This window comes from Amblyraja radiata, chromosome 15 (assembly GCF_010909765.2).
Source record: "Amblyraja radiata isolate CabotCenter1 chromosome 15, sAmbRad1.1.pri, whole genome shotgun sequence".
In the NCBI taxonomy this organism is placed as follows: Eukaryota; Metazoa; Chordata; class Chondrichthyes; order Rajiformes; family Rajidae; genus Amblyraja; species Amblyraja radiata.
In genome coordinates, this window is record NC_045970.1 from 21,258,172 (window position 1) to 21,402,350 (window position 144,179).

The 144,179-nt window shown below is 42.6% G+C and overlaps 1 protein-coding gene across 6 annotated transcripts; it reads left to right on the forward strand.

The window, feature by feature from the left end:
- The first annotated feature begins 11,571 nt into the window (after nucleotides 1–11,571).
- On the forward strand, nucleotides 11,572–94,554 carry chst15 (carbohydrate sulfotransferase 15). Of its 6 annotated transcripts, none has more exons than XM_033033755.1 (8): nucleotides 11,572–11,671; nucleotides 52,764–53,479; nucleotides 58,663–59,002; nucleotides 70,696–70,839; nucleotides 79,371–79,527; nucleotides 84,760–84,916; nucleotides 89,265–89,412; nucleotides 93,191–94,554. In XM_033033755.1, exons 2-8 carry the CDS (start codon nucleotides 52,982–52,984, stop codon nucleotides 93,376–93,378), a joined length of 1,632 nt encoding a protein of 543 aa, XP_032889646.1. In that variant the 5' UTR covers nucleotides 11,572–11,671; nucleotides 52,764–52,981; the 3' UTR covers nucleotides 93,379–94,554. The 6 variants fall into 6 exon arrangements, with proteins under 6 accessions (XP_032889646.1, XP_032889649.1, XP_032889647.1 ...); XM_033033758.1 differs by lacking the exon at nucleotides 11,572–11,671 and adding an exon at nucleotides 11,704–11,916; XM_033033756.1 differs by lacking the exon at nucleotides 11,572–11,671 and adding an exon at nucleotides 11,923–12,058.
- The last annotated feature ends 49,625 nt before the right edge of the window (nucleotides 94,555–144,179 follow it).

The window sequence follows — 144,179 nt, forward strand, 5'->3', positions numbered from 1 at the left end:
GGATGATGTTTCAGGTCAAGACACTTCTTCAGTCTGAAGAAGGGTCTCGACCCGAAACGGCACCCATTGCTTCTCTCCAGAGATGCTGCCGGTCCCACTGAGTTACTCCTGCATTTTGTGTCTATCTCCAATCGTCTTGGCCCCGCTCTGGGAGAAGGAGTGGGGGCGGATCAGGATTCACAACGGCTGTGAGCCCCAGGCCGAGCTTGGCGATCGCTTGCCTGCTTCTGCAGCTGTTGGAGGTGAGAAGTTGCGCCGCGCCAGGGTGTCCCACTTGGCCGTCACTTACGCGACAGGCTGGTGGCGCACGAAGATTTTGTGCAGAACGATATCCTGGAGCTCTGCGCGATACCGGGCGCAACTCCACACGCCACTCCATGCGCCCGTCTCGCGCTACCCACACGCTACCAGGTCACGTAATTGGTGTGCAAATGATGGTCAAGTGGGACGGGCCCTTAACATTTAAGATCAGGACTGAACCTGGGATCCCGCACTCTGAGGAAGTGTCCCTATTAGCTGCCGCCATTATGTGTATCTTTGAAGGGTTGTGTGAAATCAATGACTCCATATATCTATAGCAGTGCTGTACAATTTGTGGGATGAATACCCATACATTATTATCAAATGATGATTTAAAAGTACCCTGCAATGTGTCTGAAGTAATTTTAATTATGAAGGTGACCACGCAAAGAGGAGCTCAGCTTTAGAGCTACACGAAGGAAAAAGGATTGTGACAAGCCCAGGATGTTTAAAACAGCAACCAAATTATTGGCTGTGGGCTTTCCCAGGTATTAGTTTAAAAATCTTCTAAACTCCCGGCCGTAAACGAATTAAAATTCTCTCAGCAGGAAGTGCTGTACCTATATCAAACACGTCCCTTGCCTATGTGAAAAGCCATGATTCCTAATCAATTCACTTAGGTAACACTTCAGGGAATATAAAGGTATCACATTTCATCGAGAAGTACAAGATCAATAGAAGGGAAGGTGGTCGTAAAAGAGATGAGCACAAATACTGTCCTGTTGGGGGAGACTATAATGCTTGAGGGGCACAGTGATAACCACAGGAGATAATGTTTGAGTCTGAAGAAGAATCCCAACCTGAAACGCCACCTATCCATATTCTTCAGGGATGCTGCCTGACCCGCTGAGTTACTCCAGCACTTATTGGCTTCAGAAGTCTATGTTTATCAGGTATGATTGGCAGAACTAGAGTGAGAGCTTTTTGCACCAGTGTCAGCTCGTTTAACTTGCGAATTTGTGTCACATAGGAACAGGCAGGAAAATGTATTTTTGTCTAAGGGAATCCCTATTCCCTTAGACAAAAACACAGATTAGACACTCTTGCTCACATAAATGGTGAGGTTGACTCAGAACTGAAGGTCAAGTGGAATAGGTAAAGTTTCTGCCAGAAGAAAGCTCTTAGACTCAACACTCCATAAACTACAGATTGCATCCCATCCAAGGTAAAGAAAGTGACTCAACCACAATGCTCATGAGGACAAGGTCGTGTACGCTTTGTCAATCCCACTTAAGGCATTTAATAAGATCATTATTTAACTTTGTTAATCTATCAACAGTGCATGGAAATGTTCTTAAAGCAATATCACCAATTGGAAAGTTTAGACTCCAATTACTACTAAAGTTAACTGTAAGTATCTGTAAGTACTGGTTACAATGGTGCACTGAAATGCACATGTAATCCAGCCACTTGTGTTTTGAGTTTGTAACTGTTAATTGTTTTTTACTAGCATATTAATAATTTTGATGTCTGTTACATGCTTCTATAAATGGAGGGAAGTGAGGATCGGTTCTGTTCCCTTGGAATTTTTTTGTTGGAATAATGGAATACGTTTTTTTCACAAATTCTGGCAATTCTTTTGTCACATGTCATATGTCCAAATCCACAGTCAGGGAAAACGGTTGAGGTCACATGGACCTTCTGAAACATGTTGATTGTTTCAAGGACTTTGGATTGTAATCTAACATATCAGCAGAAAGGAAAAATGTTGTGGTTGTTTAGGGTCAACGATCTCAGCCCACAGTTATTACTGCAAGAGAGGGTCTGTTTCCTCTTCCAACCGTAACTTGATTGTCATTACCTGACCACTATCTTAAAGTAAGATGTGAATTTACTTACTTTAAACCTTCACAGCTACTTAGAAAATGAAGGAGTCCATGCCCTCATCTACTCCCACCCCATCCTGACACTCATGCAGGAAGATCGAGACAATCTTGATGCATGCATTAATGTGGCAAGTAATGCAAATGCCCAGCATTGACCATCTCCAATTAGAGGCAGTGTAAGCACCTCCCCTTGGCATTGATGGTCAATATCATTGCTAAATCCCCACCATCGAATTGCTAAAGACTATCGTGGGCTTTAAACTAACTGGAAATGTCCCGTAAACATTGTAGATACAAGAGCAGCCATATATTCTGCGTGTGTGAATCACTTCCTGATTCTTCATCGCTTTGCATCATCTTCGAGCCTGTTGAAGACTGGGGATCTGCATAACGTATCCATATTCACAAGGTTCAAAGTCCTCAGCAGAACCTTTCAGTTTGCTTTCACTCTGATCAATAATTAACTAGCAAATAAAGTGCATAATCCAGTCTGCTGGCTCAGATTAAGTGCCAGTTCAGGGCAGGTACTTTCAGCTAATGCCTGTTAACATGTGGCTCCAACCACTGCACATCCAGCTCGTTATCTCTGAACTAGCCACACATTCCCATCTCTTTGCTTTTTAGGTTGCATGTCTCAAATGTTTGCTACTACACTTGCTCCTGTCCTTGGAAACTGCCTAATGGTGGCAGCCGGTTGGTTGTTAGTGGCGCCTCATCAGATTAGTAACACCATGTGGTCATGTTACATAAATTCCCTTTTCCTTTTTGAAGATAACTCAGTTTTGTGGATAAGCTAGAATCATATACGTTCATCATGCGTGGATTTTAAGGAACTGCAGAATTTTTAACGTAAACATTAAATCTTTCGGGATTTGTCTTCATTTAGGAATCTCAAATGAGTTCCTTACTTGCCAGGAATTGAAAAAATACTACTTAATACAAACCATCAGGCCACCTGGTCAGATTCTAATGGCAGCATTTGCAACAGGTTGTCTACCTATATCATTAAACAAAGTAGATCACTTGATTATTATCTCTCTATTTATCTATTCTTGGTTGGACCCCCTTGCCCTATACTCTGTTAACTTAAAGCAACTCAGTTGTCTATCATCCATATGCTATCTCATATTAATTATCTTTAAATAATTTGTTGGTATTAGACACAAAATGCTGGAGTAACTCAGAGGGACAGGCAGCATCTCTGGAGAGAATGAATGGGTGACGTTTCAGGTGGGAGGGAGAAGAACATTGGGGACACGGCTTTGGGACCGGCGTGGAGAGAGGGGGAAGAGGGAAGGGGGAGACAAAGGAGGACCTGGCGCAGATACTTTGTAACTTTGTAGACGCCCTTTATATGGCGACTATTGCATACCTTGGTCAGCAAAGAACTTTACTGTGACTTGTCGCATGTAACAATAAAGTATCAATCAATCAATTAATTAATTAATTCATTCATTCATTCATTTCATTCATTCGTTCATTCATTCATACATGAGTACAATTGAACCACTCCACAAAAATATTGCAAAGAGAAAAATACCAGAGTGCAGAATATAGTGTTGCAACATTATAAAGTTGCAATTACAGAGTTTTTGCTCAGCAGTCTATTTGTTGTGCCTGGATCTGTGAGATAGTGCATGTGTTTATGAACATCTGTCTGAGGTTATTTCTGGTGAACTGTGCATCATTGCCTGATGAGTTGTGACTGGTATTTATGAATTACTATCCTTATTGTTGTATCCAGTGCTTGTGAGTCATTCGTTATCGAGTTTTGTCTGGATAGTTTAGTTTGGTTTTTAGTTTAGTGACACGGTGCTGACACAGGCTCTTCAGTCCACCGAGTCTGCACCACCTAGCAATCACTCCGTATACTAACACTATCCTGCATACTAGGAACACTTTACAATCTTTACCAAAGCCAATTAACCTACAAATCTGTACGTCTTTGGAGTGTGGGAGGACACCGAATGCCCGGGTACAACCCATGCGGTCATGGGGAGGATGTACAATTCTGAATTCAATTTGAAGAAGGGTCTCAACCCGAAACGTCACCCATTAGATCAGTCTGAAGAAGTGCCTCGACCCGAAATGTCACCCACTACTCTCCAGAGATGCTGCCTGTCCTGCTAAGTTACGCCAGCATTGTCAGGAGAATGTACAAGCTCCGTACAGACAGTACCTGTGGTCAGGATCAAACCTGGGTCTCTGGCACTATAAGGCAGCGATTCGACACCTGTGCCAACGTGCCGCCCAGTTATGAACTCTCTGACATGAACTCTCTCTAGTTATGAACAATAGTAAGATTAAACGAGAACTTACCAGTTTGAAGTTTGATCGTTATTTTATGAGGAGTAACGTTGAGGGAATACGTGAAGAACCCTGCCAGGACGCATGCGTGTCATTCTTCAAAGCAGCGGTGTGAAATCACAGGTAACTGTAATGACTAAACATAGTAAGATTAGAGAAGAGATACCAGTTGAGTATATGATCAAGGGTGGGAGCGGAGGGCACGTATTCCCTCAACGTTACTCCTCATAAAATAACGATCAAACTTCAAACTGGTAAGTTCTCGTTTAATCTTACTATTTTACTTCGGAGTCACGTGAGTGACTACGTGAAGATTTTAAAGCTCTGTGATTTCATGCTGTGGAAACGAGTCCATGCATCACATCTGCCTTGATTATGGGGAGAATAGAGTTAACATCATTAGACATCAATACGATATTGAAACCCAACGATAAATATATTAACACCAATTATTGCCCCTATTTATGGGGTAAATTATATTACAGAACTTAAATTTGTGTCTGCAAATGTTCCAGGTTCAATGACTGGTTTGTTATAAAGTCGTTGGAAAGTTTCCTCCATTGCCCATCCTGCTGTCTTGAGGATTTGGTCCATAGGAACGTCCAACTTCATAGCTGCCGATGTAGCTGCAGCCCTGGTTGAGTGAGATTTTAAAATGCTTGTGTCTACTCCAGCCTTTATTAGGACCTGTTTTAGCCATCTAGAGATGGTCTGGACTGTCACTGTTTTGAGTGGCTGTTTGTAGCTGATTAAAGTGACATTTCTTTCCCTCTGATGATCTTAGTATACTCCATATATAATCGTAAGTGTGTTACAATACAGAGACGACCATCTGTCGGGTAGGCCCTGAATTCTGTTTTTAGGCCTGCTGACCCCTGTCTGTTCTGTTTGACTATTTCATTGATGTGAAAAGTTAAATTTCCAGATGAAATAATCATGTTGTCCTGCCTTAGTTTCTGTAGTGACTGGACCCTTTGTGCCGTGACCAAGGCCATCAGCATGACTGTTTTCATAGTCAGTTTTTGTAGGGACAGAGCTGTAGCTGGAGACCAGTTTCTTAACATGGTCAGTACAATGCTCACATCCCATGTTTGGGAGTACCTGGTTCTTGGGGATTAACATTAAAATGCCCCTCATGAGTTTGGTTACCAGGGTGTGTCCCAACAGAATGCCGCTCTGTTCCTTGCCACAGGTATGTTGACAGAGCACTTCTGGCGCAGTTGATGGCACTATGACTGAGCCTCTCATCGTAATGGAGGCTTGCCAGGAATTCCAGAACAGACGGGATGTTCATAGATCTGTGGGTGATGATTATTGTTGTGACAGTACTTCCCATTTCTTGAAGACACCAAGTACTGTTTTTTGGTGGACTGTCTGTGGGCCGCTGAAATAATATCCACTGTTCGGTCCATCAGTCCCAGGTGTAGTAGAGGTGCTTTCAACTCTATAAATTAATAGGTTTATATAATTATGACATGGGTAACTACCCTTTGTTGCGGGAAGAACCAGTAAATTAGGTCTATGATGGATGGTGATGCATGGTTCTAAAACCATGTCGTGTATCACCGGGACCCATGGTTGAGTAGGCCAATCGGGTACTATCAAAATATCAGACGCGGAGTCTACTGTATATTCCTAAATACCCGACTGATGAGGCATTTTCCATACCGTGCTGTAATTTCAGCAATACATTTTTTATCCAACATCCATTCAGTGTTTTTCATAGAATTAGCGTGACCTGTTGTCTGCCACTAGATTCAGTCTACCTGGTAAGTAGGTAGCTGATATCCAAATATCTCTCTGGATACACTATTGCCAAATTGTGTTGGCCAGATTGTCACATGATGTCGATATGTTTCCACCCATATGGTTGATATATGCTACCACGGTGGTGTTGTCAATTTGTAGTCTAACATGCTGGTGATATAACCCAGAACAATATGACTTAAAGCCATGGAATGCACTCAACATTCCTAGGTAGTTTATGCCCAGTGTTTGTAATAATGATGCCTCCTGTGCATTCCATCTCCGCCACAGCTGGAGGTGGAATTGGTAGCATCCCATCCAAGTGCACTGGCATCGGTATGTAGTTCCATAGATGGGTAGCTGATAATGTTTGGATCGGAACAATGCCTAATGTTATGTTTCCACCATTTTAGTTCCATTGTGGCCTCTGTTGGTAGCTTCATTGGTCTGTCAGAATGAACCCCATAATTTTTGAGTGCACGAATGTTTGCCCTCTGTAATTTTTGATAATGTACAGGTCCGATTTGTGTGGCTGGAAACGCAGCCACTATAATGCCAATTATTCTTGCTACCAGTCTGATGGATGGTTTTGTTTTACTGCAAGCCTCCATTAAGGCTGTAACCTTTTCTTTCGGCAAAGTCACTGACATGTGAACTGTGTTAAGGGTGAACCGCAGATGATCCATTGTTAAATAACATCTGTGGTCACCTCTAATGGGTACTGTATAGTAAGCATTTTTTAATACGATGCTTGCCATGTAGTAACCTAGGAATCAATTGCTCAGTAGTAACAAAGGTTCCCATCTAGTAATGAATATAAAGTATGAAAGTATTCAAATTAGTCAAATCTATGATGATGTGGCAACCACCATCTATTTTATGATAAAGATTTTGGACACGCATTCCTGTGATTCGTGTTGGATATCCTCCATTACTCCTTTTTTATATGGGTTTTTTCCTTGCCTGTAAGCACGAACATTCGGTTCGGTACATGCTGAACTGGAGGATTATGTTTTGTATAAATTCTATGGTATAACCCTATACTTCTGAAAATATAAGTGTCGGTAGTTAATTTATTCCATGCATCCAGATAGAATTGTAATCTCCCACCAACCTCGTAAGGAACCAGACCCACCTTCCTCCATGGTTACTATTAGTAGGTTTGTTACTTTTTCGGCATCCTCCGTGGACGTTGAGGTGCCGGTGTCTGGATCTGTAGTTGGGTCGGTGTTGAGGGTTAGCGCATACCCCAGGAAGTAGTTTTTAGACGTTGCTTTAATGAGCCCCAGGGTTTTCCCTCTTTGTCAAGTTCTTTTACCTGTTTTGATAAGTTGCCTCCAAATTGTAATATTGGTGGTTTGGAGGTTCCAGGTTTGCATAGGCCTGCAAATTAGGGTCTAAAGCCGGTTGGATGGCACTTCTTCCTAATGCTGTTCACTCGTATTGGTAGTTGCAAAATAAAGCCAGTGCATCCTGGTGATCTTGTGTCATGTCTTTTTTGTTTATTGTGCGGGCGAAACCCGTAATTCCCGCTGTTAGGACTTTCAGAACTTTCTGTTGTTTCAAGTCCCTGGCCCTGCCATGTTTTCAAATACACTGGTTAATACTGGGAACATTCAGTGTTTTGCAGTTCCCTGATGGTAACTGTCTTCCAATAGGTTTTCTTGCACCCCATGTGCACTAGGGGTATGTTCTGCATCCCTCTTCAGGTTCAGCCCAGAATTGACCCCCTATACTCCCCTCTGATGAGGGAGAACACTGTGCAGCCCTACAAGAGGTACTGCTGTAGGACTTACTAGCTGCCCCCTGTGACTAGTCTCCATCTCCCGGAGCCTGCCACTTACCTGCTCCAACAGCCGCTCCAGCTGGCTCCGATGCTCTCGGGCACTGGCCACCTCATGGTCACTGGTCGTCGCGGCTGCTCCTGAAGCCACTACTCCTGAAGCCGCTCTTGCTCCAGTTCCTGCAGCCACTCCAACTGGCTCCAATGCTCACGGGCACTGGCCGTCGCGGCTGCTTGAAGCTGTTCCTCCTGCAGCCGCTCCAACCGGCTCCAATGCTCACGGGCACTGGCCGTCGCGGCTGCTTTGTTCCCCGCTCCAACCGGCTCCAATGCGCACGGGCACTGGCCGCTCGCGGCTGCTCCTAAAGCCGCTCCAACCGGCCCCAATGCGCACGGGCACTGGCCGCTCATGGCTATTCAAAGTCGGACTCATTGGAGTCAACGACTGTTAGTTTTTTGCTTCGCTCTACCGCCCGGCCGTGGCCGGTGCGGGAGCGAAGTCGGGCACAGCTGTTCCCATTACAGGAGATTGGCGTGCCGTTGGCTGCTGCTGCCGGCTGCCCGCAACTCCGCGGTTCTCCCCCGCCAGCTTTTCCGCAGCCTTCGTGGATCTGGTCCATGTCTCCACCTGTAAGGTAAGTGGAAGGAACGCAGAGTCTCCTTACCTGCTGTTCCCGACTTTCAAATTCTGGAACGCAGAGTCTCCTTACCTGCTGTTCCCGGCTTTCAAATTCTGGAACGCAGAGTCTCCTTACCTGCTGTTCCCGGCTTTCAATTTTTGCCGCTAAGGGGAACGTCGTTCCCCCGGCTCTGACTCGTTGCAATGCGTGTAGCGACATATGACACGCATGCGTCCTGGCGGAGTTCTTCACGTAGTCACTCACGTGACTCCGAAGTAAAATCTGATGGAGGACCTGTGTTTGGGATCTTGGGGTCTAAGAGGCACTGACTGTGGAGAAGTATCCAGCAAATGGCGTGATTGACTGGTGTTCAGAGCTAAAGTAAGTGGACAAGGACATGGCAGATGCAAGATAAGATGGGAAAATGTGTGAGGTCATCCACTATGGTAAGGAAAATGTAGAAACATATTTTTTAAATGGTGAGAGAATGAAGGATATTACTATTTAGAAGTATGGGGGGAGGCTCTTGCACATGGCTCAGCAAAAGCCAATGTGCAGACACAACAGACCACAATGGTTTATTATCCTTTAGTGCAAGAGGACGAGAAGATGATAGTTCATAAAATCATGAAAGGAATAGATCGGGAAGATGCACACAGTCTCTTGCCCAGAGTAGGTGAATTGAGGACCAGAGGACATATGCTTAAGGTGAAGGGGAAAAGATTGAATAGGAATCTGAGGGGTAACTTTTTCACACAAAGGGTGGTGGGTGTATAGAACAAGCTGCCAGAGGAGGTAGTTGAGGCAGGGACTATTCCAACATTTAAGAAACAGTTAGACAGTCAGATAGGACAGGTTTGGAGGGATATGGACCAAACGCGGGCAGGTGGGACGAGTGTAGCTAAGACATGTTGGCTGTTCTGGGCAAGTTGGGTTGAAGGGCCTGCTTCCACACTGCTTCACCCTATGACTCAATGGCTCTTAAGGCTTCTCACTGAATTATATAGTGCCCGGTTAAGACTGCATCTGGAATATTTTTTATGTACAGGTCTGGTCTCCATGACATGTGTAGGAGGAAGAGCAAGAGCGGTTCAACAAGTTTCCTGAGATGTGAAGTTTGTGCTTTGAGGAGAGATTAAGCTGACTTGCGTAACATTCTCTCAAGCTGAGAAGAATGAGAGGTGATCTCATTAAAACATGCAAAATTCTTTGGGATAAATGGATGATGTTTCTTCTGGCTGGGTGTCATGAACCAGGGGTCACCGCCTCAAATAAAAATAAACTATCCATTCAAGATTGAGCCAAGAAGAAAGTTATTTACCGTAGGTAAAGAATCTTTGAAATTCTCCACCCAAAAGGCTCAGTGACTGAGTATATTCAAAACAGAGGCCGATAGACTTTGGACTTTAGGGAAACCAAAAGTTACTGGGGAAAGTAAAGTGATACTGAAATGATAAAATCAGCAACAATTATATTTCTTACACTCCCTTATGACATAGAAAGAAGCCATTCAGCATTCACTTTTATGCTAGCTCTCAGAACAATTCCAGCAATCCCATTCCTCCACTTATTGACTGGCAAAGCCGGCACAAAAGGCCGACTGGTTTACTTTGGCTTCTATTTGCTGTGTTCTCTGTCTGAGGAACTGTTTATGATGCAAATCATTTGCTTTATACTCCTTCTCTCTGCACAGATGTTGACTGACCAGCCGTTCATTTCCAGATGTTCTCAGTTCAGAATTCAAATATGTGCAGTAACTTTTTTGATGACTGAGCCTCTATTTGGGGGGTGGGTCTATGCGACCCTTTCTGTGACATTGCATCAGCAGAAAGGGTCTGTCGGCCCCTTTCTAAGAGATTCTATAAATAAACAGGGATGTAATGTTGAGGCTCTATGAGGCACTGGTCAGGCCACATTTGGAATATTGTGAGCAATTTTGGGCACCATATCTGAGGAAGGATGTGCTGGCTCTGGAGAGGGTCCAGAGGAGGTTTACAAGAATAATCCCAGGATTGAGTAGGTTAACCTATGATGAGCATTTGTCGGCACTGGGCCTGTACTCGCTGGAGTTTTGAAGAATGAGGGGGGACCTCATTGAAACATACAGAATAGTGAAAGGCTTGGACAGAGTGGATGTGGAGAGGATGTTTCCACTAGTGGGAGAGTCTAGGACTAGAGGTCATAGCTTCAAAATTGAAAGATGTTCTTTTAGGAAGGAGATGGGGAGAAATTTATTTAGTCAGAGGGTGGTTAATCTGTGGAATTCTTTGCCACATAAGGCTGTGAAGGCCGTCAGTGGATATTTTTAAGGCAGAGATAGATTGATTCTTAATTAGTACAGGTCAGAGGTTATGGGGAGGTCAGGTGAATGGGGTTAGGAGGGAGAGATAGATCAGTCAAGATGGAATGGTGGAGTAGACTTGATAGGCCGAATGGCCCAATTCTACTATTCCTTATGACCTTATGATTGTGTTTGGAGACTGTATGTTTGCGGATTTTTATTGGTACTGCTTTGTTATTGGTATTGGATGATGCAGCAATAAATGTTGTTTTGTGTGCTACCCAGGCAGATCATACTGTAGATGTGGACATCAGGTTGTGCAAACAAGAAAATAAACAGACAGTAAATAAATATAGTGTTGCACCCGCAGAGAAAGTGTAAATAAAAAAAATAAAGAATAAAGAAGGGGGGCCTGTAGATTGCAGATCTCAAAGTAGATTGAAAATTAGGAATTCATCCCTTATACAGTATATGAGAGGTTCATTCAAAAGTCTGATAACACGAGGGAAGAAATTGTTCTTGAATCTGGTGGTATGTGCTTTCAAGCACGTGTATCTTCTCCCTGATCGAAAGGATAGAAGAGAGATTGACTAGGGTGTGAATGTCCTTTCCTGCGGCAGCGTGAAAGATTGATGGAATCAGTGGGGTGTGGGGAGTGGGGGGAGCAGGGAGGAGGCTGATTTGTGTGATGGACTGGAGCATGTTCACAACTCCCTGTGATTTGTTGTGGTCCTGGGCAGAGCACTTGCCATACCAAGCTGTGAAGCATCTGGATAGGATACTTTCTACGGTGCAGCTGTTGAACTTGGTAAGAGGCATTGGCCACATGTTACTTTTCTTTAGCTTCTGAGGAAGTAGAGCCGTTGGTGTGTATTCTTGGCTATAGCATCGAATGTGGTTAGGCCAAAACAAATTGTTGGTGGTATTTACACCAGGAAACCTGAAGCTCTCGACCATCTCCACTTCAGCACCGTTGACACAGGCCGTGATGTGTACTCCACCCTGCTTCCTGCAACCCATGTCTAGCTCCTTGACGTTGCTTATCGTGAGAGAGTGAGTTTGTTGTCTAACACCACACCACTAAGCTCTCTATCTCCTTCCTGTATTGGTCTTCGAGATCGGCCCCTCTACGGCAGCGCCTATCTGCAAACTTGGAAATGGAGTTGGAGTAGATTTTGGCCACAGAGTCCTGACGGTAAGGGGTTGAGAACAGACCTCGCGGGACACCAGATTGTAGGGGGGGGTGGCGATCTCTGGGTGGGGGGCGGCGAGACGCTGTCTGCTTCTGTGTTGAGGTAGGTTTGGAGAAGGCGCGGGGTTGCGATCTAACTGGCTGCCGCTGAAGCTGTAATGCTGCTGAGCTTGTGACTGGGAGGTCACAGAGTCGCCTATCGGGCTGCCGCCTCGGAGTGAGAGCGATAGAGAGAGAGGGAGAGCACAGGGCTGGGTACGTGTGGGTTCGTCAAGGAGGACCCGGACGAGAAGTTTCTGGTGGAGAATACGAGCCGGCGGTGAAATGGAAGGTCCGTGCGCCAGGGTTTGATGCGGCGCTGAGTTGTCCTGGAGCCTGTGAGCTGTGTGTTGGAGAATGTGAAGTGGCGGCTCATTAAACACGGAGAAGGCGGAGGTGAGTGGCAGCGCCGGGTAGCCGGCTCACAGTCGCGGGCGGGCGGGCGGGTTTAAACTCTAATACGGACGGCTGCAGCTTCAAAGGAAAGTGTTTGAAACAAAGGTGGGCTTTTATTGTTTGAAGCGATCTGTGCACCCCCCCCCCCCCCCCCACCCCGGCTCTGCGTTGCCCCCGGGAGTCCCCGTGTGTCAGCTGCTCCACGTCCCGCGTCGAGTGGCTGGTTCGCCTGTCCCTGTTCCTGTCCCTGTCCCCCCGGGCGGAGCAGAGCGGCGGCTGCCTCGCCTACCCCGCCCGCTCGCCCGCAACATGTACCGATGCTCACGCCCTGTCCCACCACCACCGCCAGACACCCCCCCCCCATCCCGTCCCTTCTCGTCCACTCCCACCCCGGGCTGCCCGCAGTCTGTGGACCAGCGATGCACCGAAGCTGCCGAGGGAGTTCGTGTGGAGAGGTCAGACAAGGCAAGGAATCCCAGACAGATTTCACACAGGGGCAGAACACCCCGGCGAATGTGTGTGTGATAGATAGGGAGCATTTCTCCTCCTCGGATGTGCTGATGAAGCTGTTGCTGTGAAGCTGGTCAGAGATGTTCAAACAAGAACTTTGTCCAACATTGGAACCAACTCCGACTTTATTCTGCAACTTTGCTTCTTGGTGTGCGCTTTCTAACTGTGAGTGTTTCCTATTTTAAATCCGGTGCCTTTTATGTTACCGACTAATTATTTTGTTTTGAGAGTTTGGAACTTCTGAAGACACTTGCGATCGCGTTATGTGGTCTAAACGTAACGTCTTTCCATCTTTCACCCCGCCCTACGTAAAGGAAGAATTTCGTTGTTCAGTTTCGGGCCATATATGACAATAAAACACTCTTGACACTTTTCTAACACACGGCGCTGTCCGGACCCTTGAATTATACCCCTGTAGATTCTGTCAATTTGTGGCCTCGCCTTTATCACCGCAGACGTGATATCTACAACGTGAAGATGTAATTCAAATTAGACATCACGTGTAATTTAAAATGGGTGATATTAAATGTATCGGCCACGTTTCATGATCAAGATAATTGGGGAAAGTATTAAAAAATTAAAGGGTATAGAATATGAAAGTAATATTCTTTCGGGACTAAAACCTTTTCCATATTCTAATGCAAGATGTAGAATACAAAATAATTCCTTATTTCACTTCAGGTCTGATCACTTGCTTTGATATCGCATGGTAGTTATTCCCACTTCTCTCGAATAGAACAAGAAATAAACACAAGCTCTGATCAAGATATGAACGGAAGTTTAGGGAATTGTTATGTTTTCCGAAATAACGTATTATTTATTGTCTGTTCCCGAGTGCGTGAGGCGTTGCCGATGCCTTCTCGGAGATGATATAGCGTTAAACAGCCAAGGGTACACATATGTGTATTATGACCCGGTAAAATGAGCTGATTTATTGTAATTTGCCGGGAAATTGACATCATCGTCGTGAAGAATGTTTCATTTTTTTTTTAATAAGACATCCGATTGAACGAGGATTTCTTGGGAGTAAATATTCCAGGTTTACAGCGAAGTCGCTGTTAAATTTGCATCGATACGTAGCGGCAAAGCATTCAGTGCTCACTGTTGTACTTAAAGACATTCCTGAAGGATGCCTAAGCACGGTCCATCCACTGGTAACTGCTGGCGATTCGCTATGTCTCCGCTGGGTGCGCTATTTAGCAACTTTTGCAACCCGAGACATCAATGACCTGATGAGAATGATGCTGTTCCTTCTGTTGTCTTGTGCTTTGTGACATGAAATGAAACCAATTCGTTAATGGTGTACAAACTATCATTATTGCATAACGACTCCCTGCCTTTTAACAAGATAATTTTATATCTGTCGATTACTTCTGTTCATAAGTTACGGAGCAGAATTAGGCCATTCGGCTCATCAAATCTACTCCACCATTCAATCATGGCTGATCTATCTCTCCCTCTCAAACGTATTCTCCTGCCTTCTTCCCATAACCATATGTTGAGAAACCTGCTCGGTTGTTTAAAAATATATATGATTTAGCTTTAGGTATTTCAGCTTCCACCAAATTTCTCTGTTCTAAACGACTTCTTTGCTTGATCTTTTTTTTGTTAAAACTTTACTTTTCTGCTTGTAAGAATGTCTCTGAATGTCTGCCCAGCTGCTTAGTGCAATCACTGTGACTGGACATCAGATTTTCATTGAAGAGAAGAATGGGAAAGGTGAATCTGGTCAGAGATTCACAGGTCTTTAGAGAAGATTATTTTGAGGTTATTTTGGGGGCGATTTTCTTTGTAGTTGACCACAATGTCTGGACCAATAACTATGTTAGTTATTACACCATTTTTAAACTTCTGCTCCCCAAGATAAAGCTTATCGAACAGCTTCCATAAGGTCATAAGTGATAGGAATCGAATTAGGCCATTCGGCCCATCAAGTCTACTCCATCATTCAATCATGGCTGATCTATCCCTCCTAACCCCATTCTCCTGCTTTCTCCCCATAACCTTTGACACCTATACTAATCAAGAATATCTCTGCCTTAAAAATATCCACAGATTTGGCCTCCACAGCCTTCTGTGGCAAAAGTTTCCACAGATTCACCACCCTCTGATTAAATAAATTCCTCCTCATCTCCTTCCTAAAAGAACGTCCTTTAATTCTGAGGCTCTGATCTCTAGTCCTAGATTTTCGCACGTGGAAACATCCTCTCCACATCCACTCTATCCAAGCCTTTCACTATTTTGTATGTTTCAATGAGGTCCCCTTCATTCTTCTAAACTCCAGGGAGTACAGGCCCAGTGCCGACAAGCGCTCATCATAGGTTAACGTACTCATTCCTGAGATCATTCTTGTAAACATCCTCTGGACCCTCTCATTGTTCTAAACTTCTAAACTCTAAACTTCTAAACTCCAGCGAGTACAGGTCCAGTGCCAACAAATGCTCATCATAGGTTATCCAATATTTTGATATCCAATACTTGCTTTCAATGGAGTTAAATGTAAAACGCCCCTGTCACTGTAGATGAGTAAATTATGTCAATGATGGGACATGAACTGTAAAGATTCTAAATCTTTGTATGAATACACAAGATAATGCTGAATAAACAATATGGGAATTGAGAATTGTAATCTTTGGTTAAAATGGCCAGTCTGCTTAGTTGATTTTCAGCCAAGGATTTTATTTAAACCATTCTTTGAGGGTGGCACAGTGGTGCAGAAGTAGAGTTGCTGCCTTACAGTGCCAGAAACCCAGGTTCGATCCTGCCTACTAGTTGCTGTCTGTATGGAGTGTGTACGTTCTCCCTGTGAACGCGTGTTTTTTGTTCGAGTGCTGAAGTTTCCTCCCATGCTCCAAACATGTACCGCCTTGTAGGTTAATAGGTTTTGGTTAAATTGTAAATTGTCCCTGGTGTGTAGAATAGTGTTAGTGTACAGGGTTATCACTGGCTGGTGTGGACTAGGTGGGCGGAAGTGCCTGTTTCCGCGCTGTATCTCTAAAGTCTAAAAACTATGTGTCTCTTTAAAAAAAAAATCTGAATATTAATTGGAAATTATCTGCACCATGTTAGACCTAGGATCGGAGGTTCAAGTCTAGAAGGAGTTGGTCTTATTTATTTCCCACTTGGCATTGAAGGTGACCTTTAATCACTGCCTTTATGTTTTACTAAATAGATCCTCCATTAATAAACGGATATTTTGCCAGAGGGTTTGATTATTTTTAACGTAACTGTAGCATCCGCAAATATATTTCCAGCTTCTCTTCCTCGGTTTCTTGTAAGTTTTATCAAGCCCCTATCCTATGATACAAGAATACACTTATGATACACTTATCCACTTGTTCAAAATGTCATAGTACAGTACATTCAATTCAATTGTTTTATGGAGTTATAGAGATACAGAGCATGGAAAAAAAGACCGTAAATATGCTAATCCTAACCCTTTGTGTCCTCCCTACATTCTTATCAACTAGCCCTGGATTCTACCACTCATGACCACACGAGCAATTTACAGCAGCAAATTTACCTACCAATTGACAAGTCTTTGGAATGTGCAAGGAATCCGCAGCAGCCAGAGAAAACCCATGCAATCACAGGAATAATGTGCTACTCTACACTGACAACACACAGCATCAGGATTAAACCCAGGTCTCTGGCCTTGTGAGGTTGCGATGCCTCTATCTGTACCACCATGCAGTTCATTCATCTTTGAATCTCTTCCCAGCCTAGAATGCTACTTCCACGTCTGATTGCTCCAAAGCATTCTGGAATGAATCACTTTGAATCCCTTGCAAGCCACAGCGAGAAAACTGTCTTCTCCTGATCTATGCCAAGTAGATTCACAGCACACATCCACACTGCCATGCACCTTGCTGTGAATCTTTGTGAAAATTTCTTGTGAATCTTACATTTGTTCCATCTGGTTCAAAAGCACCCGATGGATGGCAAGGTCTGATTTACAAAGCATCACTTTGTATATGGCACCACTGACAAATAGCTCCAGGAAAGTGTGTCCAAGCTGAATAGTTGGAAGCAGGCGATCATATCCTGATACTTCCTGTTATACAGATGAACAGAATTGGCATCCATCACCTTTCTTTGTTCCATGTACAACATTCTTTGAGTCTCTATCCTTGTTTGAAATTTTTCTTTCCCTATGTTTGGACTTTCTGACTCTTTCCCAGTCCCACTTAAATCTCTGCCAATTCCTTAGTAGTTTTAACCAACTCATTCCTTGTCTCTGAACTTTCTCATTAAAATGGGCTGTGCCTGTGGCCAGAATGGCTGCTATAGTAGGTCACCAAGAGTGACTGGATCTGGATCGATTGGCCAGGTGGGCGGAGGAATGGTTGATGGAATTTAATACAGAAAAGTGTGAGGCGTTGCATTTTGGGATGTCAGACAAGGGCAGGACCTACACAGTAAATGGTACGCCTTGGTAGTGTTGTAGAGCAGAGGGATCTAGGGACACAGGTGCATGGTTCATTGAAGGTCGAGTCGCAGGCAGATAAAGTGGTCAAAAAGGCTTATGGCATTTTGGCCTTCATCAGTTGGGAGGTCATGTTGCAGTTGTATAAGACGTTGGTGAGACTGCATTTAGAATATTGTGTTCAGTTCTGGACACCATGTTATAGGAAAGATATTGTCAAGCTTGAAAGGGTTCAGAAAATATTTACGAGGATGTTGCCAGGACTAGAGGGTGTGAGCTATAGGGAGAGGTTGAGTAGGCTGGGTCTCTATTCCATGGAAAGCAGGAGGATGAGGGGAGATCTTATAGAGGTGTACAAAATCATGAGAGGAATAGATCGGGTAGATGCACAGTCTTTTGCCCAGAGTAGGAGATTAGAGGACCAGAGTTCAAGCTGAAGGGGGAAAGATTTAATAGGAATCTGAGGGGTAACTTTTTCACACAAAGGGTGGCGGGTGTATGGAACAAGTTGCCAGAGGAGGTAGTTGAGGTTGGGACTATCCCATTGTTTAAGAAGCAATTAGATAGGTACATGGATAGGTCAGGTTTGGAGGGATATGGACCAAGCGCAGGCAAGTGGGACTAGTGTAGTTGGGGCATTGTTGGCCGGTGTGGGCGAGTTGGGCCGAAGGGCCTGTTTCCACACTGTATCACTCTATGACTTTATAACCAGAAAAACTACAAACTAGTTCAATCTGTTTCTGGTTCTGGGTTTATTTCATGACCATTGTAATGAGGAGCTTTCTGCTCCATTTTATGCCGGTATGCTGATATGATGGCATTTGGTCTTAAACCTTGAGCCCAGAGACACAAGACTAATAGCCCAGCTTTCTGGATTACTAGTCTGATAAAACAACACTGCCACTGTGCAAAAACTGTGCAGAATTTCATACTATAAAAGTGTAAATACTTTACAGAATTGGTTACTAATCTTTAATTATCAATCATAATCTGCTTTTTATCTTCATTAGTCAATAACATTTGTACAAGTCCTCCCCATGTTACGGCAGGGATGAGATTGACAGGGATGAGACCACAAGACATTGGAGCAGAATTAGGTCATTTGGCCATCGTGTCTGATCCGCCATTTGATCATAGCTGATCTATTTTTCCTTCTCAACCCCATTCTCCCGCCTTCTCCCTATAACCTTTGATGCCCACACAAATCAGGAACCAATCGGTCTCTGGCTTAAAAATACCCAATGACTTGGCCTCCACCGCCATCTGTGGCAAAAATTGGGAACTTGCCGCGTGGATACACTGGGGTTAAACCTGTTTCTTTCCTCGTGGGTTCAGAACATTTTATCATAGGTAGTTTGTGTACAAAATAGAAGCATCAAACAATTGCAAAAGTGCCAAAGAAAGAATCACATAGCTAAACCAAGGCATGAAGGCTGCAGAACTACTGCAAAGCTTGTTGGCATCTTCTCCTTTGGCTGTTTCCTGGGATTATGGCTGACAGGCTCCCACTGTGCTTGTGTTGGGTCCGCAGTGGTTCACGTGGTCAATGTGGAAGTGTACCCTCTTCCATAGATGGGGCAGGGGATGTCTGTGATAGCTGACCAGGTGGTAGTAACTAATTTGCAAGGATATGCGCACCTTTTGCCACTTCTGGGCCATTGCTGAGTTCATTATTTCTCCTACTTTAATACCCGAATGGTAGATACTGCGCCATTCCCAAGTCAGGGAGATCAAGTTCTGAACTTGCCACATTGAGACAGACTGGGATAAACTCGTATCTTTCCTAACCTGCTGAGAATCATTTTATCATAAATAGATTTAGTATATACAGACACGAACATTGAGTACCAAGGAAAGAATAACATTGGAATTCAAATCATGAAAGTTGCAGAGCCATTGCAAAGGTATAGCCACAAGTATTGATAGTAAGGTTTTTTTAGAGTGGTGCATTGGAGTGAAGTGCATTAGAGTGAAGAAGAATGCCTGTGATGTGAATGATGTGGGCACAATGATATACTAGGTATGCCAGTTAGAGATCACTACATGTGCCCTGTGAAGTAATCTCTGCGGTTGTTGCAAGATCTGAGAAGAAATCTTGACTGGAGCTGCATTTATACCTGTGTAATTCTAACCTCAACAAAAATCCCATTAAAGATTAATTGCACGGATGGTGATTAGGTAACACATTTCCCAACATTTAAATTTACAGTGACAGAGATCTACTATTGATGGTAGATGGATAATTTGATGAGGATTGGAATATTTTTTAATTATCAATATTCTGTATTGATGTGAGAACAGGAAGCTGTGACAATAAGATGAAACCTCATTGTTACATGAAAGTCTGAGATGAGTAATGTAACAATGGGTTAAGAAGCAAAGACAGTTTCCAATGATGCAAGTACATTTTTGGTCATGTTCATATTTATACTTTGGGTAAAAATTCAAGTTTTAAAAATGAATCCCTCTCTAATTCCTTCAGTAAATAAAAAGAAAACAAATTTCACCACAAAAGGCACCAAGCTTCAGCCTGACTTGCTATTTGTCGTCTATTGTTTTCTGTTTCTTGGGTTTTGTTTTTTTAGTTTAGAGATACAGAGCAGTAGTAGGCCTTTCAGCCCACCGAGTCTGCACTGACCAGCTGTTCCTGTACGTTAACACTATCCTACACACACTAGGGATAATTTTGCATTTATACCAAGCCATTTAACCTACAAACCTGTACGTCTTTGGAGTGTGGGAGGAAACCGAAGATCTTGGAGAAAACCCATGCGCTCATGGGAAGAACGAACAAACTCCATATAGACAGTACCCGTAGTCGGGATCGAACCCGGGTCTCCGGCGCTGTAAGCGGTGTAAGGCAGCAACTCTACCACTGCGCCATCAGGTCTTCGGGTTGTAGATTGTGGTCCATGTTGCCACACTTTTGGCCAACCATAAATTTCTGACCCTTAATCTGTTAATGCGTTTGAACTTTGACACTGCTTGTCTTTCATTTCATTCTCTTGCATGCCCACAGGTGCATGGCATGTATGTGTGATTGAGTCTATAGCGAGGCATTTTGATGATGTAAGCTGAAGGACATTCACGGAATAAGTGTTTAAAGTTGATGGGACTTCTGTATCATTTGGACAACCTATAGGATATGGAATTGTTGCCTATCTGGTACTAATTGGTCAGCAGATTTCTGACTTTGCTCCATGCTTTATCAAGCCTGGAAGGTTAAATTGAGTTGGAGTTAAGATGCCAGTGTGCACCTTGTTCTCTCATACAGACTTGCCATGAATCTAGCAGCAAAGTGCTGATGGGTTAAGGTGAGTGGTATACATTGCAACCAGCCACTCATCTCTGTGCAGAGGTTAATAGACATAACAATTTGATTCCGTACTTTATGTTTAATTTTAGGGGGTTAAAGATGTACAAGACATTGGTAGACAGATTAATTGATCAGTAACTCGGTGTTTTTCCTCATTTAATAGGGTAAAGACCTGATTAAAATGGTTTGTGGGTTTTACTTGTGAAGTTTAAGGCTTACCTGCACTATACAGTCTTCTCTGCACTCAGTCTTCTCTCACTCTGTCTCTGACTCTTGGGTATGGAGGGTTCTCCCCATTCTCCTACCTTCTCATCATAACCTCTGATACCTGTACTAATCAAAAAATAACCTCTGATACCTGATCTATCCATCTCTGCCTTAAAAATATCTACTGACTTGGCCTCTACAGCCGAATGTGGCAAAGAATTCCACAGATTTACCACCCTCTGACTAAATACATTTCTCCTCATCGCCTTCCTAAAAGAAAGTCCTTTAATTCTAAGGCTTTGACCTCTAGTCCTAGACTCTCCCACTAGTGGAAACATCCTCTCCATATCCACTCTATCCAAGCCTTTAACTATTCTGTATGTTTCAATGCTTCTAAACTCCAGCGAGTACAGGCCCAGTGCCGACAAGGGGGGTTGGACAGGCTAGATGCAGGAAGATTGTTCCCGATGTTGGGGAAGTCCAGAACAAGGGGTCACAGTTTAAGGATAAGGGGGAAATCTTTTAGGACCGAGATGAGGAAAACATTTTTCACACAGAGAGTGGTGAATCTCTGGAATTCTCTGCCACAGAAGGTAGCTGAGGCCAGTTCATTGGCTATATTTAAGAGGGCGTTAGATGTGGCCCTTGTGGCTAAAGGGATCAGGGGGTATGGAGAGAAGGCAGGTACAGGATACTGAGTTGGATGATGAGCAATAATCATATTGAATGGCGGTGCAGGCTTGAAGGGCCTAATGGCCTACTCCTGCACCTATTTTCTATGTTTCTAAATGCTCATCAATGCTTAACCTACTCATTCCTGGGATCACTCTTGTAAACCTCCTCTGGACCCTCTCTAGAGCCAGCACATCCTTCCTCAGAAATGGTGCCCAAGATTGCTCACAATATTCCAAATGCGGACTTACCAACGCCTTATAGAGCCTCAGTATTACATCCCTGTTTTTGTATACAAGCCCTCTTGAAATAAATGCTAGCATTGAGTTTGCTTTCCTTACTACTGATTCGACGAACAGAGTAACTGATGACTGTTGGGAATGGGATCATTCTGTGCAGCTGCCCGTGAGGTCAATGGTGAGCACCATTGGTTTGCGAACTGATCTCATAATCTGGACCATGATTTACATCCTGAATTATCATTAAAACAGTGAGGCCTAAAAGTGACCAGTGAAGGTGCGGAGTTAATCATAGCCTTGCACTTAATTGTTCCCAGAAGCTCTCGTGTGTTCGGTTTTGTAAAATGCACTCCAGCTAAAGAAAGAAGCCCTCAACCTTCTGGGAGGAATGTTGATTTAACTTTCAGAATAGTTCTACTCATTCAAATGCTAACCAGAATGTAACATTCAGGGAATTCATAATATGCTTAATTTGAAACTTGATGTGTGGTAACTATAACTGCTCGGGAGGGGAAAAAAATAAATATGGAATTATGCTGCCTCAATCCCTTCACCACAGGGGTTTTCCGAGTGACTTCCGAGTTGTTAAAGATTTATTGCTGGTATTGGTCAACAAACCTATTAACACTCTAATGAGACTATCATGGTGGTGAAATTCCTACCTGAATACACTGCAATATTTTATCGGCTAGAAATTCTGATTGAAAGCTGCATAATGACATCTCCAATGAGTTCCATTATTTAAATCTGTTTTTATCCTTCATGAATCTACAGAATTTGTATATTTCACCTATCTAACCATATCATTCATTCAGTAATCTGTCAGTACTGTTACTTAGCCAGGTTAGAATGCTCATTTAAGATAGACACAAAATGCTGGAGTAACTCAGCGGGACAGGCAGCGTCTCTGGATAGAAGGAATGGGTAACGTTTCAGGTCTAGACCGTTCTTCAGATTGAGGATGGAGCATTACAATGCTCATTTTCTCAGCTAGTTCCTTTTAACTTTTTACTTATCCCATCTTTTTTTAAAAAACTTTTTCAATCCATTCTCTTTATTCTTAGATAGATGGAACATGAAGACAGTCTCTTGGGTCTCATACCAAATTATTAATGGCAGCTTCAGAGCTTCAACATCGGCAGGAGACCCTTTAGTCAGGGGAGGAGAGGAGAAAAAGGGGCAAAAAAGGATGCATAGTATATTCTTGCACATCCAGCCGCATGACAATTAGAATTAAACTTCGCCTGTCCTGATAATGCATCAATATTGCAGGGGATTGAGCAATTTTTATCCAATTTCTCCAAAAACTTACAGTTTCTGTTTTCACATTTCCTTTCATCCCTTTTCCTGCATATAATTTATTTAACCTCTTTTTTTTTAAATTGGTACTTATCCATTCAGTTTAGTCTTGATGGATTCTTTGAAAGTACACATGTCCTTCAGTAGTCTACAGAGAATAAAAATGCTCCTGGAAATTGAAGTCATTAATAGCGTTATGTAACTCCAGTGCATTTTGAGCTCTGGGTCATGTAGAATGGATCATGCAGCCCTTTTTATACCTGTTTTTATACCTGTGTTTATACCTGTACTTTAGTGAGTAGTTTCATGAAGAACAGATGGAATGTTTTTTTTATAAACATGGCATCACATAAAGCAGTTATTATTTAACCCTAAATTAAATGTGGCCTTACAACAGACAACTTTGAACTGGTATTGAAACACAACATGTTCTTTCAGTCTATTTCCTTTCATCTTTTTTCTTTTATAAACTTTGAATGGCATGATTTCATTAGCCATTTCATCATGTCTTTGTAACTGATCATCCCAGCGATTGCTCTCCCTTTATCTTTAAACATTCTATAACAGTAACAAATGTGACGGTGTTACTTAGGCTGTTAACTTTTGTTGCTGTATAAATGTCAAAACTGCAATAAAACTAGAAAGACACATCAGGAGTCTTTGTGTCACCATTTTCCACTTTACATTAGTCCTCTTTGAACAAACAGGTCAAAATGAACAAAGAATATGGAAACAGTTTCCCTTTTGAGGAGGCAAAGAAGAAAAACACCACAAATTATGTTATGACTCTGCTTGATCAGTATGGCATGTCTCTTAATTTTTCTCATTTACACTTTTGAATCCCTAGCAAAATTGATACCAAAATGTATTGTTATGATTTGTCTGAAGATACTGCACTCCCATTCTTTCCCATGGACTATCTAGGTTCATCATTGTCTAACAGTATCCTAGTGTACAATTGATGCGAATGTGCCCGATTTAAATTCCTTGTTAGTTTGAAAAATCCTGCTACTCCGAATGTTCTGGAAGCAGGGGAAGACGATTAATTCTTTGTGCTGCCTATAGTTTCAGAAAAATCTAAATTTAACAGCAAAATAATCTTAATTTTAGTTACAGTTTAAAAGCAGTAACATCTGCTTCTAGTTAATGGCATTTGCACAGACAAAAATCTACTAGGCTGTGCTATCAGTATTTATATAATTATATAAAATTTATATATATCTTTTATTTTTGTTGTCTGTCCCTGACTTTGTTTTTTTATTTATTTGATTTGATTTTTTTACCTAAGCAGAATTTTTTCAAACTATCTGCTGAGGGAAGCAAACTGCTCAGCAGGCCAGGCAGCATCTGTGAAGGGAAATGGACTGTTGATGTTTCAGGCCTGGCAGTCCAGAGGAAGGGTCTCAACCCTAAACATCGACTGCCCATTTTCCTGCACACATTCTGCCTGGCCGGCCGAACATCTCGAGCAATTTGCTTTTTCCTGAAGATTGTGACATCTGCATTCTTCTGTGTCTCTCTTTCTCAAGACTGCATCATTAACTCTTGGTTAACAGAAATGATGTAAAGCATGGAAAATTACATCTGGGTTCATTTAATCTTGCCATAAAGCAGAAAGCATTCGTCACTAATAATTGCTGTGTTTCTGAGCTACTGCCACCTTTTAAAATATGTTGTGAGAACATCTTATCATATTTTGCAAACTATTTGCAAAAATATAAACTATGAGAAATGTTTTTGCGTCAGTTGCTCACCAGACAAAGTTGTTTTTTCTCATTTGCATAATATCTGCATTTCATTCATCTTGCAATTTGATGTAAGGAGATTAGGCCACGAGGCAAGTTTATCTATATTTATTTTGGAAATAGCTTGCTTTTTCTTTTGAGAAAACCTCTAGTTTTGTTTCCTGAGGCTGTCATTAGAAAACAGTCACAGATAAATCCAATGGGGATTTCAGAGGGAATGACTGTAGGGTTTAGAGTATGAAACCCATTACTACAGGGTGGTTGAGGTGATGAGCCATCAATACATTCAGGGAAAAGCTGGATAAATATGTGAGGGAAAAGGGTAGGAGTTGGATGTAGAAGAACAGGGGAAAGTTTTGTGAACCATAGACTCTGGCATCCATCCACTGGGAGTTTGGCTTCTATGTCATTAATACATTATTCTCACAATTAATTCCAGAATTGTTGATGTATGCAGTCATTAATACTGGAAACATTTGGTTTTTTTTTAAATAGTGGACAGTTGCTTTCAAACAAAATTATTTGTTAATCTTTCCCAAGATAATCAGTTTTCAAATGCTCATTACCCAATCTTGGAAATTTGTGTAATTTGATCATTTGCCTTGTTCATTCTAGCCCAAATAAGGAAAAAGCATTTGCCTTAGTTGGGCTAAAATTAGCTTGGATGCTGCCAGGTTTGCTTGGAGCTATTGTGCAAGTGACACCATCTTCAGCATTCTGTCTGCATGCATAGGACCTGAACTTGCTGGCTTTTATTTGTCAGTGATTTCTGAATGGGCTTCAATTACACATATGATCTCAGCAATAGAGCACGCAGGACCCCAGCATTTCACATTGGGGAATCTGCTATCTGAGTCTGAACAGCAAGTCCTTCTGGATTAAAGATAGACACAAAAAGCTGATCAGACACCATCTCTGGAGAAAAGGAATATGTGACATTTCAGGTCGAGACCCTTCTTCCTTTTCTAGTCCCATTCCTTCTCTCCAGAGATGCTGCCTGGTCCGCTGAGTTACTCTAGCTTTTCGTGTCCATCTTCGATTTAAACCCGCATCTGCAGTTTCTTCCCACACAGTCCTTATGGTTTAGTGGGCAGGAACGGATATAAAGTATCTAGGTAAGTATTGTGTAATTAATATGTTCTTGATTCAAGTTTACATCAATATTTCTAACAATTTTAAATTCTTACACTAACTATATGTAATACTTGAAACATTTTAGTTGCTTGATTTTTTTTGTTTGAAATTTTACTTTAATGGGCATTTATTGTTTTGAAAGGTTTGACAAGTGACTAAACCAAGGGGCATATGGCTATTATTTTATTTAGAACTTGTAGACCAGAACATAACAGAACAGGAACCGGCTCTTTGATCCTCAATGTCAGAGTCCAACATGACGCTAGGTTAAATTAATCTCCTCTGCCCTAACGCAATCCATGCCCCTTCATCCTCTGCATAACCAAGTGGCTATCTAAAAGCCTTTTAAATTCCACTATTGATTCACCACCACCCCTGGCAGCATGTTCCATGCACCCACCACTCTGTGCAAAAACAAAAGCTTGCCCCGCCCATCTCCTCTATATTTTGCTCCCCTCTACTTAAAGCTATGCCTCCTAGTCTTTGATATTTCTACTTTGGGGAAAAAGGTTCTGACAGTCTACCATATCTATGCCTCTCATTTTTTAAAACTTTTTATCAAATCTCCCCTCAGCCTCCCACACTCCTGAGAAAACAATCCAAGTTTGTCGAACCTCTCATAGCTAATCCAGGCAGAATTCTGATAAACCTCTTCTGCACCCTCTACAAAGTTGCTACATTCTCGTATAATGGGGTGACCAGAATGCCACACAATACTCCAATTGTGGCCGAACCACAGTCCTATAAGGCAGCTACATGACTTTCTGACTCTTATATTCAATGCCCCAACCGATGAAGGCAAGCATGTCATAGGAGTATTATACCTCTCCATCTACTTGTGTTGCTACCCTGTATTATGAACCTGAACACCAAGCTTCCACCTGCACATCAATACTGTTAAGCGTATTGCCATTAACTGAAGACAGACACTAAAGACAGGACTAGCTCAGCAGATCAGACAACATCTCTGGTGACGTTTGTGGTCAAGACCTTTCTTCAGACTGAGAGTCGGGGAAAAAGGGAACAAGAGATATAGACAGTACTTAGGAGAAATGAATGGAAGATATGCAAAAAGCAGTGATAATCAAGGAAATGTGGGACACGCAATAGGCCATGTGGGATTGGTGCTAATGAGTATACAGACAGAGGAGCTCAACAGGATGACAGTAAAACTAATACAACAACTATGGCGGGGGAGGAACAGAGAGAGAGGGGATGCAAGGATTACTTGAAGTTAGATAAATCAATATTCATACCGCTGGGTTGTATGTTGCCTAAGAACAATATGAGATGCAGATCCTCCAATTTGCATGTTGCCTCAAGCCCCTTTCCCACTAGGACACCTGAACGGAAACCTCTGGAGACTTTGCGCCCCACCCAAGGTTTCCTTGCGGTTCCCGGAGGTTTTTGCCAGTCTCCCTACCTGTTTCCATTACCTGCAACCTCCGGGAACCGTACGGAAACCTTGGGTGTGGTGCAAAGTCTCCAGAGGTTTCCGTTCAGGTTTCCTAAGTGGGACAAGGGCATTACTCTGACAATGGAGGGTGCCCAGACAGAAAGGTCAGTATGGAAATGATAAGGGGGAGTTAAAATGTTTGGCAACTAGGAGATTACGTAGGCCGAGGTGGACTGAGCGAATGTTTTATGCTAAACAATCACCGAGTCTGCGCTAGGTCTCGCCGATATATAGGTGTCCACACCTGGAATAGCGGATACAGTAGATGAGGTGGGAGGAGGTGCAAGTGAACCTCTGCCTCACCTGAAAGGACTGTAGGGGTCACAGGACAGAATTTGACCTCTCAAAGTGCAACATCTCACCCTTGCTTGGATTAAACTTCATTTATTTATTTCTTTGTTTCCAATTCTTTCAGAAGATCCTGCTTTATACTTTGACAGGCCTCTTCTTCTGATTTGTTGGGGTTGTTCTGACCCACCTACAAGGCCACATTGTGTGTAGGAAGTTAACTGCAGATGCCGGTTTACACCGAAGATAGACAGGAAATGCTGGAGTAACTCTGCGGGTCGGGCAGCATCTCTGGAGAAAAGGAATAGGTGAAGTTTCAGGTTGAAAAACCCGTCTTCAGACTGAGAGTCAGGGGAGAGGGAAACTAATCCCCCACCTTGGTCAGTCTGATCACGTCTCATTGTTCCTGCTCCCTAAGTACTCCCCACTCATCAGACGTGTTAAACCAACTGTGAGGACAGTTAAAGTCTGGTCAGGGGAAGCGGACTTCACACTTCAGCAGTGTTTTGGAAACACTGACAGGAAGGCGTTTGCAGCCCAGGCCACCCTTGACTCCCACACGGACATTGATTCCTACACATCCTCTATTCTGGACTTTATAAACTCCACCATCAATAGTGTCACCTCCCTCAAACAGGTGACCATATTCCCGAATCAGAAGCCATGGATGAACAGCGAGGTCAGGCTACTGCTGAAAGCACGGGACACCGCTTTCAGGTCAGGCGATGCTCGAGCCTACAGCTCATCCAGGGCTAACCTGAAGAGGGGCATCAAGAAGGCCAAGCACTGCCATAAGCTCAGAATTGAGGAGCACTTCAATAACAACTCCGACCCCCAACGCATGTGGCAAGGCATCCAGGCCATCACGGACTATAGACCCTCCAACACCACCCCCACATCCAGCGACGCCTCCTTCCTTGAGGAGCTTAATCACTTCTATGGCGGCTTCGACAGGGACAATCTAGAGACAGCCATCAAGGCTGTGCTCCCTGCCGATCACCAACCCCTCACACTCACCCCCTACGACATATACGTGGCACTGAGTAGGACTAATGCACGTAAGGCTGCTGGCCCTGATGGCATCCCCGGGCGCGTGCTCAGGGCCTGTGCTGCGCAGCTGACAGACGTCTGGACTGACATCTTCAACCTGTCACTTGCCCAGGCAGTTGTCCCCACGTGCCTTAAAACCACCTCCATCGTGCCAGTGCCAAAACACTCCACTGCGGCAAGCCTCAACGACTTCCGCCCAGTTGCACTTACCCCCATCATCACCAAGTGCTTCGAGAGGCTGGTCCTGGCACACCTCAAAAGCTGCCTACCCCCCACACTGGATCCCTATCAATTTGCCTACCGCAAGAACAGGAGTACGGAGGATGCCATCTCAACGGCACTTCACTCCGCCCTCTCCCACCTCGACAACAGAGACACTTACGTAAGAATGCTGTTCATCGATTACAGCTCAGCATTCAACACCATTATACCATCTAAACTTATCACCAAACTCGGTAACCTGGGCATCGATCCCTCCCTCTGCAACTGGATACTGGACTTTCTAACCAACAGACCACAGTCTGTTAGGTTAGACAAGCACACATCTCATCAACCCTCACCCTGAACACCGGCGTTCCACAGGGCTGTGTGCTGAGCCCCCTCCTCTACTCCCTCTTTACCTATGACTGCACACCTGTACATGGTACTAACACCATCATCAAGTATGCAGATGATACAATGGTGATTGGCCTCATCAGCAACAACGATGAGTCGCCCTCATGGGAGGAGGTCCAGCACTTAGCAGCATGGTGCGCTGACAACAACCTGGCCCTTAACTCCAAGAAGACCAAGGAGCTCATTGTAGACTTCAGGAAGTCCAGGGGCGGCACGCACACCCCCATCCACATTAACGGGACGGAGGTGGAACGTGTTTCTAGCTTCAGGTTCCTGGGTGTTAACATCTCCGATGACCTCTCTTAGACCCACAATATCTCAACTCTGATCAAGAAGGCTCACCAGCGTCTCTTCTTCCTGAGGAGACTGAAGAAGGTCCATCTGTCTCCTCAGATCCTGGTGAACTTCTACCGCTGCACCATCGAGAGCATCCTTACCAACTGTATCACAGTGTGGTATGGCAACTGCTCTGTCTCCAACCGGAAGGGATTGCAGAGGGTGGTGAAAATTGCCCAACGCATCACCGGTTCCTCGCTCCCCTCCATTGAGTCTGTCCAAAGCAAGCGTTGTCTGCGGTGGGCGCTCAGCATCACCAAGGACTGCTCTCACCCCAACCATGGACTGTTTGCCCTCCGGGAGGCGCTACAGGTCTCTCCGTTGCCGGACCAGCAGGTCCAGGAACAGCTTCTTCCCGGCGGCTGTCACTCTACTCAACAACGTACCTCGGTGACTGCCAATCACCCCCCCCCCCCGGACACTCCTCCCACAGGAAAAACACTATGTCTGTATATATGCTAATGTAAATATTTATTCAAATCATATGCTATGTCGCTCTTCCAGGGAGATGCTAAATGCATTTCGTTGTCTCTGTACTGTACACGGACAATGACAATTAAAGTTGAATCTGAATCTGAATCTGAATCTAATCAGTCTGAAGAAGGGTCTTGGCCCGAAACGTCACCTATTCCTTTTCGACATAGATTCTGGTTGACCCAATGAATTACTCCAGCATTTTGTATCTACTCACAAGGCAGCATTGCATTGCTTAAGGCCATGCTCCTGCTCATAATGCCACCATTAAGGATTGAACTAGTGTTTAGCATCAAATTGACAATGGTGAATGCAGAAAGTGTGGATCCATCCTTACGATGTAGGTCAGTGACTAGAAGTCTATTGATAATTCTCTGGCCTCTGGCTGATATTTCGCCGAACTAAATAAAAAAAAGTTGGTGGCAAGCCACATGGAAGAACCGTAAGCATCTGTTCTGCCTCATTGAAAACTGGAAGGGAAGAAATGCAAGTGAGATCCTGGCTTGAGTTCTGATGTTTCTTTGAGCAGTGGAAAATACAGTCTTTTAATGTGTGGTTAACCAGTTCATGGACAGCCCATATAAAATCTGGCAATCCCCAACAAAGTTGGACAGGAGTCAAAGCTGTGACACGTGTTTACAGTAATTTGATCAAAAGCCTCAGTATGCTTAATGAAGATTTCCAGGTGCTGACGCAAATATTTGTGCAAACTTGGAAGTCAAAAGCCAGGCTAGTCTAAGCATTGCCCACAATACTAGGGCTAATGTGATCTCGCCGTCTACTTATGTGAACGTGGATAGGTTACAGATTCTTCACCAAGTTAGAGCACAAATTATGCAGCATTCGACAGTTCAAATACAAGCTGATAGTGCCCATAGACTAGTTTGGCATTAAATATTGAACGGGAAATTTTGAGGTGTCCTGAAGAATTTTGCTGAGAATATAACCACCAATTTAGCAAATCGTATAACTATCGATAAACCATTTCATCTAGATTTTGATCAAATAGATCAATAAATCCTGACTACTTTCCTTTGAATTTTATGAATAATGTTACATATTGCAGAACAAGGGCTATACTTGGTTTGTATATAGTATTCCTGTAGGAAACACAGAATTTCACCATGCTCTTGGAAATGTATTTAAGTATTGGGGCTCAACACCTCCCTGTGTGCCTGGGTCCTGGACTTTCTCACCGCCAGGCCCCAGGTAGTCAAGATGGGAGGGAATACATCGAAGTCCCTCATCCTGAGCACAGGATCGCCCCAGGGTTGCGTCCTCAGCCCCCTATTGTACTCCCTGTACACACATGACTGTGTGGCTAGGTTCAGCTCCAACTCAATAATTAAGTTTGCTGATGACACTGTGGTGGTGGGCCTGATCTCAGACAACGACGAGAAGGCCTACCGGGAGGAGGTGGCTGATCTAGCACTCTGGTGCCAGGATAACAGCCTCCTCTTTAACATCAAAAAAACGAAGGAGCTGATCATGGACTTTAGGAGGGCACATCATCCGAGGACGTACACTCCATTGAGGATAAATGGGGATCCTGTGGATAGGGTGAACTGTTTTAAATATCTGGGAGTCCACACCTCCGAGGATATGACATGGGCATCACACGCCTCAGCACTCGTGAGTAAGGCAAGGCAGCGCCTTTACCACCTCAGGCAATTGAGGAAATTCAGAGTGTCTCCGAGGATCCTCCAGTGCTTCTACGCAGCAGCGGTGGAAAGCATCTTGTCCGGAAATATTACCATCTGGTTTGGGAATTGCTCTGCCAAGGACAAGAAGGCTCTGCAGAGAGTAGTGCGTTCGGCCGAACGTACTATGGGAACTTCACTCGCCCCCCTGCAGGAACTATACAACAGGAGGTGCAACTCCAGAGCAAATAAAATCATGGGAGACCCCTTCCGCCCCTGCAACGGACTGTTCCAGCTGCTACGGCGGACTGTTCCAGCTGCTACGGTCAGGCAAACGCCTCCGTTGCCAAGCGGTGAGAACGGAGAGGTTGAGAAGGAGTTTCTTCCCAGAGGCCATTCGGACTGTAAACGCCTATCTCACCAGGGACTAACTCTACTGAACGTTTTTCCTTCCATTATTTATTATGTAAAAGAATATGTGTGTTATGATTGTGTTTATAATTTGTTTGGTTGTTTGGTTGTTTGTCTTTTGCACAAAAGTCCGCGAGCATTGCCACTTTCATTTCACTGCACATCTCGTATGTGTATGTGACAAATAAACTTGACTTGACTTGACTTGACTTGACTTGACTTGACTTCTGTAAATTGCTCCTAGTGTGTAGGATAGAACTAGTGTATGGGTGATCGCTGGTCAGCACGTACTCAGTGGATCGAAGGGCCTGCTTCCATGCTGTATCTCTAAACTAAATGAACAAGGTGGATACTTCATTAAGTTGTGTTGGGTTATCAGGATGTCTGGGGATTTTTGCTGTAAGTGTGTTAATATATTGTCCTGGATGACTTGCATTTACATTTAACACAAACACGCTTTCAATTGAGTCGAGTGTGGTTGTGTTTCCATAAAGCAGACAATGATAAGTTCATGATTAGTAAAGGCATTAAAGCTTGAGGAGTGATTGGATAATCTAAAGTTATTTTATTATAGAACCACGGAGCATAGAAATGGGCTATTCAGCGTACCCTGTCTATATGGACCATCAAGACATTCAATGGAATTTAGAAGATTGAGGAGTGATTCAACAAATGTTTCAATCGTATTAAGGAGAACAGATAGATATCGAATTGGACAACACTCTCTTCAGCATAAGACAGCTAAGAGTTTGTTTTAGCAATCGCGTCTGCTTGGGTTTGGATCACTCTTGAAATTCAGGGCAATCCCACATTTGCAAATCAGAACAATTCATTGTCTCCTTCAGATGGGGCTGCACGGTGGCACAGTGGTAGAGTTGTGCCAGAGACCCAGTTTGATCCTGACTTCGGGTACTGTCTGTATGGAGTTTGTACATTCTCCCCGTGACTGCGTGGGTTTTCCCCAGGTGCACCAGTTTCCTCCCACAGTTCAAAGATGTACAGGTGTGTAGGTTAATTGGCTTCAGTAAGAATTGGAAATTGTCCCTAGTGTGAAGGGGTGCTGCTAATGTACAGGATAGTTGCTCAACGCAGATTCGCTGGGCAGAAGGGCCTGTTTCTTTGCTGTATCTCTAAACTAAATGAAGCTAATTAAATAAAATACCTACTTTGGAGTGTTGTGGAGGATCATGGTTCACTTCATTCTCAAGAGCGAGTATTGTTTGGCGCTCTCAAAATAAGGGTTTTCCTATCAGTGCTGGATTGGAACATCCACCAGCAATGCCATCTTGTACCCCTCAGCCCCTATCACCTGATGTCCTGACCTTGTGATACTGCAATCTGTTTAGGCCCGCACAGCTGACCTAGAGCTCCCATACCCCTGTTGCTCAGCTTATTGCTGGTGCTGCTGCTCCATAGAACAATGTTTCTCTCATTCCGCTGTCCTCCCACAACTGATTCAAGGAGAAAGATCCTAGATTCTTCATGTTCCTTGCTTCAACCTCTCAGCTCCAGGAACAAGGCCATTGATGCATCTTAACACCATCCCACCCATCCCGCCACACTGCACCCAGCACCACTGGAATGCAATGTATCTCCTGCCAGTTCAAGGAATGCAGCCCCCATTGCCCTTGCTTGCAACTCGAAGTATGAGGCTGCTGACTGTTCTTCCCCCTCCCCCCCAATATCATACCATTCTGCCACAGCATTAGGGTCAGATGCCCTTTCCCCCATGACCTCCTGCTCTATCAACAGCACAAAACACAAGAGGCTCAAAGCTGTCTATGCATGGCTTGGATCCAGTGGCATACGTTTGATGTCAATATCTGAAATTCACTGTATAGATAATGAGTTGTATATACTGTAGTTGTCGCTGGTGTCCCACTGTAATGGCCAATGTGCAAATGTTTTGGTGCACTGGAAGTTTAAAAAAATCAACGGGCAGAACCAGGCCTTTCTGGAGTTCAGTCAGTAAATGTTTATACATTCAAAACATATCGCACATACAGAACTCTTTTCCACAAATACACATTGATGCTAAAATTATGGCTTATTTGCAAATCTTAGATTGGTAGATTTTTATTAACAGAGGATTAAGAGGTGGACAAATAAATGAATGGCAGGAGGCTGAAGAGACCACTCCTTGTAACGTTTCAGAGTGAGGTGTGATATTACACCATCATGAATAGAGCCCAATATGCTTTTGCGATATGGCTTGAAATAAGATAACATCATTTGCTGATATGAATCATAAACACGCTGACTCTGTGTCACATGTCAATGCAGGAAATAATGACATTTCGAGTGTGAAAATGCCCTTGTCTCCTGTTCTATGGTAACCGAAACCAGCAAGTTCTGAGAACTTGCAGTAAATGCTGAAAGAGTGAAAACTGCCATGGTATCCATGATGTAATGATCACTGCGAGGTTTAAAAAAAAAACTGGAAATCTGTGTACTTTGAGTAAATCTGTGCAAGGAAATTTGAAATGGTTTTATTTTCATATCAGTTTAAGTATACCATTTGAATTATACTACTTAGCAAGATTTAATTATCCTTGACTGTCCTTGAACTGATGTAAATGCATCCGCTTATTGGTTTGTCAATAATCATCAGCGACTGGCTGCCTTTGATACTCGCACATTACTGATGTTCTGCCACACGCCCCATTCATTTATCAATAATTCTTCCATTTGGTTCCGAGTTATAGAACGCTCGACCTGTAATCAGGGCTTTCAAGAGGAGAAAGAGAAAGGTAATGGAACTGATCAATTGCGCTACTAAGAGCTTACATTGCTGCATCGGGATGAATGCTCTCCTCTGTGCTGTAATAGTCCTATGTTATCCCTGGTTAAAGGCTTGAATTGATTGGTTGAAAAATACAACATTGAAACAGGCCCTTCAGCCTATTGAATGTAGACCGATCACCTGATCAAACTAGTTCTATGTTATTCCACTTTCTCATCCATTCCTTACATACTAGGGCAATTTACAGAAGCCAATTAGCCAATAAACCTGCACTTCTTTGCGATGTGGGAGGAAACCGGAGCACCCGGAGGAAACCCACATGGACACAGGGAGAACATGCAAACTCCATACAGACAGCACCCGAGGTCTGGATCACATTGTGCAATGGGGCAGTAGTTTTACCAGCTGCACCAGTGTGTGGCTGATTTTCATTCAAACCTAAGACTAGAAAAGCATTAATTTTTATTTAGTTAAATGTTGTTGTAAACAAAAACACATAAATGTGGTTGTAAATAATTGTGCAGAATATCTGCTTTTGACAAGTGTGAGATGTGCAATGTACAGAATAATCTGCATGTGCCATTTTGAAATTGAGTCATTAATAGAACCAGGATTTTGCCATAAATGCCACGTGCCTTTTCATGCCTTTTTTGATGATTTCACCAGGATAATGCCTTTTTCACAATCGAGTGCCTAAATCAGCCTTGTTTTTGCCTTTTTGCTAAAAGGTCGTGCTATTTTCTCTAGTACCATGATTACAATGACATTTTCTATGTTAACACATTAATATTAATGTTATTATTAATGTTAACATAGTATAACTTAGAAGAAAATTTCCACCACCGGGGCAAAACCTGGGGCGCCACTGTCGGTCATTCATTCATTCGTGCCGCTGCCAGCTGATTCAGTCTTCTCTAAGATCTATTTAAGAAAGAAGCGCAGATGCTGGAAAAGTCAAAGGTGGTCAAAAAATGCTGGAGAAACTCAGTGGGTGAGGCAGCATCAACAGAGAGAAGGAATAGGCGACGTTTCGGGTGGAGGCCCTTCTTCAGACTGATGTGGGGGCGAGGCGGGAAAAAGAAAGTAAGAGGTGGAGACAGGACTAGAAGGAGAGCTGGGAAGGGGAGGGGGAGGAGAGAGAAGACAAGGGCTATTTAAAATTAGAGAAGTCAATGTTGATATCCCCTGGAGTGTAGACTACCCAAGCGAAATACCCAAGCTTGTCTCCTCACTACATTTACTGCTTGCTCCAGTCACAAATCTGAGTTTTCGAGTGATCTGTACAAGGCATTGATCATAGAATTCCACCGTGGAAATTGGAAAACAAATCTCTCAGACGTTTTTTAGAGAAATACACAGAGAAACATATACCAAGCTAGAAGAAGAAGAATCTGCTGCAGTCAGGATCGTCAGTGAAATGATGCAGAAAAAGTCCCTAGTGTTTATTGCTTCCAATTTTGCAAACTTCCCACAAGCTATCACTTCCCTTGAGAAACGTGGCGAAACATTAATTAATAACTTGCAGGTTTTCAACAAAGTAACTGACGATATTCATAAAGTTCCTGGCGATGTAGGTAAAGACGTACAAGGAAAATGTGAGAGATGGATTTTAGCTAACAAAGATCTTGAAGAAATAGAAAACATAGCTAAAGTTCTCAAAGGTAGTTGTAATGCACAAGGTATAGAGTCTGTAGCTTGTTTCGGGTATGCACCAGTGCAAACAATTTCCCAGGATAGGAAGGATTATAACCAGGGCCTATCAGAGGGGGGACAACGAGTGCCATTTGGCATGGGCCTCATGCCTGTCTGTTTCAAAGGGATCTTGATTTGGGGGGCTTAAAATTGAGTGGCCTCTGCTTGTTCTTCGTTTGGGGGCCTCTAAAATTGAAATTGGCCTGGGCTTCAGTTCATTTATGAGAGGGCGTGATTATAACCTACATTGGAACGGACTTTGCAAAGAACCGGTCATTGGAGAAGGTTTAAATGTGTAATTTACTGTTTTTCAAATGATGAGGGTTTCTTTGATTTAGGTCAGCTTGTGAAGTAGAGCTGTTGAAAGTGGTGATCAATTGGGGTTTTCACAGCAGTTAAAAAGTTACATCAAACTCTGAATCTCAGGCATAAAATCCCCATTGAAACCTACAGTGCTGGACTTGTTCCTCATTGGGACCCTGCACATGATATTTCTGATGAGGAGCAGCCTTTCAGTGCTGAAGTGGTTATGTCAATCATGTATGTAGGATGTTTCTGTGGGATTGCTGAAGCAGATACAAAATTGAAACCTTAATGCATGATGTGAATGGTACTAAAAGTTGCCCTGTCAATACAGGATGATGATTGGATGAATTCCTTAATTTGTTATTCTAGCCTACTTTGAAAGACAAAAAATCATGCTTCTTTGACCAAGCACCTTTATACATTTATTTGACAATGGCTTATTTCAGGCCCAATGCACCTGTTGATTTAACAATCATGGTCTTTTTTTGGGAAAGGGAGTTCCAGATATCACTAACTTCTGTGCAATGAAGTGATTTTTCACCTGTATAGATTTGTTTTAATTTTATGATGATGCCTTTTTTACTCCATTTCCCTCATTGGAGAAAATAATTTCTCTGTCCTGCCTGTCCAATCCTGTTCAAAACAGCAAGTAAAATAGTTAAGCTGTGCTTGGCTTCCATATGCTTAAACTATCCCAAAAGCAATAAGTAACAACATTATTCACTCATTCCTTCTCTCCAGAGATGCTGCCTGCCCGCTGAGTTACTCCAGCTTTTTGTGGCTATCTTCAGTTGAAACCAGCATCTGCAGTTCCTTCTTGCACAATATTATTCACTTTACCACGATACACCGTTATAATGGCTAAATGTAATGGACACAGAAGAGGAACATACAACATGGAACAATATAGCACAGAAACAGGGCCCTTCGGCCCGCAATGTTTGTGCTAAACATGATGCCAAGACCAACTTTTATCCGCCTGCACATAATCCATATCCCTCCATTTCCTGCATGTACATGTCCCTATTCAAATGTCTCTCAAATGCTATTATTGTATCTGCCTCCACCACCACTCCTGACAGTGTATTCCAGGTACTCGCCACCCTCCGTGTAAGGACTCCTGCCACCATTTCTCACACTGATAACATTCTGGCAATAGTACAGAAGACTTGTGCTCTAGAACTAGTTGTTCCATTGACCAAGATTTCCAGTACAGCTTCATCCCTGACATCTACTCAACAATGTTGAAAATACTCCAGGTATGTCCTGTCGACTAAAAGTTGTGCAAATCCAATACAGACAATTGCTGTTCCATTAGCTTATTCTTGATCGGGAACAAAATGAGGGAAGGGAGAATCACTCGTGCTGTTAAATGGCATTTGCTTAGCAACACCCTGCTCACAGAAGCTCAGTTTGTGAATTCTCAAAGTCACTCAGCTCCTGACCTCATTACAAAGAGCTGAACTCCAGAGTTGATGTAAGAGTAACTGCAGTCGTCAAGAAGGCAGCATTTGATCAAGTACAAGGAGCCCTGCCTAAAATGGCAATTGGGTGTAAAATTTAGCAATTGGTTTTCATAGCTAGCTTACACTAACATAATTCAGACCACTACAAACATCTCACTTTAAATTGTTTGGCAATGAAAGCTGGTCCTCTTGTGAAGCAAGTAGCATCATATGAATTTTAATTTAGTTTTAATTGGATGGCAATATTGCTGACTACTATCAAGGTTAGTTTTTTTAGAACTTGTTTGAAAAGTTTAATCTGCAGCACTTCCATTATCTCTGTTTGTGTTTCACATTTAAATTGAGTATTTTTTATGTTCATACTTCAATAAAGTAAGTTTAACTACAGTAGTAGATATGAATCAACACTTTAAAAATATATCTTGAGATCAAAGCGTAAGTACAGCATAGGACGGTTTGTATTCGATTAAAATGATACAATGACATTTATATGACTAGCTTGACAACAACGTTGATAATTTAAATATGCTATATTTTCAGAGCTGTAACAAAATTGTGCAGCTATGAACTTTACATTAGGATGGAGTGACGCTGCTAATCCATGGTTTGTCTAATAATTGAGTTTGTATTGACATAAATCCCTCTGCCTGTATGTGCTGAAGATACTTTTGATTTAGTTTGGGTGAATGTTCAGCTGCATGACAATCCTTGCACATTCATTGTTGCTATTCCAGTGGGGGTGCCGTCGAGTATGGCTGCCCTGTCTGCAGCTGTTTGTCCTTTCACCCTTTTTTTAATTTTTAGTGTGTTGAAAGTTTTTGTTTTGGAGGTCTAGTCTTTTTATGTGGGGGGCGGGGGGGCGGAAGGGGGAAACTGTATTTCTCAGTCCCTACCTGGTCGGAGATGCGGCTTTCCTCCGAGCCGCATCTTCGCCCTTTCCTCGCGGCCTACCCGGGACCGGCCAGAACCTCAGCTTCGGCGGCGGCACACGCTGAAGCACCATCGCGGAGCAGGCGATGCCTTACCCGGGTCGCCATGTGGTAAGCTCCGGAGTGCTGAGACCGCCGACTGCAACATCGCGGAGCTGTGGCCGAGGAGCATCCAGCTGCGGGCGGTGCTGGGTTTAAACACCGTGGAGCCTGGGATCTCTCGCCGAGATCGCCAGTGTTGGAGCTCCGACCAGCGCGGCCTGTGGACTTTGGGAGCCGCTGTCTCCGGGGAGGAAGTGGCCGTTCCAGACTCTCCAAGCCGCTGAGAGTGTTATCCCGATGCCGGAGCTCTATCATCCGGCGAGAGGGCCATCAGGCCACCGTCGTGGCGACTGTGGAGGCCTCAATAGGCCCGACCATGGGTGAACAAGAGGAAGAGGACTGGACTTTGTTGCCTTCCCTCACAGTGGGAACCATTGTGGGGGGATGGTTTTATGTTCAATGTTAAATTCTTTAATGTTGTGTTTTATTTTTATTGGTGTGCTGCAAATGGCAACTCAAATTTCACTACACCAATTGGTTCCTTGAAATAGGACAAAGCACAAAGGACATTTATTGTCCTTCGTGCTTTGTCCTATTTCAAGGAACCATGGTGTATGGCTTAGGCCAGTGAGTCTTTTTCTCTATTTCTGGATCTCTACGGGGAAAGCCTATTCCAGGGGAAAAGGCAATGTTACTACTTAATAAACAATAGTCCCTGTTTTACCCAACACTGCTGATTAATCATAGAATCCAATCCCAAGATTTAACTGAATTCATCCATCCACTTTTCTAATTTAATAAAATGCCTTCCATCGCACTGGATGGCCTTGGCTTCTGATTCTGGTGCTGAGAAGACCCATGGCCATACTTACTGTAATTTTCTCACCTTTTATTTCACTGATCTTTCCATAGTGCCAATCCGACCTTTCTGTCCTGGGCCTCCTCCATGGCCAGAGTGACTCCCACCGTAAATTGGAGGAGCAGCACCTCATATTTCGCTTGGGTAGTTTACACCCCAGCGGTATGAACATTGACGTCTCCAATTTCAGGTAATCCTTGCTTTCTCCCTCTTTCCCCTCCCCTTCCCAGCTCTCCCAAAGCCCACTGCCTCCGCCTCTTCCTTTCTTCTTCCCGCCCGCCCCATCCCCTCATCAGTCTGATGAAGGGTCTCGACCCGAAATGTCGCCCATTCCTTTGCTCCATAAATGCTGCCTCCCCCGCTGAGTTTCTCCAGCATTTCTGTCTACCTTCGATTGTTCCAGCATCTGCAGTTCCTTCTTAAACATTTCCATAGTGCCCGGTAGCTATTGTCCAAGCCGGGAGTACCTTACTGCCACCTGATTGCTGATGGTAAAGAGCTTCCTGGACTGCTGGCTCATCATTTACTGAGAGGTAAAACATGAGAGGATATGCTTATTTTACATTCGAAGCTTGAGTGGGGCTGCGATATCCACATAGTTACAATGGTAATTAATGTAGGTCACTTTGAATGAAATAAACAGGTAGAGCTCTTCCTCTCATCGTTTCCTCAATAAGTTGTATTAATAGCAAGAGAAACCGATGGTAATGTAAAGTCGGGTGCATGGAAGCAGCTGTGGTGCCTGAACACAAACATGAAGCCTGGGGCTGGATTGCCTGTTTCTGCCTTACGGATGTTATGGGTGAGAGCTTCTTTACTTTGATCCAATGTTGTTATGTGATACATATCATTTCATATATTTTACACAATTACCTGACTAATAGATGGCCAAGTTTATTGTCACATGCGCAAGTAAGGTGAGGTAGAGGTACAATTAAATTGTTTGCTTGGTGTTCAGTGCCATCACCAACCCCATGCAAATCTTGGGTTTAGGTTAGTTTAGGTTTATTATAATCACATGTATGAAGGTACAATGAAAAGCCTTATTTTACATCAAATCAGATAATACTAAACACAAATACAACCAGCCCAAACAATACGTTGAGTGAAGGGAAAGATACCGAGTGCAGAATATAGTTCCCAACATTGTAGCATAACAGTTGATGGGCAGCATGGTGGCGCAGTGGTAGAGTTGCTGCCTTACAACGCAATGGACCCAGTTTCGATCCTGACTACGGGTACTGTCTGTACGGGGTTTTTATGTTCTCCCTGTGACCTGCGTTGGTTTTCTCCGGGAACTCCGGTTTCCTCCCACACTCCAAAGACTGTGATTTGTAGTTTAATTGGCTTTGGTTAAATTGTAAATTGTCCCCAGTGTGTGTAGGATAGTGTTAGTGTGTGGGGATCGCTGGTTGATGTGGACTCGGTGGGCCAAAGGGCCTGTTTTCATGCTGTCTCTAAACTAAACTAAATGAAAAAGTTCCAGCGATAAAGTCCAAAGTCTGCAATAAGGTAAAGGTGAATTGGACAGTACCCTTGCCGATGCTGCCTACCCTGCTGAGTATTATTTCTTCTGATTTTATTTTAGTTTTCTCCCCAGCTGTTGGGATTACAAAACGAGTTGTTCAGGTTTGTCGTCGAACCTTTAACCTGACCTTTCCCCTCCTGTATCCCACCAACAAATTCTCCTGTCCAAATCTTCCCCTTTTCAACTCTCGCGTTGTCCTTAGCTGCATTTGGCTGCCAGGGGTCTTTGAGTGCGGGAGGGGAGGAGCATCCACTGAATAACACTGTCTCAATGTTCCTCTCTAGGTTTATCTAATTACATAAAACCGAGGAGATAAATGACACACAACGATAATGAAGGAAAGGGTGAAAGGAGGCATTAATGAGAGGGTCCATAGAGGAAAACCCCAAACAAAAAGGGGGAGTTGACAAAAAGTTGTGAGAAGCGGAGAAACTAATGATTCAGAAATAAATTACCTGGAATATCAAACTAGCAATGAGCATGGTAGGAATTGTGAGGGTCAGGGACAGATAAAGGCAGGACAGGGCTGTGTGGGTGCAAGGGAACGGGAAGAGCAGAAGACGACTTATACACTACAAAAAAAGGAACTGAAATAGAAAAAAAGTACGTGAATATAGAATCGGGTTTTTGAAATTTTCCTCTATAGCAGTATCACATGAAGTCAGTGGCATTATCCAGTATCGTACCATAGCAGGAAGTTCTAATGTTTCAGCACTGGTCTCAGCAGCAATGAAGAGACCCACGAGGCCAAACAGTAACTAACAAACTGCACTATGACAGTAAGTAATACTATGATAATGGGTCTAATGATAACCCATTAATTATGCTTTGACTGTAGAGCCTATTATGTTATATAATGGTGATCTGGGAACCATTCACATATTATGGATGTCCACACCTATCCTCTCCCTGCAAGTGTAGCAGAGAACTTAATGACATGGATGATTAAGCTTGTTTATTACTCAGCATAACTTGTGTCGTATATTCAAAGAGGCACAGAGGTAGAGTTGCTGTTTTACTGTGCCAGAGCCCCGGGTTTGATCCTGACTATGAGTGCTGTCTATACGGAGTTTGTACGTTCTCCCTGTGACCGTGTGGGTTTTCTCAAGGTGCTCTGGTTTACTTCCACATTCCCAAGACTTGCAGGTTTGCAGGTTTGTAGGTTAATTGATTTTTGTAAATTGCCCCTAGGGTGTAGGATAGAACTTGTGTATAGGTAATTGTTTGTTGGTGTGTACTCAGTGGGCTGAAGGGCATGTTTCCACACTCTATCTTTAAACTAATCTAAACTCAAAGAAATTCGAAATAATGTTCAAAATAAAAATAATTATTAGTGAATTGTTATGCTTTTTCCTGTGTTGTATTCTTGTTGATTACTTGCTTTCAAACTAAAGAGTGGAATCTGGAGATATTTTTCTGAATCTTTTATTATCTAATATGTTTTTGCTTGTGTCAAAAATCCAAAGATCGCAATTCTCGAGTTTAATCCTTTGTGACATAGTGTATACTTCGGTTCACCATCCAGATAAAGCTGTGTAAAAATAATTTGTGGAAATTAGTGCTGGAGGAACGCAGTAGGTCAGGCTGGGATCCTGCAGCATTTCCCACTTGTGGACAGACGGCATTTCGGAACGGGATCCTTCCTTAGAGCACACTTTGTAAAGGAAACTCGTGCTGCCCGTTCTGGAAAGGGCAGCACGGTAGTGCAGCGGTAGAGTTGCTGCCTTACAGCACCAGAGACCCGGGTTTGATCCTGACTACTAGCTGTCCGTACGGAGCTTGTACGTTTTCTCCGGGTCCTCCGGTTTCCTCCATACTCCAAAGACGTGCAGGTTTGCAGGTTAATTGGCTTCTGTAAAATGCCATTCATGTGTAGGATAGTGTACGGTGTGATTGCTGGTTCGGCACTGATTCGGTGGACCGAAGGGCCTGTTTCCACTCTGTATCTCTAAAGTCTTCAGTCTAAAGAAAACAAAGTAAATACATCACTGCACTCAGTAGTCTTCTTCCTTCTGGGAGATTGTCTGAACCGTTCCAACAGTTAAAATTTAACTATGAAATTATCTAAGTCAGAGTTGCCTGTAAACAGTAGCAGAGCAGTACTACCTCAACTAGATGTTCACAGGCCTTTGAATTTCCAACATAAAGTAATCGACCCAGAACAGCAGGGAATGGAATAAAGGCAAAAACAATGCATTTTGTTCTACTTTGCTATATCTGATGTTTCAGTGCAGATTCTTTGGAATGTTTTCACTCATGGGGCAAACTATATAGATCTAACACATTTTCACATGTAGTGCTTCATGCTAACTTTTTTTATCTGCACATTGAAAGGTATTTGCCTTTAATTAATGTTTAAGCATAGTTCTTTATAAATAATCATACATTTTTAACCAATCAAAATGAAAATGAACATGTTGGATTTGAACATCTACTGGAATGTAAAGTGCAAACAGTCATTTGTTAAATATGCATGATATCAAAGTGATGTTAAGCACTTTTCCAGGTGGTGGAGTAACAGGCTGATGGAAATAGGATCAGGAAAACGGCTGACATTCCACTCCGGAAACAACAAAAGCAGTTCTGAATTATTTCTGTGTTCCTCTGGAAGGTAGCTGATCTTAAAGGTTATTCAGCATTGCATTGGCATGGAGGAAAGAAAAAATAGTCCTCGGATGATGTAATATTCCCTGTTATTGTTGGGTTTAAAAGGGGCCAGGTAATCCTGATTGTGTTAACAGGCGGCTAGATCTGCTCCGACAACCAAAGTTAAAATGATGTCACCGAAGCAACAATATGTTTTCCAGCTTTATAAAATCTCATCAGGGTTTGAAGCAATCAACAGTGGTGTCTATCTCAGACATCATGTGACAGGTATTTCTAATATGCGATCTGTATCTGTATCCCTAAACTAAACTAAACATGAAATGCAGAGAATAAATGCGTTCTTACTGTGCTTTACTAATGTTGACATCACATTGTAAAACACCAAATTTTCTTTAGTATTCGATCTAGATAACCATTCTTTAATATAAGTGCATCAAAAGTTGGCATCTTTGGAGATGATCATAATTAGGTCCCAGTGGATGAATTAATCTGATGGACTGATGCAACAGGTTCTACATTCTAGTGATGGAAAGCCAGGGTGATTTTTCTTTCTTTCTACTCACTTTCCTATCTCGGAGATACTTACACTAATTATCATGGAATTGTAATGGGGTAAATCTAGGATTGTTGTTGAGATATTCATGGCATCCTGGTTCAGTTATTCACTGCATCAGTTAAAGGATTATCCAGATGTTCTCTGCTGGAGAGTTCGTGCCTGCGAATGTGCACATCTGAAATCTCGTAACAACTCTGTTGAATATACCTCCCATATCTTCCCGATTCTAAACAGCTAACAAGGAACAAATAGAAAATAAATTAAACTTTTCAGAGTTTCATTGCTTTAGTCTATTCTGTCCATGGTTAGCTCAAAAAATATCCAACTGCAGGCTCCAATCAATTGAAGGATTACCTTAATTGTTTTCTGTGCAGACAAATATGTGCCTGTGAATGTGTTGGGCCATAATTATCATGAAACTACATTTGAGATAAGAAGTGATGGAAAAAAGAGATTAATGTCAATGTGTAGAAAATGTATTTTCCCCAAGTCTCCCCCCCCACCCCACCCACCACCACTACAATCAGTCTGAAGAAGGTTCTGACTTGAAACGTCATCTGTCCATTCCCGCCACAGTTGCTGCCCGACTCACTGAGCTACACCAGCACTTGGTGTTTTTTATTAAGGCATAAAATTAATTATAAGGAGCAGTAGAAATGCCTTAGCTCCCTGTCAACATCAGCAGCAAGCACTTTCCATGTTTTAAACCATAAAGATCATAGGATTAATTGGGCAGCTTGCAACTCAGTGGTAGGAATATTTATTTCTCTAACTTCAAGTAACCCTTGTTTTCCCTCTCCATCCCTCCCCCATCCTAGTTCTCCAATAAGTTTCACTGTCTTCCTGATTAAATATTACTGACTGTCACCTTCCCCTCAGCTAACGATGTACCATCTACATTTCTTTGGTCATTGTCCCATTTGATTTGTATTTTCACACCTTCCCCATATCTCTGTCTCCATCTCCCCTGAAATAGGTCTGAAGAAGAGTCTCAACCCGAAACGTCAACCATTCCTTCTCTCCAGAGATGCTACCTGTCCCGCTGTTACTCCTGCATTTCGTATCTATCTTCGGAGTGATGTGTCATTTCACTTATTTCATCAGTCATTAGATGATGCTGAATTATCAGTAATTTGTACAATAAATCTAGATTATCTTGGTATCCTTGCAAACACCAGAGGAGGTTCTGAAACTTGCCAATCTGCATTGTTTTGAACCTATGGCTAATTTAAGAGGTTTTTGGAAGATGCATTCTTTTTACCTTAAATAACTCTAGATGTTCTCTCTCCAATTGCACTGATTTTCTCCTCTTGCCCCATCTATCCATTGCTAACTCATGGCTTCCAGATATAACTGAATATCAATAATGGAGCTGGTTTGCACCTCTGATTTACACACCGTTGTGGAGTTTGTTAATAATTTGCTGCATTGGTTTTCTTCACCAGTGAGTCTTTAGCCACAGGACGGTAAATCTATGGAATTCATTGCCACCGATGGTCATAAGGTCATGTGATAGGAGCAGAATTAGGGCATTAGGCCCATAAAGTCTGCTCCACCATTCAATTGTGGCTGATCCATCTCTCCCTCCTAACCTCATTCTCCTGCCTTCTCCTCATAAGCTCTGACACCCGTATTAATCAAGATGATGGTGGAGGCCAGGACAGTGGATATTTTTTAAAGCGCAGATTAATAGCTTCTTGATTAATAAGTGTCAAAAATGATGGGATGAAGGCAGGAGAATGGGGTTCAGAGCAAAAAACAGATCAGCCATGATCCAAGGCGGAGTAAACCTGATGGGCCAAATTGCCTAATTCTGTTCCATTGTAGAATGGTCTTATTGAATCCACAATTCGAAATCACCCTTTTGGCTAGATTATACTTTGCAATGTCTTGGACTTGTAAAAGACACTGAAAAAAATGTGCATCTTTCTCTAAAGGGAGTGTGTGACTTGTTCAAGGCTCCCACGTGGCAAGAATGGAATATGGAGTTTTGCCGATTCTTGTGGCTGGAAAGAGAGATCAGTAATTGGCGTCATGGTGGTGATGCTGACAGTGGGAGATGGGGAATGGGATTCCATAAGAAACCCCTTCCCCACCAGACCCCGCAAGATGGCGCACATACTGTGTTGTGTTGTGTTTGTCGAGCCCTGTTAAATGCAGGTCTTTCTTTTCATTTCTCAATCTGCAACAAGATTGTGTTTTTGGCATCAACTAGATGATGCGATTGGATGTGCTACTCATTATTATTGTTTATTCGGTAGCTAAAGCCAATTACCAAACTTAGAAGACAAGCCATGGAATGTATCATTTTCCAAGAATGTGGCTTCATCGTTAGTTGTTTATGTCTCGGAGCACTGTAGCATTCTTTGATTGATAGCAATTTTAATATTTTGGTCTTTGAACAATAATTTACAAAAAAGACTTCATTCAATGAGACTGGAATTTACTTAGCACAACTCTCAAAATTCCTGGAATAAATTTCTATACTTAATTTTTTTTAGATTTTAGAGATTAGAATTTGATGCTCTGCAAAGATGTAATATAAACATGGATTTAATTGTGTACTGAGTTTAATTTTTCTGTTATTTAACTTAAACTAAACATACCAATTTAAAACCTGGGCTCAGAATTTGTTTCCAGCAGTTAGATTATGCTGCTGTATGCCCACTTAACACATAATTCTCTTTACTAATATCATGCATTCTCTGTATCAAGACCATCTCCTTTCCCAGCACCCGCTGCTGTCAGGCATCTGTTCAAAGATTAGATGGGCTGAATGGCCTAATGCTGCTCCTATCACTTGTGAACAAAGACATCTGTGGCACCCGGCAAATGTACAGTCCTCAAGTAGAATGGGTAGCTCGTCATGTGAAACGACTGCTCATTAACACAAAACTAGAAGACAACTTTTAATTTTCTTCTTCATCGTCTGCATGTCTAACGTGGCAACCTTCAGCATGTTACATTTTCTTTTGGCTTCATTAGTTCCTCCAGGATAAGAATCCCTGTGCATATGACCTTCCAATGGCAAATCCCTAAATGGATCACCATTTAAGCCATGCCACCTGACTAAGCCATCTGTCAAGGGGCTATAATTTTTCTGGAAATCTCAGATGGAGAGAAATATGCGATTGAATTAAAAATGCTAAGATTTTTTTTAACAATTATAATGTTAAAAAAGAAACAAGACTTAAAAAAAACACTTGGTCCTCTTAAATTAACTAAATTAGTTTAAAACAATTGTGAAAACCATTTTAACCCCTTTCACTTGCATCTGTCCGTCCCCACTTAAATGAATATGTTGTAGCGGCGCCTGCTGGTGCACTCAGGTATCGGTTGTGTTGCTGACCACCGTTGTGGTCAGACATGTTTGCAGAGACCTGTATGCCAAGGAGCTATTGTGTTAATAAATCAGTTCGGAAAACTTGGTTGTCGTCTTTGGCATCCGTCAAAGTGTCTCTATTTCGGAGCCAGGTCTGACCAGTGTAGTTTAGTGTGCAGAGTACTAGGAAAATGTAAATGTTTGAGCTTTGTCACATAAATTCATGCTAGTTCGGCATTGGCTCGCAAATGTAAATATTATACGATCAGGTATATTGGAGAAGATTGCATTCACTTGGGAAATCTTGAATCTCCACAGAGTCACAGACGTAAATGGTCACATTCCTAACACCTAACAGCTTGTGGATTGTGGTTGATTTGAACCACTATACAATGTGCTGATTAAGTACTGGGACATTTACACTTAATTATGATAGGAACGGAAATATCAAAGATAAGTAAAATATATATTTGAAATATTTGTGTCAAGGAATGATAGTATATGTACTTAAGATTGGTATCCTAGGGGGTCATTAGGCAATAAAGATAATTTCATAGAACACGGAACAGTGCAGCATAGCGGCAGGCCCTTGACCCACAATGTCCATGCCACCCAGATTCAGATTCAGATTCAGATTCAAACTTTATTGTCATTGTGCAGTGTACAGTACAGAGACAACGAAATGCAGTGCGTATGTCACCAAAAATTAGAGTCAGGCCTCAGACTATCTTTCATCGGACTCTACTGGACTTTACCTCGCACTAAACATTATTCCCTTTATCATGTATCCGTACACTGTGGGCGGTTCAATTGAAATCATGTATAGTCTTTCGACTGAATAGCATGTGTTAAAAAGCTTTTTACTGTACCTCAGTACATGTGACAATAAACTAACGAAGTTATAAGATTTTCAAAGTATCTTCTTGTCGGATTAGTTGAGAGCTAGCTAAAATTCACATCAACTATTGATATTGACTTGATTGTGGTGGAGAAGGCTACAAGCAGTGCAACTGGCAAAGAGTCACTGGACACAGATTCAGAATTTTGGAGCTGGGCTATTCATGCATATAAATTCCATGGTCTTCAGTATAGGATTAACATCAGTAGCTGCCTCATCTTTACCGCTGCAGAGCCCTGACCATAGTGATGGGTCACTTGCAGCATCTGCTGGTGTGCACATTTAAGCTATTCTCAGCCAAAGCAGGGACAGCAGCATCATTATTTAATTGTAGTAAAGCAGGAAATGAGATTGTTACTGTCGATCCTGTCTTGTGGTAATAATAATAATAATAAATTTTATTTTTGGGCGCCTTTCAGACATCTCAAGGACACCTTACAGAGACTGCAGATCAACAATCATTTACCTAGACCTCAAGTTTCATACTGCATGCATAAATATTTTTGAAGATTGAGAGACCAAGGACATTTTTAATGTTACTTTACATAATCTTGAGATTCTCCATGACCTCTAATGTAGTGCATTTTATATTTGTTTCGACTTTAGCCTTGGCTTTTTTTACAGAATAGTTGGGGTGGATTGATAAGACAATGTCTTCCCTTTTACTTATATCACATTCATCTCTTCTCTTAGACATGTTTAAACTTAGAAATTTCAATTTAAACTTAGAAACATCGAAACACAAAAAAGGAATAGGCCCTTCGGGCCTTTGAGTCTGACTTACCATTAATATAGAATTGCCTGATCACCTACCTCAAGATTCCCACCTTCTCTGCACCCTATCGTTCCTTTATCTACTTCCTCAAGGGCATTCAGTGGCCTCCACATCTCTCTGGGATCGCATATTCCAGCAGTTTATCACCATCTGAGTGAAGTCAGACCTCATTTGAGTCCTGAATCTCATGTCCTGTAACTTAATACTGAGGCTCCTCATTCTACACTTCTCAGATAAGGGGAACAGCTTTGCCATATCCAGACTGCTGTAGGTTTTGATTAGATCCCTTCTCTTTCTTCAAAGTTCAAATGAAAGTACAGCTACTTGACTATCACTCCTGATATACCAGTTCTGCCAACCCAGGAATCAGCCAAGTGACTCTATTGATATACTCCCTTTTGGAAAGTATATCCATAGATGAAGAATAGGTTGCATATTGACAAGGATAGACAATTCGGCTGATAACCTAGGCACAATTTGCCAAATTCTGATCAGATAAAACTACCGGATCACCTATTTTAATGTCTACTGCTAACTGATGGCCTGGGGTATATTAATATTTAATTAAAGGCACTAAGCACCCCCGATGATCCTTGAGGTAATTGTATGTCATTTTGAGATCTGTCCTCCCCCTCGTTCTCTCGGTGAAGACTCTTCATATCTCGCAAAAGCTTTAAACTTGCATGCCCCTCCCTTGTCTGACTCGCTGTGGGAATTGTAAACACCTATTGTCAACTTTTCACAAGTTCACAAGTTATAGGAGTAGAATTAGAAGGAGTAGGAGTTTGTACGTTCTCCCTGTGACCATGTGGGTTCCTTCCAGGTGCTGCGGTTTCATCCCACATTCCAAAGACGGGCAGGTTTGTAGGTTAATTGGCTTCTAAGTACTCCCTAGTGTGTAGAATAGAACTAGTCTATGGAGGAATCATTGGTCGGTGTGGACTCGGTGGGCTGAAGGGCCAGTTTCCACACTGTATCACTAAATCAAACTAAAGAACATTGGATAAACCAACCACAATGTCTCCACTATCTCAATTGACTTCAGAAAACAACGGCAGTAATCTGATCTCTATCCTGAATAGCAATTAATTTCTGAATATATTCAAGTAAATGTTTGCTTAAATTAAGTTCAACAATTACACGGAAACCTGTACTATAGCGACATGATAATACATTACATATATGGTACATATCATAAATGTTATAATGCTCTGACCGTTTTGAAGCAAAAACTCACTGACTTAATATAGTGGCATCTGAAATCCTGCAATAATATAAATTTTAAATGAGAACTCGATGTAAACCACTGTGGATGCTGCATGTATGAGATAATAGAGAAGATACTCAATATACTTTCCGCATGGTTAACCTATCAGCTTTTTAACATCTTTTAAAGTGGTGAAGACAAAACAAAATGCAACATGTTATAATATAATTAACTCAAATATTGCTGAAGTTCTATTGCATGTTTGCCAATTCTGAGAATGACCTAAATGGTTAACTCTGGAGCTTGACCTGTTGTGTATTTCAAGCATTTTCTGTATCCTGATACTTCTAGATGGCCGTTATATGTAAGATGTAGCACAGTGTTGTGGAAGAAGCTAGCTTCCAGCAAACTCCAGAGCTGGAATATATCTGCATTTTCTTTATTATGCAATATGCACAACAGTATTCGGTATCGCAGTGCAGAAATACAGATAGATAACCAGGCCATGGTGCTCGTTGAAAACTTTGCTAATTCCCATACTTGAGTTTCTCCCGACCCTCCGCACCCACCAACTAACATTCCCACACATTTATGTCTCCAACTAACATTCCCCACCTTTCTCCTGGCCCTCCGATCAACCAAGGTTCTTGATGGAGTGCCTGATGCGGCTTTTCAGTCATCTCTCCTGCCCTGATACAACACTCCAACCCCACACCCAACCTTTCTTCCGGTCCCTGAGAGTGTGTTTTTCTGTGTGAAATTGTGCAACCCATTCATTCAATGACGACTGAAGTTCACAGCTCCAGGACCTTAGACAGAAGCAGCAATGGCTGGCTGTACCGAGGCCGCTTCACACACTTATTAGGACTCGCAACAGTTTCTAAGTAGTTATGCTTCTGTTTCCATGAAATCTTCAGGTATTTTTTGCAAGAATTGGCATGTGATATTCTGGGAGTAAGAAAACAAATTCAGTGCTACCAGCATATTAATTGCATCTCATGCACCAAATTTCATAAGGAATTGCAATGTATCAAATGCAGTCATTTGCAATTCACAGACAAACAGAGAAATGGGAAATAAGGGAGATCACAGGTTCTTACTGATTTTGTAAATTACATTTTTTACATAGAATACATTTACATAGATATTACATTTTTTACATAGAATATGACAAAATCACCCTTTTCTTTGACACAATTTAGTTAGATCTCCTCTGATTGAATGTTTTATGTGTAAATATGTTTAATCTTTGTAAGAGACACGATATTGAAAATCAGCAACTGAATAAAATGCCTCTGCATGGTTGATTGCCTTTAGTCTTCGTCTTAGACATTAGATACCATCTTAGAATGATAATATAGTGAATACATTCCAGTATAATCTTTCAATGCTGAGTATTGCTGTTAGCAACACTACTAGATGAATGCACAAAACACAGCATAACAGGATTAAATAACTGTAGGAAGCCAAGTGCAAGTACAGAGTGGTACTTTATATTTATTGCAGGTTTTCTCTCTCTCCACAGGTACATTTTCAAGATTGATTTTCTTCACGGAGTGACGTCAGGAAAGTATCCAAATGGCTTAGGAGCAAGGTTGAGTGAAGCTACGTTTCAAATGAGGCCATTTCAATGGTAGGATTCCAACAGCAATTGGTCAAGGACTTCAAGTGGAGATGTAGTAACCTAATACATAGGTGCTATGAACCTATGCTTTACCTTCACAAGCTTCATGACCAAGTAAAATGCATTCAGCGCCTAAATGTACAGATAATAAATCTGCTTCATTTGCTTGTAAAAAAGACTTTCAGAAAGCACCTCGACTATTTTACGAAGCTGAGCGACAACCAATGAATTTGCTTGCAACACTGGAGGTCAAAGCAGAACGCAGGTTTAAATGGAGTGGATATATTTTTGCATGGAGAGCAAAACTGGGCACCCTGTTTTTGGGTGTAATAATACTATGCCTAGTAATGGCATCTTATATTTTAACCAGAGACCAACAGAGACTACTGCTCACTCCATCCCCATTCCAATACAGTACCAGCACAAATAACGATTTCGCAGAAATGGACTCGATAGAAATTGAGGATGACGGTGATGACTTTTCCTCACCAATAAATTGGTTGGAAGGCAGCAATTATTTAAAAACTGAACTCATTATCAAAACCCGCAATTCCAAACTTCAGCTCATGCCAAGGAGACTGCCAGAGTGGGATGATCTTGTCAAACAAGAAGCACATGTAAGTTGGAATTCATTTTTCTGTTGCTGTTTCTTTGCTCATAAGATATCATCATGCATTGCTTGAACATCTTTGCAACCGTAAGACTATAAAATTAAAGGTATAGAGTGCTCAACAAATTTTATGGCACCATTCGGGTATCTTAAGAATGATAAGCTCTGAGCTGTGGTCTGTGACTAATACCACACATGTCAACTTTACGTTGGACCATGGAGCTAACTGGTGGTTCAGACTAAGACTCTAAAGTTTAATCTTGCATGTATAATTGGATAACCTTGCCCATCTGGTGGTGTAGCATTTTTTATAGTGTTTTGAAAGGATACGTAAGCTGCACAATACTTTTTTCAATTTACATAGCAACATGTAAAATCATGAAATGAAAATCCTGATCCACAATCTTACTCTTGCAAACATTTTGTGGTTCAGTTTAGTTTAGAGATACAGCGCGGAAACAGGCCCTTCGGCCCACTGAGTCCGCACCGACCAGCGACCCGCACACATTAGCACTGTCCTACACACACTAGGGACAATTTTTACATTTACCAAGCCAATTAACCTACAAACCTGTACGTCTTTGGAGTGTGGGAGGAAACCGAAGATCTCAGAGAAAACCCACGCAGGTCACGGGGAGAACGTACCAATTCCATACAGACAGCGCCCATGGTCGGGATCAAACCCGGATCTGGCTCTGTAAGGCCAGTGCCGCCCTGTTCCCAACAGTTAAATGTGCAAACCCCTTTTAAAAATAAGGGGAACTTTAAAACTTTTAAAACTCACTGCATGTGGCCCACTGGCTTTTGCCATCTACACTGTAACACAACAGCACATTGCAGCATCCGATGGAGTATTTATTCACTCACAATTGCACCAAATACACTGAATTAGAAAGTACTAGGATGTACCTTTAGATTGGAGATGAGGAGGGGTTTTTTTTAGTCAGAGTGGTGAATCTGTGCAGTTCATCGCCATAGAAGGCTGTGGAGGTCAAGTCAGTGGATATTTCTGGTGGAGATTGACATACCCTTGATTAGTATGGGTGTCAGGGATTTTGGGGAAAAGGCAGGAGAATGAGGTTGGGAGAGAAAGATAGATCAACCATGATTGAATGGTGGAGTAGACTTGATGGGCCGAATGGCTTAATTTGACTCCTATAAATTATGAACATATGAGAAAGGTGCAAAGTGCATCTTGGTTCACACATCAGTCGACAAAGAACAGCCCAAAATACTAAGCATGTTTTTTCTACAAACATTCCATCAGTGATATGCTTGAGAGGTTATTACAATAGGCCCAGGTTTCAATGACAGAGACCGAAGGCATACACTGTGACCTTTTCCCACAGAGTCTTTGCAGCACCTGCACACAACTTCAGCTCATCCCTCAATAGATCATTCAATTGGAATAATATCCATGCAGTGAAAGTCCAGCCGATGTTGGTTTATCTCCTTATCCTGGGCACAACACTAGATCAGAGTCTTGTGTTACACAGATGCTTGGAATGAACCTTAACAACGACAATAGACCTTCTTGGCAATCAGGCACATCAAAAGAAGGTGTGATCTCATCTGCACTGCAGCCACCATAGGATTAGATGACACTGGGATTGAGACTCTAGTTGTACGTGAAGTTCTGACAGGGTTAACTCTTCTGTTACTACCAAAGCAAGGTCTTGGTGCTTGCCAAAGAGCTGTAGTTATGAGCATTCTGCTTCGGGGAATCATCCAACAGAATCCACTCTCTCCTTATCCCACAGGGCTTTGATGACATTCTGTGCAAACCACTGCCTGATTGACTTGTGGTCAAAGATGTTTTTCTGCACATTTTTGTCTGCAAGGCACAGATGGTGCCGCACAAGCCAACTGAAGGGAAACTTCCAAAGGAACATGGCTCAGCCCATACTTCATAGCACCGGGGACAGGCAGACCCCTGCAAGCGGCAAACACTGGTGTTTGTGTACCCTGGAACAGTGCATGGTTCTTACACATTTTTCCCAAGATATACATTATTCATAAAATATACAGTTAGAGGAACAGAGCATGGCAGTGTCTTCATTTACTGCACCAAGCATCTCATTATATTTGCGTACAATATTTACAGTATGTCAACACGTCCTCACGTATTCCGTTCCAAACATTGTCTTTCTTTTCTAGTATTTTCAGCCGTACAATAAATTAATTTGTTTACATTGAGGAGATACACTCAAGAATTGTGGCAAACATTGAGTCTCTTTTTAGCGCAAGGAAGATTTTCGTTTCCTATATTTACATGTGTATTTTCGTATGGTTCACAAGGAAGCTATTCAACCCATCGATTCTGTATTGGGCCTCCGAGCAATCTCATCAATCCCATTCCCCCACTGATTTACCTGCAACCTATGGGCGGCACGGTGGCACAGCGGTAGAGTTGCTGCCTTACAGGGCTTGCAGCGCCAGAGCCCCAGGTTCGATCCCGACTGCGGGTGCTGCCTGTATGGAGTTTGTACGTTCTGCCCGTGACCTGCGTGGGTTTTCTCCGAGATCTTTGGTTTCCTCCCACACGCCAAAGACGTACAGGCTTGTAGGATAATTGGCTTGGTGTATATGTAAAATTGTCCCTAGTGTGTGGAGGATAGTGTTAGTGTGCAAGGATCGCTGGTCAGTGTGGACTCAGTGGGCCGAAGAGCCTGTTTCTGTGCTGTATCTCTAAACTTAACGAAACTAAACTATTCTTTCCTGCATGCCCGTCAACTCCATTCTGATTCTCCTATCCCCGACCTACACTCGGAGTAATTTACTTCAGTCATTCGCCTACCAATACATCCCTGGCATGTGGAAGCAAACCAGAACGTCCATGTAATTACAAAGTGTGCAAAATCCACAGAGCGCCCTGCGTAAGGATTGAACCTTATTTGCTGGAGTTGTGTAGCACCACTGTGCTGCCACTTAGTGACTTTCCACACCCCCCCCCAAAAAATCTCAGAAACTTCCTTTTGAACTATATGATAGAAGAAGAATTATTCTCTAGAATTATTCCAAAGTTATATCAATTCAACAGTACTTTGCACACAACAAGGTCCCTCAATCAACAGCAGGGCAGAGAGAACATACAACAATACAGCACGGGAGCAGTCCCTTCGGCCCATAATGTCTGTACCAAACATGATGCCAAGACCATCACTTATCTCCCTGCACATCCATCCATTCCCACCATATCCACATGCTTATCCAAAAGTCTTTTAAATGCTGCTAACATCTGCTGCAACCACCACACCCCGCAGTGGGCTACAGGCACTTACCACCCTCTGTGTTTAAAAAAAACTTGCACTGTACAATTTATTTAAACTTTGTATCACTCACCTTGAAAGCTCTGCCCTCTAGTATTTGAAATTTCCATCCTGGGAAAAGGATTATGATGGTCTACCCTATTTATGCCTCTCATAATTTTACATACCTCTATCGGGTCTTCCCACAATCTCTGGCGTTCCAGGGAAAACAATCCAAGTCTGTCCAACCTCTCCCTGTAGTTCATACCCCCTAATCCAAGCATCATTTTGGTAAACCACCTTTGCACCCTTTCCCAAGCCTACATATCCTTCCTCTAATGGGACCACCAGAACGGCATGCATTATTCCAAATGTAGCGTAACCAAAGTCATGTAGAGCTACAAATGACTTCCTGAATTTTATACTCAATGCCCCGACCAACTTGTGTTGCCACTTTCCTGCAGTTATGGACATGTACCTCAAAATCACTCTGCATCAATGCAGTTAAAGGTCATGCCATTCATTGTATATTTCCCCCTTACAATTGACCTACCAAAGTCCAATAACTCGCATTCTAAGTGCCATTTCTCCATCCATTTCTGTAGCTGATCTATATCCTTCTGTATACTTTGACAGCCTTCCTTAGAGTCTGCGACCCCAGCAATCCTGGTGTCACCAGCAAACTTACTAACCAACCCGTCTACGTTTACGTCCAAGACCAGTTATCTTTTTAACTCTGCAATGTTGTTTAATGGCGTATTATTACTGAAGATACTTTTTCATCTACTTCCTTGAATTCCTTGAAATGTTCTGGCAGAGTCAGGCAGTAGTAAGCTTTTGGCACAACATTTAGTTTTGTATTTCATCTCAATAATTTGTGGGCAGCACAGTGGTGCAGCTGGTAGAGCTGCTCCTCGCAGTGCTGGAGACCCGACTTCGACCCTAACCTTGGGTGCTGTCTGTGTGGTGTTTGCACGTTCTCCATGGGTTTCCTCCAGGTGCTTCGGTTTCCTCTCTCATCCCAGACGAGTGTTGGTTCGTGGGTTAATTGGCCTCTGTAAATTGCCCCCCAGTGTGTAGAAAGAGGTATAACATGGAAATAGTGTGAAAGGGTGATCGATGGTCGACGTGGACTTGATTGTCTGAATGGCCTTTTTCCCTGCTGTATCTTTCAAATTGGATATTGTTGACATATATTGGGCCCTCAAATCAGCACACCTGTCTGTTCTCTCTGTGCAATAGTATAATGCAAATAAAAATGAGGTGAACCTTTAATATTTCTTCCATTTAAAGAAAATCATGGGACTTCAATTCATGAGAGATAGAAACTGGTTTATTTTTTTATTCCCCATTTTACACCCCATTTTATGTGCAAAGGTCAAAATGGTCTTTTTGTATGTTTATTTGCAGTTGGAACCAGAATGTGGTAAAGAGTTTGAGGATAGCATTCAGCTGGAGTTTGATTAACTTTTGAGTAGCTTGTTCTTTGATGATAAATAGGTTTGTAGAAATTTTGTTTTTAGAATTTCTCAAATAGTGCAGCTGGCGCAGTGCTGTTGATTGAAGAAAATAAAATGGCATTTGATTTCTCTTTTCAGGATTTATGTTGAAAAAAACTTTGCGTGTGGTCTGTAGACACGAACATAAAATACAAGTTTTAAAAGTAGACTGAATGAACACCATTAACTTCTTCATAATTTGTTTGATGGTGCAAAGATCATACTGACCCAGTAATGACTATTATCTAATATTTTTCTGACAAATAGTTTCCATGGGTTGAAAATAACCATCTGTGCTTTCAGTCATTATTTCACAAGATCAGTGCAACCACCCTGAAAATAAAATGGTGTGGTTAACTATTTTGCAGCGTGTGGTCAATATGTTTTGAAGTGAATGCTAAAGTATTGACTTGTTTCAATATTTTGCGATGTGTGTTTTACAGATATTTTCAGTCGTTCCAACGAATTTCCTTCAAAATGTAAAGAATCATTGTTGGCATACAAGATATACGGAGCCTGCATCCACGGACCCGTACAAGAATAATGCATATTTTTTACACACAAAGCATTTCCACAGTACATTTGATAACCTGCGAAAGGTAATTTGGAAACATTTGCAACACCACGGCGGTGAACATTACCGCCTCCGCTGTCTTCCTTACTTCTACATAATAGGACAGCCAAAGTGTGGGACTACTGATCTGTATAACAGACTTAAACTGCATCCTGAAGTGAGCTTTTCCATAGTCAAAGAACCTCACTGGTGGACAAGAAAAAGGTTCGGTAAGTGGTAACATTGTTGCTTACTCCCTTTGCAAATTTAAGAAGTTGAACTACAAAGCCAGCATTCACATTTAAACTAATGGAGCACCCGGCGTGGGGGGACCGTGAGGGAGATGGGGGGGGAGAATAATGGGGGGGGGGGGGGGGACAAAGGACAATGGGGACGCAGCATGGGGGAAGTGTTGGGGAGGGGGGAGGGACAAAAGGGGGAGCTGGCGTGCTTTGTAACTTTGCCAGCACTGTACGTGGCTGCTATTTGTATACATTGTGTATGCAAGCAGAGAATCTCACTGTGCCTAGTCACATGTAATAATAAAGTATTCCAATTCCTCCTTCCTTTAGTGAATGAAAGAAAAATTCTAGTCTAATAATAAGCATAAAAATTCTTATGAAGGGGAATGCGTCAAGATACGATCAGAGCCTCTCCCAACAGATGAGTGATGAAAAATTGGACTTAATGTCTGATGTTAAGGATAGATGTTGCATGTGTAAATGCCGTTATTAAATAGTTACATTGACCAAAAGACATTGTAAAATTACTTGTAGTGTGGCAGAAAGGTATATACAAGATAAGGTGTGCCAGAAAACTTGCATAAAAGTGTTAATGAATTTTAGCATGAAGATAAATGTTAACAATTCTTCCATAAGTGGGAAACATTGAAACATCATCTTCACCCAGCAAATAATGGAAAATGGAGAGAGATGGACAAACCATTAAAAATTGCACTGCAGATTAGCATTGGAGCAAGCAGCACCGACAAATCACTGAGATGTGTTTCTCATGTTATATAATTCAAAAGTTATAAAATTGGGCAAGATTTGTTTTGAAAGTTGCCAGGCTGTTGCTGGAATCCTGTGCACAATTCCAGTCTCAATATTATGATGGGAATGTCAGGGCAGGATAAAAAGAAGAAAACAAATATTCGTCAGTGGCTCTGAGACGGGGAGATTACAACTACTGGGAATTGTTCAAAAGACAGACATTTCCTTCACTGAAAAGAGATATTGATAGCGATCTTTAAAAATATAAATGGATTGTAGAAGATAGCTGTGACAAACATGATTCCACATGAAAACAATTCAAAACTATGGCATAAAAATAAAGAGCTGGGATTTCTATTTGACGTTTGCTGCAGAAGATTAGGGAATTTTGAGGAGAATTTGTATTTTGCTCACTGCACATTCTGTGATATTTGAAAATGATTTTAAAGTCTTTATGCAGGTATTATCACCATTGGGAGTTTTCAGTAATTGTATTTATTTTCAGGCCTTCAGGGAAGGCTCTAGAATTAAGCCAGTCACATGTGTACTAAAATATACATTTTGAAAGATTTTAAGTACTTATTGCTTGTTATAACCAACTAAGTAACTGACTTCTCAGTCCTTAGAAATTGAGCTTTAACAGCCGGTGGATTAATGACAAACAGAAATAGTTATTTTGTAGCTTCAGCTGTTATAATTAAATCACTGTTACCAACTTTGGAATTCAAAGGTTCAAAGGAGATTTTGCATTTGGTGAAATGCAGTGGTTTATGCTGTATAGAAACACGTCTTTTTTTAAAGAGTTGTCCAAGATTCCACAACTTTCAGAAGGAATGGATCCATTTTTAAACACCAGCATGTGGCTCCACAATATGTTAATTTTCATCTCAGAATGTGCAGGCCAAACTAAGGTTTCACCAAAACACTTTGTACATAATTGTAAACTCAAAAAACAAAACTGCACTGTAGGTGTGTTGGCCATTTGGAGATCTGGAAAAAAAGGGGGCTGAGGTATGGAAGGGGTATGGGTGTGAATGACAGAAAAATATTACGCAGCTTGGCTGCATTTTGCTTTATTACAGATTACAACCCATTCATTATTCTATATTTATATTTTAAATACGAGTGCACAAGTTGTGGGATGTTACATTTCATGGTCTCTAATTTGGGTTATTTAGTCATCTGCGGGGACTCGCAAGATTTCCCTGTCACTCCCACAATTACTACAGCACTGGCATTCAGATATCTTGTTTTTTTTGTAGAAAGGACATTAATGATGGCCACAAGTATTTGTTTAATTTTCTGGCGTTGAGTTTGTAAAATATTAATCCCTATAAATAAATAAATTCTGGTTATAATTTAACGCTTGTGAAGGTGAAAGGAATATGTTGCTGCATTCCCCAGATTTAGGTTCAGCAGTAACATGGAATGCAGAATGTGAAACCGGAGTAGCTATATTTAACTTGCATTCACTAGCGCGACCACAAGATGTTAACCATTAAAATGAACTCTTGTTCTTGAAATGTAAAATGGGACAGTACCATGTCCCATCTTTTAGTTTAGTTGAGAGATACAGAGCGGAAACAGGCCCTTGGGTCCACCAAGTCCACACTGACCAGCGATTCCCGCACACTAACACTATCCGACACACACTAAGGATAATTTACAATTATACCAAGCCAATTAACTGACAAATCTGTACATCTTTGAAGTGTGGGAGGAAACCGGAGATCTCGGAGAAGACCAACGTACAAATCCGTTGAGACAACCACCCCGGAATCTTTTCTCTCCTGATTTCTAAGCTGGGTTAATTTGCAAGGTATTTATAGCAACTTAGGTAATTCCTGATGGACTCCCTTGCAACATCCTATGATTTTCGTAGCAATTCCGACAAAGTTATGGAAAATATTGAGGGGCCCCAGTTTTGGGAAAAGAGAGCTTTTTGGTTAACAAAATTCCAATTGTATCAAATTGGTGTCTGTTGTTTTGCAGAAGTGTCTCACAGTACAGTGGTTCAAGAGGTAGGAACTGTGGATTGACATTGATTCCAGGGGCAGAAGTGGACAGCTGAAGATGGGAGGGGTGGTCCTCATTTGAAGAGAAAAGTAATCTTGATTTGAACGTGTGAGAGAAACATGAGTTGGTAGAGTTGATTCAGTTCATGAGCTGAGATGAAAGACTGCTGCCAAAGCAAGACAAAGAACAATTTGGTGACCTGGGTGAATAATGTGAAGAGGGTAGCATTGCTTTGAGACTGGGCACTGGAATTATTTGTGAATTGTAGGAAATTAGATAATATAATAACTATAATAACTTTACTTATAGAGCACTTTAAAAACAACCACTGTTGCAACAAAGTGCTGTACATGACTAATCATGGACAAGAAATACATTAAAAGAAAGAGTAAAAACAATAAAATTAAAAACATTAAAAGCACTAAAACAGGAGCAAAGTCTCAAGCAGGGTCAAAAGCCAAGGAATATAAATGTGTTTTAATACTGGTTTTGAAGATGGACAGTGAGGGGGCCTGTCTGATGTGCAACGGCAGAGTGTTCCAGAGTGCCGGAGCAGCAACAGAGAAGGCTCTATCCCCTCTGAGCTTCCGCTTAGACCTCGGTACCTCCAGGAGCAGCTGATCAGCTGACCTGAGGCACCGGGCAGGAGCGTATGGATGAAGCAGCTCAGAGAGGTAAGGCGGGGCGAGCCCATTTAAAGATTTAAAAACAAATAAAAGAATTTTAAAATGAACTCGAAAGTACACCGGAAGCCAGTGGAGGGAGGCCAGAATTGGCGTTATGTGCTCCCTCTTTCGAGTTCCAGTCAAAAGGCGAGCAGCAGCATTTTGAACCAACTGGAGACGAGCCAGGGAAGATCGAGCAACTCCAAAATAGAGTGCGTTACAGTAATCCAGCCTAGATGTAATAAAGGCATGGATTACTGTCTCAAAATGCTGCTGCTCAAGAATGGGCTTCACCTTTGCCAGCTGCCTTAAGTGAAAGAAGCTGGACTTAACCACCGCGCCTATTTGATGATCTAATTTAAAATCACTGTCCATCCTAAAACCCAGGTTTAAAACTTAGAAGGAGCAAGCCCCTTTGTAAAGAAAGGACAAACTTAATCGGTTGAAATTCTACATGTAGGTTTGTCTTTTGATTGCACATTTCCCAACTGGGGAATGTTTAAAATGAAGCAGAGCTCTCTAGGTTTAATTAAACATCAAAATGTCCCAGGGAAGCATCCCCAGTCATTCGGATGATCCATGGTCAGCCTAGACTCAGCATAGACTCAAATGGGCCTGTATCTATGCTGTATCTCTAAATCTTCCACCAATGATAGAACAGAGCAAAAGAGGTTTAAAAACAAAATCACAAATTGATGATTTTGCAAATTGAATTGAATTGAATTGAATACCTTTATTGTCATTCAGACCTTACGGTCTGAACGAAATTTCGTGCCTGCAGTCATACATACAATCATACAATAATAAACAACACTAAACACAAATTAACATCCACCACAGTGTATCCTCCAAACACCTCCTCACTGTGGTGGAGGCAAAAGTCTTAGGGCTGCAGTCTCTTCCCACCTCTTCTCCCTCTGCGCTGAGGCGATTCCCCACCGGGCGATGGCACAGACAGTCCCGCGGCTCACCGAACCCCGCAAACGGGCCGGTTCAAACACCGCGGCCCGGGGTGGTCGATGCTGCCGCCCTCCAGTCCAGCGGACGCAGCCGCTGGCCCGCGGCTGAACCCCGGACTCAGGTCACCGCCGCCAGAACGCCATCCCAGCCACCGGAGCACCGTTCCAGCCCCTAGCTGGATCGCCCTCACGTGAGTACCGCTCCTCCCTCGAGCTGGGCCGCTCCGACGGGAGTGCCGTTCCACCTCGGGCTGGGCCACTCCAACGGGAGTGCTGTTCCACCTCGAGCTGGGCCGCTCCGACAGGAGTGCCGTTCCACCTCGGGCTGGGCCGCTCCGACGGGAGTGCTGTTCCACCTCGAGCTGGGCCGCTCCGACGGGAGTGCCGTTCCACCTCGGGCTGGGCCACTCCGATGGGAGTGCCGTTCCACCTCGGGCTGGGCCACTCCGACGGGAGTGCCACAGCCCCTCACGGGAGAGTCTCAGACCCTCGCCAGGCCGCCCTCACGGGAGCGCAGTTCCAGCCCCGAGCTGGGCCGCCCTCACGGGAGCGAGCCCAGGGCGAGTCCTGTCAGGCTGCCTCCGGAGTCTCGAGGTCGCCAGCTCCGCCATTAGGCCTCAGCGCAGACGGAGGCAGAGAAGGGGGATACGACAAAAAAGTGGTATTCCCCCGAAGGGAGAGACAGCAAGCCCCGTTTCAACCCCCCCCCCCACATAAACACAACCTAGAAACCAAAAACGTAACTAGACAAAACAAAAAAAAACAACACAAAAAAGTAAAGACAAACGGACTGCAGGCGAGCCGCAGCCGTTCCCAGCGCCGCCACTTCCGGATGAATAAATACAATGAATAAACCTTTTAAATATCTATTTTCAAATATTCATATGCTAATATTGATTGTAAAATCTACAAAGGATAATGTTGACTTAATTTATTGATACATCACAGGCACATCATGCCATGCTAGCAGCCAATTGGGCAACTTGTAGTATTTTGGAAATTGCTAAAAGTCCTTATCAAAAATCTGATTATCACCCTGATTCAAGTGTAAAAACTTTACCTCCCCAGTTTCTGCCATCAGCTGCCTGCAGAGATCACAGGTACCATGTTATAACATTGATACCTGGCATGTTGTTTTATCATACAATCAAGAGCTTCAGATGATGTCTTTCCTGGTTGGAACCAGAACCAGGGGGTCATAGTCTGAAAATAAGTTAGCTATTCAAGACAGAGGTGAGAATTTTTATGATTCTTTACCCAGGAGCTTAGTTCCCTGAGTACATTTAAGTAATATCGATCAATTCATAGATATTAAGGAAATAGAAAGATGTAGAGCTGATGCTGCTAAGTCACGCTGAGGTAAAAGATCAGATGTGTTACTGTTTAACAATGGAGAAGACACCAGGGTCTGTTAGGATCTTAAAGAAACATTCTCCATGGTCACCAAGGAACATGAAAAGGTTAAATGCTTTTAAATATATCAAAGATATACTGGACTAGCTTATATTTTGTCTCAAGCAGGCCTTTTCCATTCGATTGATAAGAGAGAGAGACAAGCCCGGGCTTGCCTCAGGTTGCTGTGTATTGAGACAATGACCGGTGCTGTTGAAATGTGTCTACCAATTGATGAGAGAGACAAGCCCAGACTTGTCTCAGTGATGTATATTGAGACAGTGACCAACGTCTTTGAGATGTCTTGTCTTGAAAGTACCAACTGATAAGATGCCTTTGAAATGTGTCTACTAATTGACAAAAGACAAGCTCAGAAGCATCCTGTGGTAATGTGTATTGACTGTATCCCTGACCATGACTAACATCTTTGGAATGTGACTAAGTGACACACACACAGTATAAAACATCATGGCACTCTTTGTTCATTGAAGTGGTGACACGGGAGAAGTCAAGTGTCTGTGTTGCTTACTTGACTGGTGTATCCCCGTCACTTCCCGGCCGATGATCAGTAAAGCTTGAGTTGGTCTAACTAACGTTTTTGTGAGTTGTCTGTTTATTAAGTAGTGAACCATAACAAACAGATGCAGAATGGGCTGCTCGGGGAGAGAGAAAATGCAGGGAAAGTGGAACACACCTTTGGAGTGCGTGCTCAATGGACTCCATCTGGCAATCCAGGACAATCTTGTGGCCCTGCACCACTTGGAAGCCCACCACAATTGACAAAGATGAAAATGTCTTGACTTCTTGACCACAAAGATTCAGGAATGGTTTAATGCTGATGACCAACAGCTCAGGGAGCAAATTGACCACAAGGTGTCCCTGGATTAGAAGTTCACATTTCCTCAAGGGAAAATAACTCTCCTTTAGGCACCTGAAGACACAGTTCCAATATGAAATGTAATGGAGAGAATAGATAGAGGGTGGAATAAATGCAGGAGGCTGTGCAATCTGTGGGCATCCTTGCCCTGTATGGGTTCTTCAAACGCACAGCCTCGCCCCACTGGGGATCAAGACTGGAGGTGAACTTATCAAGGGCACAGTGCATGTCATAAGAGCAGAATTAGGCCACTCAGCCCATTGAGATTGTTAAGGGCTTGGACACATTAGCAGGAAATATGTTCCCGGTGTTGGGGGAGTCCAGAACCAGGGGCCACAGTTTAAGAATAAGGAGTAAGCCATTTAGAACGGAGACGAGGAAACACTTTTTCACTCAGAGTGGTGAGTCTGTGGAATTCTCTGCCTCAGGAGGCAGGTTCTCTGGATGCTTTCAAGAGAGAGCGAGAGCAAGATAGGGCTCTTAAAAATAGCGGAGTCAGGGGATATGGGGAGAAGGCAGGAACGGGGTACTGATTGTGGATGATCAGCCATGATCACATTGAATGGCGGTGCTGGCTCGAAGAGCCAAATGGCCTACTCCTGCACCTATTGTCTATTGTCTATTGAGTCTATTCAATAATGGCTGATCAATGTGGCCCATGAGATTTTGGAGTGGGAACAAAGTACTCAGGGATAGAACCTCGAGGCCATGAATCTGTAGTACACAGAAATGCTACATAAGGAGCAGAGGAAGTGCACTGTCTGATGAACTACCCACCACCAACTCCAGGAGCCTCCATTTTCTCCAATGCAGACATACACATTGACCTCGATAGTCAACTCAGAACCCTCAATCTGGGAGTGGACTCTTTAGAACTGCCGAAAAAGAGAATGTGTATTGGTAATGACCTCGTATCATGGCTTTATATTTAGATTTGTTTTTGAGCCATCTCTTTTCGAGGCTATATTGACAGCACTGATGCATTCTGTGGTGAAGGTCTGCATTTTCACTATCTTGAATGTAATCGTTATAGCAGACATAGTCTGGAGTTACACCTTATGGCTTGCCATTGAATACCATGTTTCAAGTAATTCTGACAGATTGAGATTGCTTCAGAGAACGTTGCCCGTTTTCGATTATGTTTAAAGAAGGGTTTTTTTTCTTCTGGTTCTCCTGTTGAACCCTTGAAAATTGAATACAATAGCATATTCATAGCTGGATGAATGATGATTATTATTATTGACGTTTTATGGTTGAGCCAGATTTGGACGTGTGCCCTGCTTCCTGAGAGACCAGAAGGGCTTTAATGTTTGGCGGATAAGTATAGACACACCATTGTGGTTTTGAATTGACAGCAACTCAGGATATTATCCGATTCTCATAATATGGTTTCTCGGTCTGGTGGGTAAATTCAGCAATAAGCTCTGTTCATTCACACGTATTTAACTGTAATGTTTTGGATATATTTGTGTTCAAAATTTAATTTATCTTCTCTAAAATGTAATCTTTTGTTATAGAGATTTTCTCTAGGCTACTTCACTAGAAGTGTGGAAGTTATTTGAATGGAAGAATATAAATATTTGAAAGGTTGGGGAGGGGGGGATGAGGATTGAGAGCAGCTCGGATCTGATTGTAAAGAGGAGGTGAGGCCACGGATAGATCAGTCAAGATCATATTTACCTATGCTCAGTCCTCCTGAACCCAGGGGCGGAAAACCCGGGGGGGGGCCAGAGGGGACACGACCCCCCCATGTTCTGAGAGGTGGGGGACATCCCCCCCAAGTTTTTGTGATCCCGATTTTAAAATCGACGTTTTTAGCGCTGGATTGAACCTCCGAAGCCTCGCGCGTGTGTGTGAGTGTGCGCATGCGCGCGTGGCCGCCAAAAAATTGTTTCCCCCGTCCCCTCCATGTTTTGATAGTGAGTTCCGTTCTTGCCTGAACCTACCTGATCTCCCGGTTGCTAATTATTTTAATTCTCCTTCCCATTACCACACAGCCCTGTTCTCAGTTTCCTCTATTGTCAGAGTGAGGCTAAAAGCAAATTGGACGAACAACATCTCATATTTCGCTTGGGCATCTTGGGTGGTATGAATATTGATTTATCTAACTTTAAGTAACCCTGGCATTCCCTCTCTGTCTATCCCTCCCCCGCCCAAGTCACACCAGCTTCTCGCTTTCACCCAATAAACAGCTAACAATGGCCTGTTTCCTTTATCATTGTTACTTTTTTGCATATCTTTCAGTCATTGTTCTTTATCTCTCTACATCATCGTCTATATCTTTTGTTTCCCTTATCCCTAACTAGTCTGAAGAAGGGTCTCAACCCAAAACGTCACTCATTCCTTCTCTCTCTCACGAGAGAGATGCTGACTGTCCTGCTGAGTTATTCCAGATTTTTGTGTTTATCTTGAATCATATTGAATGTTGGTGCAGGCCTGAGGATCAGGTGTCCCAATCTGGCTGCTATTTTCCTGTGTTCCTTTGTTTAATAGTACCAGTAATTCACATGAATAGTCTTGGGGGGGGGGGGGGGGTCCCTGTACTCCCAACGGCTACCAAGTATCATTTGGATTTGTCACAGTGGTAACTTTGTCACCTGGATATTCCAATCTGTGGTACATGGATTTTGTTGATCTGATCGAGGAAAGGTTGGCGTTTTAATCAAGTTTGGACGACTTGAGTGAAACAAGTATAATTCGAGGTGTTATTACAGGCTAGCTGTGGAAAGAATGCTTCATCTTGTGAGAGATTTTAGAGCTTATTAAATCATTTTTTCCTATAAAATTATGAGGGGAATAGGTTGGGTAAATGCACAGTGATTTTTACCAAGGGTAGGGGAATCAAAAACACGTGGACATTTGTTTAAGGTGAGACTGGCAAGATTTAATACAAACCCGAGGGACAACTTTTTTACTCGGAGGGTGGTGGGTATATGAAACACGCTGCCAATTGAGGTAATTGTTGCAGGTATTATAATAGCTGTTAAAAGACACTTGTACAGGTAATTGGATAGATAAACGTTTGGAGGGATATGGGGCAAATGCAGACAAATGGATCTAGCTTTGATGGGGCATCCTGATCGGCATTGACCACTTGGGCCGAAGGGCCTGTTTCCATGTGTATGACTCTGACTCCACAACTAGAATAATGATTTCAAAATAAATACTTCAGGAGCAGCTTCTTCTCTTCTATCTGATGGAAGGGTCACTTCTGAATGGTCCTTCCATAAGCTAGGGTACTATCCGATTCACTGCTACCCCATTACAGACATTGGAATTTGTGAATGGAACCATTGTGCTGCAATGCTGAGAACTATATTCTGCACTGTGTATCTTTCCATTTGCTTTATTTATTATACTTGAGTTTCACTTGGTTGCATTTATGTATAATATCTGATCTGACAAAACCCTAATAAACCTAAATGTAAGGCAGATATGAGGTGAGGTGTTTTTCTTTCAGAGCCTTGTGAATCTTTGGAGCATCAAAATTCAATAGGTTCTTGGTGAGCAAAGAGGTGAAAGGTTACTTGTGTTGATTGGAATGCAGATTGGAGGTTGCAGTCAGATAAGCCTGAGTCTTCTTGAATGGCAAAGTGGCCACCTTCTGCCCCTACTTGATATGTCTGCATGTTCATTTAGGCTTGCTTGCCCCACCTGGGCATACAAAGCAAGAGAGGGAAGAGAGGAGTGGAAATGAGTAGAAATCTTTTTTAATGCTTCCTTCCGACCGCAGGCACCTGGAAGTTATGTTCAAATCTAGACAGATTTGTGGGCTGTGCACGTCTTGAAAGCCTCAGATCTTGAGTAAGAGCACGTGGTTATCATACATCCTCTACCATAGAACAGTACAGATCAGCAACAAGCCCCTTGGCCCACAATGCCCATTTCGAATATGATGCCAAGTTAAACTAATCTCCCCTGCCTGCATGTGATGTACATCCCTCCATTCCCCTACATATTCATGAGCCTATCTAAAAACCTCCTAAACTCCACTATAATATCTGCCCCACCACCACCCCTGACAGTCACCAACCACCCACTGTATAAAAATCTTGTTCTGCACATCTTTAAACTTTGGCCCTCTCTCCTTATACCTATGCCCTCTGGCCCGTGACATTTCCACCCATGGGAAAAATCTTCCGATTGTCTACCCTCTCTATGCCTCTCATAATTTTCTAAACCCGATGAACATTTGTGAACATTTCGGCAACAGCTTCTTTCCTACAGCCATCAGGCTATTAAACACTGCAACCAAGAAATACACTCTGAACTCCATAGACATGGGGACATTGGTTCTGTCTCTTTGTTTGTTTTTATGTCTATGTGTTCTATAGATAGACAGACACTTTTTTGTTCCATTTATTATATTGTTTAAAGAGTACTATGTTTCCATATACAGTAGTGCTGCTGTAAATATGAATTTCATTGTTCTGTATGGGACATATGACAATAACAACACTTGCTCTCTTGAATCATTTTATGTTTTTGACCAATTGACAGCTTTTTGGTGTTAATCCATGTTACCCTGCTGTGCTATTCCAGTTCCACATTTATTGAGGCAGGTTTGAAACCACAAACTCTGCTAAATAACATATGTTTCCAAGTCGGAGCCTAAGGAATTCTTAGTCCTTTTATTCCAATGTACTGTTGAAAGGTGAAGCAAGAGCAACATGTACACTTGAAAAGGTCCAGTGCCATGACATCAGATTATCCTGAGAACACTAAAAAGTCTGAAATCTAAAAGCCTGAAAACGCTAAAAAGCAGAGCCTGAAGAATGGTCTCGACCCGAAACGTCTCCTCTTCCTTTTCTCCAGAGATGTTGTCTGACCCACAGAGTTACTCCAGCATTTTGAGTCTGATCAACACTAAAAAAACAGTTTGAAATACTTGACAGTATTTTCATTGGATAATCTTGAATTACAGCCTGATATTGATAGAGTGGAGATGCAATTCAATAAGTACTGAAGTTCAATTAAAAAATCAGTTCTATTTCCTATATTAAAGCCTACTCTTGTTTACAGGGATCATTCAGCCCTGGAATGGGTTCCATGGCCGTTATCTAATTGAAGATTACCTGGATTTGTTTGATATGGGAGCACATCAGATTCAAAGTCAGATTGCCAACTCATCTGTTGAACACCAAATTAGCAGCAATATGGTTATTGGTGAGATATTTTTATGCTGTATTTTATGCTGGTTATTTGTGTCCCAAAAAATGGAACCTCTCTCTCAAAACTTATTACATGGTTGTCATCGTATGGTTGCAGTTAATTAATGAGCGCCTGACTAATGGAAATGGTTTGTTTGAACCACATTCAATACAGTTTCAATTTTCAGCTTACCAGTGGGAAATCTGATAAAAGTTCAGTCAGTTTATGGAATGAAAGGCTTAATTCTATTGCAACTAATCTTTTACTGGATTGCCAATTCTAAATAAAACCAGCTGTCAAAATTTCATTTGTCTGCACTTAAGTTTTGTTTTGTTTAAGCACATTTCGTTCCCTTTCTCCTGTTTTGACTCCCGCTCCTCCTAGGCTGTGGGCCGAGCATCAAAAATGTGTCTAGAAATAGGATTTTGTGACCCAAGTCACCAAACTACATGAAATTTTCACATATTGTGTAAAAAAAATTATATAAATCACCCCTGAAACTCGATATGAAGAAGACTTGCACATTTTTTAATTAAATTAGAGAAAAACCGGAAAAATGTCGGGAATTTTTTAGTCCAATCAAAGCACGTTTAACATTGAGTTGTCTGCCAGTTGGTCAATCACGCGCTTTGTTTCAGGCTAGCACACAAAATGGCTGAGGGGGCTTCACAGATGCCTGTTTTACTGGAGATTCCGATGTGTTGTTCTGTGGAATAAATGTCGTGGAAACTTGCAGCAGGTTAATTGTATTTAGTGGGAAAAGCATTAAAAAGGCTGAAGAAAGTGCAGCGAAGTGGATTAAAGTGCAAGAAAGCCTTCAAAGTCCCTGCTGATGTGCGGGAACACAAAGAAGGCCCCCATGAATCAACTCTAACTAAAAGGTAAGATTAAAGTTTGAATTTATGAAAGTCTATCTGTATGGACTTTAATTAATTTAATTGCACCATTTTATAATGTGAATAAATTAATTCATTCATTCATTCCTTATTCATTCATTCGCTCACTCACTTACTCATTCATTCATTCATGAAATTGAGGGCCTAGACTATAACACAGTAAATTAAACATTGTCACTAATGCCAGCGTGTTGTAGAGTAATAAGTCTTTAACAAATAATCTCGGAGCTGCCTGCGAAAACTTACCGTGAAAAAGTGCTCCGATCGCGGGGCCTAGGTACTCGCGGTACAGTGAAGCCGCGGTCTCAATTAATAAGCGGCCGATTCGCGATCGCGGAGCCACGGATCATCTCCGCGGGCGGGGTGGGGGGGGGGGGCTGTACATAGTGCCGTCTGTAGCAGTCGTTTTCAGACCCCTATAACGGGAGAAAAACGGAGGGATATCGATCGCTATTTACCGCGAGTACCTAGGCCCCGCGATCGGAGCACTTTTTCCCGGTAAGTTTTCGCAGGCAGCTCCGAGATTAGCTGTTAAAGACTTATTACTCTACTACACGCTGGCATTAGTGACAATGTTTAATTGACTGTGTTATAGTTTAGGCCCTCAATTTCATGAATGAATGAATGAGTGAGTGAGTGAGCGAGCGAGCGAGTGAGTGAGTGAATGAATGAATGAATGAATGAATAAGGAACTAATTAATTAATTAATTAATTAATGCATTTATTCGCATTATAAAATGGTGCAATTAAATTAATTAAAGTCCATACAGATAGATTTTCATAAATTCAGACTTTAATCTTACCTTTCAGTTAGTTGATTCATGGGGGCCTTCTTTGTGTTCCAGCACATCTGCAGGGACTTTGAAGGCTTTCTTGCACTTTAATCCACTTCGCTGCACTTTCTTCAGCCTTTTTAATGCTTTTCCCACTAAATACAATTAACCTGCTGCAAATTTCCACGACATTTATTCCACAGGACAACACATCCAGTAAAATCTCCAGTAAAACAGGCATCTGTGAAGCCCCCTCAGCCATTTTGTGTGCTAGCCTGAAACAAAGCGCGTGATTGGCCAACTGGCAGACAACTCAATGTTAAATGTGCTTTGATTGGATTAAAAAATTCCCGACATTTTTCCGGTTTTTCTCTAATTTAATAAAAATGTGCAAGTCTTCTTCATATCGAGTTTCAGGGGTGCTTTATATTAAAAAAATTACACAATATGTGAAAATTTCATGTAGTTTGGTGACTTGGGTCACAAAACTGCAGAATAAAGCTCCTCGGCCCACAGCCTATCCTCATCTAACCCAAACTAAGAGCACGGAGTTGATTTATTGACAGGCCGTTTGCTGAGCCTGATTACGTGGCAGAGGTAAGATTGATGCCGAACAGTAGTCTGAAGAAGAATCTCGATCCGAATCATCACATTTCCTTTTCCCCAGAGATGCTATCTGACCCGCTGAGTTACTCCAGTTTTGTGTGTCTATCTTTAGTAGTCAAGAGAAACTGTGTATTCTGGAATTCTTCACAAACAATAATCTTTGCATCTTTCAGATAGAACATAGGTGCAAGAATATTTTAGGAACGCTGATTAATTCACAAATCTCTGTGGGGTTTTTTTAAAGCCAGGTGGTGCATTTTTTTTATTTCTCCTCTGAAACAATTCACAAGCATTGCAGCTGGATTCAGGAAAAATTGGGAATGAGGCCATATTCCCAAATGCACACAGGCTTCAAATATGATCAATTGCCTGAGAACTAGACACCTGGGTGGCAAGGTAGCACAGCGGTAGATTTGCTGCCTTACAGTGCCTGAGACCCAGGTTCGATCCTGACTACGGGTGCTGCCTGTATGGAGTTTGTATGTTCTCCCCATGACCTGCATGGGTTTTCTCCAAGCCCTGGTTTTCCCCCACACTCCAAAGATGTACAGGTTTGTAGGATAATTGGCTTTGTAAAATTGTAAACTGTCCCTAGTGTGTGTAGGATAGTGTTAGTGTGCAGGGATCACTGGTCGGTGCGGACTCAGTCGGCCGAAGTGCCTATTTCCGCATTGTATCGGCAAACTAAACTAAGTATCTGATTAGTTGCATTTAAAAGAAAATCGTTTTACATGTCATCGCATAAACTTAAACCAGTTATAATTCTGACCTAAAACATACGATTGTTCTTCTATAGTCATCTTTTTTTATTTGCTTGTTCAAAAAAGGCATAGAAACATAGAAACATAGAAAGTAGGTGCGAGAGTAGACCACCAGGTCCGTCGAGCCCGCACCGCCATTCGCTCATGGCTGAACACTAAACAGACACACTTACCCACAAACAGTAGACACAAGACACAGAACACAAGACACTACCCTCCCCTTTATACCGCTATCACCCCTCTCCACCCCAAGAACCTCGTGATCTCCTGGGGGAGGCAAAAAACCGGATAAAAACCCAGGTCCAATTCGGGAAAAAAATCCGGGAAATTCCTCTCCGACCCCAATCCAGGCGATCGACACTTGTCCAGGAGATCACTCAGGTCTTACTATACTAACCATACCTAGGTCCATATCCCTGCCCTCTCCCCGTAGCCCCTTATCCCCTTGGCAGCTAAAAAACCATCTATTTTAGTCTTAAATATATTTAAAGTTTCTGCTTCCACTGCTCCCTGGGGCAGTGAATTCCATAAATTAACCACCCTCTGGGTGAAGAAGTTCTTCCTCATCTCAGTTCTAAAAGAGCCCCCCCTTATTCTGCAACTATGTCCCCTAGTTCTAGTTTCCCCGATCATTGGGAACATCCTCGGTGCATCCACCCGATCAAGGCCCCTCACGATCTTATATGTTTCAATGAGATCGCCTCTCATTCTTCTAAACTCCAAAGAGTAGAGTTCCAGCCTACTTAACCTTTCCTCATATGTCAATCCCCTCATTGCAGGAATTAATCTTGTAAACCTTCGCTGCACTGCCTCCAGGGCTAGTACATCCTTTCTTAAGTATGGACCCCAGAACTGTACACAGTATTCCAAATGTGGTCTCACTAATACTGTGTACAGCTGCAGCAAGACCTCCGTGTTTTTATACTCAATCCCCCTAGCAATAAAGGCCAAAACTCCATTGGCCTTCCTGATTGCTTGCTGCACCTGCATACTAACTTTTAGTGATTCATGTACTAATACCCCTAGATCCCTTTGCGTTGCATTACAACGCAGCTCCTCCTCATTTAGAAAATAACTTGCCCTATCATTTTTTTTCCCAAAGTGAATGACTTCACATTTATTAGTATTAAATTTCATCTGCCAAGTTGTTGCCCACTCACCTAGCTTATCTATATCCTTTTGCAGACTCTTCCTATCCTCCTCATCCCCTACTTTTCCTCCCATTTTTGTATCGTCCGCAAATTTTGATATATTACACTTGGTTCCCTCCTCCAAATCATTTATATAAATTGTGAACAACTGGGGTCCCAGCACCGACCCTTGCGGAACCCCGCTAGTTACCGGTTGCCATCCCGAGTATGAACCATTTATCCCCACTCTCTGCTTCCTATTTGTTAGCCAATCCTCTACCCATGCTAATATATTACCCCCAATCCCATAATTTTTTATTTTTAGCAATAGTCTCTTATGTGGCACCTTGTCAAAAGCCTTTTGGAAGTCCAAGTATACCACATCCACCGGTTCCCCTTTATCCACCCGGGTTGTTACTTCCTCAAAGAATTCGAGCAGATTCGTTAAACAGGACTTCCCCTTCACAAAACCATGCTGGTTCTGTCCGATGAAGTCATGTTTATCCAAGTGCCCCGTTAGTGTTTCTTTAATAATTGTCTCTAACATTTTACCCACCACCGATGTTAGACTAACCGGTCTATAGTTACCCGCCTTCTGTTTACTTCCTTTTTTAAATATAGGTGTTACATTGGCCATTTTCCAATCCACTGGGACCGTTCCTGCCTCCAGGGAGTTTTGGAAAATTATCACCAATGCATCCACAATCCCCACCGCTATCTCCCTCAAGACCCTTGGATGTAATCCATCAGGCCCAGGGGATTTATCCTCCTTCAGTCTCATTAATTTCCCTAATACCACCTCCTTGGTGATCTTAATAGTATTTAGCTCCTCCATTCCTACCGCCCCCTGTTTATCCAGCGTTGGAATATTTTTTGTGTCTTCTATGGTGAAGACTGATACAAAATACTCGTTTAATGCCTTTGCCATTTCCATGTTCCCCACCAACAACTCTCCAGTCTCACCCTCCAATGGACCAACGTTCACCCTAGCCACCCTTTTTCTTTTTATATAGCTATAAAAACTCTTACTATTAGTTTTTATGTTGTTCGCTAAATTCCTTTCATAGTCTATTTTCCCCGTCTTAATTAATCTCTTAGTTATTTTTTGCTGACCTTTAAATGCTTCCCAATCCTCTACCCTCCCACTATCTCTGGCTACCTTATATGCCCTTGCCTTCAGCCGAATACTATCCTTTATAGTTTTACTGAGCCATGGCTGACTGTTCTTACCCTTACCCCTTTTTTTCTTCATAGGAATAAATTTTTCTTGAAGGTTATACAGTATACCCTTAAACGTACACCACTGCTCATGTACCGTCTTATTCTTGAGTCTGCTATCCCAGTCAACTTTGATCAGCTCAGTCCTCATACCTTCATAATCCCCCTTATTTAGACTAAGCACCCTAGCCTGAGTTTCAACCTGCTCCCCTTCTATTTGAATATGGAATTCGACCATATTGTGGTCACTTGTTCCCAACGAGTCCCTAACTATGACATTTTTAATTAATCCTGCTTCATTACACAGAACCAGATCCAAGATTGCCTCCCCCCTTGTCGGTTCTGTGACATACTGTTCTAGGAACCCGTCTCTAATACATTCTATAAACTCTTCCTCTAGTCTACCCTGCCCAGTTTGGTTTGCCCAATTAATATGAAAATTGAAGTCCCCCATGATTACAGCAGTTCCCTTTTTACATGCGTCAACTATTTGCAGATTTATGTTCTGACTAACAGCGTCACAGCTATTTGGAGGTCTATAAATTACACCCACTAGTGTTTTTTTCCCCTTATTATTCTCTATCTGTACCCAAGCTGTTTCACTATCCTGATCCTTCAACGCAATATCCTTCCTCTCTATTGCCGTTATTCCCTCCCTTATTAAAAGGGCCACCCCTCCTCCCTTTCTTTCCTGTCTATCTTTAGAAGGCATAGAAGGCATTGAGCCCATCCAGTAGTGATGCGTCGTTGCTCGAGTTCATTCCTGACTTTGACGTGAAAGTATTCAGACCCTGCTGCAGTTGTCAGGCATCCAGTTGATTGAATTGAGCCTTCAGCTTGTTTTGGAATATCTCCTGGCATCACTGAAATCCCGACAGTGATTATACTTGGCCTCGTTGTACATTGCAGGATCATCCGTCTTGAAAGCTTCCTGTTCTTGAGTGAATCTTCCTGTTCATCCATGTTTTTTGGTTAGGATAGCCCCTAATTGTCTTGGTTAAACGCAGTCTTCAACATGTTTCTTGATGAAACTGGTGACGACTGAGGTATACTCTGTCATGCTGGATGACGTGATCCTGAACATGTTCCTGTCAACCAATTCAAGGTAGTCCTGGAGTAGACCCTTGGCTTCCTCTTTTCAGTGGGTGCCTTGCACTTCAGTCCCTGCCTGTAAGCTGGCTGGAGCAGTACTGAGAGATGATCAGACTGTCCAAAACGAAATCAAGGGATGGAGCGATCTGCATGCTTGAAATTAACATAGCAGTGATCTAGAATGTTAACACCCCACGTGGAGCAGGAGACATAAAGTCACAGTCATACAGCATGGAAACAGGCCCCTCGACATAACTTGCTCATGCCAACCTCCATGCCCCATCTATACGAGTCCCACCTGCCTGCATTTGCCGATATCTTTCTAAAGCTATCCTATCCATGTGTCTGTCCAAATGTCTTTTATGTCTATGTCCTTTCCCCTGCTCTGGGTAAAAGACTCGTACCCATAGCATTTACCCTATTCCCCCTCTTGATATTATACACCTCTGTAAGATCCATCTTACAGAATAATGTCCTAGCCTCCTCAACCACTCCCTATATCTCAGGCCCACGAGTCCTGTCAACATCCTCGTAAAATACCATGCAGATGGGGTTTGGGAAGTACATTTATAAAGTTGGCTTGATTGTGATCACCTGCGATGATGAATAGGTCGCCATGTTTCACAGCATTGAAAGAGTTGACGACCAAATACAACTCATCCAACATTGGCTTGGGGTAGTATGTGGAACCAATACAATGGTAGAGGTGAATCCTCTCTATAGATAAAATAGGCATTCCGGGTCAAGGTAGCAGGGTTGAGCCGAAACATCACAAAATGTTAATCATAAAACAGATGCCACCACCCTTAGCCTGAGGATCTATATGGTCCATATGATGAATGGAGAAACCCTCAGCTTGTGAAGCAGGGTCGGGTGAGTCAGGAGCGAGCCATGTATCAGTGAAACAAAGAACATGGCAATCCGTCATCTCTGTTCGAAACAGTAGTCATTAAGGAATGGCACCCCATCATCTTACCTGAAATCAATGCAATTAACTACACAAACACAGCTCTCGACATTCAAGAAAACATCAGTGTGCTGAGACAGTGATAAAGTGCAAAATTTATAAACCTCCCAAAATAAAATGCACCTTCAGTCTGCGTATATAATCAGCCTGTTAAATGCAATCTTGTAATCACAGCAGTGTTCAACAACCGACCGTCACCTTTTTGCAGATTTTCCATTCACTTGTCTATGTCTCTCTACATCACTGTCTATAATCTCTTGTTTCCCTTCCCCCTGACATAGAAGAAGGCTCTCGATCGGAAATGTCGCTCATACCTTCTCTCCAGAGGTGCTGCCTGTCCCGCTGAGTTACTCCAGCATTTTATTTTTGTCTATCTTTGGTTTAAACTAGCATCTGCAGTTCCTTCCTACACATCCATTTCCACTTATCAGGTTATTTTATAGTGAACCGAGCCACCCAGTGTACTACAACAACTCTGCTAGCTCATGATCAATCTCATGAAGTGTAAGAAAGAACTGCAGATGCTGGTTTAAATCGAAGACAGGCACAAATGCTGGAGGAACTCAGCGGGATAGGCAGCATCTCTGGAAAGAAGGAATGGGTGACGTGTCGGGTCAAGACCCTTCCTCAGACTGAAGTCACTAATGGATGTTGATAAGTAATTTTGCTTTTTTAAAATAAAAAACTATTTGATCTGTACACATTCCATGACCAGCTTTTCTTTTCATAACATTAATCTGAATCAGCAGTCCAATTGAGTAAGGCTTTTTGAATACTGTCTATTAAGCTAACATCTCAATATACAGCTGACATTTGATAGCCTGTTACAGACAAACTGGTCAGCTAATAATCTTTCATTGTGCATTCATGTGTATGCTATAATTGGATATTTATGGTAGAGGGGAATAGAGGCTTTAATTTTGATGTTCACGTTTAAGCTTTTCGTTTGAAAACAGCTGCAATGTATACTGCATAATTGCCTGGCCAATTAATTTTAGCTTACCGGGCTTTTCAAAATGTGTTTGTCCTTCTGTGCTTCTCATCATTCATGGACGGATGAATTGTGCAAGTCTTAAAGTAAATGCTATGTTTTCTTTTTATAGGTGAGGCAAGTGCTTCCACAATGTGGGATAATAATGCGTGGCAGAACTTCTATGGTCGCACGGCTAACAGCGAGCCGCCATATTTAATTCAGGACTTCCTGCATGCAGTTCTGCCAGCTGCTAAACTTATTGTTATGTTGAGAGATCCTGTTGAGAGGTCAGTCCCAAGTCATTGTGTATTGTGCAGTGGTTTTTATTGCCAAATTCTAAGGAAACTTGAATTCTTGTGAAGTACAGCACTGGAATGTTAATATTTAAGAAGGAACTGCAGATGCTGGAAAATCGAAGGCAGGCAAAAATGCTGGAGAAACTCAGCGGGTGAGGCAGCATCTATGGAGCGAAGGAAATAGGCAACGTTTCAGGCCGAAACGTTGCATTTTCCTTCGTTCCATAGATGCTGCTTCACCCGCTGAGTTTCTCCAGCATTTCTGTCTACAGTGGAATGTTAATGACTGTTTCTAACGTTCCACAACCTGTATTCTTTCTGCTACTGCGGTATCCACTTCAAGTGAATGTATGAGCCAATTTCCCTCCGACTGAGATGATAGCTTCACTAAGTGGAACAAATTAAATGGAACAAGTGATTCCAATGACATTTTACCTGAATTAATTTTCAACAATAAACATGAATCGATTCACCTCCTCACCCACCTCCATGTAGTGACCCCAGCAGTCCATCCAGGTGAGACAGCTTCATGTAGACTTGTTCAAACCTCATCGACTGCATTCGGTGATCCCGATGTGGCCTCCTTTCCATTGGTAAGATCGAGCGAAGACTAGGCGAGCATTTCGCTGATCTCTTGCGCTCTTTCCACCAAGAGTTGTTGGATTTCCCGGTGGCTAACCATTTTAACCTCCCTTCCCATACTAACATTTCTGTTAAGGATAGACACAAAAAGCTGGAGTAACTCAGTAGGACAGGTAGCATCTCTGGAGAGAAGGAATGGGTGACTTTTCGGTTTGAGATCCTTCTTCAGACCCGAAACATCACCCATTCCTTATCTCCAGAGACGCTGCATGTCCTGCTGAGGTACTCCAGCTTTTTGTGTCTCTCTTCGGTTTGAACCAGTATCTGCAGTTCCTTCCATCACCTAATATTTCTGGCCATGGATTCCTTCAATGCCAGAGTGAGAGCGCGCGCAAATTGGACAACAGCACATCATATTTTGTTTGGGTAACTTAGAACCCAACAGTGTGAACATTGAATTCTCCAATTTCAAGTTATATCCCCCTCATCCCATTCTTTTTTCACTACCGGCCCCACCCCAGTGCACTGCTTTCCGTTGCTTCCCATAGTCATCTCCCAACCCGAGCCCCCCATTTCCCTTCCATATTCCCTCTTTCCCTTTCCTCCGGTCCCTTTCCACCCGTATCCCTCCCTCCAGCTTTACATTTCACTCTTCCTCTCCTCTACTTACCTGACTCCTTTTAGCTATTTTTCATCTCTTGTCTTTGTCACTTACTCCACCCATCTGCCAAACATCACCCACCCCTCCCCTCGCCTATATCCACCTCACTTACCAGGCTTTGTCCCACCCCCATCTCTCTCTTCCAGCTTTCTCCCCCCTACTCCAATCAGTCTGAAGAAAGGTCCGATCGTCTGTCCATTCCCTCCTCAGACGCTGACTGATGCTGCTGAGCTCCTCCAGCAGTGTGTTTTGCGAAATATTCCAGCTTCTGCAGTTTCGTGTGTCTCTAAACTACTTCTAAAGTTTTTGTCTATAATTATTAAAGATAAATTATTTTTAGTACCAATAATATACTTCCATGTCATTTACATTTTTTCACCCAGAGAGTTGTGATTCTGTGGAGTTCTCTGCCCCAGAAGGCAGTGGAGGCTAATTCACTGGATGTTTTCAAGAGAGAGTTAGATTTAGCTCTTCGGGCTAAAGGAATCAAGGGGTATGGGGGAAAAAGCAATAATGGGGGTACTGATTTTATATGATCAGCCATGATCATATTGAATGGCGGTGCTGGCTCGAAGAATTCCTGCACCTATTTTTCTATGTTCGATGTTTCTAGCATTTCTGGTTCACCAGGTAGAGCATTTTGTGCATTTTAGATAGTCATGGTATAATATGAAGTTCTTTAGCCAAATATGGATTTTGCACTGAATTTATGCCAGTCCTTGGTGCGAATTGCCACAGATGGCGGTGGAGGGCAAGTCATCAGGTACTTTTAAAGTGGAGATTGATAGGTTCTTGATTAGTAAGGTTGTCAGAGTTGATGGGAGAAGGTTGGAGAATGGAGTTGAAAGGGAAAAATAGATCAGCCATGATTGAATGGTGGAACAGACTTGATGGGCTGAAGGGCTTAATTCTGCTCCTGTGTCTTATGAATTTATGAATTTATGGTGTTTAATCATCAGTTCTGAATTGACACAACTATGCTATGATTCCTTAGGTGCCTCTTTGTTGAAGGCTTGGCACTGAGGTGGCACTGTGCCAGTTCTAGTACTGGATACAGTCAATCTGGCAGCCAAGATGTTGCTGTAATTGTGTGATGTGCAGTGGCATCACAAAATTCACGTGGACGAGACACCTCCATTTGAGAGCAGGACAACCTGGTCAATATAAATGAGGCAAAAGTTCCAATATGTCTCTCCTTCACCAATGCCATTAAAGTAACAATAGAGTGTCTGCTATAAACATGGGCAGAAGGCCAGGGGACCCACCCCAGTAGGCAACATCTGTGTCCAAAATATTTCACTGGAACATGCACAGGTGCTACAAACCAGAGAAAAAAAAAATCTTTGGCAACACACATGATTATTTTAGATTTAAGCTGAGCTTTCACAATGAGATTTTCACTAAAACTGGATTAACTTGAATTGCTGCATTTTATTTTAAAGTAAAGTGAACTTTGCATGCAGATTGAGAGTTAGCTTTGTTCCACCTATGATTATAAATGTCATTTATGTAATTTAATTTTAGAATGCCCTGAACATTCCTCATGCCATTGCTTTGCATTGCTAAATATCTGCTACATTTCTGTGTGACTGGTTTTAATGCAGTGGAACAGTGACAACATTGACTATGATGGACTTGGTCGTAGATGGACCAGGAATCTTGCCTTTGGGTCAGATCAAGCCAGGGCAACTGGGCTGAATCATGCTTTCTATCATCGATGGCATTTGCCTTTCTCATTATACCTTGATACAATACAAAAATGCCACGGGTCCACTGACAATGTGTAGACTTGGATACAATGTTAAAATGGATATTCACAAGAGAAAGGTAGAGGTTGGTATCCAGGGAGAGCACCAAGCAGGCATTTGATTATGAAAGGGCAGAGAGCATGACGTAGTGAAGGCTGGGAAGAGAACATTGAGACAGCACTTCATGTCTATTGGAGAAGTGAGAGATGCATGGTATTTTGTCATGGGGAGTGTGAGATCCATGGTATTTCACTTTGGCAAAAGGAGTGAGAAGTGAGATTCCACTTTTTGGGGAGTGGGGATGGGAGATGGGATGGCGCTTTACTTTGGAGAGATGTGTGAGAGATGGGATGGTTCCTCATGTGGGAAATGATTTTTTAAGTTCCAATCATGCCTAAGGCTAATCTAGCCAACTTTGAATGTACACCACATATGGGTGACTTTCTTAATAAGTGGTACACCTTCATTTTGCTATTTCATATCTTATATTTAGATATAGTAGTTCTTGGAGAGTAAATGTTGATTTTGCTATCACGTTTTAAAAACATCCAGCTGTGGTCTGTGTTTATGTTATTCATGACTGCTCTTCTGTTACCCACATCTGAAGATCATCCAATTTTCATTATAAATGGCTACATTGAGCTGATGTTATGGATCTCTGCCTGTTTTTGCTTTTTCTCCCAGCAATGACAAAATACTTCTCATGCAAACAGTAAATATTCCGTGGATGAATTAAGAATTATTAACTTCTTATACCATTCAATTAGATTATGCATTCCTTGGTAGACGTTTATTGCTTCTGCACTGAATCGGGAAGGCAAAAAAAGACATTGTACTAAAATTTTAAACAACAATGAATTATTGTCAATTTTGTTCTACTCTTCCATTACTAATTTATATCAAGCTTTTACGTTAAGCTTTATGTTTAAACTAACAATTACTGAGACGCTAATTGAACAGTTTAGAAGTATGTGGCTCAGAATTGATGCATTCAAGTATTATCATTCACAATCAGCTTTTCCTAGAGGCCATTGTTCAGATACGTAGATTAATTTCCCTTACTCACCCAAAATCAACATCCTTTGAAGATAAGTTCCTCTCAAATTGTTAGTGCATTCTTTTGTCCTATTCTCAGAAGTGGACAAGGGATGAGGTTGTAGTCAATAGCAATATAATTTCCAAAAATTATTGCTGGTGAAAGGTAATTTAAAGTTTTCTTTACGGAAGGGCACATTTTACCAGTGCATAAAATGTGAAGTTCAGTAGAAAATCATCTGTAGGTACTGATTCACTTTAATTTTTTTTAAGTTGGAGCTATAAACAAATTATCCAGGAAATATGAGAGCACTGTAGAAATGAATTGGTATTCCAAAAATGTTATTTGTTCAAGAAAAAGGAGTCATGTGGAAAAAGAATGTCTGAAGAAGGGTCTCGACCCGAAACGTCACCCATTCCTCTCCAGAGATGCTGCCTGCCCCACTGAGTTACTCCAGCATTTTGTGTTTATTTTCGATTTAAACCAGCATCTGCAGTTCTTTCCTACACAGGTGGAAAAATAACGCAGTTTATAATTTGAGGACAAAAGGAACGACAGATGGCACAATGGGCTAAGTGTTCGGCTGGCAACCGGAAGGTAGCCGGTTCGAATCCCGCTTGGAGTGCATACTGTCGTTGTGTCCTTGGGCAAGACACTTCACCCACCTTTGCCTGTGTGTGAATGTGTGTGAGTGATTGGTGGTGGTCGGAGGGGCCGTAGGCGCAGATTGGCAGCCACGCTTCCGTCAGTCTGCCCCAGGGCAGCTGTGGCTACAGAAGTAGCTTACCACCACCGAGTGTGACTGAGGAGTGAATGAATAATGCGATGTAAAGCACCTTGAGTATTAGAAAGGCGCTATATAAATCCCATCCATTATTATTATTATTAAAAGGAAGGATTGCAGATGCTGGAATCTGGAACAAATCAAAACATCACTGGAAGAACTAGGTTAGACTAGAAGCAACATCTGTGTCGGCAAAAGGTATATATTGACATTTCAGATTGAGACTCACACTCCTGATGCAAGGTCTTAAAATGCTGACACATATTGTTTGCCTCTACAGATGCTGCTTCACCCACTGAGTCCGCCCAGTGTTCTGTTTTTAGTTTATTTATTAACGTGTCTTGATATTTTGCTGGAACCAAACCAATCGGTTCTTCCATGAATGATACTCATTCATCTGTTTTTTTTATAGGCTGTATTCTGATTACTTGTACTTCATAAGTGCTAACAAATCTGTGGAGGATTTTCATGAAAAGGTAAAAGATTCGCTGCAGCTATTCAACGGCTGTCTGATGCACTCTTCTCTTCGATCCTGTGTGTACAACTGCACAGTAAACTCTGCCATGCCTGTAAGTACATCTTTGAGCAGCCAATTTTAAAGCAAATTCCTGTGTATTATACAGTATGTGAATTAATAAAACAGTATTATTTTTGGCAATAACCTCAAATATCACACTGTATCATGCAATGCTTAAACTATTTGTTACAAAGCATTACATTCATTACTACAGCTGGGAGAATTTTGCATTTCTGAGCTTATTGGTGGGTGTTAGAACAACACATGATTCCTTTGTTTAGCAACATCAAAGTATCTAAAATGCTAGCTGAAAGCAACATTGAATAGGCAGAAACGCGGACCTGATAATATTTTTGTACACAATTTAAAATAAGGCGTGATTACAGAAGAATTATTATTATGCCGCTTTTCTGGCACCCTTGGTTCCAGAGCCTTACCGGATTAACCATTTTGCCAGACCAACAGGTCATGGCCTCTGAAAGGAGTCGAACGGTGCCAAAATGGTCCACCTTTGGGCAACCGGCCCACAATGTCGGTGTCCTAATTCGACCATAGTGCCGGATCCGCCGGTTCCAGCCGGGGTAGGAATTCCGGAGTCCAGGCCGCATGGGGGGCAATTAGGACCCGCTGGTTGGAAGCCTGGTCGAGGAAGTCCCGTTGAGGTTGAGATTGGCCACCACACTCAGCCTAGGTGCCACGTTTTTGAGGGAACTCTGGGGGGGGGGGGGGGGGGGGGGGGTATTCCAAGTGCGCTCTTGTTCGGATTTCAGGGGGTGTCGGGTCACCAGTTGCCGGATAATCAGTGATGGACCTGTAACGGCTGTAACACCACAGCAAATAGCAAGCAGAGATGTCTACTCCTAAGTTATTTCAGTTAATATTCCAAACCTGTGAAAGGAACTGGCACTACAGGTTTCTATGCAAATTGTTTGTTTTTTTTGGCCTATACATTTCTGCAATAAACAAATGGGCTGATATTAATCTGACAAATTGGCCCTCATATCAAGAAACTTCTCTTCTTGCATATCTCCATGTCACTACTGTATCCTATAGTATTCCATTGCACCATAAGATTGGTTTAAGGCACCCAATGTCAGTGAATAGCCTCCTGGGCCTAAGGTCCACTGCTCATAATTGAAGGCAGGTACAGGATTGTCAGATAATAACTTGCTCTTGAGCCTCTGTCACACAAAACAGTCAGTCACATAGAATGTCCAATGCATTAAACTCGCAGATATCAATGCTGAAGAAACCAGATGAACATATTCCAGCCTGAATGGATCTGTTGACGGAGCTAAAATATTTAGCATACTTTGCCCTGTCAAAATATTCCAGTTCTGTTTTTTATGCATTTCGGATGTTAGATTGACAAATAATTAAGAGCACAAATTAAATTTAGTAAGTTAAGTTAAAGAAGTTATACATTACACATTTCTCCAAAATGTGGGCATGTACGTACTGCAGACCATTGTCCAACATTGATCTTTAATCACTAATACTAACCAGGCAGCACGATATTGTATAAATGCCCATTGGAGACCTCCCTCGGTGTTCAGTTATTTTGATATTAATGAAACCAAAGATTGAAAGAGATATACTAACAGTTGATACTATAACACTTGTTCAATGTTAAGGGGTCAAACTTCAATATCATAAGTGTTCATACGTGATAGGAGCAGTATGAACACTTGGCCCATCAAGTCTACTCTGCCATTCAATCATGGCTGATCTATCTTCCTCTCTCAACCCCATTCTCCTGTGTTCCCCCGATAACCCCTGACAAGTTGCACAGGACACTTCTGGTACAAGTTACCAATTTCAGATATTCGTAGTTCTAGCTCAAAATGACAAAGTGAAAAATAAATGGCTTTAGCTGCATTCACAACTGAAAGTACTGATTTAGCATTAGAAAATATTGCTATTCCGACAATGTCCTGCTATAAGGTCATACCCATTACAACTGGGTTGATACTTGGCCATCTGGATTAAGAAAATATCTTCACGTGGGAGTCTAATGCACACACTGGAAGTAAATGTCACCCTATCAGTCTTAGTCAAGTCAAGTCAAGTCAGGTTTATTCGTCACATACACATACGAGATGTGCAGTGAAATGAAAAGTGACAGTGCTAGCGGATTGTGCAAAAAACTACAAAACAGAATGGAACAGATTCACATATTGCATATTTGTGGGAGGAAAAAAAAGAAAAAACAGCAATTTTAAAAAGACAGAACGCAACAGTAAATTGGTACAGTAAGTTAGTCCCTGATGAGTTTACAGTCCTGATGGCCTCTGGGAAGAAACTCCTTCTCATCCTCTCCGTTTTCACAGCGTGGGAACGGAGGCGTTTGCCTGACCGTAGCAGCTGGAACAGTCTGTTGCTGGGGTGGAAGGGGTCCCCCATGATCTTGTTGGCTCTGGAGTTGCACCTTCTGATGTATAGTTCCTGCAGGGGGGCGAGTGTAGTTCCCATAGTGCGTTTAGCCGAATGCCCTACTCTCTGCAGAGCCTTCTTGTCCTGGGCAGAGCAGTTCCCAAACCAAATTGTGATGTTTCCAGATGCTTTCCACAGCCGCTGAGTAGAAGCACTGGAGGATCCTCAGAGACACTCTGAATTTCCTCAATTACCTGAGGTGGTAAAGGCGCTGCCTTGCCTTACTCACCAGTGCGGCAGCGTGTGATGTCCATGTCAGATCCTCTGAGATGTGGACTCCCAGGTATTTAAAGCAGCTCGCCCTATCCACAGTATCCCCATTTATCTTCAGTGGCGTGTACGTCCTCGGATGATGTGCCCTCCTAAAGTCCACGATCAGCTCCATAGTTTTTTTTTACATTCAAGAGGAGGCTGTTGTCCTGACACCAGAGTGCCAGATCTGCCACCTCCTCCCGGTAGGCCTTCTCATCGTTGTCTGAGATCAGGCCCACCACCACTGTGTCATCAGCAAACTTGATTATAGAGTTGGAGCAGAATGTAGCCACACAGTCATGTGTGTACAGGGAGTACAATAGGGGGCTGAGGACGCAACCTTAGGTGGCACAAACGATTTGTCCAGTCACATGATAAGACATGAGCTGCCACCTGTCCCACAGTCTCTGAATCTTTTTTGAATTGTTTTATTTTGTAGTTTTGTAATGACCTCATTATTGCACAAGGCTGGATTTGTCAAGCCACTACAAACAGTTCTGACTGAGAGTCTCCAAATTGAAACTTTAGCTCTATTTTTCCACCCATGACCTGATCTCATGTTGTATGGAATGTGTCAGCAATATCTTAAACTATTTGCTACTAGCTTATGTTAGCTTCTACCTCCACCCTTGCTATTTCCTTCTGGCCAGTTCAAGCAGAATCAAACAGACTATTTGCAGAAAGCAGTTTTTACAGTTTTGGCATTCTCCAGAGGGTTAAGGGCAGTTACTAAGCTGATAACAATTGTAGGCTTGATAATGTAATTCTGAAAACATCTTTATTTGGAGCCAGCTTCTCAAGTGGACACGGTCCGAGTTTCATTCTTTCCAGAAATGTTGCAATTAAATCTATACTGCACTTGGGATACTAGTTGAGGATGAAATGAAGCTTGTAGAGGTTACTATGCTCTTAATTATTTGCCCTCATACAGGCTCGAATGGACTGACGTAAATAAAAGTTGGTGCTAATTTGGCTGAACCATACTCCAATATGGAAAATTGGGTATGTGAAAGAACCAAAAATCCATCCTAATATTAGTATTATTCATGAAGAACTAAAAGGGGATTAAGAAACTTATCTGCCATCCCAAATAAGTGGCTATTAAAGCTGCTTGGGTAAAAGGTGATAAAAGGTTCAGCCTTCACTGCTTGAATTCTTTAAGAACTTAGGACCAAGTATCCTGCAATTTTCTTCTATGGTGTCTGATACTGAAACTTGATAATAAACGCAACACTTACTGCCTGAGAAGGCAGCCCATCCCTTGACATCTTTTCATTATTTGTTTCCCATTGGTCATTCATATCTTATTAAGCTTGTAATTTCCATAGAGAATTATTATGACTTTTCACTATGACTTCAGTAGAATTTTGCCAGAAGTGGTATTTCTATTGTTAACTTTGGGATTTTTCTGAAGTTATGGAGGAACATTGGAAAAATCCTTAGGAAATCCCCCCTCAGTGTTTTGTTCCTGTTCTACTTGTTGTCGTCCCTATGGGAATTCCTGACGTTAGTGCAAAGTTATTGAGGGAAGTCAATTGTGATGCAATATTTTCATCCACCGGATCTAATAAAATACTTGACATAAGCTCATGGCAGAAGTTGAATTTCTTTGAAAATATTCAATAATATCAGCCAAGATTTTTCATTAATTGATTGGCCAAAAAATGACCAGAGATAGACAGGAAAATTGTCAAACAATATGTTGTCTGTTTTAGGTACGATTGCAGATCGGGTTATATGTTGTCTTTGTGTGGGACTGGTATTCAGTATATAATCCAAACCAATTCCTTATTCTACGGCTGGAAGAACATGCGGCTGATTTGAAGAACAGTATGAGCCGGGTCTTCAGATTCTTGAACTTGGGTAAGAATTCTGTTAAAACTGCATTATATGTCCTTAAAGTGCATCATTTAATGCAGTAATGATCTGAAACACTGTAGTTGATACGTTTTACAAATCTTACCAAGATTAAGAAATTTAACACTTCAGTTTGTTTAGTAAAGCCCCTGTCCCACTTACGTGTCCTTGGCACACTAATTACGCGACCTCGTCGTTGTGTTGAGGCGCACGGGTATCGTGTGGGCTGGGCGGGATGGTGACATGGAGAAGTGCGGAGGGGTATGGAGTTGTGTGCGGTATCGCGGGGCGCTCCGGGATTTTGTAGGGTAATGAAATCTTTGCGCGCCTCCGGCGTGACGTAGCGCGTGTGCGCGCAGGCATATTGCGGTCCCACGATACCCGTGCACCTCAACGCGACGACAATGTCACGTAATTAGCGTGGCAAGGACACGTAAGTGGGACTGGGGCTTAAAGATTCAGATTTAAGCCAATTTACACACAATAAGCCCACATTTTAACTGCAGAATTAAAATGTTTCAAACTAATTCAGAATTTCTGTTTTCCCTTCATTTTTCAAGTAGAATCTCACACCATGTACAATGTACACTCTCAGCTGAGTTACAATAATTATTATTTGTTACATAAAGTAACATTACTGCTGGAAATCAAAGCGTGGTAACACCTAATTTTCTACAAAACATAATTTGCATCTTACTTTGATTCTTTTTTTCCTTCTCATTCCTTCCAAGCAGTATTGATACTATAGACAATGTATAGGATTGATGGATGATTACATTTAAACTATTGCTCTAACTGCTGCTGCAAGCTGATAGACTGGCAATCTGTATTTGATTACCAGAAAATAACCAGAAACTAGGAAGTTATAATTTAGCAATTGTGGTCATAAAATCCTAAAATAAAATGCATTGTCAACTTTGTACATTCTCATTGCTCTAATTATCCCGACATTGTTTTAGTTCACAATCATTGGTGCTGATTATGAGAGAATCCACAAACACAAGAGGCCAACACTCAATCTTGCTTTAATTCTAGCTAGCAGTCTTTCTTTAATGCCTTCTGACAAACTTTCTCTTGTATCTGCAAATCCATCATTAATTTTCTGCTTAACATTCTGGTATTTTCAAAGTCAAAAATAAGTCATTCTATTTTTTCCTTTTTGAATTTTGAACATTTTGCCTGAATGTAGATGATTCAGGGGTGGTATTAAATACCATATATTTAATATGGTATAAAGATTTATGGAACAGGTTTAGATAAACTAGTGTGAGAAAATAAAGAATAATGAGTCATATTCTTAATATTAATACTTAACCCTATGGGAGTGAAATCTGGAAATTCTTTTCCATACATGCCAATATAAAATGTAAAGTATTCCCTTCAAAAGCCTGTGATTGCTGAGTCAATACAATTTTCTAGATCGTAATCATCCAATTTTTATTGGGTGAATGAATCTAATTTTGAAGTCATTAACTTGCAAAGGTTAATTGTGAGAGGTTGTTTTGTAGGTAAAGGGCCCCCAGTAAGTAGAAGGCTTTTAAAAGTGAGATATGGAACTTCTGTTGGAATGAAGGGCAATGGCGGTGGGATCAGAGAACCTTGGCTTATTGAGGCTATGGTCAAGAGAAATAAGGAGGCGCAAGTCAGCTGTAGGCAGCTCAGATCAAGACAATCCTTGAAGAAGTAGAAGAGATTTAGGAGTATATACTTAAGGGGGAATTCAGGAAAACAAAAACAAAAAAGGATGTGAGATGACTTGGGCAGATATGATGAAGGAGGATGCTCAGAGATTCTCCAAGTATATTTACAACGACAATATTTAGAAGACATTTATACATTTCAGCAACAAAAGCAAAATATACTGCAGGCATTGGAGACCTAAACAACAATGTCTGGCAGTACTCATAAGGTCACTCAGAATCTGTGAAGAAACAGAATTCAAGTTTCAGATTGAGGAATTTTATTTGGGATTGTGGAAGTTTGTAGTAGGTATCGCAAATTATGAGCCTTGGTGTTGAACAACAAATTGATACTTAATTAATGCTGAACACTGGACTTCAGATTGTTGATTTGATCTGGTTAACTGGTTTATTCTGGATGGTGAGATAAATAACATAAGCCAATTAACACCTTTCCTAATACATTCACAATTTAACAATGGTGCACATTATTCTCACACAATTTGAATTTTAATGCCCCAGGAATAAAACAGGATTTGTTAAATTAGCCGGCTCATTGGCCAAGCTACTTTTCATCTTGAAGTTTTGCTCTAAACTCATGGGTAAATGTTTTCAGACATTCCAGTTCATTAAGTTTCTCATGAAAATAACAGTACTGAAGATTGAACTTTGTTAATAGCCTAACAACTGTGGTTAGGGCAATATTTTCTTTAAAGTATAAGGAACATAGGATTTAGGAGCAGGCAAGAGCCAACTGGCTCCAGCATGCACAGCCGATTTTCCTGCCACAACACCACTTTCCTGCACTGCCCTCGTATCCCTTTGAAATCCACAAATTAATCCAACTCCATTTTGGATGAACTCTGACTGAGCCTCTGTGTAAACATCGTTGGATAAATAAATTTACGTTTTGGCTGAGAGCACTAAATATGTTGAAGTCATTCGGTCATACAACTCAGAAACGGGTCCTTGGGGCCAACTTGTCCAAGCCAAGCAAGTCAATGAAAGTGAATGTTGGGGGTGGGTTCACCCAGTAACTGATGCACTCTTACTTATTCATCATCAGTAATTATAGTTGCATATTCTCCCCAGATAATTTACGCTTCAAATTAATGGTAGGCAATCTCTGGATTTCATTTCATGATTGCCAGAACACACACCGTAATGTTTTCTCACTGTATCTTGGTAAAAGTCCAAATAATAAGGCAATAATAATAATAATAATAATAATAATAATAATAATAATAATAATAACAATAGGGTTTCTAAACATTCATGATTAATGAAGTATTAGTTTAAAGAATTACTTATCAACTGCACCAAGCCATGGTATTAAGCAGCTGGATGAGCTGCTGCCTCACAGCACCAGAAGTCTAGGTTCGATCCTGATCTCAGGAGCTGTCTGTGTGGTGTTTGCACGTTCTCCGTGACTGTGTGCGTTTCCTCTGGGTACTCCAGTTTCTTCCCACAAGTCAAATAAGGTTTGACTAAGGTTTCTTGGTTAATTGGTCTCTGTAAAATAGCACCTAATGTGTAGGGAGTGGATGAGAAAGTGGGATAACATAGAATGGGTGGTCAAGTCAGCATTGAAGCAGCGGGCATTGAAGCATTTCCATGATATATCTCTAAATTAAACTAAATAGAACTTGCTGGCAATAAGCAAATGCAGCATCTTTTCCCTCTAAATTAAGTCTAGTTTAGTTTAGAGATACAGCATGGAAACATGGGATACCCTTTGGCTCATCGAGTCCACGCTGACCAGTGATCACCTGTACACTAACACAAAATTCACAATTTTTGCCAAAGCTAAATTAACCAACAAGCCTGTACGTTTTTGGAGTGTGGGAGGAAACCAAAGCACTCTGGGAAAACCCACACAATCACGGTGAGAATGTACAAACTCCGTAGAGACAGCACTCATAGTCAGGATCTAACCCTGGTGCTGTAAGGCAGCAGCCCTACCATAGCGTCACCGTGCCGCCCTCAAATAAGATAAAGAGTAAAACTAAAATATGAGTTGATGAGAGAAGAAAGAAAAGTGGCTATCCGCAGAGACTGAAAATTACCGTGCCAACATTTAACGCTCCACTGCTCTTCATCAACAGGAAATTTGACAGAGAAACAGGAGGCAGACATTATCAACAACCCTGCATCCAATACCAGACGTCCAAAAGACAAAAGCCTTGGGCCCATGTTACAAGAAACGAGGAGGATTCTCAAGGATTTCTACAGACCCTTTAATGAAAAGCTGGCTTTGCTACTTAACAATGATTCTTTCTTATGGGAAAAATAAATACAGACCAAATTCACAAAGCTGTAAAATATTAACTTTTATACACTTTATGGTTCTGGAATATTCAACAGTACATTGATGGTAGAAAACTCTTTTCAAAAATTAGTTTTCTAAGTTTATTTTTAAACTCTTACATGGACTTGTTCAAAATTCATCAAGTGGCTTGTTTAAAGTTTAACTCCCCCTCCCACAATCATAATGAGGAACATTTCCACATGCCTTCATTTAATCTTTCCATGAAATATTAATATTTGACTGTGATAAGTTCAAATTCTTTAGCCTGTATATTTTTTTAAAATGTAATCTCTGTGATTTTCAATATTTTGTAGGTTTCAATTACACATGTATTTGGTAAAACTGATTTTTTTCATAATGTCTTTTGATATTGCTGCCAAACAGAAATAATAATGAAATTTAAATAATGGTGCCTACATTAGTCTTCCAGTAACTTATATGCCTTAATTATAATTTGCTAATAATTACGAGTTCCTAATTTTGTCTTTTTTATAATTTTATCTCCTCCAGTTTGAGAAGGATAATCTCTGACAATTGTGTTGATCAAACATTATTTTCCTGTTCTATTCTTTGCAGGTTCTCAACCAAACAATTAAGTTGTTTTGTATTGTGCAGAAAGGAACTTCAGATGGTGGTATATACCAAAAGTGGACACAAAAGTGCTGGAGTAACTCAGCGGGGCTTTCAGCATCCTTTGAAGAAGGGTCCCGTCTCAACATGGCACAATTTCTGTCAAAATTCCAGAGATGCTGCCTGACCTGCTATTTACTCCAGCACTATGTGTCTTAATTGTTTTATACTGTTTGCTTGTAGATAGATTCAGGATTTAATTTCCATGCCTAGGGGCCAAGAAGGGCAAAATCAGTTTTTTTTTAACCTGGGTTCAGGTGCACGAGAAACCTACTTTAATGTGAGGCACCCAGAAAGTTGTTACAAGCAGAAGCTTTTACTATGTGTTATTGGAAGAATACAAGCTTTGCTTTTACGGGGAAGTAACTTTCTGTTCACATTGCAATGTTAGGAGCAGCAGTGCCCTCTATTGTTAGAAGTTCCTGAATGGAAAACACATTCAATTTTACTCAATGTATACCAGCTCAAAATAGCTCATATTTGTCATCCAAAAAGAAAGTTTTGGAATTAAATTTCAAATTTCATCAGAAACAGTTTTCTCTATGTTCTGTGTTGGAAGGAACTGCAGATGCAGATTTATACCGAAGATAGACAAATTGACGGAGTAACTCAGTGGGACAGGCAGCATCTCTGGAGAGAAGGAATGGGTGACGTGCTGTCTGAACAAGGGTCTCGACCCAAAGCGTCACCCATTCCTTCTCTCCAGAGAGAGCCTGTCCTACATTTTGCGTCTATTTTCTCTATGTTCTGCCTTATAAACTGCATCAACAAGGATGTGGTTCAACTCTTTGGGAGTCTTGCACACTTTTAGACAATCGAACCATTAATGTCACTGGTGAAATGATTTTTTTGCATTTCTGAGAGCACTAATATTTTTCTTAATTCATTTATACAATCAACAAGCTGAGAGTACTGGGTCATTTTATTGGTCTTGTTGTTTCAGTTGGTTACTTTCAGGCCATGTATTATTAATCATTTCTGAAGTAACACAGTCTTTAATTGTAGCCCCATGTGAGAGGTGCATTGTCAGGTTTTATTTAAATGCCCATTTAATATTTTGTTCCCCTTGACTCACCCTGGGTTTGTTTGGAAAAAATGTAGAAAATACAAAATTGAAGCTAAAACAAAACTGGATAAATCAAGAGAAAATCAGTTTTTAAAAAAGACGATACAGGATATATGAACAGGAAGGGCGATATTGTTCCTGTCCTGCTACTCTTGGCTGATCTACTCTTGGCTGTAGTCCCATGCTCCTGCCTGTTCCTAACCACTGCCTTCCGTATACACTGAAATTCTAGCTTTCTTGGTCTAGAATGTCTCCACAGCCGGTTTTTTTCGGGTGGTGAATTCCAAAGTTGCGCAATCTTCTGACATAAGAGGTTATTCTTCTTCTGCTTTTATTCTCCATCTTAAAGATGGACCCCTTATGCTGATACTGTGCCCTCTGGGTCTAGATTCTCCTGTGAAGGGGAACATCTTCTCTGCATCAATCTCATCTGGTTCACTACTAATCTTCTGTGCTTCAATAAGCTCACTTCAAATTCTTCTATTGAGTAGGAATGTGTATAGTCTAGCCTTTCTCCACCAGGCAATCCTTCTATCCTAGGATTCAACATAGTAGCAACCCCCCCCCCCCTCCCCCAACTGTCTCCAAATGTAATAAAGATGGTTGATTATATTCAATACTCCTATTAAGCCAGACTTCATACCTTTGCAAACATTTTGAATTAGGCAATACAACTAATATGTTAAGCCTAAGTATCAATTGCAATAATACCATTCATAGACATCACATTTGGATCTCAAGGTAGATTTTTAAGAACAATATGCCTCATGCCTTCGATCATGTGCCCACTATTAAGATGATGCATACTAGCATGGAAGAACATGGAGAGGAACAGTTCTTATCTTGCTTTCAGCAAATAATATGTTTGTGTGGCTGAAATCTTCCTTGGATGACAAGACTGTGGTAATATATCTGGCATATTGGCATTGTTACCCTGAATCAAACATTAACATAAGTTGCTGTATAATGAATGCAACTCTTGCTTTCTACCTGAAAAAGCCCAGATGCTCTTGTAAAAGGTAATCAAAAATACTTGTTCATTTCTTTTCCTATTACATTTTGAGTACATCTGGTCAACTTTGACATCACTATAGGCAGCTTGAGAATTTAAGAATTAAATTAAAATGTTATGGGCTCACCTTAAATTTGGGTAAATTATTTTTTTAAATCAAGTTTTCACATGAAAATTAACTGAAAATTCATTAGAAGAGATTAGTTTTAAAATGATTAATCACTGCTTAACCATGACTTCACTAATAAATCCATAATTAACATCATTAGAATGGCTCCACCGTATGTTGGCTCTGCAGTATGACTGAGACAGACTCATTTGGTGGCACCTTGTTACAATTTTTATATTCTGTATTCATACGAGTTATGTATTTGGTTGAGACTGCAGAAACTCATTCTTTTATGGCCTTTCAACTGGCAGAAAGTGATTATTAATCCAATGATCAGGTTTGCATTTGAATGCAAGTGCACAGATAAAAGAACAGTGACTAGACTTTATAATTAATTCCACTCGATTATAATCAACGTTCATCCATTTTGCACTCCATTCAAATTATTTCTTGTGTTTGGAACTGCCCACTTTCTAAAGCACTTTCGTGATTGTTTTGTAGTCATTATCATTTGTTTTATTTCATTGTGCAAATGGTGATAATTGTCAGCTATGTTTCTTGGGGACTACCTTCCCAACTATTGTCTCATTCATTGTGAGTTTACCAACCAGTGAGTTGGCGATTTTCTCCATTTCAACACATAGAAAGAAGGCTGACCTACTTTTCTATCTTTATACCACTGGTTCCATAACACATAGATGCACTCACATTGACAGAAACATTTGCACTCGCACAGAGACACACTCACACATGGTCTCAAGTACACATTCACTCTCAGATGCACACACACTGTCGGACACACACATGCACTCAGATACACACTCTCAGAAGCACATGCACAATTCGGATGCATATATACACACTAGATCTGTTTACTGTGGCAATCAATCAATCAAGGATCTTTTAGAACTTGAATTTTTGACAAAGTCATAAATGTGTTTTAAAGATATTATTAAGTTAACCACCAACCTTTTTCCCATTTAAGAATTCCCATTTGTCCTAGTGAGTATCTGATTTAATTGCAACTGTTAATTTAAAATGACATCAGTACCAATGACATAAAACAGAGAATTTGGTTCAGTCTTACGATTCCTTTGTCCATGTTATGTGTTTTTCTGCATTTAAAATACAAAAACTGTAGGGGGAATAATTAAAGACTTCTGGGTGATGTTCTCCTATGTTACACACATGCATGTGGAGATGGATAATAACAATCCCTAGCCTTCAAAAAATGTGTTGATCACGTTTGCACAAAGTGCTGATTATATTACTACGTAAACTTCTTTTGCAATGTTTTTCCTAATTTCAAAACATCATCAAGTATTCTTAAATTCTATGTAATTAGCTAGAACTACAATATACTAAACATTAGATTAAATGCCATTGAAGGATTTAGATGTGGAATGTAAGCCAAAATGCTCTGCTGTTACTTCAGGAAAACCAACAGAAAAATATTTGCAGATGATTCTTGTGCTAATTACTAGACTTCAATTCATGATTGAGTATTTAAGTGAGAATGTAAGCCAAATATAGCAAGAGCATGTCTAGCCAGACTTCCTTGCTATAACTATAGGATTGAAAATTTATGACCTTTCTTATGGGGCTTTTTTTTTAATTAGTCTGGGAAAGTAGATGAAATATGGGCTTCAAATTAGATTGCAAACAGATATTTGGTGACTGGTGCATTGGAGTCTTGCTTGAGAAAGAATGTGGACCAAGCAACACGCTGTTGTTTCAGATAATGTAGGGCTCGGCATAGAACCATGGTTCCTTAATCCCAATCTATCAATCAATGAGTGCTCTAACGTGCCAAGACAGACCAGGCCACTGAACATGTGAGCATTCGTAAGTGCATGTCGAATCATGGGGCAGCTCCCCCCCCCCCCTGCTGGGAAATCCAACATTTCCAAACTTGTTGGTACACAGCTTCTGGTGAGTGTATCTGGTGAGCTCTCCATGACAGTAGATGGCTGGATCAATGCCAGAGGAGACCAGTAAGTGGAGCAGGCACGTGCCATCAGGGTAGGCAAGCGAGGCACTGCCTACCCTGACTAAAATAATAAAATGGTAATTATTAAATATAAATAATAAAGGCATGGGAGAATAATGCCTACCTAAAAGATCGATCTCTTGGGTTGGCATAATTCTCCATGCCTTTCATCCGCAGTACATGTAACACGCGAAGGTCTGTGCAGCCCACGTGCCGCCGACGCAGCTTCAAGCTGTCAATTTTCAGGGGACTGAAGGCAGCTGAAATTCTGCCTTTGCAGTACTGCGCATGCATGGCAGCATACTGCGCATGTGCAGCGCAAGTTTCTTGGAGGGTTTTTCAAACATGGATTGCCATTATCTTAAGAGTATCTTAAGAAACAAAAAGAGAAGAATGGAGTTTGTGTACAAATGACATGGTAAGTACATTTCTTGGTGCTATATGTTTTTAAATACCGTATTTCCCGGCAATGAAGACGCTATTTTTTACCCAAAAATAAGGCATGAAAATTTACATGTGTCTTGGAAGCTGAAGTTGGAAGGTTGTTAGCCAGGAAAGATAGACAAGTCTATCCCTCATTGCTGGCAGCTGATGGGAAGCAGCTGTAAAAGGACAGCACCGCTGAGGAGGGGAGAGTTCCTTTCACAGCATGTGGGAAGTTGCGGGGAGGGCAGGTGCATTGAGAAGGAGGGGGTCGGGGATCATGCCAGCAACTCACTTGCCGCGGCGCTCTGGGCGCGGAGCCACCGCATTGTGGTCGGGAGGAGAAGTAGCTCGGGTGGCTGCGAGTGGCCGCTGGGACCGGATAGAAGAACCGGCTGCCACCTCAGCTCCTTCTACCAGCCCCCGCTCACCACTGACTGTGCTCTCAGTCTGAAAACCTCCCTCCTGCTGCTCGCCGGCCTCACTCATGTCAGCCGCTTCCCGCAAATCCTTAAATTCCGACAGCCGGATCAAGAGACCAATTGAGGTTACGCGGCTGTTGGAATTTAAGGATTTGCGGGAAAGACTTTCAAGAGTGAAGCCGGCGAGCGGCAGGTGAGAGATGTTCAGACGGAGAACACTGCCAGAGGTGAGTGGGCCGGCAGAAGGCTTGAGGTGATGTCCAGTTCCGCTGTCCGGTCCAGAGGCCACTTGCAGCCACCCGAGCTGCTTCCCTCCCCGGCCACAATGCTGTGTCTCCATGCCCAGAGCGGCACGGCAGCGGTGAGTGAGTGAGTTCCTGGCATGATCCCCAACCCCCTCCTTCTCAATGCTCCTGCCCTCCCCGGCAACTTTACCCCTGGCCAGACTCCCCACACGCTGTGAAAGGACCTCTCCCCCCAATTGGTCCCTTGAACAAGTATTGTCATTCAATAAGATCACAACTGATTCAACTTGTCCTGGTGTGCTCCCGTTTTTCCCACCATCTCTCCACCTGCTGTCACCCTCCACCCCCCAACCCATTCAGTAATTCATAATGAAGGAGATTTGGAAGCCTTGGGCAAAATTGCTTTTTTTATTTTTATTGTTTTGAGCGTGAGAAATTCTATGTCCCACTTTCAAAATGTAGCAACTCAAAATGGGGGTGCGTTTTCATTGCCAGGAAATACTGTGTTATATTTAGAGATTTGGCTTTTGAATGCTTTATAAAAGTCTTATGGAGAGACCAATCTGCGCATGCGCGGTTTAAGATTTTTTAAAAGCCGACTGACTGCCAACCCTGAGTAATTACTCACGGCATGTGCCTGAAGTGGAGAATTGGAATGGCACCAGAATGAGCCATGGATGGTTAAGGCTGTTCTTCATAATTCATATACAATCCCAAATTTTGAGAATGAATTAATCTGTTCCTTTGATAAAGGGAAAATAAAATGTTTCTACCATTCTGAGTTACACAGAGAGGTGCATATTGTGCATTTAGCAAAACCAACCAAAACCTGCAATTTCCATCCTTGGTCTAGTAATACATGATGTTGTAAAATTCCTGCTGCGGTCCAGCTGGTTTGATTCCGCCTATTGGGGAATTTCCTTGAAGAACTGTTCTAGACTTGAATTGGAAGAATCACCCCATTGTAATGTTGAGCTCTCCAGATGAAGGAGACGGTTGTTGCATTAGTCGTGTCCTGGGTCACACAGTGGAGAAAAGTGTTGAGCTGGGGCATTATAGCTCTGGTGAACAGGGTCACTGGTGCTGTTTTTGTAGAGTTTGCACTTTCTCCTTGTGACTCTAGATTTCCTCTCGAGGCTCTGGTTTCCTCCCTCATCCCAAAGACAAACTTAATTAGCTCATGCTAATGTATTGGTGTTTGGTGGAATCTGGGAAGAGTTGATGGGTATGTGTGGAGAGTAAAACAAATAGGATTAGTGTAAATGGGTAATTGATGGTTGGCATGGACTTGGTGGGGACAAGGATCTGTTTCTGTAAGAACCCAATGTGGGGGAACTGCCGTGATGGAGGGTGGGGGGGAGAACAAAGGATGAGCCGGCGTGGGGTACTTTGTCAATGCCGTTTATGTGGCAATTATTTGCATACCTTGAGTATGTAAGCAAAGAGTTTCACTGTGCCTTGTCACATGTGTCAATAAAGTATTCCATTCCATTCACATGGTATGACTCCATGACTGAAAATAATCAACTAGAGGTGTCAGGTTTACAAGTTTAATCTATACCCCACATCTTTGTCAGAGTGATCTTCAGGGACAATTTTTATGTTATGGGAGATCCTACTTGCCCAGCAGAAATGTCACCATTTATGGGCTCAGCAAGAAGTAGGTTCTGAGAACACATTGTGAGCTGCAGGGTGAGCAGCAACATTTACCATTTATAACTCACCTGATCAATGTATTAGTGGAAACACTCACCCTGTTAAGCAATAGAGATGAGCAACTTGAGCAGTGATACATTGCCAGTAATGTCATGTAATGTATGAGATGATGTGATCCTATTGGGACTCTGGATAACTTATTTTTCAATAGTAATAAACCCAACTCCAGTTACCACATCAGCTGCAAAAAGAGCAGCTATCTTCAGGATACCTCATAGGGTACAACTTGCAGAATTTCATAAAAATCTTGAAGTCCTGCGCAGATGTATTGTTCCTCAAACTCAAGTCAGAGTGGGTTTTAAATGTTGTAGCAGTCTCTGGGCAGGGCTTTGGAGAGAGTTGTAGAGCAGACAGATCCAGGACGGCAGGTACATAGTTCCTTGAAAGTGGCGTCAAAGCTAGCTAGGGTTGTCAAGAAGGCTTTCGCCACATTTGCCTTCATCAGTCAGGGTAATGGGTATAGATGTTGGGTGGCTATGACACAGCTGTGCAAGACATTGGCAAGCCCACATTTGGACTATTGTGTTCAGTTTTAGTCACCCTGTTTTTAGGGAAGATAATGTTAAGCTGGAAAGGGTGTAGAGAAGATTTACAAGGATGTTGCTAGGACTCGAAGGCTTGAGCTATAGGGAGAGGTTGAGCAGGCTATCACTTTACTCCTTGGAGCACGAGATGATGAGGGTTGATCTTATAGAGGTGTACAAGATCAAGTGGGAAATGGATAGGGTAAATGCATAGAATCTTTTATTTAGGGTAGGGGAAATAAGAACCAAAGGACATAGGTTTAATGTGAGTGGAAAAGATTTAATAGGAACCTGAGGGGTAATTTTTTTACACAAAGGGTGGGGAGTGTATTGAACGAGCTGCAAAATGAGGTGGTTGAAGCAGGTACTATCACAACATTTAAAAGACATTTGGACAGGTACATGGATTGGAAAGGTTTAGCAGGACACGCATACGTAGGCCAAGTGCATCTTGCTCAGCATGGGCAAGTTGGGCCGAAGGAGCTGTTTTTATGTCGTATTACTCTATGATTCTACCATTTCCTCTGGCAGCTTGTTTCATGTGTGAGCCAACCTCTGAGTGAAACAGGATGCCCTCAGGTCGCTTTTAAATCTTTCCCCTCTCACCTGAAACCTATACCCTCTAGTTTTACCCGGAAAGAAAAGACGTGACCATTCACCTCTTTTATCCTCCTGATAATGTTATAAATCTGGAAAAGGTCACCCCTCAGCCACGTATGGTCCAGGGAAAGAAAGACCCCGTCTATCCAGCCTTTCCTTATAACTCACAGTGTTGTACAACACAGAAATGGGCCCTGATGCCCAGCATATCTATGCCAGTCTTTTGCCCGTTTAGATTAACCCCATTGGCACACATTAAGACCATATCCTTCTCAGCCTCCACAGTCCTGATGCTGGATCTCACACCAAAATCATGACCATCCCTTGACTATCCAGATGCTGCTCAACCTGTTGAAATCCATCATCAGCTTATCTTTGCTCCTTCTACACCTTGTCTAGTTAAGTGTCCATCCAAATGCATTCTAAACACAATAATTGCATCTGATTCCACTGCCTCCTTTGGTTTCAGATGTCAACAGTACTTTGTAAAAATCTTCCCCTAATTATCCCTAAAACCTCTTTAAAATTCTTAGTTTTCACTTTAAAACTAAGCCCTCATGTTTTTTGTACCACGTGTTTAATTCTGGCCTTGTGAGTACTTGTGGCAGGTTGTCCATCCTCCCAACTAGAGTGTAGGAAGGAGCTGCAGATGCTAGTTTAAACCAAAGATAGACACAAAATTCTGGTGTAACTCAGTGGGACAGGCAGCATCTCTGGAGAGAAGGAAGGGGTGATGTTTCGGGTCTAGACCCTTCTTAACATGGAAGAATGAAGATCAACACAACAGCTCCTCCACCCCTTGCTTTGTCACTGAGCTGTTTGAGAGCTAGCTTAGTCCTTCAAAACTTCACACGTTGTGAGCTGCAGGAAGCATATTGGGTTTCTGGAGGTAATGGACTGTGAAGCAAACTGGACATGATACGTGCACACGTTAAGCTGAACCTCTCATTGAAGAGGGACTGAAGAGTTCTTGTCAAGATGGTCCTAAAAGGCTGAGATAATTTAGTTCAGTTTAGTTTAAAGATACTGCATGGAAGCAGGCCCATCCGCACTGCACTGACCGACGGACGATCACCCGTTCACACTCGTTCTATCCTACACACTAGTGACAAGTTACAGAAGCCAATCTACAAACTTGCTCGTTTTTGGAATATGAGAGGAAGCCAGAGAAAACCCACGTGGTCACAGAGAAAATGTATGACCTCTCTACAGACAGCACCCATAGTCAGGATCAAACCCGGGACTCTGATGCTGTGAGGCCTCAACTCTACCGCTGCTCCACTGTGTCGCCCTCATATCAGTATCATACTCATGAAGTGACCGGTGCCATTAATTTAAAATGATTTAACAATTTCCACCGGCAGGAGTGGGATAATAGCTCACTGGCTGCTTTATGCACAATGCATCAATAAATAGTGGGGTTACATGCACTGAGCAGTGGATATAATATGTTGAATTATCTGAAATTGATGGCACCATGAATTATAGCTATTTAATGAAATGTGGTGTGCTCTTATCCAGCAAGAAGAGGATCTGGTGTGGCAGCATTGTCCTTCATACCTTCATGTGTCTAGGCATCTAGGGTTGTTCCCTTTCCATGGATTTGGCAGAAAAAGAATGTAATCAGCAACTTCTCACTCTGCTGCCATTTTTGCTGAGGTTACAGTGAGTGATCAGAAGAAACCCCTAATGAAATTATACCAACACAACCTTGCACATGAAATGGTGTTGATGAAGTGACGGAAGGCTCTTAAACTGTATGTTGGCTCTTGAACCAAGCAAAAGATGGGAGAGGTAATTGATAAGGAAGAAACATTAAAATAGTTAAAATCATGTTTAGCACAAAATCTTGATGTGAATTGTTTGAAGCTTTGAAGGTTTTGTAAATGAATCAAATGTTTGATTCTACAAGTGATCATTATACAGTCAATGCTCAATGGAACATGAAAGAGATAGAGGCCTTTCAGTCCTTGAACCATTTGCCCATTAGATGCAATAACAGCTAATCCATAGTCTAAACCTCTCAATCATGTCCTCAACAAGCTTGAATAGGAAAAGAACGGTCAGTATCAGCATCATACTCATGAAGTGGTCCAGTAGCTGGTGCCATTAGTTCTAGTGATGTACAAATGAAAGCACAATACATTGCAAGCCACAAATGGAAAAACAGATATTCACAGACGTGCACCGTGTGTGCATTGTGCATTCATTTCATTTCCCATTCTCTTCTGAAAGCTTTTTATCCACTCTAGAATGATTTCGGAGAAGCTGATGGCTTTGCAGCTAGTCATATCCATAATGGAATCTGACTGTGATTAAGAGCATATGTGGAGCTTCATTGTGTCCAACATCAACAATGACTGTTTGCTTCTTGTTCCAGGATTAGCATCATTCCTTGAATCTGTAACATGCAGTTATGAACTCTTTGAAAACCTGATATTTAGTCATTCCAATTGGAGCTTCCATTCTATTAACATGTAGATTGCTACTGTATATCACCTGAAGAAAAAGCAGATGCCAGACAATAAACAATAAGTGCAAGAGTAGGCCATTCGGCCCTTTGAGCCAGTACTGCCATTCACTGTGATTATGGCTGATCATCCACAATCAGTACCCCATTCCTGCCTTCTCCCCATATCCTTTGACTCCGCTATCTTTAAGAGCTCTATCTAACTCTGTCTTGAAAGCGTCCAGAGAATTGGCCTCCACTGCCTTCTGCCTTCAATATTTTCCTGTTATCTCACAAGGCCCACAGCATAAAACTACATTCCCAACCAACTTGGCTTTTTCCTTGCTAATGGCATTGATGATAGCACTTCACTGCCACATTCTGATGGTTGCAACTTAGTTTTTGGCAGTGGTAATAATTGCATTGGCTTCATACAGGCAATGGTACTACCTGTAGACTGTAGTGCACTCTAAATTTCTTACAATGTTACTTATGAAAGACATTGTATGGCAGTCTATTATAGTTAATATAAAAAGGTAATCTTATGAAAGATAAACTTTAGAGAAGTGGTAATGGAAGGGTAATTTGATTTTTGATCTGCATTATATTGAACACTGAAAATATATTTTAGAATATTATCTCTTGTTATTGTTACAAACTTGTCACCTTGCACAATTAAGGTATATATGTTCCTAATTATCCTTGTTTTATCCTTGTTTACATTGCAGTAGTTGTATGATAAATTGCAATTATTAATCATGTATAAAGTCTATTTGTGTGTATCAGACAGCATTGTCAACATTTTACTTGACAATCTTCCCCTTTATAACGTTTTTTTTTTAAATCAGCTGTATTACATATGTACACTCTAAAGCAATTATATAAGATTGATATGCTTCATTAAATATTGACTGTTTTACTGATATTGGTGCTACAAAATTAGTAAAGATGACGCACTCTTTTCTGCCTATTTTTTCAAGGGACAATAGACAGCATGAAACAGTGAACTAATGCCCCCGTCCCACTTAGGCTATTTTTCAGGCGACTACAGGTGACTAGGCTGTCGCCACATGGTCGCCGGGGTGTCGCCTGTACGGTTGTGAGTAGTCTCCTCAGTCGCCCAAAGAATCGTAGCATTTTTCTGGTCACCGCTGGAATTTGAAATATTTAAAACTCTTCGGCGACAGTTGGCTTGACGCCAATGAGTGTAGCTTGATTTCTCCTGACGTAGGTGCTGTCGTAGGTTGTCACCAGGATGACGTAGGTTGTCACCAGGATGACGTAGGTTGTCGCCAGGATGACATAGGTTGTTGCTGGTGCTGACTTCGGTGAATTCCATTGGCGATAACCTACGCCAACCTACGTCAACCGGCGACAGGTACCGGCAACTGAATTGTCTTACCTTGTCGTTGCTTGTTGCGGGTGGACGTAGGTTGTCATCGGAGTGGCCCTACGTGGACATCCTAATGGGTCACCAGTTGTGGGTAGCTTGCCATAGCTGGACGTCAACTGGGTGGTAGGTTGTCGTAGACATTGTCATAGACATTGCCGTAGGTGTTTCGGCGGCCTGCTATAACTATGACAGTCGCCGAAAAAATTTCATAAGTGGGACAGGCCCATAGGTCTCACTAGTCTTGCAGAAGTCACGCCCAGACTGAAGATATTAATGTTCCTGTCATCAAACTTTCAGAATGATTTCCCCTGCAAATAAGGTGAAGAAATGACTGAGACTCCACAGCCAAAGAGCAAACAATCATGTACATTATTTGACATCCCTCAATCTCCTGTCAGCGTTTAAACTTTGTAGAAACTTTGGGGAAATGTGCAGAAAATTCAGACAGTTATCTTTGACTGTAATGCTCCACTGTAATGAAGTTTGTGTTTAAGAAGGAACTGCAGATGCTGGAAAATCGAAGGTATACAAAAAACCTGGAGAAACTCAGCGGGTGCAGCAGCATCTATGGAGCGAAGGAAAAAGGCAACGTTTCGGGCCGAAACCCTTCTTCAGACGTTTGTTGATGTTGAGACCAATGTTGAGACCAACAAACAATGAAGTTTGTTGGTCTCAATTCATATTGTGGTGGCCGTAGGCTATTAAAACCACCTTTAACTTACACACTGGGACAACTGGGACAACAGAGGAAATGTTACAGTGTAGCTCATTAGGTAATACTGTACCCAGAAGGACGTACTCAATGCTGATACATTGTTTTATTCTGCTCTCTATCACTAGTACTTATCTTAGAAATGTCACGTTTAAGGGCCTGTCCCACTTAGGCGATTTATTTAGGTGACTGCCGGCGACTAGGCTGTCGCCGGGGGTGTCGCCTGTATGGTCGTGAGTAGTCTCCTCAGTCGCCCAAAGAGTCGTGGCGTTTTTCTGGTCGCCACTGGATTTTGAAATGTTCAAAATTTTCAGTGACATTCAGCGACCATGGGCTTGTCGTAGCTTGTCTTCTCCTGACGTAGGTGCTGTCATAGGTTGCCGCTAGGTGACGTAGGTTGTCGCTGGTGAATTCCATTGTCGTAGTCACCGGCAGTCACCTAAAGAATCACCTAGTGGGACAGGCCCTTTACATCTTCTTTAAAAGCACCAGATTTATTGGACAAACTGATAGTTTCCAAAGCATCCATTTTAAGTTGATTTATCTTTCAAAATTTACGTGCCAGGCAAATTGTACTGAGCAGGATTCATGTTTCCTGTGTTTGTAAATCACATTTCCAATAAACATTGAAACACTGATGCATTGTTCTGTCAATAATAAAATGTATCCATTTATTTCACAGTATCTGATTCTCTTCTCTTGTGGGTTTTAAAAATACTTGACAATCCCCAAAATATCAAGTAATGGACAGAGGACAATAGACAACTAAAGCCTTATCCATCAGTCATATCTCATGAATCATTTGGACTGTACTTTCTTGGCTTTTAATTATATTGGTGTCCACATTCCAAGGACAAAATTAACCGTGTACCCTAATCCAATTGCAGTTTGTCACAGTTCCAAATTGCTAACATTCTGTGCGTAGAAATATTTCCAAATCTCACTCCAAGAAGTCCTGTCTCATTGGTTTTTAATCTACCCCCTTTTGTTCTTCAATCAAGAAAAATTGGAAGCTTGAAATCGACCCCATCAGTTCTCCTTAATGTATTAAAAACTTGTATCAGAGTGATTATTATTTAATCACAAACATTCAAACTGTAGAAAAAACACTAATTCGTGTTTTTTCTTCTTCATCCACTTGATTTATTGGTGTCCAGGAACTAAAGTACTCTTCAATATACTTGATTAATCATTAATCACTACTTGTAGGCATTTTTTGGAATGAAACTTAATGATACATATTTATTTGTTGTATTGTATGACTCGGCATATTCGGGAGTGAGTAACTCTTGTACCCTGTGATGATTTTCACACCAGGACTGCATGACACGATGACATTTCCTGGGCATTTCCCAGGCTCCATTTCAAGCATTGCGGGGGAATACAGGCCATAATGTCTCAGGAACAACCACCATTGGTATTCCCAATGAATAAAATATTAGACTGGAGCTCTGTCTTGCAAGGAAAACTTGTGTTGGGATCTTATTGTTAACATGGCTCAGTGGTGGATGACTGCACACAATTTTTAAAAATGGCTCCTTACCCAGAACTGTTGTTTTCACTCTGTTTGAATACGTTGAATAAGGCTGTTTGCGGCCAAGTGTAACGGAGATGCGCCATGTTTAACACTGAGGATGGTGAGTACCTGGTGGCTGGTACAATCGCAATGTTTAAGAGATGTTTGGATGGCACACGGATATGTCAGGAATGGATGCCTAAGAGATGGTCTTGGCATCATGTTCAGCACAGACATTGTGAGCTGAAAGGCTGTTCCTGTGCTGCACTGTTCTATGTTCTATATCCCAATGATAATTGGTGACAAGGATGAACAAAAAATAACCAGAACATTTTGGGAGCAGCTTGGAGTGATGCAGTGTGGAAACAGGTCCTTTGGCCCAACTTGCCCAGACCGGCCAACATTTCCCAGCTACATTAGTCCCACCTGCCTGTGTTTGGTCCATATCCCTCCAAACTTGTCCTATCCATGTAACTGTCTAACTGTTTCCTAAATGTTGCAATAGTCCCAATCTCAACTACCTCCTCTGGCAGCTTGTTCCATACACCCACCACCCTTTGTGTGAAAAAGTAACCCTTCGGATTCCTATTAAATCTTTCCCCTTCACCATGAACCTATGTCCTCTGGTCCTCGATTCCCCAACTCTGTGGAAAAGACTGTGTATCTACCCGATCTATTCCTCTCATGATTTTGTACACCTCTATAAGAACTCCCCTCATCCTCCTGCACTCCATGGAATAGAGACCCAGCCTATTCAACCTCTCCCTATAGCCAAGACCCTCTAGTCCTGGCAACATCCTCGTAAATCTTTTCTGAACCCTTTCAAGCTTGACAATATCTTTCCTATAACATGGTGCCCAGAACTGAACACAATACTCTAAATGTTCACAGACGTAACTCAATGTAATTGGTTTGGCCTTTTGAACTTGTTTCAGTTGTGTTTTCAAGATTGCCACTGCAGATGGTATTTTAAATTGACCACAGATTGCACATGCAGAAAAGATGAAGTGCTTTTCACAGCAAATGGAACGGCAGAAGAGGAAAAGAGGTTCATTTCACTCATTTAAAAATGTTCTGCCTCGAACAAAGCAGTAGACAGATCACTTGAAGAATTGGTTCAACTTGTCAAATAGCCGGATTATTCCACCAGCAGTCTGACAGTTCAAAGGTATAAAGGTGTAAGAGCTAGAATCAGTTTACAAGGTGAAACTATTGCAGACTTATTTGTATGTATATTTTATATGTATTGCAAATAAGATACACATTTTATACCCATAGCAAGTAAGATACAAAATTGCAGGAGATATTGTGGGATCACACAATTGGTGGAATCAGAGATGGGCAGGCTCAAATGAGGGTTCTCAGAATATCTGAACATAGTGGATGTTTGATATTACCTGAAAAGGAGGCAGAGGTCAAGAAGCATGCACAGGATTCGCAAGGGCACTCAGCAAAGGCTCAGAGTGTTAACAAGCTGAGGACTGGCTCTTGGAAAAAGGGAGAAATTATCATAGTGTTAACAAACTACAGTGGATTTATGAGTGCAGTCACAAAGAGATTGTTAGCAGTAATCAGGAGAAACCTGGCGAGACAAACCTCTCACCTCTTAACTCACTAAGATACTGGAGATAGCTGAGCTGGGAAAGAGCTTTATTAAACTAAATAATTCACAGAGAGTCATGTCGTATTTCTTATTTGTGTGTCAATTGTCACAGAATTAGGCAGCTTTTTTTATTTCGACAGCCAGAGAGGCTTGAATACTCTGCTCTAAACATTGCTGCAGTTTAGGTCTATAGAAGTATATATACACACACAAAAAGCAAAGTAAGACCAAGTCTACTTGGGCAGCTTGCTGTAAGGCAGCAACTCTACCACTGCGTCACCCTGCCGCCCCTGTGTGGAGACAATGAGAGGTGGCATAAATTAACAAAGCTCATTCTTCAGATTGTAAATGGGAAAGGATAACATTTGATGGACCAAGACTAACCATCAAAGATGAGGCTGGTTGAGTGAGCGATGAGGGACATGAAGAATCTGTGTGTTTCAGCTGCACTGGACACTGTGTTTTGTGGATCATTCCTGTCAAAGGAGCTGGGGTTCCAGTTGCTGAAGCTAACTGCTGAGTTCATGCAGTGACTGGGATTGGGGATGTTTTTGGTTCTCAGTCTTGTTCCTATAGCTGCTCTCTGCATACAGTCAGAGCAAGTTGAGTAGTCAGTTGAGTATAGGAGCAAATATGTCCTTATGCAGTTGTACAGGGCCCTAGTGAGACCACACCAGGAATATTGTGTGCAGTTTTGGTCTCCAAATTTGAGGAAGGACATTCTTGCTATTGAGGGAGTGCAGCGTAGGTTCACAAGGTTAATTCCCGGAATGGCGGGACTGCTTGTATACTCTGGAATTTAGAAGGATGAGAGGGAATATTATTGGAACACATAAGATTATTAAGGGTTTGGACATGCTAGAGGCAGGAAACATGTTCCCGATGTTGGGGGAGTCCAGAACCAGGGGCCACAGTTTAAGAATAAGGGGTAAGCCATTTAGAACAGATATGAGGAAACACATTTTCACACAGAGAGTTGTGAGTCTGTGGAATTCTCTGCCTCAAAAGGCGGTGGAGGCCAGTTCTCTGGATATTTTCAAGAGATAGGGCTCTTGAAGATAGCGGGGTCAGGGGATATGGGGAGAAGGCAGGTACGGGATACTGATTGTGGATGATCAGCCATGATCACATTGCTTGGCGGTGCTGGCTTGAAGGGCTAAATGGCCTACTCCTGCACCTATTGTCTATCGTCTATTGCCATAACCTGGTGTTAGATTTCTACCCAACCTCCGCAGGCTGATGTTCCTTTTTGTTCTGGCTTATTTCCTCCATTGACAGATTGCGATCACTCTTTTACATTAAGGACCACCTTCATCCATGAATGGATGCTATCTCTGTCCGCAAGTAAGGTGCACATCCCCCATGGTTAGATGTTCACTTTCCTTGTTCATGATCTCTGGCCCTTACTTGAAGTGGCAATACATTCCATTCCATTCACATCATTTTTGATCTCCATCAGACATTGCCCCAGCAATGTGGCCGGCAGTAGGGTGCTGCCTGACCCGCTGAGTTCATTCAGCATTTAGTGTCTGTCTTTGGTTTTCTCCTTCATGGGCCTGTCTTGGGAGGAAACGTGATTTAACAACAAACGATTGACAACATTCTTTATGACTTAATGTGTCACTTCTGTATCTTAACAAATATCCAAGCCAAGTGATGATGATTCTTGTCACCAACACACAACTGTAACTGATGAAATGGGTTGTGAATCCAGAGACAAGGTGGGAGGTGGCTGTTTATTGGAGAAACAATGCCACTGAACGATGAAGTAATGCTTCAATAATCATTGCCATGGAGACATCACTACATGATTGAACTGAATCATAACCATTTGCAATGCTGTGACACTGGTGTTTTATGTATCCAGAACATAAGCTACTTGCTAAAAATGCTGGAAATACTCCACAGGTACATCAGCATCTGGGAGAGAGAAATAGAGTGATTTCAGGAGATCAACCTTTTATCAAAGATCAATGAGATTAAATCTACAGTATATTCTATTTCTCTCTCCACCGATTTTGCAAGATGCACTGAGTTTTTAAAATATTTTTTGTGTTTCATTCACACTTTCAACATCTTTTGCTTTCGATGTTAGTAGTTCTGATTTTTTTTTCGTGCATGAATTATTAAGACATGGTCAGACAGTTCTGGAGATTCCATGTCTCTTAAAGCTGTGGTGGAGTTGAATAGGTGAAATATTTTGCTCATTGGATATTCACCTATTTACCATGAGAGTGCAGTATTCCTTTGAGACGTTGAAAGCTAAATATTTCCTGTTTTGGAAAAATTGTCCACTCTGGAAGAACAATGTTTTCTGTGTCAGAAGGATTAAATTAACTGCACCCGACTCACATTTAACCTCTGCAGATTGTTAGAAAGAAGAGGTGCCGGTGAAAAATATCGGGATAGTGAAAATGGTGTGTAGATGACTTTATGTGGGGGGAGACTCAGAATTCAATGAGGCCCGAGAACATACTCTCACATATCATTTTCTGAATTTGCAGAGTTAAATGTGCATAGGTTGTTATGCTTGTTTAAAATGTTATCACGTGTTGATTAATATGTCTTTTGAATAATTATATTTAATCTGTTTTTCTCAGAACAAATACAAGTTTCCCTTTATAGACAGGAATTGCTGGAGTATCTCAGCGGGCCAGGCAGCATCTCTGGAGAGAAGGAATGGGTGACGTTTCTGGTTGAGACCCTTCAGACTGAGTCAGGGGAGATGGAAACTAGTGGTATGGAAGGGTAAGGTGTGAAAATGACAGACGATGATCAAGTAAAAGTAGAACGTTTTTTTGTTAGCTGAAGGAACGGTAACAACGAGGCTTACAAACAGGAAAATTAATCAGACCAGTGAAACTAGTCGGGGAACCAGAGTGGGGGAGGGACAGACTTGTGGACAGAGATAGCATCCATTCATGGATGAAGGTGTGAGGGAAAGCAAGGGTTACTTGAAGTTTCCATTTCTTTTTCTAAGTTTCTAAGTTTCCGTTTCTCAGCTCAAATTCTTTAGATTTTGTGTCTTTAAAGGCTATTTAAAGCTGCCGACCGACCTCCATGCCATTGGAAACATATTCGCCAGAGACTGAACAAATTCTATCAAATGCGCCCACAATGTCTTCTGTTCTGAGAAACAACTCAGCTTGTCCAGTCTCTCCGTAAAAAAATACGGTGACATTAATCAAAGTGGGAATTGCTATCTAAAATGCCGTGAACCCGATTGTTTCCAGGAATCATATTGATTGCATGGTTCACGGCTGTGGCAGAGGCTATGGAGGGTTAACAATATTACAGCTCTATAGAAGAGAGAAAGACCAGTCAGCCAACTGAATGGTATTAGAGCCTCAACACTGGTGTTGGTCTTAGAAAGGATGCTGGATATTAGTTTACAAATACTGCTGTGGATTTGGAGGATTTTCCATTGAGATTTCGGAGGTATCTCTGTAATGTTATGAGGTGCCAGCCAGGAGGACAGAGCTCATGGCTTCCCAGTAAACTATGTTTAATGACATGGTTGGTGTATTAACATTTAAATACCCTTTTCCTCAGATATTCTTAGACTCTGCTTGAGGACTGAAAGAGTTGTGAATTTTGTCTGCCCAAAATGAGAGATGATTCATAATATGCAAAGACTCTAGAATGTGATTCTGAGAGCTGAGCATAACTGATGAGAGAAAAATCTGCTTTTATACCTCAGAAATAGTCTACCTTGACTACACGACAGACGCTGACTATCAACCCGGTCAAACACCAGGTTAAAACAGTATTGGAAACATGCAGTTCAACCAGCTTAACAAACTCTATTGCCTTCTTAGGACTTCTCAACTGCTATGGATGCTTCCTGGTGCTTTTAAGCAAAACATTACGAGATTGACAAAGACCGCTGAATCACTCTACCATATGGAGGTGGATAAAGAAACAAGTTGTGTTCTAAGAATCAAAACATATTCAGATTATTGTTTGTCATAGTTCAGGGAAACCATGTTCTTGGCCTGCTGAACATTTTTCTTATTGGTTTGGTGTTAGTTTGCCTCATCTCATGGGAAAAGGAAATTTCAAGATGCACCAAAACAGCATTACTCACAATTAGATAAATAAGCTTTAGCTGTTATTTATGGACCCTCAAAATTGCATAAGTATTTGACTAGGTAGATCTTTCCAAATTTCATGGACCACAGGTTGTTACAGAGTATTTTTGGTGAATCCTAGGGAAGTCTCAGATAGCCTCAACGAGAGTGCAGGGAGAGGCATTATAATTGTTCACGTATCACCACCTTCTGCAGTACAAGAGTGGAGAGTCTGCTGGTTGTTGAGCTTCCAGTGCTGGTTGAAAGTGTTCCATTGTTTGAAGATATGAATCCATTCAAGCCACAATCCAAGCATTAGCTACCATGAAGAGATGTGACCTTGCTTTTTGGGTATGTGAATGCATAAAGTACGGAAGAGAAGGAGAATGTGAACATATTATATATCAGAAGAAGCAACAAAGCAAACCTGGATCAGTGAAGTTCTTTGAGAATCTAGAGTTTGTCGTTTCAGTCCAAGAAAGAGCAACTATTGTGATGCTGCTGCAGAGACATCAACGTTTATCTTGTATCAAGTAAATTGGCAGAAGTTTTGTCTGATGACCTGGCATAGACCAATAGTTATGCCCCTGTCCCACTTAGGAAACCTGAACGGAAACCTCTGGAGACTTTGCGCCCCACCCAAGGTTTCCGAGCGGTTCCCGGAGGTTTTTGTCAGTCTCCCTACCTGCTTCCACTACCTTATAATCATATAACCATATAACAATTACAGCACGGAAACAGGCCATCTCGACCATTCTAGTCCGTGCCGAACACGTATTCTCCCCTAGTCCCATATACCTGCGCTCAGACAATAACCCTCCATTCCTTTCCCGTCCATATAACTATCCAATTTATTTTTAAATGATAAAAACGAACCTGCCTCCACCACCTTCACTGGAAGCTCATTCCACACAGCCACCACTCTCTGAGTAAAGAAGTTCCCCCTCATGTTACCCCTAAACTTCTGTCCCTTAATTCTCAAGTCATGTCCCCTTGTTTGAATCTTCCCTACTCTCAGTGGGAAAAGCTTATCCACGTCAACTCTGTCTATCCCTCTCATCATTTTAAAGACCTCTATCAAGTCCCCCCTTAACCTTCTGCGCTCCAAAGAATAAAGCCCTAACTTGTTCCTCCGGCAACCACCTGCAACCTCCGGGAACCGCACGGAAACCTTGGGCGGGGCGCAAAGTCTCCAAAGGTTTCCGTTCAGGTTTCCTAAGTGGAACAGGGGCATTAGGTGACACCTTGTGATGGAATGTACCCCATACCAAGAAAATCAAAAGAAGCAGCCAGCATCTCTGGTTATAGATAGATGTCGATTTTGTGAGTCCAATCTCAGGAAAAGTCTCATGATCACCACAAATATATATTCAAAGTGAATATCGGCAGTTACTTTGGATACATATGAAGCTATGATTTTGAAGCTATGAATAATTATCACTGCGCATGCTTTTCCACAGTTGCTTGTATTAAACAATGGAAATAACTTTTTGTGCTGAATTTGATGACCAATGTCCATTGAAGTTCCACATCTTTGAGGGCCGAGCAGTTGAAACTGATGAAGAGAGAGAGAGAAGAAATGTGCATTGATAGGTGTTACAGGTGAGGGAAAGGTAATTGGCTGATGGGTGGAGCCGGTCTGAAGAAGGGTCCCGACCTGAATCATCACCCATCCTTTCTCCAGAGATGTTGCCTGACCCGTTGAGTTACTCCAGCACTTTGTGTCTATCTTCGCTATTACGAGGGATTGGACAAACTTGGATTGTTTACTCTGTAGCATCGGAGGTTGAGAGGCGACCTGATAGAAGTTTATAAATTTATAAGAAATATAACTAAGATAGATAGTCAGAATTTTTTTCTCAGCAGAAAATGTCAAATACTGTACTATATACTGGCATAGCTTTAAGGTGTGAAGGACATGTGCAGGGGCTAGTTTTAAAGAGAGAGATGGTAGGTTGGCACGGTGGTGGGTGGGGGGAGCGAGAGTGTGAAGAGGGAGAAGCAGGTGTGATAGTGACTTTCAAGAGGCATTTAGATGGAGGGATATGGGTTGCGTGCCTGCAGATGGAGTTAGTTTAATTTGCCATTGTGGTTGGCACAGACACCTAGGGCAGAAAGATCTGTTTCTGTGTTGCACTGTTCTACATACTATATTCTATATAGTTTTGTTGTCAACCTTGGACTTTTTTCACTATATTTTATGTAGTTTTTTTCCCAATTAAAGTTAAAGAATGGGAAACATTGTGTTGTGTTATCAACGCCATCTAGTGGACATGTAGATAAAATAAATAAATTGCTTCATAGCACATACCTGGTACATTGAATTAAACCATATAACCATATAACAATTACAGCACGGAAACAGGCCATCTCGGCCCTACAAGTCCGTGCCGAACAACTTTTTTCCCTTAGTCCCACCTGCCTGCACTCATACCATAACCCTCCATATTGCTGAATTGTGAGTTTGTATTTACTCAATGTTGATAGGTTGCTTTACACTCTCAACTCAGCAGTTGCAAAAGAAAACCAATAGGATCAATAGTTGCTGGTCGTGCTGATCCTACTCTCTCCTCCCCCAACCAATACTTGCTTGGAGTAAGCTGGCAACCAGCAGCTCATTGAGTGAGCTGATTGAATGGTGGTGGGTTGGGTATGGGGGGAAATGGCAGAAAGAGTCCTCACCACAGCACCCATCTGTGTTCTGTTCAAGGTGCAATTGAATTTCCAGACATCTTCCTCGGGCATGGTGCCCAGAGCAGTTCACAGTTCTCCAGCTGAGGGCTAAACTGAGGGATTTGGATAGTTTTTACTGTTTATACTTTAAAGTTTACCGTTCCTGTTGAGGATTAAAGAGACAGCATTGGTGGCATCTCTCCAGGTCCTTGAGATACCTGCTGTAGATGATTCAGCTCCCAGAATCACATAGAAGTACAAAGCTTACTGCTGACTGTTCGGCCATCAGTTTTGGTAGGAAGGAACTGCAAATGCTGGTTTACAAAGAAGATAGACACAAAATGCTGGAGTAATTCAGCGGGTCAGGCAGCATCTCTGGAGAAAAGCAGTAGGTGAAGTTTCGGGTCGAGACCCTTCTTCAGACTCTCTGGGTTAAAACGTGGCTGTGTAGCCGGAGAGCGGGAGAAATCACAGAGGGGGAGCAGAGAGAGTATGTTGCAGAACTCCTATTGGTGAGAGGAGGAGAACTTCTTCAAAGTCGGCATACTTTGAGGGGATATCGCAGTGGAGTAGACAAAATGTGTATGAAGGAACTGCAGATGCGGGTTTACACCAAAGCTAGACACAAAAACCTGGCGTAACTCAACGGGTCAGACTGCATCTCTGGAGAAAAGGCGTAGGTGACGTATTGGGTTGAGATCCTTCATCAGACATGTCAGTTTTGGGCCGGGTCTGAGGTCTTGACCTTAAAACCCTTTTCTTGAATTGACCGAAGGATGTGCTGAACAATGAAGGCACATAATGAGTGGTCCACCTTCACCAGGGCTTCGCCATGAAGCTTTGTTGGTGGAGGGCAGTGTTGCACAATGAATGCATCTTGGTGGATGACTGAATGTTGAGTAAGATCCATCCTCTCAACTACTGGTTTGGTATTGATCTTGCTTCTGAAGTGTATTGCGGAGTGGAGTCCATCTATCTAGAGGTACAGTGAACGTGGTCTTCATTGTGTGATAAACACAACCATTAAATATAGTCTTTTTTGGACCTCTCTAAAGTCTTCATGTGCATTTATTGCAGAATGCACTCAAGACTGATTATTGCTTAATTTAATTTAGGCTATATTTAAGAGGGAGTTAGATGTGGCCCTTGTGGCTAAAGGGATCAGGGGGTATGGAGAGAAGGCAGGGACAGGATACTGAGTTGGATGATCAGCCATGATCATATTGAAGGGCCGAATGGCCTACTCCTGCACCTATTTTCTATGTTTCTATGCTTATGAGAGGGAATGGGACAAATGTTCTGAATGGGCATTCATAACAATGATATAAATAACCTTTTTTATTAAAATGTCTGGTTGCATGCACAACCAACACCAAAGCAAACCTGTATCACCTTTCCATTAAAATAAACTAAATGAGTTATGCAGCGTTTCCATTTCAAATCAATAAATCCTCATTACTACCTAAAAGTTACTGTACAACCAAAAAGATTGTACCAGAATGGCAAACAAAAGCAGCATGTACTATATACCAAAGATCTTATAGCGATGACCAAGAATTTCAAGTCCACATTCAATGTTACTGTTTGATCTTTATCTCCTGAGTGAGCTTGGGATGTTGGCCGCAAGTCTAATTAAGCCAGGATGGTGAGGGAGGGTGAGAGGTGAGGTGGACTAGGATCAGTGACTTACCATGATTCTTCATCAGGCTCCGACTGTCAGAAGAAAGAGGGTGGGAACAATGTGAGACAGGAAATTGGGCAATGAGGTCAAGAGAGAGCAGCATTTGGGGACAGGATGTATAGTATGTAAGGGTCTGTTGGAGAGGGAGATGAAGCAGCAGATTGAGAGGCCAATGGTTCAGTACAGTGAAAGGATGGAGGGCCCCCAAGGACTGTGGCAAATATTTAATTATCGAAAGCTTTCCACTTTTGAGGCAATGAGTTGTGGTTCTGCGAGCATTCTTCATGGGCACTCCTGGGACAACATGGTCCGACTTCCCCTGCAATTGTTGGAATAAAAGATCTGAGCTGTTCTTCCCACAATTCCCACACAACTCATTGCCACAATATGGTCGAAATAGTGTCAAGGGTGACCCACCACGGGATGTGTCCCGTCAAATTGTACGATTGTCTTGATATTAGTTGCAAATGTCAGCTGCATGTAATTCAATTTTTCAGCGATTAATTTTACAAATGGAATTAATTAGTTCTGTCTGTTTTAGTTAATCATTGTTGCATCCGGAAAATCTAAGTTGGTTAAGAGTCCTGTCTATGGGTGCTGTCTGTATGGAGTTTGTACATTCTCCCTGTAACCGCGCGGTTTTCCTACAGGTGCTCCGATTTCCTCCCACATTCCAAAAGAAGGGTCTCAACCCGAAACATCTCCCATTCCTTCTCTCCAAAGATGCTGCCTGTCCCACTGAGTTGCTCCAGCATTTTGTGTCTATCTTCGGTTTGTAAATGAATTGGCTGCAGTAAATTGTCCCTAGTGTGAGGGTTAGAACTAGTGCACAAGGTGATCATTTGTTGTCGTGAACTTGGTGGTCCGGATGACCTGTTTCGAATGTATTTCTGAAGACTAAAAGTATGGGAAATAATAACCATTAATCTTTCACTAATTTAATTGCAGTCTCTGGGATCTTGCTCTGTGTGTATCAATGCACTACATTACAACTATGAAAGTACTCTCTAGGTACTTCATGGAATGTGAAGTACATGTTTGTCTCCTGAGGTTGTTAAAGGTGGCTACAAACTAGAAATTATTTTCTCTAATAACGATCTGTTTAAAATGAGCTCCAATCTTTCCCTTGTTCCTCATGTGACATTTGTGGTATACTGTTACTGAAATGGTTTCTAATGGAAATAAAGATTTGTGTTTAGTTCATCAAAACCATCAGAATTTTAGGCATCTTCCTCATAATTCACCTTTAACCACTGAAAATATTTTCTTTCCACTCAGTTATTTTGTGATAACATAGAATTGCAAAAAAAATGAAAAATTGTCCAGTTGAATTAGAGCAATGGGAATTTAACTCAGATTCAACTGAAATTATCTCATAAATATTGGAGAAATAGTTAAAAAATGATCATTAGAGTGCTGAGAAAATTTACAACCAAGTTGCTATAAATTCTAATTGATCCATAGCGAGGTTGCTGCAAGAATATTGCCTTCAGCTCTTAAATTCACCTCTTGCTTACAACTAAAAGTAGCTCCATGGTTTAAAATAGAGAGGAAAATCTATAGTTGATGATCTACATTCATTGTAGACATGGTGATATGATGACAGTGATATCCATTTGTGGTCTCATTTGGGCTTCAAGTGTAATGTTTGACAAAGATCAAACCACAGCTGAATTCTAACACTCGTTGTACATTTCCCTACCATGGTTTAGGTCCTCCAGGCAGTTATGTTCTCTTTATGTTAAGACTTGACTGACTTATGATTGAAATTGACTGACAAGATGATTGATTTATTCAACACCTAAGGTCTGACAGGTTCTTGCAGTTTTCTAAAATTAATAAGTTTATGTTTTTCAGAGTTTTGCATCCCTTCACACAATTGTTCTGTTTTGGTGTCGATATTGAGAAGTTGTTGAACAGGAACGGCCCCCAAAACGTTAGCCATTAATTTGTAATTATTTAAACTTTCCACAATACTGGCTGGATTACATTATCAGCATAAATCAGCTTTTGTGTTTGCCCTTTCTTCTGTATATGGTTTTGATCAAAAATTGTTTTATCAAGGCATGTTGTGTGGCCATATTGTGTCTTTTAGTTTAGTTTAGTGATGCAGCACGGAAACAGGCCCTTCGGCCCACCGGGTCCGCGCCGACCAGTGATCCCCGCACATTAACATTATCCTATGCCCACTAGGGACAATTGTTACATTTAGCAAGCCAATTAACCTACAAACCTGTACGTCTTTGGAATGTGGGAGGAAACCGAAGATCTTGGAGAAACCCCATGCTGGTCATGGGGAGAACGTACAAACTCTGTGCAGACATGCATCTGTAGTCGGGATCAAACCCGGGATTTCCGGCACTGCATTTGCTGTAAGGCAGTAACTTTACCGCTGCACCACTGTAACTGCCCTAATATATATATTTGCAATATATATATTTTCTACTTTCAGTATTAATGTAAAGATAATTTTCTTTGTTGAATTGCAAAAGTAAAACAAGAAAATTGTCAAATGATAATTTCATGACTGTGACCTTGTGATTGCCAAATACAACCTATGCATAAATTACTAAACTATTAAATTCAATTTCCCACATGGTATGGTAGGATTTTCCCTCATGATGCCCAATTTGCTTGTACTGTGTCCAAAACATTAACCTCCACTGTGAAAAGAATTATTAATGGTTTTCCATTACTTTCGTCTTTCAACGACTTCATGGCTGATTGGAAATTTGCCAAGACCACTCCAATCCAGACCTCATCCCAGCCTTGGTCCAGACAGGAGCAAAGCACTGAGCTGCGTAGAAACATTTGACTGGTTATGCCAATAAGGGCATGAGTAAAATGAAGTAAATAGGTATCATACCTTGCATATAAGAAAATAGTTTGGGATTGCACGGGGGTGGGGGATATTAGTAGAGATTAATCAGCCCAGGTTTAGTTTAGTTTAGAGCTACAGCGCGGAAACAGGCCCTTCAGCCCATCGGATCCACGCCAACCAGCTATCCCTGCATATTAACTCTATCCTACACACACTAGGGACAATTTTTACATTTACCAAGCCAATTAACCGAAAAACCTACACGTCTTTGGAGTGTGGGAGGAAACCGAAGATCATGGAGAAAGTCACGGGGAGAACATACATACCAAAGATCCTAGAGCGGTACAAACTCCGTACAGACTGAACCCATAGTCGGGATCGAACCCGGGTCTCCGGTACTGCAAGTGCTGTAAAGGGCCTGTCCCACGAGCATGCGACCTGCATGCGACAAGGGCGGCCAAACCGGAAGCGGGGGCCGCGCGGAGGTCGAGTGAGTGAAGTGATGTTCGAGCGAAGTCCGACGGGCGTGTGCAGTGTCAAAATGCTGCGTATGGCGTCGAGGCGTGCGTACGGTGTCGAGGCGGTGTGTACAGTGTCGAGGCGGCTGCGGGCCGGCAGGCCGTTGCCACGCGGAAATTTTGAACACGGTCAGTTTTTCGGAGCCCCCCATGATGTCGGGACCAGCTCCGCACAACTACATACAGCTCCGGTGATCGTAATGGGACCGGCCCCGCGAGGCCGTACGGCTCAAGCGACCACGTTAGGTCGCACTTGCTGCATGGAGTCGCATGCTATTGGGACAGGCCCTTTAGGTCGCGCCTGCCACATGGAGTCGCATGCTCGTGGGACAGGCCCACCATGCTGCCCTAGCAGTCGAGGATTTTGCTGCAGGAGTTCTACAGAACAGTGTTGTAGACCCAACCTAAGGTTCCATTAAATTCACATCTACATAGCAAATGAAGCAGTTCACATTTGTGTGCAGGAAGACCTAGACAACAATCAAACATGTGCGAGTACATGGAATACTCAATATAATGTGAAAACATGCAAATTTATCCACTTGGATAGACAAAACCAAAAAACAAATTATTTTTTAAATGGAAGGAGATGGGTGATGTGAATGCTCAAAGAGATCTAAATGTCCTTGTACACAAGTCACTGAAAGCAAACGTGTAGGTGTAGCAAACAATTAGGATGACAAATGGTAAATTGTCCATAATTATGAGAGGATTTGAATACAGAATACAGGAATAAATATATATCTCATTGGGCCATGGTGAGTCAGCACGTGGAATATTCAGTACAGTTTTCATCTGTTTACATTTAAAGGGATGTACTTGCCAAGGTGGAATGTATCAAACATTCACTAGACTGGTTCAAGGAATGGTGGTTGCCTTGCAATGAGACATTGAGTAGACTAGTCCTGTTTTCACTTGGAAGATTGGAAGAATGGGAAAGCAAAAATGTACACCTTTTTTATGCAGCAGTCAAGATGTTGCTTGCACTGAGGATGTTTTGTGACTGAAAGCACTAGAATCGTGGGTAACAGACTTAAATACGGTTTAGGATTGAAGTGACGAGAAATCTCTTCATGCAAAGGATAGTGAATCTTAAAATTCTTAGTTATCATAAGTTGATAGGAGCAGAACTCCGCCATTCAATCATGCCGGATCTGTCTCTCCCTCCTAACCCCATTCTCCTGCCTTCTCCCTAACACCATTCTCCTGCCTTCTCCCTAACACCCGTACTGATCAAGAAGTTGGCATCTTATTACCCTGGAGGCCAGGCGAGTCTCATTAATTGAGTTCCTTCAAAATGGAGATTGATAGATGTTTAGTTAAGGGAAAGAAGGGATTTGAACTTGCTGCAAAGACATGACACTGAGAAGAAAGAAAGATCAGCATTGGTCTTGTTGATTGTTGAAGCAGGTTAGAAGGCCCAAGTGACCATCTCCTTCTTCGATTTCTTCTGTTTTAACATCCATGCCGCCCAAGTGCCAACCAAGGACAATCTCCAACAAGGCACATTGCAAACATTCACTACAGCTCCCATAGGGAAGCTCCCAGGTCCCATTCCGATACATATTTTTGGTGCAGACAACTGTCCTGCAGCTGAAATCATTTTTTTGGGCTGATTTCATGCTCTATGGGTGATATCAAATCTGTATCAGTGCCAAATGCAATGGCAGTTCAGAGATAGTTGAAATCCAATTTCAAGGATATTTTTTCACACCAGAATTCCATTCTCCGTGAAAGTTTGCTTCAAGATATTTATGAACATAAATCTTGCTTTGCAAATGTTCAGAATTACCAATGAATCAAAAGGTTTGTGAATTCTTAGTTATCATGTCATGTTGATAGGAGCAGAACTCCGCCATTCAATCATGCCGGATCTGTCTCTCCCTCCTAACCCCATTCTCCAAGAGGTTTAATGCTGGAAATTTAAATAGAGGCTTAAATATTTTCCATTAAATTCAGTTTGCTTAGGATTTCTACTTGCAATATTTATTTTTTTCCTCTTTACACATTGGGAGGCATTTTAATCTTTCTGACATTTTGCGAGGCTCCAGCATTTTACAAAACTGGGTAAAAAGATAAATATTTTTGGTCAGTGCATTTCAAAACTTATGTTCAAGCATGTTGGATAAAGGTCCAGTAACGATCAGTGCGTTGGTGGCAAGTTAGCATAGAAACAATGCATTACGTGTGTATTGGAAGTCTCAATCTTTCTTTTACCTTCAGGCTCAGATTTATTGGTTCTCACTATATGGATTTTACTTCGGAGTTACGTGAGTGACTACGTGAAGAACCCGCTCAACACGTATGCGCGGCATTACGCCAGCAGTGCAACAGCGGCTGCAGCGGAAGTCAGGCACTCCCACTGCAATTTAAAAGACGGACGGTCAGGTAAGTTAAACTGAGGTCGGCTTTACTTGCGAAAGGAGAGCCGTCTGATTTTTGCTTTCAGAATGAGTACATCTAAGAAAAGGCTCTCAAAGAGATCTGTCCCCCGTTCGACTCCACCAGAGGAGCGTTCCATCAGAGGGGAGCAGCAATAGGCGGTAGGACCGCTTACCGGGCGCTCCGACATCCCCGACACCGTGCCGAGCCCAGTCCCGCTAGCGCCTGAGCAGCGGGCTGGATGTAAAGCTACCAGGAAAAGCATCCGGCCGGTGGTTTCCGACTCGTCGGACGGGGACATATCTCCACCCGCCTGGGGGAGAGACAGCCGCATGAGCCGCATGGAGCGGCTCCTGGAGCAGATGCTCCAGCGAGACGCGCCGCGTGAGGGGCGCTCTCGCAGGGGGAATTCAGGCACTCCCTCCACAGTGCCTTGTGCACTGCCCATTGCTTCCTCCTTACCCGAGGGTAGCTTTGGTGACCAGTACTGGGCTGGTCAAGAAGAGGGGACGCTGGCTGAAGATATCGGGAGTATGCAAGGGGTGCAGGAACAGGAAGAGCTGCTGGGTGTGGTGGACCGCTACGTGGCAGCCCCACATGCAGGAAGACCGTTAGAGGCCAAACTAGCGGTCAGCATCAACCACCTCTCCAACAGGCCCCTACAGGAGCAGGTGGTCAATGAGGCTTTAGAAACATATACAGCTCCAGAGAACTGTGAGTCCCTCAAAGTGCCGGCTGTAAACAGCCAAATCTGGGGGCATGAACAGAGGATAGTTCGGGAAGCGGCAGAGACGAGGGACGTAAAGCGGTGGTCCGACCAGTCAGAGGCCATGCTGCAAGATGCACTGAGTGATGTCGACTGGAATATGTTCGAAGCAAGTTCCAGTGACGTCAGTGAGTTCGCGGAAGCAGTCACGGACTTCATCGCAACAGTAACCAACAACATCGTCCCCACGGTAAGGGTAAGCACCTTTCCGAACCAAAAACCTGGGTAGACAGGTCTGTTCGTGTGGCCCTGAATGCTCGCACCGCTGCCTACAACTCGGGCCTGGCATCAGGAAACATGGACGTCTACAAGGCAGAGTCCTACCGACTGCGAAGGGCGGTGAAGGACGCAAAGAGAAGGTACAGAGACAAGATGGAGTTACAGATGGAGCAGTAGGACACCAGAAGCCTGTGGCAGGGGCTACGGATTGTAACCAACTACCGGAGCACCCCTCCCTCATCCGCAAGTGCCGGCACCTCCCTAGCTGATGACCTGAACTCCTTTTACGCTCGTTTCGAGAGGGGCAACACCACTCCAGGTCTGCCGACTATCGACAATACCGCCAGCGGGCTGCTACCGAAGCTGAAGGGAGGAATGTGCACACATTCTCGCTGTCCGAGCACGACGTGAGGAGGGCTCTGACACGGGTGAACACGAGAAAAGCTGCAGGCCCCGATGGCATCTCGGGGCGAGTACTCAAGTCCTGTGCTACGCAGCTAGCTCCAGTGCTCACTACATTATTCAACCTCTCCCTGGACAAGTCCGCGGTCCCTGCCTGCTTCAAAAAATCCATCATTGTACCTGTAGCAAAAAATGCCTCCCCAGCCTGTCTGAATGACTACCGTCCGGTGGCCCTTACCTCGGTAGTCATGAAATGCTTTGAGAGGCTGGTGAAGAAACACATCTGCGTCTTCCTCACTCGCAACATGGACCCGTTGCAGTTTGCACACCGTCCGAACAGATCCACGGACGATGCGGTCTCCCAGGTCTTGCACACCACTCTCTCCCATCTGGACAGCCAGAAGGGGGGCTACGTGAGGATGCTGTTCATAGACTACAGTTCAGCCTTCAACACGATAGTCCCCACCAGACTGGCCGGGAAGCTAATGGAATTGGGGCTCAACACCTCCCTGTGTGCCTGGGTCCTGGACTTTCTCACCGCCAGGCCCCAGGTAGTCAAGATGGGAGGGAATACATCGAAGTCCCTCACCCTAAGCACAGGATCGCCCCAGGGTTGCGTCCTCAGCCCCCTATTGTACTCCCTGTACACACATGACTGTGTGGCTAGGTTCAGCTCCAACTCAATAATTAAGTTTGCTGATGACACTGTGGTGGTGGGCCTGATCTCAGACAACAACGAGAAGGCCTACCGGGAGGAGGTGGCTGGTCTAGCACTCTGGTGCCAGGATAACAGCCTCCTCTTGAACATCAAAAAAACGAAGGAGCTGATCATGGACTTTAGGAGGGCACATCATCCGAGGACGTACACTCCATTGAGGATAAATGGGGATCCTGTGGATAGGGTGAACTGTTTTAAATATCTGGGAGTCCACATCTCCGAGGATATGACATGGGCATCACACGCCTCAGCACTCGTGAGTAAGGCAAGGCAGCGTCTTTACCACCTCAGGCAATTGAGGAAATTCAGAGTGTCTCCGAGGATCCTCCAGTGCTTCTACGCAGCAGCGGTGGAAAGCATCTTGTCCGGGAACATTACCATCTGGTTTGGGAATTGCTCTGCCATGGACAAGAAGGCTCTGCAGAGAGTAGTGCGTTCGGCCGAACGCACTATGGGAACTTCACTTGCCCCCTTGCAGGAACTATACATCAGGAGGTGCAACTCCAGAGCCAACAATATCATGAGAGACCCCTTCCACCCCTGCAACGGACTGTTCCAGCTGCTACGGTCAGGCAAACGCCTCCATTGCCATGCGGTGAGAACGGAGAGGTTGAGAAGGAGTTTCTTCCCAGAGGCCATTCGGACTGTAAACGCCTATCTCACCAGGGACTAACTCTACTGAATGTTTTTCCTTCCATTATTTATTATGTAAAAGAATATGTGTGTTATGATTGTGTTTATAGTTTGTTTGGTTGTTTGGTTGTTTGTCTTTTGCACAAAAGTCCACGAGCATTGCCACTTTCATTTCACTGCACATCTCGTATGACTTTACTTGACTTGACGTTGGGGCAAATATTCGGAACCAGGAGCTAAAACTGCAGCGGATCCTCAGGCTCCTGACGTCAGCCATCACATCGTTTGCTCGTTCCGTGGACAACACCGAGATGACCACTAATCAACAAGATACTCTCGCTCTGTTGTGCAATACGCAATTTGAGATCAACAACCTGCGTAAAGAAATCATAAGACCTGCCATCAATCCTAAATTTGCGGGGTTGTGCAAAACCCCAGCCACTGAGCCAGACACACTGCTCTTTGGCAAAGACCTCACAAAGCAAATGAAGGATATGGAAGAGGCCTCAAAAACTTTCGGTCTCATGAGGGCAGGCCCCGAAACAATACTTCCCAAGCGGCAGCACCCCATCGCGTCCACCAGTCGACGTCTACCATATGGGACTGGTGAAAGCTCGGGGTCCGCATTCTATCACCGGAAGTCTTTTTTAGACCAGGGCCCAGAGCGGACCCCATGGAAAATGCGCCACCCCCCAACATCACCGCCACGTCAGACAACGCGCAAGACTCATTGGACCGGCAGGAAACAGAAGAAATACCCATAACCATGGAAGTAGGTGGGTCTGGTTCCTACCAGCATATAGAAAGTAGGGGCTTAATACTAACAGGGGGAAGATTACACCTGTTTAAAGAAGCATGGGAGTCTATCACGAGTGATCAGTATATACTCAATGGCATTAGTGGATACAAAATACAATTCATACTAGAAAAATTGCCACCAGTTCAACATTCACCCCAGAGGGTATTTTCCCTCTCAGTGAAAGAAAAACGAGAGGTACAAGCTGAACTGGTGAGACTAATTACAAAGGGTATCATTGAAAAAACAAAACATGAACCCTTGGAATTTGTATTAAATATATTCACTAAAACCCAAAAAAGATGGTGGATGTCGCATCATCATTGACTTAACTTCACTAAATATGTTTGTTAATTATATACATTTCAAAATGGAAACGTTTATTACTGCCAAACAACTAATTTCCAAAGGATACTTCATGGCAAGCATTGATCTTAAAGATGCTTACTATACAGTGCCCATTCACAAGGATCATCGCAGATACCTGAAATTTACCTGGATGGGGCAGCTATGGCAGTTTAAAGCGTTACCCAATGGATTAACATCAGCCCCAAGATTATTCACCAAGATACTAAAACCAGCTTTGGCAATATTAAGAAGACAAAAACATATTGTCATGGCATATCTTGATGATATCTTAATAGTACGCAAGACCATGGAATTGACTATGTCAGCTGTATCAGCTACCAAACAGTTGTTCGAAACCCTGGGATTTGTCTTACATCCAGATAAATCTAAGTTGAAGCCATCCACAACTATGGACTACTTGGGCTTCACAATTAATTCAGTCCACATGACTGTAACTTTGCCAAGAGACAAAACAGTTGCATTGGCACAATCATGCAACAATTTAATGGTCAACGAACGACCAACTATTCGACAAGTAGCAAGAGTAATTGGGAAAATGGTAGCAGCATTTCCGGCTACACAATTCGGACCTTTGCACTATCAAAACTTACAAAGAGCAAAGGTACAGGCGCTAAAACGACATGCAGGTCATTATGATCATGTCATGAAGTTACCCACTGAAGCAATATCAGAACTACAGTGGTGGGCAAAAAACATTTGGCATTGTTTCAGCCCTATTATCGTCACTAACCCTACGTTAGTTATCCAAACAGATGCCAGTGTTCAAGGCTGGGGAGCAACTAAGTCCATATCCAGCACAGGTGGTAGATGGACTAACCCAGAGTCATCATTACTACTTACACTGGGCATTAATTATCTAGAGATGTTGGGTGCCTTTTATGGTTTAAAAGCATATGCATCAAATATACATCACTTGCATGTACGGTTACAAATAGATAATACTACGGTGGTGGCCTACATTAACCATATGGGCGGCATAAAATCGTTATCATGCGACAAGTTGGTCAACACAATTTGGCAATGGTGTGTCGAAAGACATATTTGGCTATCAGCAACTTACCTGCCAGGTAAGCTAAATACAGTGGCAGACACCAGATCACGTAAATTTAATGACAACATCGAATGGATGTTAAACCCCAAAATATTTGCAAAAGTTATCGAGCAATATGGCATGCCAGATATCGATTTATTCGCATCAAGGCTAAATCACCAGGTACCTATGTATATTGCTTGGGAACCAGACCCTTAGGCAGCAGCGGTAGATGCGTTTGCGCTGGATTGGGGAAATTTCTTCTTCTATGCATTTCCTCCCTTCTGCCTCATCAGTCGGGTACTACGCAAAATACAAATGGACTCTGCTTCAGGTATTTTGATAGTACCCAACAGCCATGGTTCCCGATACTCCATGACATGGTTGTTGAAACTCCGATGGTATTTCCCAGTGACCCAGAGTTATTAATACACCCAGTGTCAGGCATAAGCCACCCGTGCCATGAAAAATTCAAACTCCTGGGTTGCAGATTCTGAACAGACCACTTCTGGGACTGGGATTATCAGGACAAACCGTCGTTATTGGCAATTGTCCACTATAGACAACTAAGGTATTATAATTCCATTAGAATAATCCAACAACTGCAGTCGCTGTTTAATACACAAAAGTGCTGGAGTCAATGGTCGTGGCCTGTGGGTGGCCAGAGTTGCAGGTAAGGATCAGTGTTGGCTGTGTTGGTGGTAGGCGTGACCTGGAAGCGGCCAAGGAAGCTGTGTGGGCTGGTGATGCTGTGGGCAGCTGGAGCTGTAAACGACTGGGGTGGTGGTGAGAGCCAGGGATGCCATTGGCAGCTGTCGCGAGGTCCGTTTGTTATAACCAAAATCCATCATAAAGAGGTTTGTTAAAACGAGGGTTTACAGTATTCTTATTTCCAGGCCATGTTTCCAGTTTAGTTTAGTTTAGTTTAGCTTTAGTTTAGTGGCCCACTGAGGCCAATGGACCCTGACGCTAGTTCTATCCTACACACTAGGGAAGCCAATTAACAAAGTACAAACTTGCACGTCTTTGGAATGGGGGAGGAAACTGGATCACCCAGAGGAAACCTACGCAATCACAGGGAGAATGTACAAAGTCAGTACAAACAGCACCCATAGTCAGGATCGAACACAGGTCTCTGACGCTGTAAGACCTGTAACTAATACTCTCTAATCCTGGCAGCAACCTGATAAACCTCTTCTGCAATCTTTCAAAACCTTCACATCCTTCCTGTAAAGGAGTTAACAGAACTGCAGGGTAATCAATGGTTTATAAAACTGCAACATGACTTCCAGACATTTATATTCAGCCTCCTGAACAATTAAAGCAACCAGGCATCACTTTTACCACTCTATGTACATGTGCTGCTAATTTCAGGGAGTTATGGATTTGGACCCCAAGTTCCTCTGTACATCAAGAGTGTTGAGGGGCCTGTCATTAACAAAATATGTTCCCCTAGAATTTGACCTCCTAATATACAACATATCACACTTGCTTAGATTAAGCTCCATCTGCTGCTTTTCTGCCAATGATTGCCTGCAACTCCACCAATTTTTGTGACATCTGAAAACTTACCAATCAATGCATCTGCGTTTTTGTCCAAGTCATTTACACATGTCACAAACAACTGAGGTCTTTGCATTGATCCCTACTGAACTGCTCACAGTCCTCCAGCCAGAATAATGCCCTCGCACCACTAATGAACTATTCTAAACTGAATTGATCTAAACAAACTACCAGTTCACTGTGGATCCCATGCTTCTTAATCTTCTGAATCAGTCGACCATGACTGACCATGTCAAATGCCTTACTAAAGTCCAAGGGCCCAACATCCACTGCCCTACCTTCATCAATTACCTTTTCACAACCTCAAAAAACATTATATGACATTATTTGCCCTGGACAAAATCATGCTGATTGTCTGTAATCAGCTGATTCTCTTCATATACAAGTAAATCCTATATATGAGATATAACTCTCCTATAGCTTCCATACCATTGATGTTAGACTCACTGGTCGATGAAATACTGGATTATCTCTGTTTTCCTTCATAAATAAAGAAATAACATTGACTAGTCTCCATTCATTTGGGATCTCGCCTTTAGCTAGAGAGGATACAAAGATCTGTGTCAAAGCCCTAGCAATCTTCTCCCTTGCCTCTTTCAAAAACCTGGGATATGTCCCAACCAGCTCTGGGGACTTATCCACCTTAATACTTGTAAACAAAATCTAACCTCCTCCTCTTATAACATATTATTATAGATCACACTAATCTAACTGATCTCTTTGGTGAATACTGATGCAAAGTACTTGTTTAGTACTCTGAGCATGAATGACCACTCTCAACTTTGAGTGGTCCTATCCTCCCACACTTAGACCTGCCAGCAACACTTCCACTCAAAGCAGCCCCTTTGAAAATAGCCGCTCCAATATGGCTGCTCTGCTGGAGCCTGATTCCCCTTTTTATTTGCTGCTGAGGCTGTGGAATAACTTCCACCACTGACTGACTGCAAGCAATGTGTACTTTTCATGTAACTGTTACAGGCATAGCTTCAGTCAGTGCTAGCTAGTGTCAGCTGGAACTCACACTGCTGCATCGTGTGGTGATGCACTGTCAGTGTGGTGCTTGGTGATAATGGGAGGAAGCGCTGTGTGATCGCTGGTAAGTGGTGATTATACTCTGCAGTTCCAGCACATGTTTTTCCAGCACAATCCTATCTTATCCACAGCACTGCATCCTTCCATGGCCTCGAGAGCAGGAGGTACCCCTGCTTCCTGAGTCTGCTCAATGAATTGCAACTGGTGCATTGGTGCAAAAATGATTTGTAGCTGGGCAACCTGTAAACTTCCACACAGCTTAAATTAATGGATTTATTTGCAATATTTTTCTGACATTTCTTATTTAGTCAGGCAGCAGGAGGCAGCAGAGAACAACAGGGGGCAGTAGAGGGCAAAGATCATAGAGGAGTAGAGGGCAGCAGAGAACAACAAGGGGCAGCAGAGTTCAGCAGGGGGGCAGCAAAGCAGCAGGGGGCAGCAGAGTACAACAGGGGGCAGCAGGGCACAGCTAAGGGCAGCAGTGGGCAGCATAGGACAGCAGAGGGCAGTAGGGAGCATCAGAGGGCAGCAGGATACAGCAGAGTGTAGCAGATGGCAGTAGTAGGCAGCAGATGGCAGTAGAGGGCAGCAGAGGGCAGAAGGGGGCAGCAGAGGGCAGCAGAGAGCAGCAGAGAGTAGCTTAGAGCAGCAGAGGGCAGCCAAGGGCAGTAGGGGGCAGCAGTGGGCAGCAGGAGGCAGCAGAGTACAGCAGAGGGCAGTAGGGGTGAGCAATGGGCAGCAGAGGGCAGCAAGGTACAGCAGAGGACAGTAGGGGGCAGCAGTGGGCGATAGGAGGCAGCAGGGTACAGCATAGGGCATTAGGGGGCAGCAGGGGAGGGGGGGGGGGCAGCAGGGGAGGGGGGGGGGCAGTGGGCAGCAGTGGGCAGCAACAGCCGGAAGTAGCAGGGGACCGCGGGTCAAAGGAGTTGGAGGAATTGAGTGAAATCCAGGTTAGCCAGGAAGTGGTGTTGGGTAAATTGAATGGATTAAAGGCCGATAAATCCCCAGGGCCAGATAGGCTGCATCCCAGAGTACTTAAGGAAGTAGCTCCAGAAATAGTGGATGCAATAGTAATAATTTTTCAAAAGTCTTTAGATTCTGGAGTAGTTCCTGAGGATTGGCGGGTAGCAAACGTAACCCCACTTTTTAAGAAGGGAGGGAGAGAGAAAATGGGGAATTACAGACCAGTTAGTCTAACATCGGTAGTGGGGAAACTGCTAGAGTCAGTTATTAAAGATGGGATAGCAGCACATTTGGAAAGTGGTGAAATCATTGGACAAAGTCAGCATGGATTTACAAAAGGTAAATCATGCCTGACGAATCTTATAGAATTTTTCGAGGATGTAACTAGTAGCGTGGACAGGGGAGAACCAGTGGATGTGATGTATCTGGAGTTCCAGAAGGCTTTCGACAAGGTCCCACATAAGAGATTAGTATACAAACTTAAAGCACACGGCATTGGGGGTTCAGTATTGATGTGGATAGAGAACTGGCTGGCAAACAGGAAGCAAAGAATAGGAGTAAACGGGTCCTTTTCACAATGGCAGGCAGTGACTAGTGGGGTACCGCAAGGCTCAGTGCTGGGACCCCAGCTATTTACAATATATATTAATGATCTGGATGAGGGAATTGAAGGCAATATCTCCAAGTTTGCGGATGACACTAAGCTGGGGGGCAGTGTTAGCTGTGAGGAGGATGCTAGGAGACTGCAAGGTGACTTGGATAGGCTGGGTGAGTGGGCAAATGTTTGGCAGATGCAGTATAATGTGGATAAATGTGAGGTTATCCATTTTGGTGGCAAAAACAGGAAAGCAGACTATTATCTAAATGGTGGCCGACTAGGAAAAGGGGAGATGCAGCGAGACCTGGGTGTCATGGTACACCAGTCATTGAAAGTAGGCATGCAGGTGCAGCAGGCAGTGAAGAAAGCAAATGGTATGTTAGCGCTCATAGCAAAAGGATTTGAGTATAGGAGCAGGGAGGTTCTACTGCAGTTGTACAGGGTCTTGGTGAGACCACACCTGGAGTATTGCGTACAGTTTTGGTCTCCAAATCTGAGGAAGGACATTATTGCCATAGAGGGAGTGCAGAGAAGGTTCACCAGACTGATTACTGGGATGTCAGGACTGTCTTATTAAGAAAGACTGGATAGACTTGGTTTATACTCTCTAGAATTTAGGAGATTGAGAGGGGATCTTATAGAAACTTATACAATTCTTAAGGGGTTGGACAGGCTAGATGCAGGAAGATTGCTCCCAATGTTGGGGAAGTCCAGGACAAGGGGTCACAGCTTAAGGATAAGGGGGAAATCCTTTAAAACCGAGATGAGAAGAACTTTTTTCACACAGAGAGTGGTGAATCTCTGGAACTCTCTGCCACAGAGGGTAGTCGAGGCCAGTTCATTGGCTATATTTAAGAGGGAGTTAGATGTGGCCCTTGTGGCTAAGGGGATCAGAGGGTATGGAGAGAAGGCAGGTACGGGATACTGAGTTGGATGATCAGCCATGATCATATTGAATGGCGGTGCAGGCTCGAAGGGCCGAATGGCCTACTCCTGCACCTAATTTCTATGTTTCTATGTTTCTATGTAACAGGCATGAACGCCCAACCACATTGGGACCTCTGCAACTTACTAAGGGATGTGAGAAGCAGTCAGATTTCAGATTCAGATTCAGATTCAGATTTATTGTCATTGTGCAGTGTACAGTACTGAGACAATGAAATGCAGTTAGCATCTCCCTAGAAGAGCGACATAGAATATGAGCAATAAATAAATATATAAATATATATGTCAGACAGAGATCTGGGTGTGGAGGATACCGTGATAACCTGAATGATCACCTGTGCCTCATTCCTTCAACTACAGGACAGAGTGGAAATAATTTTATATTTTTAGTTGCTAAGGAAACATAATGAACACCTGCCCGTTTCTTTCCTTATCGTTTTTAAATATTGGACATCCAGCTAAAGCAACACTTTCACAATTATTCACCATCCTGCATTATTGTTGGCTCAGTGTTATAACCCGCAAGCCCCATTCTCCACCTTAACAAATTCAAGTCGCCCCCGATCTCTTCCCATGCTACTTGTAAACACCTCTCAGCGTTTGGCTGTCCCCAGCCTTCCTGCCTACAATTCTATTAGAAGCAGCCGTGAGAGAGATTTTGTCCCCCGCTTTGTGCTCCGTGTTATGCCTGAGAACTTACACTGTCATCCTGTATCCCTGAGAAACTATTCCTCACGGCATGCTCAGTGCTGTCCGTGATGTTCAGGCACCCACACACAGAGAGTGGTGAATCTCTGGAACTCTCTGTCACAGAAGGTAGTTGAGGCCAGTTCATTGGCTATATTTAAGAGGGAGTTAGATGTGGCCCTTGTGGCTAAAGGGATCAGGGGGTATGGAGAGAAGGCAGGTACAGGATACTGAGTTGGATGATCAGCCATGATCATATTGAATGGCGGTGCAGGCTCGAAGGGCCGAATGCCCTACTCCTGCACCTATTTTCTATGTTTCTATGTTTCCACCCTCCACCTCTGCAGATCCACCCTGACAACAGCTGCCCCAGGAGTAGCAGGCAATGATACTGAGAAAGATCATGAAGCAAAGCTCTCAGGAGCCGAGGGTGTGCGGCAGAGTTTTACACCATGACACAAGTTCAACATGGGCCATGACTAATATCTGGAACAAGACATGCTACAGTGTCATGGAAAAATGCAGAACCGCCAATTAAAAGTGGAGGCTGGTCAAAACTGGCTTTCACCTGAGTCCTTTGCATGTGTGAATTTGCACCGAATAGACAATAGTCAATAGACAATAGACAATAGGTGCAGCAGTGGGCCTTTCGGCCCTTCGAGCCAGCACCACCATTCACTGTGATCATGGCTGATGATCCCCAATCCTCATGAACATTAATTGGATTGTAGCCAGTCAAGGTGAATTAAAGTATTATGAGGGCAAGTAAGCCTGTAGCTATTCAATGTAACACATTCAATAAGATCAATGAAGATATCTTTGTACGGTTTGCAGTTCTGATTGCCCACCTATAAGGAGAATGTCATTAGGTTACAAAGGGTGAAGAATAGATTCACCAGGATGTGACCTGCGGTTGCAGGCTTGAGCTATAGGGAGAGTTGGATAGGCTGGGACCTTTTTTCTCTGCAGCATATGAGTTGTACGAGAACATGAGGGACATGGATAAAGTGAAAGTTCACACTCTTTTTTTTACCATGATAGAGGATTCTAACACTAGAGGGCATAGGCTTAAGGTGTGGGAGGGGGTGGGGGTGGGAGATGGTTCAAGTGATACCTTGGGCAATGTTTTCACTCAGCGTGTAAAATGTATCTAGAATGAAACGCCAATGGTAGCTAAAGAAGTGGATACAATTATGGCTTTTTAAAGACAGTTGGATAGATGCATGCTGTAGGAAGGAACTGCAGATGCTGGTTTAAACTGAAAATAGACACAAAATGCTGGAGTAACACAGTGGGACAGGCAGGATAGATGTATGGACAGGATGGGTTCAAAAGGCAATGGGCCAATTAGGGGCAAATAAGACTAGCCCAATAGGCCAACTTGCTCGGCGTGGGCTGAGGGTGGGCCGAACCATGTTGTACAGCTCGATGATTCTCCATGACTAAAGATAGACACAAAATGCTGGAGTAACTTAGTGGGACAGGCAGGAGACATAACTGCGAGCCATCTTGGCAAGACGTCACTGCAATGTTCCCTTGGATCACTCCAAACATTTCATAGATGCCTGCAGATTTGTCATGCGGTGCTAATGTACCCTCCTGCTACTTGAAAGAATCCCGAGCATGGAAGCTGGAAGTGTCACAAAAACACTCATTACCCCGGGCACTATTTCTGACAAAAATGCAAATTTAATGTGTGAATGCGCAAACCAGACTATCACATGGCAACTGTTTTCAGTGAGGCACGTGTCCGTACTGTGTGGATTACTCTGAAGCATTAGGTCCCACTTCCTTTGATCTGTGTGAAAATATTCCTCAATGGTCCATACAATTTTCACAGATGACAATACTTAACATTTTTGGCAATTTAACTGTCACACTCAATATAAATCCTCTTTTTATGGGCATTTTCAGCCAGACTTAACTAGGAGTGCAGGGATAACTGCCGCTTGGAACCTAAACAAGTATTAGATGTTGTGGTTTTTATATTTGTCATAAACCCCAGAGGATAACTTAGCAAGAGGACGGACAATAATTTGAAACCTACCCCTACTTAGAAACAACTTTGGTATTGGCTTATTATTGTCATGTGTGCTAAGATACAGTGAAAAACTTCCTTTGCATGCTCTCCAGTCAAATTATACTATAAATTCAAGCCAGACATGGATACAACAGATAGTGCAAAGAGAAAAATACCAGAGTGCAGAATATAATGTTACTGTATTGTAGCCTTACTATTACAGAGACAGTGCAGTTAAAGGAACAGTCCAAGGGTCGCAGTGAGGTAAGTTGGAACGTTAAGAATCCACCCTTACCTTATGAGAGGACTGAAGAAGGGCCTCGATCCGAAACGCCACCCAATCCTTCTCTCCAGAGATGCTGCCTGTCTCGCTGAGTTACTCCATTTTCAGAATGTGTAGTTGTCTGATTACAGAGGGGACGAAGCTGTTCCTGAAACTGGTGACATATGCTCTCAAGCTTTTGTATTTTCTATTTGATTTTAAATTCTGAATAAAGTTTATTTTGGAAATGAAATACAATCTTATGCCTGACAAAAGAGGAATAAAAGGGAATGATGGCGGGGGTGGGGAGGGGGATGTGAAGGTTCCTTCATCGTGTTGGCTGCTTTCCTGAGGCAGCGTAAAGTGTAGATGTAGTTGAGGGGTTGTGTATGGGGGCGGGGGGGGGGGGGGGGCAAGTATTGTTTGATGGATAAGCTACATCCACAACTCTCTGCAATTTCTGGAGTAGCTCAGCGCGACAGGCAGCATCTCTGGAGAGACAGAATGGGTGACGTTTAGGTCGACTGAAGAAGGGTCTCAACCCAAATGTCCCCCATTCCTTCTCTCCAGAGATGCTGCCTGTCCTGCTGAGTTACTCCAGCTTATGAATGAATGAATGAATGAATGATTAAGTTTATTGGCCAAGTATGTACACATACAAGGAATTTGCCTTGGTGCTCCGCTCGCAAGTAGCAACACGACATACAGTAACAATTAAGAATAAAACATAAAACATTTATACATTAAGAATAAAACATTATCATTTAAACATGTGAATGAAATAAAATACCAGAGAAAATGAGGCTCCAGACTTTTGGTTATTGAGTAGAGCTACAGCTCGTGGAAAAAAAAGCTGTTTCTATGTCTGGCTGTGGCGGCTTTAACGGTCCGGAGTCGCCTTCCAGAGGGAAGTGATTCAAAGAGTTTGTAGCCAGGGCAAGAGTGGTCAGAGATGATCTTATCTGCTCGCTTCCTGGCCCTTGTCTATCTTCGGTTTAAACCAGCATCTGCAGTTCCTTCCGACACATTCTCTGCAATTTCTCATAGTCTTTGGCAGAGTGGATGCCAAACAACAGTTGTGATGCACCCCAGTATGATGCATTCTATTGTATTGTATTGTATTCAAATTTATTGTCATTGTCTCAATTAGAGACAACAAAATGAATTTCCCTTTACAGGCAGTATCATAAAAATAAATAAATAATAAATAATAAAACATATTAAAAATAAAATTGAATTAAAAAAAGAAAAGCACAAACACAGAAAGTCCACGACACAACATAACACAGTGGCACCAAGGTGAGGAAGGCACCATAGTCCAGCCAGCCACCCTTCTGATCTTCCCAGATGTTCATCCGTGGTCTGGGCCTTCCGAGCACCCGCAGTCGCCGCACCGGGCGGCCCGATGTTCAGGCCCTCACGCCGGGCTGGTGGAACGCCGACGCCGATCCCCGACGGTGAACATCCTCCTCCTCAGCGGCCCGGACCTCCTGATCAGCCGCCTCCCGCAGCCGGAGTCCGCAGCCCCCGAGTCCGCAGGCCGAGCGGGCGGAGTCGCAGGACCCCGCGTTGTTGATCAGCGCCGCCCGCGTTGGGAGCTCCGCAAACCGCAGCTCCATGATGTCGGTGCCGCAGGTCCAGCACTCCGGGCTCCAGGCGGCGATCCCCGGTAAGGCATCGCCAGCCCCGTGATGTATCAACGCTGTCCCGCCGATGCTGGAGCTCTGGTCGATCCCGGCAGGAAAGGCCGCGCCAATCCAGTAGGTAGGCCGCTGGGGGGGTGAGGACGCGACTCGAATAATAGTCGCGTCCTCTCCAGGAAGCGACCGAAGGACGGTATCCCCCTTACCGTGCCCTCTTCCCCCACATAAAGACATTTAAAACACATAAAAAACACACTTTAACATAACAAAAAAAACAAAAAGATACCGGGCTGAAGGTGGAGGCTGCTGGCACCAGCGCCACCGGAAGTATGTGGTGCATCTGTCGAAATTGGTTGGAGACATGCCACACTTTCTTAGTCTTGTGAAGAGGTATAGCCATTAGCTTCAATGTGGTGGTCCAGAACAAATTGTTGTTGATACCAAGGATCTTGAAGCTCTCAAACATCTCTACTTCGGCAGTTTGATACTGACTGGGGCATGTCCACCACCTTGTTTCCTGAAGTTAATAACTAGCTCCTTCGTCTTGTTGACATTGAAGGAAAAGGTTGTTGACTTGAACTCATGTTACAAAGATGCTTTTTTTAAGCCATTATTAATTATTATGTGCTGAATCTCTCAGTGAATCAAGAATAGAGAAAATTCATGACCAGGAAAAAAGTATGAAGTTTGTGGAAACTAGAAGAATGATTATCAGTTCAAAATTATAGTGAACTTTATAATGAAAATTAACAAATCGAGACTCTCATTCAAAAATATTACAATTACATTTGTTATAGTGGATAAGTCGTGTAGGAAGGAACTGCAGATGCTGGTGTAAATCGAAGATAGACACAAAATGCTGGAGTAACTTAGCGGGACAGGCAGCATCTCTGGAGAGAAGGAATGGGTGATGTTTTGGGCCGAGACCCTTCTTCAGACTGATGTCAGGGGAGTGGGAGGTACATAGATAAGGAAGTGTGAAGGTGTGAAGACAGGACAAAGGGAATAGAGATCAAGGAAAATGTAGAATAGATCATTGTTAGTTAGGAGAAGGTAACAACAAAGCAAACAGATAAAATGTAGTTTGAGACGGTAAGACTGGTCGGAGAACTGGGAAGGGGAAGGGATGGAGAGGGAGGGAAAGCAAGGGTTACTTGAAGTGTATAAGCTGTGCTCTTGTGACATTAATTTAGAATTAAGGTCAAGTTTTAAGTACTAAGATGGTAATTTTCTTCCCTTGTGTGATGGCACCAACCTGTTGCTGAATGGCCAATTTCAGATGTCCTCTCTGGGCACATATGACAGTGAGCATGTTACCCCACCTCTGATCCTGGTTATCAGGTCCTGATATTTCTCTCAAAACCTCAGGACTCACGTGATGTCAGCGTGATCCAGGGGAACAGGCATTGGTATTATCTCTCAGCGTTATGCAATTATAAAGACATATCCACCGGTACTATGTGTAGGAAGGAACTGCAGATGCTGGTTTAAACCGAAGATAGACACAAAAAGCTGTGGCAATTCAGCAGGACAGGCAGCATCTAACGTCACCCATTCCTTCTCTTCAGAGATACTGCCTGTCCTGCTGAGTTACTCCAGCATGCTGTGCCTATCCATCAGTACTATACCAAGTTGTGATGCCTATCCAATATACCTGGGAGTGACCAGCGATCCCCGTACACTAGCACTATCCTACTCAATAGGGACAATTTACAATTTTATCTAAGCCAGTTAACCTCCAAACCTGCACGTCATTGGAGTGTGGGCAGAAACAAAAGCACCTGAAGAAAACCCATGTGGTCACACGGAGAGCGTACAAACTCCGTTTAGACAGCACTAGCAGTCAGGATCGAACCCAAGTCTCTGCTGCTGTAAAGCAGCAACTCTACCACTGCACCACAGTGCCGCCCCAAATTCCAGCTTCATTGTCTTAGCTTTGAACTAAACCGGTCCGTGGGTGTTCTGTTTAACTCCCACCAGCAACCTTTGCTTCTTGTAGAACCATTGGCTTCCAGATCTCTGCTCTTGTATGAAAGGGCGCCCTATGAGAACATTTACCTTAAACATAGAGGAGAATTTTCTATAAGAGCACCTTTCACACACTTCTGTAGCCACTAAAATACTTTGAGCAGTCACCACTGTGATATCGGAATTGGTGCATGGAATCTTTATCCCACTGCAAACAACAGCGTGACAGTATCCAGTTAGCGTGTTTTCTGGTCACATTGAATAAGGAGTAAACAAAAGAGGGGGACACTAGAGATAACTCTTCAGCTCTTTGTCCTTTTAGGAGAACAGATGCCTTGATGAGAATCTGAGAATCATTATCTCCAACAGTGCCATAAAGAGTCATGGATAGAGAGATACAACACACTAATGGGCCACACTGCTCGCCAGGAGCATGCCTACGGTAAGCCTTCCACCTCCCTCCACTTTACACTAATTATATATTAATCCTATTTTTTGTTCTCCATCACATTCTTACAAACTCCTCTCAGATTTTATCATTCACCCATACACGAACGGCAAATAAACTCCCAAACCAGGAATCTTTGAGATGTGGGATGAAACCAGTGCACTCAGAGGAGATTTACGAGGATGTTTGCCAGGACCCGAGGGCCTGAGCTATAGGGAGATTGAGCAGGTTAGGACTCTATTCCTTGGAGTGCAGGAGGATGAGGGGTGATTTTATAGAGGTGTACAAATCATGAGAGGAATAGATTGGGTGGACACACGGAGCCCCTTGCCCAGTGTAGGGGAATCGAGGACCAGAGAACATTTGTTTAAGGTGAGGGGGAAAGGTTTAATAGGAACCTGAGAGATAACCTTTTCACACAAAGGGTGGTAGGTGTATGAAACGAGCTGCCAGAGGAGGTAGTTGAAGCTGGGACTATAGCAACGTTTAAGAAAAAATTGGACAGGTTTAGAGATATATGGGCCAAACACAGGCAGGTGGGATTAGTGTAAATGGGACATGTTGGTCGGTGTGGGCAAGTTCGGGCAAAGGGCCTGTTACCATGCTGTATCACTCTATGATTCTATCTCTATTGAAGAATAGTGAAATAACCGATTGCTTGACCAAGATTGCTTGGCTTATGTTTTAGTTACATTAGGCCTGACATCATTCTTCACTTTGCCACTGAATTTCCAGAGAATGCGGGAAGAATTCCATCCCTAAAGAATTTAAGGGCTACATATGTTCAGACGTATGAAATATAGTCTCAACCCGAAACATCACCTCTGCATGTTGTCCAGAGATGATGCCTGATCTGCTGAGTTACTCCAGCACTTTGTGTCCTTTTGAGTATTAAAAAGCACCTGCATTTCTTTGTTTCCACATATATGAGTGTTCTTGCATAAATTTGCAAATGATGAACAATGTCATTCTGCTAACATATACTGTGTATTGAATAATAGAAATATGTGAAAAAGTATCATGTGTAATCCTTTTACGATTAAATATAATGCTTCATTGGGATTTAGAGAGTAATCTCATATTGAAAGTACTGTCATAATTTTAAACAAAATCAATGTGCAATACTGACTTAAGACTGTGCAGCATTGAACATGCCTGAGAAGTAATTTATAGGGCTGCTCATGTAAAGACTTTAAGTTTTTGCAGATTAGCTGACTCTAGTAACAGCTGCTTGCAATAATTGGCTGAAAGATTCATTCCTTTCTTCCTTTACAGTGTGTTGATCCATTAGACCCACACCATACAGTACAAATTGAGTAATACTTCTTGGAGTCCGAACTATTTAGGATACATTTTCTGATTAATGGTAACTGGTGATAAAGGCCAAGGAGATGAAATATCTCTTCTCATTCAAGCCTAACTGCATCTGAAATATACTCTTTTATCAACAACAGTTTACACTCAACCCGTCACCCTGATAGTTCACCTCCTTCATTACAAGTACTAACAACTAAAACTACATTGTATACCATCTATGAAATGCACTAATGTTACTCACATTGGCAACTCCAAGAACATCTTCCAAATCCCTGACCTCCATTACGGCATAATGACAATAAAGGTATTCAATTCAATTCAATTCAAAGTAGCTGCATAGGTATGTCACCATTAGAAGTACCTTTCCAAGGCACACTTAAAATCTATACACTGCTTGAAAATTCATTGTCATTTCATTATATTCGCTAGATCTGCAACCTGGAACTCCCTACCCAACAGTACTGTGGACATGCCTACACCAGATGGACTGCAAGGAAGGCTGACCATCACTTCTCAAGTAAATTTAGGAATAGGCACTAAATACAGCAATGTCCATGTGATCAAATAAATGAATTGAAGAGGAAACATGTTTAATTTCCTGCATCAAAAAACAAACCTGGAAGAACTCAATGGTTTGATCAGGATCTGCGGAGGCAAATGGATGCAGAGTCACAACCCTAAACATCAACTATCCCTGTGCCTCCACTGATGCTACTTGACCCATTGACTTCTTCCAGCAGTTTGTTTTTGCCGCAGATTCCAGCATCTGCCCATCTCTTGCGCATTCAATTCCTGCATGGTTATTGCTGAAGCTAACATTCATTGTTAGTTGATTCTCCCTTGAGGCTTTAAGACCAAAGGCCATAGCTCCAGAAGAGGAGAGTCTAGGACCAGAGGACATAGAATAGGAGGGCATAGGAACAGAGGCCATAGACTCATCATGGGAGAGAATGGGGCCAGAGGCCATAGACTCAGAATAGGAGAGTTAAGGTCCAGAGGCCATAGTCTCAGACATACCATTAGAAAGGAGATGAGGAGGAATTTCTTTAGTCAGAAGATAGTGAATCTGTGGAATTCATTGCCACAAACAGCTGTGGAGGCCGTCATTTGGGTATATTTAAGGTGCAAATTGACAGATTCTTGCTTAGTAAGGGTGTCAAGGGTTATGGGTAGAAGGCAGGAGAATGGGGATGAGAGGGAGAGATAGATCAGCCATGAGTGAATGGCGGAGTAGACATGAAGGGCCATATGGCCTATTTCTGCTTCTATAACGTATATGAACTTATGAACAATACTCTAGTAGCCACCCCAATTAGCCAGCTTTTCCATGCAGTTCACTTCTGTAGAAGAGAAAACGTCATAAAAATGTTGTGAGACGCAGCGTTATACTTTTTTCCCTGCAGATATAATGTATCTTTACTGTTGGGCTGGAAGCTCCATAGTTCCCGTTCCACTTCAGCTCCGTTGTTTTTGCCCTCAGTCCTGCCGACATGGATATGTTGAATATTTGGCCTTGTTGGATGTGTGTGCTGCTTGGGAGGAGCCTGGGACTGTGAGATGTTTGAGGTTTCCTGCAAATCGTGGGTATTACGAGATGATACGATACGATAGAACTTTATTTATTCCAGGAGGCAAATTGGTCTGCCAACAGTTATAAAACACAACCAGATACACGAAATTGAAGTGACGAGTACCCCATGTCTGCCCGATGACAAAACGAGGGGGAGTGGTACAGTTTGATAGCCACAGGGAAAGAGGTTCTCCTGTGGCGTTCTGTGCTGCATAGAAACATAGAAACATAGAAAATAGGTGCAGGAGTAGGCCATTCGGCCCTTTGAGTCTGCACCGCCAT

What these genes read in the sequence shown, in the direction of transcription:
- chst15 (XM_033033755.1), top strand. Translation starts at nt 52,982, where the DNA reads ATGCATTCAGCGCCTAAATGTACAGATAATAAATCTGCTTCATTTGCT. An exon ending in TTGTCAAACAAGAAGCACAT is followed by an intron (nt 53,480 to 58,662) that starts GTAAGTTGGAAT and finishes TGTGTTTTACAG; the next exon opens with ATATTTTCAGTCGTTCCAAC. An exon ending in TAGCAGCAATATGGTTATTG is followed by an intron (nt 70,840 to 79,370) that starts GTGAGATATTTT and finishes TTCTTTTTATAG; the next exon opens with GTGAGGCAAGTGCTTCCACA.